Source organism: Leptonotus elevatus, chromosome 10 (genome assembly GCF_054856555.1).
Source record: "Leptonotus elevatus isolate MCC_2025b chromosome 10, RoL_Lele_1.0, whole genome shotgun sequence".
NCBI classification, from domain to species: domain Eukaryota; kingdom Metazoa; phylum Chordata; class Actinopteri; order Syngnathiformes; family Syngnathidae; genus Leptonotus; species Leptonotus elevatus.
Genome location: NC_141248.1, coordinates 19,058,096 through 19,160,450, shown reverse-complemented (window position 1 = coordinate 19,160,450; position 102,355 = coordinate 19,058,096). Strand labels below are relative to the sequence as shown.

Below are 102,355 nucleotides of genomic sequence, written 5' to 3'. Positions count from 1 at the left end.
TCGTGCACAAGTAAGACACAACATCCAAAGTCCTATAATAGCGTCGGAAGTAATGGTATCGGCATGTTACTTGTTAGTATTTGCCCGTGCCGATACCACTGTTTTAATTCAGTATCGGGGCTTCTCCCGATATTTGTATCGGCATCGGAACAACACTAATGCGAAGATCTTTTGAAGCCTTTTACGAACCCTGACGAAAACCCCAAATTAGCTACATTAGCAATCATTTGTCGCTCAGTGAGATACAAGGAACTTTTCATCTATGGATTTATTTAAATATCTGCACACAAAAAAATTATGCTGATACTGATAATGAAATTATGTTGAATGTTTGGAATACTTGCTTAGTTTTTAATTTAGCTTAACACATGCTGATGACCCTGGAAGCTCCCTATCATTTTTGTTAGAATTTTTAAACAAAGCTGACAATTCTTTATATGTTTAAAATGAAAAAAAAAAGTAATAAAAAAAATTCACGCTAATATTTTCTCTTTTACGGCAAATTAATATCGGCTTGAAATATCGACTAGTAATAATCTGTATTGAAAAAAACATATTGGTCGATCACTAATCGTCTGAACACTCTCACATAATTGCTAACAACGCCATCCAGATTAATGTCTCTCCATGGAGTCCGAACATGTTAAAGTGCACATTTGTATCACAGTAGCAATGAGGCTCGTTCCTGAAACATATTACCGGCGCTGCTTTGTCCCGACAACTGTTTACAGCGTGCACCTGCCAATAACTACATTGGTGGCTGCTCTATACAACTGCTAACACTCTCCATTAAGGCCAGAGGCCAAAGGCTTTGCGGCTACAGCTCTCCTTAAATTGATTTACTTACACATCTCCCTGCAGGAGAGCTATTTGAAATAGACGTTTATTGGACACATTAAAGAACTGCAATTTTGTTGTTGTTGTTTGTTTTGTGCTCGCAAGGTCCTGTATCCCATTACAACAGATTTCCCCCTGCACTGAGCAGCAGCCGAATCACATCTCCTCCTCCAGAACCAAAACAAGAGCAATCTGTCACAAGGTGACAATCTTTAGAGCAGTGTTTATTAGAGCTGTGCGATTAATCGAAACTCAATTACAATTTAAATTATTACACTCCACAATTACAAAATGAGCATAATCGTATTTTTTTTATACAAATTTTTGAGTTATTTAAATTTATACATTTGCACCTTTTTTTCCTCTAATTATTTAATACATTTTGTTTAATCCAAAAGGAACTTGCATAATTATAGTGTTTCAAAGAATTACATTTTTTTAAGTTGAAATATTTTCTTGTTTTGTACCAAAAAATAAATGATCGTCCTTATTACCAAAATAATCGTGATTAATATTTTCTTCATAATCGAGCAGCCCTAGTGTTTATTGTTAATGTGATATGCTCACAAACTGGAATGTGGAGCAACCATTTTTGTTTATGAAAATGAATTAAGGTATTGTTCAAAAGTGCTGTTGTTTCTATTTCAACTGTAAATAATTTCTAAAAACCATTTCTTCTTTTTTTTACAGATAATTTTCACTGGTGATCATGTATCACCGTAGGTGAGTAATTGATTAATTACTTTACGACCTATTATTTTAGATCCCATACAATGTATATCTGAACAGTTCATGTCTTGTAACAGTTTTTATGTGATCTGTTTTACAAATAATTTATGACACATTTATTTGGCCCTGCACTTGTGAACAATTTACCCCCCCCCCCCCCACACACACACACACACACTTTAAAGGCTGTCCTTGCAGCTTGTGCATGCAGTAGTCGACGCTTTCCTCCGTGGCAGGAGCGCAAGGTAATGACTCCTGCCACGGTGGGACTTAATTTGTTATTGTAGCGGAGCAGCTGTGCGGCATGCTGCAGAGAGCAGGTGGCGGCCTGGCAGGAGAAGGGGACGGGGGTAAGGGGGGGCAGGCTGGAGCTGGGGGGGGCGGGGTATCGGTTGTAGGACGAGAGCGTGTGGCATATGTGGGTGGCTGGAGGGAGGTGGGATGATGATGATGATGATGATGATGAAGATGATGATAGTGGTGTGTGTTCTTGAGAATAGGGATGGTGTAACTCACAGCTCTGTCAGCCAGCATCCAAATATTATGCTAGTGCGCTAATTCGAGAGATTCTGGGTGCAAGGTCTGACTGCAAACTGCTTAAATTACATTAAGTGAAAAATAATTAACTGCAAAAATAATTCAACAGAGGAACCTACACTGAGAGAGAACCTTTTTATTTTTATAAGTCATCCGAGGCCCATGCTGAATTTACAAAAAAATGTTAATTTGAGTTGAGTGTTTCAGGGCTTTTTATAACTTTTCCTTGAAAGTCTGTCTTGGTGTGATGATCAGCCAGTCTATAATTACATAGAGTGGGTTGTAATCGTAGGATTGCAATACAAACCCATGATTACATCGCCTATATGAGGGTTTAATTAGTGTGAAGCAGCAGCGACAGCCCAAAAGTTTTCCGTGTATATTTTCTATACTTGAGTATATTTTCCATGTATTGTACTTTATTTTGTTTTACTTTTACTCCCTACTTTTAAACATAGATATCTGTACTTTCCCATCCTTTCATTTGTCAAAAATAGGCTAGTTCACTCCCAGCCATTTTTACTGAAGCAACCCCGTTCGCTCAGGGAAAAAAAAGTATATTTCTATCTGTTTCCGTTTTGCAGCAATTAGCAATAGAATATAGCTATGTTTAATAATTTTTCACAAATCTGTTTAAAACACTGGGGAAAAGAGCTTTTTGCAACATGGCCCTAGTTGATCTCTTATACTCTGCTGCCACCTGCTGGTCGTTTTTGTAATAACTACAATTGCTTCAAGCTTTTTCTTCAGTTCGGTGGCTGCATCAAAGCCTTCTGTATGCTCTAGCATTGAAAAACGTATAAATACGTTTTTGGGTCCATGGTAGTATTTAAAATAGAACATATTTATACGTTTTTGGGAGCAAATGAGTTAAATATATACCGGCAAATGGAGAGAGAGAGGGTAAGGTCAAGTGTGATAGAGATCTTGATTGATTGAGAGCTGGGTGTCGTACAAGGTGTATAAAAATGGGAACAACAGGCACATGGAGGAACGAGGGAGCATGAATGACAATGGCAACAAATAAGGAGGAAAGACTATATTACTTATTTAGGAGAATTGTTTGACATTGCTGGCGAATGCGTTGTGTCTTGTGCCAGCATAAAAAGAGCTTCTGGCTTTCAAAAATATAATCTGAAAATTCACATACACACAAAAATAAGGTGTATTTTTTTCCCATTTGTTGTCATTCGCTAATTTAGCATTTTTTGTGATCAATTATTAACAAAGCTAAGGGCACACATTTTAAGAGCATTAAAGTCGAGCGCAAGGCGTATTGTATAAAAATCGCTTTTCTACCTACACACATTTAAAAGTTTCTACTTTCTTTCTCTACTTTTACTTAAGTACTGTAGTTGAATCAGTACTTTTACTAGTGTCTTAAATATTTATATACTTTGCACCCATTTTGGCAACATCTTCTTTTTTTTTTACTGTTATGACTGAAAACGGTCCTATATCTTTAGGTGTGAATTCTCCAAGCTGCACACTCTGACCTAAAACAAATGTCTCCCATGTCCTTGGTGCTATTTTGTTTCTTTCATGGATACCCTGCATCAAAAGGGTCATAAAAATGCACAAATGACTAATAACCAGAGCGTTCTTTTTTTTATAGTCTGTGCTTGAATGCGCCACAAAACAAAACACAGCCGTCCTTTTGTCGGCCGAGATCTTACACCCATTAGGCTCCATTAAAGAGTGAGAATAAACTATGCATAACACATACTCAATTGCATTATCCAATATGTAGCCCCCCCTCACTCTCATGACAGCTATTATGCTCCCATTTGTTTGAGTAGCAGCTTTTCGGTCTATGTGTCTTTTCAGACGAGGATTTGGAAAGCCTTAATCCACCAGGCAAAGTTTTTTTTTTTCTTTCCACCATCTGGAGTTTTAAAGCTTTTCAAGAGAAAAACACCAGGCGGTGAGAAACCAGGCTGGAGCTTCTGCTTGATGCAAGAAGGACTTTTCTTTCGCCTCACTTTCCCCCCCCCCTCCGTTTTGTTTATGCCAGCTTTCATATCAGGCTTTGGTAGTACAGTGCTGCAATGCCAGCTGGGTCTGTTAGGGTGCAAGGGCATGACTGCAAGGCCCTCCCTCTGTGTCGCTATGACCCCCGCTGAGGACTTCAGTCGCCGTTTGCACAGTAACAAGACGGCATGCATTCAGCGGCAATGATGTTGATGATGGGGGTACAGTGGCCACTAGGGTGCAGCAGAGAGTCTGACTGTAAATGGTCAATGGGTTGCATTTGTGTTCATTGTTTTCTGTGGCTTCAGGGTGAAAGTGGGGTCAACAAAGGGTGGAAAGTGCATGGTCAATTCCCAGAAAAATTCCATGGGAAAGTTCATGAGGAATTCTGACAGAATCCAAAGAGATTCGCATGGTGACTAACATAGTAGCGGTTTTATCGGAACTGGACTGGACGAGTATTAAAAGTTAAAAGAATTTGCTTTGTTATTCTTAAAGTAAATGTAAAAATGTAATAGTTTTAATGAGAATGTATGGGATTTTTTTTTTTTTAATTAATGTATTATGGATACAACTTTCACATCCCACATGTAGGGCTTTAGGGCAACATTTAATTTAAAATAGTTGTATTACTTTTTTTTATTTTTTATGAATTTAACCATTTTAAATATGACTTTTAATTGATGACATGCATACAAACTATTACACTTATAAATATTTCAATCAATAGACTTAATCTATTTTAATCAATCAAATAATCAATCAATCGATATGTATTTCATCCATAATTTTTTTCACATCCCTCCTACAAACCATTTAAAATGCATTTTAATGATTCAAAATGTATTTAATGAACTTTAATTGATTCATTAATTAAAAAATATTTAAAATATTTAATTTAAATATTTAACTACTCTTATTATTATAATCATTATTATTATTATCACCACTTTTTTTCCCAACCAATACCAACATAAGTACTCAACTCTTGAATAGTCACAGATACCAATACCAAACAGGTACGTTACCACTTGTACTTTTGATGCATACCCGCCCCCTAAAAAAACAAAACAAACAAACCAAAACCATGACCTATATAATCCCGATATAGCATTTTTGACTTGCAGTCATGAAACATCAAGAATGGGAAGTCTGTATTCAGTGCTCACAATTTTACAACGGGGGTCATATTGATCTAATCTTCAATTGTGCTCATTTTCAGCTTTATTCCCATACATCTATTCTCATTTGATCCTGTTACTTCCCATGGAAAGTGTCCAATTCCCATACATGTGCAGCCCTATAGGTGCAATGCAAAAAAGTGTCCCTGTATACTAGCCATACATGACGGCAATATCAATGTGTCAACTTGTCCCAAAGCCACAAACGTGACGCTATGCAGAAAGCTAAACGGGCCCGTGGGAAAAAAAGTGTATTTTGCGAGCGAGCATGAAGGCGGGCCATTTCGCACACTCGTCAATCATTTCCATGTAGATCCCCTTGATTCAATTAGCCCCTCTTGGAAACATGTGGATCGTTGTGGATGGAAGCCCCCCCGATCATTTTTCCCATTCGCCTTCTATTCTTTGGGCTGAGTCGGATTCCAATCGCCTGACGTGAAAAAGGGGAAATAAACGAAAAGAGGCCCTGCAGGTTTCCATTAGATTTCTAATTGGTTTTGGCTTTTGCTGGGCGGTCAGCGCCGGTGCCAGACGTCGGCCTTTTGTGTTTTGCCATGTGGGGAGAATGTTCTGGAGGTAGACGGCGGTACCTGCAGTCATCTCCTTCAAGCCATCCGAGCTCGTCGGTTGTTTTTGCAGGAGAGCGTGTTGTTTCTGTCAAGATTTGTGTGTTTTCTGCTGGCGGCCAATATTTGTTACAGCGTGCGTCATGTGTGCGGTTGCTTGCGTTTTGTTTTTCTGCTGTGTGTGTGTGAGAGGGTTTGTGAGCCCACAAGTATCACTCTCACTCCCCGTGGTCACCGCGTGGGTCCTTTCTACCGAAACCACCACCTGTTAATGTTTTACTCCGGGGCCCCCGAGGCTATGCCGACTCCAGAACCTTCCACATTTGCTCATCGTGGTCCATCAGACCACTCAAATCTGGCTCACATTTACCATCACAGGACCCAATCTGGGTTGGATTTTGCACTTCAGCTGAGTCAAGACGCTGATCCAAGTTTGATTAATGACTCACCGGCAACAATTTTGTTCGGCGAGCTTGCCCGGCTGGATTCCCTTTTTAAGATGTTTGCAAAGTGCGGCTCTCGTGAGAATGGAGCAAATTTATGAGGTCATTTTGTTGCCCAATTCTCCCCGTGCGATCACCACAACAAAGCAATCTGGCTACTTCTGTTCGAATGATAAAGTGGCTAACCGGCAAATTAGCCAGAACTTGCCATGGGTTTGTCACGCATGTATTCTTGAGTCTTAAACAAACATTCCCAGGCAGTGGCGTATAACGCGGGTTGCCAGAACCGGGTTCAGTCAGACTATAAGGTCAAAAATTTGATACCGGAGTCTGATTTTATGTTTTTGCTGTCTAAATCCAAGCACAAAAAAATGATTCAAACTTATTTTTTTGCAATTTACTGTCTGGTTCAAATTTGGAAGTTAAATCACTCAGATTAGTTGGTAACCGAGAAATCGCCGACATGATTACGTCAGACAAAATGGTTGCAGCAAACCAAAATGGCAGATTTCCTGCCTCTTTTTAGGCATAGTTTCTTGAGACGTCTTTCTGGGTCTACTCATGATCTGTATACCCCCATTTCAGGGGCAGAATTAGCTAATCAAAACAAAACAAAAAAATCCAACAAAGCCTTTTTTTATGTATTCGTAGTTTACTTCAATAAATACACTCATTGTTACTCACTGATAACTCTACTACCATGTCAGTGTGATATCTTTTACATCTTATTCATGTATTTTGTCCCTTCGGGACCACCATTCATTCCCTTTTATCTGGGGTCAACATGTACTAATATAAAATCCACGTCACATTTCTTGGTCTCATCTATTTATTTGGACAGAAAATGTAAACGTCACTTCGCGAGGGTTAAAAAAAAAAAAGAAGAAATTTTGGGACAAACCGTAGCGCACTGACATTTTTAAATGGGTAGAATGCTTTTAAGAAATCCATTGCAACTTTTACATTATGATTTTCTATTGTGACCATTAGACTTTTTTTAAACATATTGCACCGGTGACTTTTAGGCATGTTGATGCCACCAATAAGACAGTGGGCCATGAATCACTAAAATGATCGTCAGGCATTAGCGGCTCATTTGGGTGACATTCCTGGTAACAATCATCAAAGTACGAGTCCTGGAATTTGCCCAAATCCAAAATGTCTGTTTTCCTTTTCAATGTTGGGCATGTGTCCTTTATGTCCACCAATTCCATGTTCAAACTGGCATCCGTGGCAGAAAGAATTAGAACTTTCCAGAAGTTCAATTAGTTAGATTCAAATATGGAATATTAGGTCATATCCACCACCCACTCTAAGTCCAGCCCCTCTCACGGGGGAAAAAAAAATCTATACTACCATGAACTGGTTATTGCCGTAAAAAAAAGTTAAAGGGACAATGGTCGACGTCTAGCATACCTGCTTCTAATCGGAGCTCATTTAGACCAATTCCCAAATGGCAGACTCCCTGTTCAGTTTCAGGCATGGGTCCTTGAGACTTTTTTGTTTCGTGGGGAGGGGGGCATCATGCTATGACAGACATGTCCGGCTAATTTTATGTTGATCAGTAAAACTGATGTCAGGGACTGTTTTGGTTTGTTTGTTTGTTTTATTACTTTTCTCTAACTTTTAAGTCATGGCCCTAAAAAACAATCATCTCTCTGCACTGTTGCAGAGCTCCCTGGTGTTAAGCAAAAAAACAGCAACGGCCTTGTCAAGCCGATAGGAAATGTCGAGTTGCGTGTTTCGTGAGACCTTGTGCACTCTCGCCGCCGACGTCTGTTTCCAATTGAGCCTCGCTGTCTCCCCCACCTCGCCGATGACTGCAGACAGTGTGGCAACTCCAAGCGAGGAGCGAGCGAGCAGTTAAAAGTGCGGGGTAGGTGCTGGATCGAGGGGGGAGAGGGAGAAAAAAAAACGGTGAGAGAAACGAGTCGAAAGGGATTAGCTGTCAGGGAGAATGTGAGGCTAATTGAAGCCAGTTCTCGCGCAGCTGCTTCTTGTTGCCGCGCGGCGCTCTGACGGAGGATGGGATCCAGATGTGCCTCCGCGCCGAGGTATCGCCCGCCAACAACAATCCTCACAAATACCAGCCTTGCTTACAGGAGTCTATTTAGGGTGCCTTGACAAAACATAACTGCTTCCCTCGCCGAACATAACCCGACCGCCTGTCTTTTGGGCTTGATTGCGGAGTCCCCCGGTTCTGCTTGGCGTGCTGGTACAAAGTGGCGTAAACATCGACTTGATGCATGAGACTGTTCTTAAAGTGGAAGTCAACCCCCCCAAAACTTTTTGGACAATAATATGTACTATGCAGCCTCACTGGTCCAAATATGGTATTCTGGTTAATATTGCGTTAGTGGAATATGAGTTAAGCAGCAAAATCCAGCCGTTCTATCCATCCCAAGCGGCGGCCATTTTGCCACTTGCTGTCGACTGAAGCTGGCATCAATAGTCGGGTTTCCATCCACCCATTTTTTCTTTTTCGAATTTTCAAGTAATGCGAAAATTTAACTGAATGGAAAGGGCCCCAAATTCGCAAAAAGGTTTTTACGCTTAGTGGGGGTGGATTTGGAAGCGTATCAAAAAAAGGAAAATGCGAATTTTGACTATGAATTTTGCGAATAAACGACGCTGACAAGACACGTTTTGACCTGATATTACGTCACACGTACCTTTGTAGTAACAAAACAATGGCGGATGATAAAGTAAGTAATTGTAACTGTTTTTGTTTTCTTTACTTGAACACCTGTCCCCCAACATGTCCATGCACGTGTCCGTCGTCTCTCACTATGATCTAGTGCACTTTTGCAAACTACAACCACAATAATGCATATACGTATTGGCTGTTCTCAGAATGGAGTGCCTGTTCTCCATTCAAATCCTCAGTATTAAAGAACTCAAGCTGAGACTTTCACCGTCTGATTGAAAGGTCTACCATGATAACTTGACAGAATCATTCACTTCGAAAAGTCTCAAGCCCACCACGTCCCTTTCAAGCCGATGTTTTACGGCTTCGCTGCTTGTCAAAAGTTTATCATCTTCATCGTCTTCGCCCGATGGGAAGCACATGCAAGAATGAGCATCTCCAGTCGAAAAAAGGAAATGTGACAAGCTAATGACCGAGATGACACGTTTGCTCATCAAGCACATGAACCACAGAGGAGCTATATTACTTCCTGGCTTGTCCCCCCCACCACCATCCAGCCAGACTGTGAGGAGATTTATGACTTTTGTCAAGTTCACCTAATGTCGTAGTGATTCTCTCTTGCTCACTCCTGCTGGGATATATTGCTTTAAAAAAAAAGGGCTGGATTTACACTGCAGACCAAATGCCTATATTCTTCTCTCTTTTTTTTATTCCATGTCCCAAATTGCATTACATTAGACAAAAATGTCCACCCTGTCATTGACCACCCTGTTAGCAAGCTCACGTTATTTGCATTGGGAATTATTAAAGGCACTTTTAAATGCAGTTAATGATTGACACACATCTAATATAACAGATTTAGACCATATTTAATTCCAATACTTTCTCTGTGGTTTGCATGTACAATGCACAATCCTCGCAACCCTCCAGTATGCTATGATGATCTAACATGAAATGATAAAAAAAATATCTGGTTATATGTTTTTTTTTTCTATTTACGGTGACAATACAACAATTGGGTTTTTGTCACCAGCCAAAGTTTCTGTGTGACTCAGATTAGAGTTTAGCTCCGTATCTTCCTCCCACGGGTGGAATGTCTTCTGGCCGCCGTTGTTTATGAGTCTTGTCAGTTTGTGTCTCTGCTTCTTGTCCTTGCTGGGGGGGTCCTTGTTGAGTTGTGGAGCGAGATGACACCGTGGGGTCTGCAACAACAGCCTAGCGGCGGTGGTGGTGGGGGTGGTCGGGATTGCCACAGCACGCCACTGGAGGCATTTGTGCAGTGTTGCGGTGTAAAACTTGAGGGATATCAGCTCCTGTAATTTTAAAGTAATCGGTTATATTACAGTGTTATTGATTTTGAATGGTACTTAGTTACATTTGGAGGGTGCTGACAAACATCCCCACCTGTGTGATAACGTACATTTGGGGCATATTGGCAATACAATAAATAATCAAAATTGAAATTCCTAATTCATACTTTTATATTGAATTTGCGCTCTGAACTGTGCAACCCTAATATATATATATATATATATATATATATATATATATATATATATGTGTGTGTGTGTGTGTGTGTGATTTTTTAATGTCTTTTATTGTGGGGGTGTGGGGAGGGCACTGAACTAGAAGGTGTCAGGTAATATCAGCATTTTCACATCCTCTGATTGGCTCCTACTACTACTCAATTTTCGTATATTATGTGAATTATTACATCATGTTTGTGATTGCTTTATTGCAATTAATGATTGTGAACTGCTATACTGCACTGAAGAGATTTGGAGTTGAATGTTATCATGAAAAATTATTGTTTTTAAACTGTTTTGGGCACTGTGGCTTCTGGTTTCACAGAGCTACTATAGCCACTTAGCATTTTTGACCATCCACAATTTTAGATTGCAAGTTTTTCCCAAGCAAAATACATTTGTGAAGCTCACATCCGAATGGCACCGCCCGCCACTGATTTCGTCCAATTATAGTAATGACAGTGATGTCTGACTGTGTAGGAAGTGGGGGCTTATACATTACTTGCGCTTCCAAGACTGTTAGCAGGCATACCAGTGCCAATATTTTATTAGCAAAGCCTTACATTACAGCGTTCCAGCAAAAAAGCCATCCTTAGTCCCGCCACTGGAGATATTATGGGTTCTTGGGGCGGGAGGGAAAACAGTGCAAGTCAAACTGTAAATACTCCTCTTGCATACAAAGAGGATTGTATTGCTACTGTGACAAGTCCAAACATCCCCGAGGCTCAACCTTGGGAAATACCAACACCTTCCTGCGTGTATCTGTGTGCGAGGCTTATCTTCCCCCGGGTTTAATTGAGCCCTTCACAACCCCCCGTCAAATTTATACAAGCGCACACAAACAGAGTGACGGCGCCAAGCCCGAAGGCTCTATCTGCTGCCAGGCCAGGTGTTCCCCTGTTCGCTGCCAGATGAGCCACCTGCACATCACAGGTGCGACGGCCGCCGGGGAAGTGAACAACACAGCTGCTGCAGTGGCCTCGGAGACACCCCAAAAAGAAAAAAACGCATGCAAGATGGAAAGTTTATACGGAATGGGAGCGGGAAGTATAGGATAACGCGGTGTTGTCAACGCCTGACTTTCTTCTCTTGGCAAATGACAAAGTATGCGTTGTGGTTCAAACCAGACTGTTATGACTCTTGACGCTGCATGTAAGTACATTTATTACTGATACTTAGGAAGAGGTGATATTTTTGGCTTGGGTTTCCTCTTCTTTAAGATGAATTTTATTGCCATGGTGATTAACAAAACAGATGGAAGCTTGTTTTGTTTTTTGATTTTTTTTTCTATAAAATGAGCTGAAGACAACTGGCAGTTACTTCAGGATTGGTTTCCTTATCAGTTTTGTCCAATATGCTCAAAACATTCTGCGATTGGCTGGCGACCAGTTCAGGCTGTACCCGGCTTCTCTAGCCAAAAATCAGTAAGGATAGATTGAGACTGGCCCATGACTCTAATGAGGACAACTGCTATAGAAAATAGATGGATGGCATGAAACATTGACTTAAAAATGTTGGTGAGGGCCATGAAGTAAAAACATTTCAGCAGCACAGTTACCGAGTGGTGATCGAGGCTGCCTTGCAGTCGAAAGATCTGGGTTCAACTCTCTGTTGGACTATCTCTGTTTAGAGTTTGGATGTCCTGTTGTACTGTTGGCCAGTGTATAGCGAGGGATAATGGAGGTTAAAGTAAGTTATTTTAAACTAAAAAGGAAAACTTTTCCAAAGGTTGATGTGGCTGCACTCCATTTACCATTATATTCTAATTGGATATTTCCGTTTTTGGACAATGACGTGTTTTTTGAGGAACTGCTTAACTCATTCACTCCCAGCCATTTTCGCTGAAGCAACCCCTTTCGTTCCAAGCTGTTTTACTGGATTTTGCAAGGCCCACAGAATATTGTGTTGTATTGCTATAAAAACATTGACACCTACCAAAAGAAAAAATTGAGTCTCGTCATTCATCAGGAAAAAAAGTATATTTGTATCTGTTTCCGCAGCCATTAGCATTAGAGTATAGCTAAGTTTCATCATTATTCACAAATCTGTTTAAAACTGTGGGGAAAATAGCTTGTTTCAACATGGCCCTGGTTGATCTCTTATACTCTGCTGCCACCTGCTGGCCGATTTTTATAATAACTTCCATTGCTTTAAGCTATTTCTTCAGGTCAGAGGCTGCATTAAACCCTTCTGTATGCTCTAGCATAAAAATGTGTAAAAAGTGTATAATTACGTTTGTATACGTTTTGGGGAGCAAATGAGTTAAGCGGTAACTGAATAGTGAGTGTGGAACTGTGGATTTGGGATGTTTCTGTGTTTCATTTTACTTTTTATGTATTTTTTTTTATACATTGCTGAACTTTTCATTCATTGTAGAATGTACTGCTTGCAATTTCTTTCATTGTAAAACCCATTTGATCTGCTTGCGTGTACACAAAATATGTTTTTAAAATATACATATATCTTCCCAGTGTGAAGTGAACCGTGACCTTAAAATCGGGATATCTACCGAGCCATGATTTACGGCCGCCAATGCCGACATAAACAAACTTACATAAAAATTACAGTTCCAGTTTCCCAAACCAGGCACACCTCCAACACGAGGCGAGGCGAGGTGAGTGGATTTACTCACTGTATGTGTTATGGCTGCGTGTGGGCCCCGGCCAAGCGTTCTCCCTCCCCAAACATGGACTTGTTTAAAGAAGCATCCGTGTTTACGTGCCAACGCGGCCATGACGCCAGCGGCACGCAGCACGTTTCTGCTATCCTTTCCAGCCCAATTACCCAAAACCGCTGCGCTCACAGCTTTAAAACTGCCGAGAGCATCCACATGGATGTCCACAGCAGTGCTTGCGGTTAGGGCTAAGGAGATCATTTAAAACAGGGGTTCACATTCTTTTTACTGGGGAGATTTATTTATTTATTTATACCCTCTCATAAATCTAACTCTTTTATATTTGAATATTTTTGCCTAAATTTAAATGACTGGTTTATGGAAAGGAATTTAATTTCATTTAAATAAAAAAGAGTTTCCTATTGTATGTTAGCATTAAAGTAAAGAAAGAGACTCTCACGCACACAGTTTTCCAAATAAGAAGCAAAGTGTGCTTTCAATCTATATATTGGTGAATTAGAGTTGAGGTTTAGTGTACAACTAGCATATAAAACAGTTTAATATTGTATATTAAATGTTCAAAGAAACCAAATCATTTTAACAAGACTCTGCTAGCTCAATGCTAAAATAGACGGCCTAGCACAAATTAGCATATGTGCTATGAATTAGAGTTGAGGTTTAGTGTACAACTGGCATATAAAACAAAAAACAGAATAATATTGTATATTAAATGTTCAAAGAAACCAAATAATTTTAACGAGACTCTGCTAGCTCAATGCTAAAATAGACAGCCTAGCACAAATTAGCATATGGTAGCTGGTAGTTTAACACACAAACAGCATACAACACTACTCACAGAAATGCATTTATTCTCTTAGCGTTCTGCTCTGGGTTGGGGGCCTTCTTTACTTCCTCTTCTTTCTCCTAATTACATTACATATATTTCAGTAGAGCTCAGTGCTGCCCAGCTTGTTGTGGCACAAAGTGGTACTGCAGCAAAGCCAACTAAAAATTTGACCTAGCCAAAATAAATGATCTCTTAAAAATCGATGAGGTTTACTGTTTCTTTGTTTTATTACCGCGCCAGTCCAATATGTAGGTAGGTACATATTTAATTATTGCAAATTATTTTTGCAATTTTGAGAACCACTGGTTTAAAGGGAATTTGGGGGGTGGTCTTTGGCGTCTGGCTAGACATTTGGCTTCCCCGTTTGGAAACTTTCGGGGAAAGCGTGTGACCCCTCCGCTCATATAAAATTAGAAGACACATGCGGCCACTCTCTCGCTCACACTTTCACACTCACTTCCACCCGCCGCTCAAACACGCCCCCGCCCCCAGCTCACCCCACCCTGCACAAAAATACCTGCACCTCTCGTATTAACCCATCTCTGTCATTCACGCACGGGCACGTTGCGGCCACCCCCGCCTCTCTATGCGAGTGTAACAGGAGATCTGAGGGTTTTCCGTGGGTGAGTAGGTGGGTCAGGCCTTACTTAAACTAATGGCTCCCAGCAGTGTTGAATAGCCAGACACGCTGGAGCCGAGGCCTGAGGTTTTGGAATGCCACTGCCGGCTCAATGCCTGCCTTTCATCGGCACCGAGTCGGAGGAGGAAAAAGCGAGGGAGTGCATGCGAGAGAGAAAGAGAAATGGAGGGAGGAGTGACCCATTTGTTATGGGTGATATGAGGCTGGCTGAAAAGGAGGGGACAATGGACTCGGGGGGTGACGAGAGACAGAGCGGGAGAGGCGTGATAGGGCTAGTCGGATATCAGGAGGGGGTAAAACACCAGTCGGCTGGGAGCCCCCAGTGATCAGTCCCTCATTTGTATTTTTGAATGCCTTTGGGGTGGGCATCGAACGAGCCTTCAGGGAATTTAGCCAGAAACGGAGGCTGCCGTCAAACTATTTGTTTATCCATCAACCCATTTCATACAGCACGTGTCCTCATTAGGGTTATGAATGAGCTGGAGCTTATTTCAGATGAATTTTGGTGAGTTAAGTGGGCTCTACCCTGGACAGGTTACATTTTCCATTTCCTACAGCACATGCCCTTCTTAAGATAGCAGGTGTACTGGAGCCCATGCCAGATGACTTTTGACGGGAGAAGTGGGGTCCACCCTGGACATCCGTCCATCCATTTTCTATACGGCTTGACCTTATTACATCACATGTCCTTGATATTTAAGAATAAATGATGTTCCACAATTAATCAATGTCGATTGAAGTGAATTGAATCAAATCGGGGAAAAAAATCTAAGTCAAATCGAAGTGAACTCTTGTGAATCAAAATTTAATCGATTAAGGAAATTAGAATTAATACCCAGCCCTAATATAAAATTTTTAATCGTAATTAATCACATTACTTAAATAGTTAACTCGCGATTCATCACAAATTTATATCTGTTCGAAATTTGCAATAAAATGTGCAATAAAATGAGTTTTCATACTCTTGTTAACATAAAAGTGGAAAAAATGTTAAACTGAAATAAATATGTCTGCATCTATATGTCAATGATACAAAAATGTCATAATAATTCATAAAATTGAGTTCAAATTAAAAAGATGTAGTAGTATGATATTGATTTGTGTTGAGGTAATTTTTCTGCCACTAGAGGGCATAATTGCATTTGTAAGACTTTGGTGACAGCTCAGTGCATTTTTCTTTTCACATTAAGAGCTATCTAATCATTACATAATGCGCGATTACTGACCGCTCCTTACTTGGAAAGCCTATAATTCCAATCTCAACGCCGCAGACACGTCCACATCAAAATTTAGCAGTAATACATTATATATATATATATATATATATATATATATATATATATATATATATATATATATATATATATATATATATGCATGCACACTAGAGAACATGAAATGCTCGTGACTACCGAAGGCAGTCATTCCGACTACTAATGTGTTCCACGGAAACAACGCTGACGGCGAGTCCATTAGGATCTGTTTCCTAGGACAACGTCACACAATTGGCAGCGCTTATAATGATCGAATTAGCCTCAATTTTAACCAGACCAAGCAGCTTTGACACGTCATTAAACACCACGGCGGGAGTTTGACTTCAGAAAAGTCACCTTATCGGCCAGTTCTTTGTGGCAAACATGGCGAGCTAATTTTTTTTCCAAACAACATTGGGATTGCAGTTGTTGGATGAGGACCATTGAATCCACCACAGGAGCGTCCTAAATGACTTTTTATTGCCATTGTTTCGTTATTTGGTAGAAAATGTGTTCATGCCCCACCACTGCGTAATGGGACATTAAATGGGTTGCGGCCCGTTTGGGTTTTTCTTTTTCCAAAATATAAACTTTGACTCAAATATTCACACTTGGAAGGAGTTTAGGGGTGATGCATTATTTCTTATGTGGTTATTTTGCAAAACAATGTCAACTGCCATTTGATGTTACTCACTTCACAAGCTGTGTTTTTACATCAGAGATTCAAAATACAGGAGAGCCTTCAGATATTGAAACAAATAAATGTCATTAAACATTAAATTAAAGCCTTCCCCCCAAAATAACCCACAATTTTGTAATGTGTATTTTAAGAACGATAAATAGCATTCGATAATGTCGTACTTACATACATAAAAACATACAGTTATGACGCAGTTAAGTAGAATTTACCATTTTTTGGCTCCTTCTGGTGTGCCTGGCGGATGAGTTTGGTTTTGACCATTTTTTATATCTATTAATATATATATATATATATATATATATATATATATATATATATATATATATATATATATATATATATATATATATATACATTATGTAAGTATGTATGAAAACCGAGTGGATTTATGAAAATGGGATACAATTTCATCAGAATTTTTTTGGGGGTAGAACCAAGTCATTTTACTCATGTCACAAACATCTCGCATACGAACAGGGGTGTGTAGACTTTTTCTACCCACTGTACACTTTTGAGTGACTCGGACAGCCGTTTTCGCCTGCAGGACTAAGAAAAGTCGTTTGTGAATCCATCGGGCCAGACTGCTTACCAGAACCGCTTTGTGGTTTCTCAACTGCTCTTTAACTCAAAAGTGCAGGAGGAAGAATAGATTTTAAATGAGAGCCTTTATTTCGGGGAATCGCATTCCTTTCCCGCGTCATTTGGGAGACGAACAGTCAAATCTGTTTTGTATTTACGCCACCTATCATTTACTTTGTCCCTTAATGATGACCAAAAAAAATCCCCTTATTTAATCTCTTCTTATTTTGCCCTTACAGTAAATGGACCTCTGGACAATTATGGGCTTTGGAAGTGATGTGTCCCTATGAGATAAACACACTGCAGAGGAAGTAATGGATAAATATGTGCAAGATCAGACAGGGAAATCTGTGGCTGCATCAGATTAGCCAACATTGAGATAGTGGTGGGAGGGAAGCCTTGCCGGTAAGGTGGTTAAAGCGAATCAAAGGGAGCAGTAATGAAGAGGTTTGAGCTATAAAATCAAACAAATGTGTTGTTTTATCAGTGGAGCCAAAACGTCCGGGAAAAGAGGCAAGCGGGGAAGGTTTTATGATCCACGTGACACCATTGCGCCGTTCTTGGGTGGATTTTTCCTGCTTTAAATAGGAATGATCAATTTTGCACAAGCACTTGATTGAGAATCAGTGAATAGAGAATTTGTTTGATTTTTAAAGATTACTGTCAGTGATAATTTGAATTATTGGCTCAACTAGTAACACAAATGTATTGGAAGTGCTGGGAAAAAAAAAATTCATCATAAAAAAAGTACAGCAATAATTAAATATATATAATTTTATATTTAATTACATATTTTTCATTTCTTTATTCAAAATTAAAATGGACATTTATTTATGTTGATTTGTTCTTTTTACACTATATAATTACATTTTATTATTTATTTTTTAAAGAAATGGTGCTTGCAATAATAAAAAAGTATACATTTGAGTTTTATTCATATTATTCATATTATTATTGATTATTTTGATGTATGTTTAATTAGGGGCGGCACGGTGTCTGACTGGTTAGCACGTCCGCCTCCCAGTGCAGAGGACGTAAGCTCGAGTCAGGGCTTCGGCCTTCCTGGGTGGAGTTTGCATGTTTTCCCCGTGCTCGCGTGGGTTTTCTCCGGGTACTCCGGTGTCCTCCCACATTCCAAAGACATGCATGTCAGGTTAATTGAACACCCCAAATTGTCCATAGGTGTGATTGTGAGTGTGGATGGTTGTTCGTCTCTGTGTGCCCTGCGATTGGCCGGCAACCAGTTCAGGGTGTACCCCGCCTTTTTTATGAGGATGAGGATGATTTTAATCATGATTCTTGTTATTATATAGTTTTGTGGGAAATCTCTCTATTTAAGTTTTTTCACCCCCTTTTTTTGATTATTATCATTACCATTCAAATGGAGTTCTGTATAGTGAAGAAAAACGCTCTGTTGCAAGCGTTAAGTACAACTCCAGGAAACAGTGGCTGGAATAAGGATCACGAGTGGCAACGTAGCAGCTTTTCTTGAGCCCATAAAAATCTCTTGTCATCTTTTTAAAGCCATTTGGCTGCTATTCTCTCAGTTAAATCCCAATTTTCTAAGGGGGGGGGGGATACCCAAGAGAAATGCTGTCTGGAAGGAAAAGGCAAAAACTGCAGACCTTTATCAAGTATTCTAGTATGAGGCTAGCAGTAGATGGTCCAAATCAACATGGATTGAAAACTTGCCTAGTAGGGGGCTAACAAGGAACAAGGACCTTTGAGGTCAGTGTCCCCACAATACGACTGTGGGCCTCCGGGGAGCTTGGTACGGAGCCGATAATGAGAGAGAGAGAGATACGGTGATAAGTAATTTCCTGCCATTCTTTACATGAGAATTGGGTCCACTCGTAGCGATATCGGGTTGAGTTTGAGCATTTTTCAACCTTTACGATCTATACCAAGTTTGAGCACTTTCTCTTTCCATGAGATCAAAGTCAGAAAAGGCCTAATTGTGGGATGTCTCTTATTATCCTGTGGCGTGGGATGTGATTATTTTTTCTCTCTTGTGAACAAAGTCAGCAAAAGCCCGTTTGTTGGACGTCTTTGAAAGATGATCTGAAATAATTATCCTGTGGTTTGGGGTGTGTTAAGGAGTTTTCTTACTTGATGTCAAGACCGACAATCATAAATTACACATACTGATAATTTGGCTGAATTTGAGTTTGTTTTTTTATCTTTCTGATCAACACCAAGTTTGACTTTTTTCACCAGATGTCTCTAAAAGATGATCCTAAGCTATCGTATGGTGTGGGTTGTGCTCAGAGTGGTTGAAGACTCATGATTGTTAAAGGAGTTACAATTATGTGTGTGCTTGTGTCGCGCACTGTTTGTTGTTGGTCATCTCGAATACAGCATACACTTTCAGAACACACACGTTGATTTTCTCATCATGTGTGGGGTCTCCCAATTTGAGTTAAAATGTTAAAAATCAGCGTGTGTGTACTCTGTTTAAGCATAAAATCAAGTTGTTTTGGTTGCGTTTACAAGCAATCCACGTGGTGAGTCACAGAGTGTTCTGCAGGAACATCAGGATTACATTTAGCCAGAATCGCTTACAAATATGTTTACTGTCTCAAATTCAGCATTTTTCATCTTCAGCACTTTTCCTTTTTTCTCTCTCGCTGATTTTGATGCTTGAACAAAAAGTTCAGCCAAAAACCCAACGGACCCGACACGTGTTTTCTCTCTCGCCGTCCGGCCGGGCCGCTGATGAGGCCCGCGAGGGAGTTCTTTTATGAGTCGTTATATTGCATTCCTCGGCTGTTGATTAAATTACAAACCACTAATGTAGATGTCAATGCAGAACCACGGGAGCATGGGAATAAAAACGCAAATTGCGTTTTAAGAGAGCCTTTGAAAAGAGTCCAGTAGTGAGCAAAGATGTTATTTTCATCCAGTGTGACAACGGTGACTGCAGTGCATACAGAAGCTAAACGGGTTTATCTATCCAGCCTATCCTTGGATGACATTTGGTGAAAGTTGCCAGATTAGCAATGGTTCTGGTTGCCACTCAATCACAGGTCACATCCCTCCGTTTTCTGTATAACCTGTCCTCTTTAGGGCCCCAGCTCATGTTTGAGAAATGTTTGACAGCATCTGCCCTGGATTTATATTAGGGATGTTTGATGCCAGCATGAGTATTCATTCTTGAGTACTCACCGATTCCGATACCAAGTACTGGTACCAGTAGTACTTATAATACATACAATTTCAATTAACTTCTAATGCACATGATGAATCACGGATGTATCAAATGGCTGCAATGTAGCCCCAACTACGGTAAGGAAGACTTATTTGTTGTCAGATTTCCCCCTCCCCCCTAAAGTATATGTGGCTGGTATCAGCATATTTCACGAGTATCTGATACATTAAAATGCAGCAATATTTTTACACACATTTGAAAAATTTACCCCGACACGAGTTTCAGCGATTTCCACAAAATTTGAATTGACGTTGTGGTGCATGAAAAGTCTCAAAGGGTCATGCTCTCAATTAAATTTGGGCATTTTGGTTTAAAGCAGCCATTTTTGGGGCTCTTACATTAATGAACTCCTAGTAGGGGATTCGCCCAACTGAGCTTGAATCAGGACCCTAGACAGAAGGGTGATGTTAAATTGCCAAGTTTTTTTTTGGGCTTAACTAATGTGGAGACGTATTGCGACGGCATCTTTTTTGTGTCTGTCACTTATTTAACGTGGCCTCTTATTTCCCTCCATGCCGATTATATCAACAGGGCTGTGTTCACTTGCGCTGCATTTCCATAATGCTCATTTCCTCACATCCCCTATTGCCTTTTTCTTCTGTCCTTTCATAGAGCTGGAGGAAAAAATTACTGTTTACATTTTCTAAAAGGGGAAAATTGGAGAGGGAGCGTGTGAACAAAAACAGATGCCGCACACACTCTCTTGTTCTGTCTTCATCTGGCTGCACACATGTACATGTAGGCTACACAATGGCAAACAGCTGCGACGCCAGCAAGACGGACCAGCACGAGATTGCTTGAGTGCAACATGCGTGATTGCGCTTGCTTTGGAGCGGGGGGGCATGAATCAATAGGCTTCTTGGTTAAAGTGGAAAGTAAACTGAAATTATTCCCATTTTTGGACAGCTGGAGAGGTGACGTGTAATATTTACAAATTTGATGTTCTTTTGATTAAAGTTGAAAGTAAGCCATCAAATAAATAGACTTCCTATAGGAATGTTTAAAGGGGAAGTCAACCTTAATCATTTCTTGACAAATATGTCATATTTGACCTTACTAGTCTAACCACGACATTCTGATTAATGTTACATTTGTGAAATATGAGTTATGCGGGAAAAATCAACAGTTCTATGAATCCTCAGGGGGCGGCCATTTTGCCACTTGCTGGCGACTGAAGATGACATCACAGTTGCTCAGGGCTCGGGCAACGACCAATCACAGTTCATCTGTTTTCTGAAGCCAACCTGCGATTGGTTCTTACCTGAGACCCGAGCAACTGTGATGTCATTTTCACGCGACAGCAAAGTGGCAAAATGGCCGCCTTCTGATATTGATCAAAACGGCTGGATTTTGCTGCTTTTAACTCATATTCCACTAACACAATATTAACTTTGTCATGAGGGAACATGAGTGGATGAGGGATGGTGGACCTGCTTAGCATCCACTTTAAGCCGTTATGCATCAACAGTCCTCCACTACAGTAGCTTTAGAATCTCTATAGCATCAGATGGACGGCCTTCCTCATTGGCGCATCACTGACCCCCCTCGCGTCCCTCCCGCCTCCCTCATCCTCCCCCCTGCTCGCCGCCACCTGGCGCTGCCTCTGAGCCTGCTGGCTGACCAGATGCACCCTGAATAGAGGAGAGGAGGGAAGGCCAGGTTATTACGGATGATTATTCACACAAATTCTGTTCTTTTTTATTTATTTTATTTATTTTGCTGTGCGTGTGCTATACAGTACTTGCAAGGTTGACGGGGACACATGGTTGTTAAACCAAACAGGAAGTGGAGTGTGTCCGTGGGAATTTGGATCAAGCCACCAACAGTGTCTGTTCTTGTTTATCCTTTGATTGGGTTAAGGTCAGGAGTTCTTGCGAGCTGGTCTTTAACCCCCTTTTTGAAGTGACTTTTGTGAAGTGAGTAGTTCTTCTTCAAACCAATCCCTCAAAGTTGGGAGCGCACATGTGGCGAATTTTTTAGTAGAGCACCATTTTTCTTACTGCTCTCAGCTTCGTCTTTAACTCGTTCAAACCCAAAAACTTATAAATATGTTTTTAATACTTTGTCCTTCACTCCCAAAAACGTATGTATACGTTTTTTAACTTAAAAAAAAAAAAAACTAAACTATTATGCTAGAGCATACAGAAGGCTTAAATACAGCTTCTGAACTGCAGAGGTGGCTTAAAGCAATGGTAGTTATTACAAAAAATGGCCAGCAGGTGGCAGCAGAGTATAAGACCTCAGCCAAGTCCATGTTGCAACAAGCTCTTTTCCCCACTGTTTTGAACAGATTTGTATATTCTAATGCCAAACGGAAACAGAAAATTCCTGATGAAAGAAGAGACTCTAATCTTGCTTTTGGTCGTTTACATGTTTTTATAGCAATAAAACACAATATTCTGTAGGCCTTGCAAAATCAATCAAATCAGTCAATGCAGTAAAACAGCCGGGAGCGAAGGGGGTTGCTTCGGTGAAAATGGCTGTTAGTGAATGAGTTAATGTGGTTTTATACTCTGCAGTCTCTACTTTGCAGCATGACTCTTCTCAAATGTTGATATTGATCTACCAATTGATGCGTTCAATGTGGTGTGGTTTTCACATTTTCCCGCTTAACCTTTTTCTGTGCCTTAGCACTGTTTCTTGTGCACCGATTAATCAACAACTAATCGATGTCGATAATACTGTTCGATAATCAATAAATTGTTTAGATGCCATTTTTAGTTTAAAATTGGCCAAATGCTCAGAATTTCATCTTCTCAACTGTAAATATTGTCTGATTTCTGTAGTCCTTCATGAAAGCGGACTTAATATAGTTTTGTTGACCCAGCTCTCGGGAAAACAATAATCAACATTTTTGCGTATTTTCTGACATGTTCCGAACCAAACCGGTATTTCAATCATAATTTTGTTTGTGTATTTTCTGCATTGCCAATTTGAAATAAGTAAGTAAGAAAGAAATAATAATACCTTCTTTTTTTTTAATATATATGATTAATCGATTAATGGACACAATCGCTAGATTACTCAATTATTTAAATAATCATTAGTTACAGGACTGCGTTGTTATACTCTGAGGTCTCCACTTTATGGTTGTCTTGGATCAAATTTGTAGAGAAGTACAGTCAATAAAGTATCGGGCACCCTCATTGTCCCCCGTTTTTTGGTTAGCATGTCTCATTTGCTGTGATGCGTTCAATTGAACATGTTATTCACAGTTAAGCTGTAATTCCCTTGACTTTTTATCCACATAGGCTACCACATGTTGCCAGTGTCATCAAAACTGATCCATATTGTACTGTAAAAGTAATGAGTGGGGAGCTTGGGGGTGGAGGGGGGTGGGGAGGGGGGGCTCCTAAATAGCCGCCATTTATCTCCACCTGCATTGTCTCTTGTGTGCATAAATCAGCTGGCGATTTAAGTTTAACTTGCGCAGGACCAGCCCCTCCTGGTCCTCGAGTATTTCGCCCCCCCCCCCCCCCCCCCCCCCCTCTCAACAGACCAACACAATAGGTTGACTGCATTAAGGGCTGAGACAAAAGGGTATCAATGAGAGAAAAAGTGGGGAGGGAGGGGGGCTTCTCACATTGACAGGCATGCAGATGCGCACACTTTTGTCACCCTTGGCTCGGCCTCTTGTTTAGCCTTTAGGTGCCAAAGCAATTAGTTATGTTAATTGCAGGGCCCATCTCATGAATGAAGGCACTACTGGATGCTTGCTTGGCCAGGAGCTCTGCTGTGAGGAGGAGGAGGCGGAGGGGAGGAGAAGGGGAGAGGAATGGGCTTAGTGACGTCACTCCCTGTGGGAAAATGTGGGCGGGGGCTTAAGCCGCGAGAGGCAGGGTCTGCGCGGCTCCGGTGCGAGGGAACTCACAAGCTGCGAGCGCGCACGCCGAGGTGGACGCACGGTCGAGTGGACCTAAACCACTTCAAGACTAAAAGGCTCACAAACAAGCGAGAGAGAGAAAAAAAAATAGAGAGCGAGAGAGAGAGAGGGGACGTGAACGCAGCACAGCATTGAACGCGTGTGTGTGCGTGTCGCTCCATCTGGGTGCCATCTGCGTCCTCACATTCGTGGGAACGCAAACACACGCGTGACACATGCGGGAGAGGCGAAACGCAGCGGATAAGAGCGAAGAAGAAGAAGCCACGAGTGCAGCTTTTTGACTTTCTCTGCAGGAATTTGAACGCGCGGACTCTACCTAGAGAGGAGGTAGGAGCAAACGTGTAGCGTGCGTGTGTTTGTGTGTGCTACTTAATGTCCCATGCGCTGCCCTGCACTGTGCAGATGGCGTCGCCTCATCCTGTCCTCTTTATCCCCCCATCCTTGTCCTCCGAGCTAATGAGGAATTAATGTACAGTGCAACACAATCTGTTGCTGCTTTGTTCGTAAAGGAACACAACAATGTCAATGGAATCAATCATCAATAATTGACTGCATGGGCTAAGCAACATATTTTAACACGCGGTCATAGAAGTGTCAAATAAGTCAATTGTGTAGAATTTGCATGCGGTATTGTTCGACGTAAATACTTTGATGACATTATTGATAAACAGAAGGGAATAAAAAAAAAAAAAATAACGCACCCCAAAGAAGTTACCGGCACAATTGTGCAATTTAAAAATCAACAAGTGGCCACTCTTTAATGTTACAGGTTGATATTTTTGTGGAAAAAACACATCAATTATGTAGCCTACTTGTCCAATTTATTCACTCAAAAAAAAAAGACTATATAATAAAATTAATACTATTTGATAGCAGATATGTGCCTAATTCTCTTCACATAAAATACAAAAAATAAGTTGCCTATTGTGCAACATCATAACAATAAAATACTAAATGAAACACTTGCGCTTTACCGCAACACAACTCAATAATTACATACTTTTCCATCTTTGCCTTTTTAGGTCATATTAATATAAAGATGCCCTTTTCACGAAATGTTGCTCAAATACAAAAAAAATTATGATGTTAGGAGCAAGGGAATTCGGAGATTTCATTTGCTGACACTTTCCACTAGATCTTATGCACTCCCTGTCCACAAAACATCCCCCAAATCAAGCATCTGCACCCAGAAAGCATGCAAGAAAAGCCCTCAGTTGACACTTCCTCACAAATAGCCATCACTTTTATGTTCCACGTGGCAAGCAGAGCCGAAGAAAGCAGTCCAGGGGAAAAGACACGTGCGCATCTGTTGTATGGCGTCCAGGACATATGGACACGGAGCCGGCAGGGAATCCGCTTTGCGCGTCAAGCTGTTACACAACGGTGATGTTTTTCTACGATGCCAAAGGATTTGAGCTTGTTGTTGTTACTTGCATGGAATAGAGGAGGTCGTTGTGTGTATTGGGGGAGCGGGGAGGGGGTTGGTGCGAGTGGGGGTCAGATAGGGAAAACACAGAAGAGACCTGGCTAGCGTCACACCGGGCCTGTTCGGCAGGGAGATAGGAGCGCAGAACTGTCGGGCGAAGCAGAGACCCCCGTCTGGTCTGCTGGCCAAAGTCAGATTCCTGACAGCGCCGCTCGCTGTGCGGAAAAGCAGGACAGTAGATTTGAGATTTTACCGGTACAGAGAAAAAAAAGTCACTCGAATCACAGTCATGTGACCTTAGAAAAATAGCATTGAAACAAGATGGATTCCAGGGGTGTCAAAATCATGGGTGACATCGTACTCTATCCAATTTATCGACAAGTAATCGTAATCGTTTGAGCTGCCGTTTAACTTGCCCAAATCCTTTGATTTCAGCCTCTCGACAGGAATTGTTATTCTCTGATTTCTGCAGTCCTTCATGAAAGCAATCTGACTGTTTTTTTTTGTGTTTAATCAAAAAACACATTTGAGCACATCTGCGTTTACTTTGGAAAATTGCCAAACTAGGAACTGATTCACTTTCAAAAAAAGTAACCCAATTCTGGATAAAAATGGACCGATCCACTTTATAGGTCAATGTGACCCAACTTTCTGGGTTGTTTTATACAAAATGACCCAATTTTTTGACCCAAGTAAACGACCTGACTAATATTTATGAGTTGTTTTACACTAAAAGACCCGTTACTTGACTCAATGTTGAGTCAAAAGGACCCAACTGGAGACATTTTTTACCCATAGTTGTGTTATTTTTGACCCAACTCTTTTTAGAGTGTGTGATATTGCCTAATTGTCGCTTAATTGTTGTTGTTTTTTAAAGCACTGAACAATAGCAAATAAACCACAAGAATCGGTTAATAAACAGTAATCGGGGAAGTTCAAGAAATAAAACCAATTATCCGATTATTTGATTAATCATTGGAATAATCGATAGAATAATCGATTCTAAAAAATATTTAATAGTGAAAGCCCTACTGTGAACCTATATAAATGTAAAAACGCCTCATATTTCTCCATACTGTATACACAACAAATTAATGTAGAGTTCTGAAATAAGAGGCCAGTAAAAAAAAATATTTGTGCCACAATTACTCTATTTTAAAAGGGAGATTGAAAAAAAAATGTATCAAAGTGAAGACAATTAGCAATGTTGATACGTCTAAATTGTTCCTGTTTATTATTGTGTTTGTAGTTTTGTTTACCGTACCGCTATCATCTGTCTTGTAAGGTTCTCATTGTCTCATCTTGTTGAAGTTTTCCTGCCACGTTCCCCGCGGCAACGGCAGACCACCGCAAACCTCCCCTATTATCAAAAGAGCCGATCTCCACATCAGCCCCCCACTACGACCGCCGCCACCCAACGTCCCCTTTTTTTCCGGCAAACACAGGCGCATACACGCAGCGTGGAGCAGCTGCTTTAGAAGTGGGGATGCAGGAAGTGCTCTATTAGTTCCAGTGGCAAGGGCTGTGATATCTGACCCCCCCCGAGGATGGAGATTGGAGGGTGGGTGATGGGGGGGGGGGCGAAAACGCCCTTGTCGTGTCATACTCGGCGGTAGCTTCACAAAGATGAAGGCTTCAGACGGTGGGGTTGAAGCGACGGATGTGTGTCAGAGAACATCCGACAACCTCGTTGACATCGTGCACGGGGGTCCGGTGACCCCTAGCCGGCCACGACTGCCACTCGGTGACCCGGGAAGAGGTTGTAGTCGGAGCGTGGACGACTCTGTTGAGGTCCGCGAGGCAGCGTCTACTACTTCCCATTTTGACTTCTTTTTTCAAATCAGATCATGTCTGCTGATTGTGTTTTTTTTATACATGCATATTAGTGGTCATCAAGAGTCGTTCCAGTCTTTCCCACGAGGCTACTTCTAATTAGCTCTGCTCCAGTCCAGACATCTTAAAAATGATCAACTTTTCTTCATCAGCCTGGCGACCGATTAACCCGACACACCAGATGGTTTGCGTCACAAATCCAACAACCCCTTTGTGAAGTTTGTTTCTCAAGAACAGCAAAATCGTGCTCCTGGCTATGTTTAATAATAATCCTCAAATGTCAGGATCTCATTAGTCATTCCATTACAATCAATATTAAGTGTGTTACTTGTCATATATCATTGTTTAACTCGTTCACTCTCAGCCATTTTCATTGAAGCAACCCCCTTCGCTCCCGGTTGTTTTACTGAATTTTGACTGATTTTGCAAGGGTCACAGAATATTCTGTTCTATTGCTATAAAAACATGGAACCTACCAAAAAAAAGATTAGAGTCGGATACAAAATATATATATTTTTTTATCTGTCGCCGTTTTGCTGCAATTAGGATTAAAATATAGCTAAATTTCCTCATCATTCACAAACCTGTTGAAAACACTGATAAAAAGATTTTGTTGCAACATGGCCCTGGCTGATCTCTTATACTCTGCTTACACCTGCTGGCTGTTTTTTGTAATAACTACCAATGCTTTAAGCGACCTCTTCATGTCAGAAGCTGTATCAAAGCCTTCTGTATGCTCTAGCATAAAAAAAACATTTAAAACGTTTTGGGGAGTAAAGGACAAAGTAACTATTTATACGTTTTTGGGTTTGAGTGAGTTAATTAAGAAAATTCTAAATGTATGCATACATACAAATTTGGCTGACTAGACTAGGCTTGGCAGATATTTAGCATTTTATGCAAAATCGGCGATGGGTTGTAATGTCAATTTGCCAGTCGATCAATGACGTCATTGATTGGATCCCCCAAAAAAGACATTACAGTAAACAGAATCTCGTTCACTCAGACTTTCTCTGCTGCCGTCGTTAATAATTTAAGGTTTCTCAACATATACATTCGGATTTAAAATATATATATATCTTTTTCCCCCCCCATTTTTGTGAATTATTTGTCTTTTTTTTCAGTCTTTTTAATGTTTATCAGCATTTTAGGCAGAATTTTTAGGGTTTTAATTCACACTTTTGCCAATGCATTTCAGCACTTTTACGTAGAGCATGTTAGGTGATTGGATGCATCATCTCCGGGTTCTGATAAAGCTGCCGCCATGTTAGCATCCGTGCTAGTCCACCTCCCGAAGAATGCTGACTCGCCTGCAATCGCCTCGAGTGGATTTATGGGATTGACACACCTGGACTCTCACTAATCTAAGCCTTGCAAGGACGCACTGTGTGAGTGTGAGCGTGTGGGCAGCGCAGCAACAGTCTGTCGAAGTCGTTATATCTCAGTCGCCGTCTTTTCCTTCCCGAAAAAAAGAATACCTAAAAAAAAAAAACAGAAGAATGCATTGTATTCATGAACAGGGGAATGCACACAGTGTGTACGTATGTAGATAACACACGCGCACATCCCCAACGTTCATGCTCATCCTCCACAGATGTACACCCCCCCCCTAATTTTCCCGGAGCACAGCTGGCCTCTTTGTTTCACTTATCTGTCTTTCCCAGCGGCGTACAGCTGGGCTCCGCTCGCCCACCCGTCCGCGTTACCTAAAGCTCGGCCTCAACTTTTCAGTTCTGTCCTCCAAGCGGGACGCTTCTGTCCGGAACTCTTGCCCCGGATGAATGTCAAAGATGAAAAAAAAAACGGAAGGGTGATGATGCGAAGTGGGTCAGAAGAGTTTTGAGTAAACGTCTTCAGCGTGAGCCACGTGGTGATGGCGACATCTGGTCGGGCGCAGATTGTGGGACTGTGCAGTCCCCTGACACGTGGTCTGATCTAGGTCAGTCAGAAAACGCAGCATTTTCTGGAATTCTTCTTTATGAACTACTTTGGATTACCTGGATGGGTGTGGAATTATGATTTTGGTTTGAGTGGATTTTCTAGCTTTCGAAATGCACAGGAATGCGCTTCATGGGTATTTTTGGAGCGAGAAAAGAAAAGCTATGTTTCCGATTTTCGATGCTGGCTCACAGGAATGATAATTGATAGGCAGGATAACCAATTAGCTACGGAGAGGTGAGAAGGTTTGTAACCAGATAGGCAGTTAATCCATTAGCTTCTTTATGTGTGTGCGTGCGTGCATGCTTTGAATTGTCCTTGTTATGTCGCATTTGTTAAGTGCGTGGGTGTCTGCTGGCCATTTCGCAGGTGTCTGTTTGTACCAAAGTCAGCGCACATGGTATGTCTGGCCAACACACAAACACACACATAAAATGTACTGCCATCTTCCAAATCCCAAGCCACGAGTCTACTTTCGATGATTTGGTGCTTGCTGACAGACATAAACTGATTGGTCGTCTGATTTAGGATGCAGCTTTCCAGTCATCCATTTTCTGCAGCACTCACGCACACACCGATGGACAATTTATTGTCTTCAGTGAGTGAAAACCCACAGAAGCTTTGCTAGGGCATGTAAACGTGATATTCGAACCCAGAGCCGCTCCAATGTTTGTACTAATGATTACTCCACCCCCTGAGATTTATCAGAATACCTCGCTGCATATAATATTTAACTATTAATTATTTTTGACTCAACTTCCCCTTTAAAACAACCCAATATCTTGGCCTTTCAGTCTGTTAGCATAATGCTAACGTTAAATACACAAATGCAATAAATACGTTGAGACGTCTCGATAAACACAATTCCTGTCTTGTAGTATGCTCCCAGTTGGCCAATGCGAGCGCACACCTAGCATAATCGTCTCTCATTGTCATAACCGCTGTTTCATTTTGACTTCTAGTTTCGAAATACCGTTTTGCGCTTCATGTTGTACTGTTGGTAATACCCGACAATACAATAAACACGCTGAGCTCCGTCGCAATATTGGGGTTGACCTTTTCTAACCGTAGCATGGCTAACCAAAATCCGGTTCCTACTAGCTAAACGTAGCATGGCTAAACAAAATCCGGTTCCTACCAGCTCTTGTCCCGCACCGCCTGACCTCATGCGCAACACCGTGCAATCCTCCCCTGCTTCCAGAACGACATCACTGTGCTTCTTTTGCTCCCCCTTTTTTTTTTTTTTTGACTTTAATGGATAACGTCTGTGCGCCTCGCCAGTGGCCTCTCGCAGTTCCTCTCCCACTAAGTACAATTCCATCCCTGAGTTCCTTTTCTTTCCACAATACGCGGCAGGCGGCACACTGCATTACAGCTGTGTTTTTCTAATCATCCCACCGAGCGACAAGGTTACGCGAGGGCTTCTTCTCGCTCCAGGAACGCATCTGTGCTTTCTCAAATGGAAGTCGCACCAACGTTTTTATCCTGACTCATAGCCCTTCACTTTGTCTTTTTCCTCCCTTACTCCTCTGCGATTTCTTATCCTCTGGCGCAGCCCGATACTTTTCTCACCTTTAAATATCTCGGCCGCACCGCAACGCCGCGTCTTACCCCTCCCTGGGCCTGAGCGGAGAGAGCGGCGTGTTGACGTTGGGCTGGCGCCAAATATGTAGTCGATGGCGCAGGAAGGGGGTTGCCGGAGCCAAGAAAAACAGCCTGGCTTGGAGTCTGACAGCCATGCTTGTCTTTCTGATGAAACCAAATGAAAACAGTATTTTCTAGCCTTGTTCCTGAACCTACCCCCGCCTGCTCTCCATCTGCCTCTCCCTGCTCACACCTAAGCAACAAACCGTCTCTGTCTTAGGGTTAGTCAGCACGCCTGCCTGCACCTTCTAAAAAAAGGGGCTGCTGTCATGATATGATATGATGGTTAGTTTGTGACCAGTGGGGTCTTTAAGGACGAGTCATTTTTAAAATGTGTAGAACTTCTGGCGCCATTGGTAGATTAGCAGTTAGCACCTCTGCCACGCAGTTTTCAGGTTTTGAGATTTCAAAATGTGGTGTTGTATACCTACCCCACTCACTTGGGTCGCTGTGGATTTTGAGCAGATTGAATTATTTTTAAATAGTTCTGATCAGGGTTTTATGCTGCCAATTCTGATACTGCCCATCCATGAGTGAAATTGGCCGATACTGATTTCTATCACATGGATTAGCTGCACTTTTTTTCAATTGACTTTACCGTGGCACGCCCCTCCCCGTCCACTAAATGCTATATGCTGGTTCCAAGCTTAGATTAAAAAAAAAATCGTTGGGTTGCATTAGGAAGGTGTGAAATCTGTGCCAAACATATCATGTGAGTGACTTGTTGACGTCCCCAGACAGACTTTGAGTTGGTCACGTTCAATTTTTAAAGCAGATGGATAGAATGGGTAAAATTGTTCTTCTCTACATTTACAATAGGACTCTTGCTAAGGTGAGAACTTGTTGGCCCAGCCCTGACGTAAAGTTTTATCATGAGGAAATTTGGTAAAAACTGCCAAAGTGATCTAAGTGGAATCAACAGCCTCATCGTGGCCCAGATGAACTGATGGACTGCACGATATGGATCTACTGTACCGGGAATGGCCAGCAACCTCCAACAGTCACCTGTGAAGGGAGACATAAAGTGGTGGGGGTGCTCCTATAACCACCCCGCAAACCCACCCCCAACCCCCCTCGATTGTGAGCACGTAGAAGGGTGGGAGGGGGGTTGTAGTCGGAGGGTGTCGTGAGGCACGAGGACGACTGAATGCGAGCGAGTGGACTTAAATGCCAAGAAGACAAAGGCCGCACCTGGTCCCCGTCCGTCCATGCACAAGCACCACAATGCGGCGCACATCTGTTCCTCTGTCGTGTGCTCCCTCTTGACCTCCACACAAACATGCACGCACACACGTGTTGTCAACACAAGCGTCGCCGTAACCTTCGCCGCCACTCGACTTGTCGGATGAGCTCGCTGTTTTGAAAGGCTTATTTTGGATGTGTGTGGTGTCGCCTTTCGAAAATGGAGACACGTGTCGCCTTTGCGACTTTTGAGTAAATTACAGTGACTTGCGAGTGTAATTTGTTCTATGTTACCATGCTTGTAACTAAAAACTCTTTTCGCATTGGAATGAATGGAAATTACATTAATCCGTTTTAGCCCCCTTTAAAACAGCAACAAAAATGGTTGTATTGTGTTTTTAAAGAATAACAGTACAGTATTTCACTCTAAAAATATTATCACATTAAAAATAATTTAGAATTAAACAGTTAAAGGCATCATGATTTCATGCATCTATTGTGTGGCTCATTCTGGTGGGTGCGCCTTGGCCACCAGGGGGCAGTGTACTTCATACATGCGTATACACACGATGCTGAATATACTGGATAGGCGATAGCCATAAATACATGTATAAATTATATGCTCAATGATGTTTACAGGAGGAAACTTGTATATTTTTTTATTTAAGAATTATAACTGTAATTCAACAAAAGATGCCTCTGCCAAATCTAATAATGGGGTCTGAGGAACTGAGTGATAAAAGAAAAAGGGGGTCTTCAAAGCAGCACATACCGTGCACATTTTATTATATATTTTTTTTACTTGTTAAAAAATAGTGACCACCCCGCCACAAACCCCCCAACCTGCCCCCCGGCCCTTTACTAACTGCCTACAAACTTTATATGTCTAATCTGTATGTATACTATATAGTTTATACAGTAGTCTGCTTGCGAGATGGGAGGAGCAAAATGGCCGCCCTGTTGCTTCAACGGCTTGTACGGGCTTTTATGGTCTATCGGCTATCGGCGGCGTATACACACATAAACTGCAGTAACATTAGTCACTTTTCTCACAGTATAAAGAATATGCGACTCGATTATAATTTGTCTATGGACATCACAAAAACAGTGGACAAATAATATTAATTGCTTTAACTGTTTTTAACCATGACAGCTAATTCTCAAGACTTGTTCACAAGATGCTTATTAGAAGGTAGATCAAATACAAGATCTACTTCTCATTTTATTTTAAATCTAGCGGATGTTGGAATTATTTTGCCCAAAGTGAATAAAATATGTTTTAAAGACATATGTTCGATTAAACTCAGTGTATGTGAGTCCTCCCAAGTGTTCCCATGTTGTGTCACTGATAAATGACTGGGGGCCTGCCTTGCATCTCTTCTCACCTCCTTTCCAAAGGCAGTCAAGAGATAAAGTCAATTCTGGAGTGAAAACATAAGCGTGATAAACCCTGCACATTTGTTTACATGTCTCATTCTGTGACGTTTATCCCGACTCCTGGCGTTCTCCTCAATTAACATCGAAATGGGGCAGTCGCTCGTCGGCTCGGCAGCTACGGGTCTGTTTTTTCCGCCTTGTTCGCAATCATCAGCCGCCGAGGCAATTACATGTTTTAATGCGCACTTGCGTCACCTGAAGCTGAATAAACAAGCGGCACCTGGCTAGCAACCAGGGGACAGATGCTCGTTCCCTTTAGGTTGCCGTGGTTACGATCGTTAGGAAACTACGTAAGCCTACGTTACCTCTTACAAGCGCTATTAGAAGGCAGCTGCCGACTTTTGCTTGGCCTTTTGTGTTAGAAATGAATAGAAAGAAGACAAAATCTATCGAAAGAATCTGAACATGGCTGTTGCATCTGACTGGTCTCAAGTGCTCGCCGGCCAGATGAAGTCACGTAAGCGTGCAGGCTCACCTAACCGGCAAACACCTGAGGTCCCCTGTTGTCTTAACCAATCTTCAAAATGCAGGACGAGGAAAAAATTCGGCATGACAAGCACACAACACCAGATGTGAAATGATTTATGTTGTAGTACCAAGGTTAACCTGTGGGAGGCAGCACAATTAAGTATTAGTAGAAGAAGAAATAGAACAAGCTTGGCTTGCCTGGCAGACAATGACGTTAAAATCTGTGTTTCGCTTAATACAAAAAACATAGTTTGGACTTGTTTTTATTTTATTTTGTAAATATGTAAAAAAAAACAACAACAACTGTTAAACATATATATATATATATATATATATATATATATATATATATATATATATATATATATATATAATTTTATTGAGAAAATAATTCACATTTTTAGGTTGTATTATTTAATATTAATTTAATAACAGTTGATCAACCACGGGCCACATTTAGTTAAAACAGGCAGATTAAATTACAATATTTTTTTTAATTTATGGCGACTGCTATAAATGTAAATATTTAATACTAACATAATAGCTCAGTTTAAAATTATTTGATTCATAATTAAGGCAATTGCAATCAATCAATATTTAATAAAATAAATACTCAACTGTTATAGAGAATTGTTAATTTTATGAATTACTATTACCATTTACCACTAATTGTGTATGTAAGATGTGTAAAGTAGATTATTTTAACAATAAAATTATATGTTCTCGTTTATTGTAAAGTTCAGTGAAAAGGTTTGTGAGAAAGTAGCGAATGGTGATTTTTCATTAGGATTCATTCAAGGTAACAAACTTCCACTAACAGTTTTAATGGTCGAAAATAGTTTTTGTTGTCGTAAGGAAGTTTTGAACATCAATTTTAAAAACTGTTTTTCGACCATTATTGTTTGCGAATCCTGACAAGAAATCAACATTCGCTAACTTTGCAAACATTCACAAACCTTCATCGCTCAGTGGAATACAGATCTTAGTCAGTTAACAAATGACAGATAAATGAATTGGAAAAAACATAACCCCACACTACAGGCTAATCACTGTCAGGATCCTCAGCTGACTTTGATTGGAAAACACGAACAATTTGTCCTGATTTATCAGAATGTGTGTACCCCGCTTTAAGAAGTGCGTGTTCTCAGTGTTGACATGAAGGCCATATGCTCCATTGATTGTGTTATTGAGATGTCAGTCTAATTTCCTGACCATATGCAAGTGTGTCTCTGTGCGCATGCAGGCTGCATCCTGCTGTGCACTGGCACTGCATATACTGTGTATATATATATATGTGTGCGTGTGTGTGTGCATGCGTGTGTGTGTGTGTCCTCCTTCCTGCACCCCTTGTTGGTGAACAGGTGGAGCGATGGCAGCCAAGCCACAGTGTGTCGTCGTAGAAGAAGCAGGATGAACAGTCAAAGATGTTTGCATGCGCGCGACAGATGGGCAGCATGCGGGGGAGGGGGGAGTGGCAGAAATATGAATTTCACAAGCTTGTGTATCCATATTTGATTATAGCATCATATTCAATAGATGCTTTCAATGTCATGCATGTTTTGCAGGGTATTGTATTCATAGTGATATGTTGCCTCGTCCTGTTGGATGACAACATATGCCCTAACTTTTGTGACTCATAATGTATAAATAAATTGTCAACCCCCAATTATTTTTGAGGGACAATAATATGTTCTATGCAGCCCCACTAGTCAAAATATGGTATTCTGGTTGATATTGTGTTAGTGTTTTGATCCACCTGCTCTGTCGACTGAAGATGACATCAATGTTGCTCAGGTCTCAGGCAACGACCAATCACAGCTCACCTGTTTTCTGAAGCTGAGCTGCGATTGGCTGAGCCCTGAGCAACTGTGATGTCATCTTCAGTCGACAGACAGCAAGTGGCAAAATGGCCGCCCCCTGAGATGAATCAAAAAGGCTGGATTTTGCTTCATAACTCATATTCCACAAATGTAATATTAATCAGAATGTCATGTTTCGACGAGTGAGGTCACATATAACATATTATTGTCAAGATAGGTTTAAGGTTGACTTCCACTAACTGATACATTTATTACGCAAATACATATTTTAGGAACAGTATTAGCAAAACTAAGTATAATACAGAAATTACAAGAGGACTGTTGTGATTATTATATACAGAAAAAAATTGCAAATAATCCTAAAATCAGTTTATTGGTTATTTTTGTGAATAATATTTATTTCAAATATATTAACTATTCAACTCTGCCTCCAATGTTATGCGTGGCTCATTCGCATCTTAAACCTTTATAAACTTGGGAACCTGTTGCACAAGGCCGCGCAGAGTTCATCGGCCGTGAAAGAGACATAAAAGGCGCCATTGAAGGCGAGGCCACTCGGAAAGAGCATGAAAGCGTATTTAAAAGGCCTTCTCCCAGGCTGAACTTCGACCCCGCCGGGCCTTGCGTGTCTATTAATCGTCCTTTCTTGAAGCACTTAGAAAAGTCTGATCCACTCCAAATGGAGATGCTGGTGGTTGAGGAGGGGGTTAAAAGGGTTTTGCGCCGCCTCCATGGAGCTGCGGGAAACAAAGGCATCTCCTTATGCCGCATAAATGACACCCCCGGTACCCAAACAAGGCCCGTGCCCCCTTATCTGGTGGTCTCATTCAGCGGCGATGGCATATTGAAAAGTTGCGTTTAACATTCAAAAGCTTTCACGATCTTGTTAGTAAAGCGTGAAATAGTCCCGGCCTCCTTTCTCTCTTTTCTTTCTCGCAGCCCACCGCCACTGCCCCCCTTGCCCCCGTCTTGGCCGCAACACTCAATGAAGGGGCATTATTCGAGGGCACAATAGCATTCTTTAACATTTCTTCTGTTAGTGATCTGAATGGTCGAGAGTGAGGGGCTAAACTTTAGACATCTGGCTCTTTGATGGGGGGTGGGGGGTCTGTGGGGGGTGGTTAATGCCCGGGCATATGACGAGAACTGAAGCTTTTTGTTGTCTTTTAACCCCTCCTATTACATTTGTTTGGCAGGGACGGCAATCATGTTCCCAGGTTAACTTTTAATTGACTCAAATTTGATTTCATTATTTTATCAATTGAATACTAAGGGTTTTAGTTACTTCAATGTGTCAGAAACAAAACAAAACAAATCTTAGTAAATGTTGTTTTATCTCTAATTAACTCTCCTGTTACGTTACTCTCTCAGAGACAGTATATCCTGCTATTGGGTCATTTTGAGCCGGGCGTGGTTTATTACCTAAAAGTATAAAAATCCCAAATACACGTAACCCTGTTATGGTACAGGACAGCAATAATGTTTGTCGGTCAGCTTGACCCGGGACGTATGTTTATTTAACCAAAAGTCTCAGAAACCCCAAAATATCTGAATGGACATTGTCGAGAGCTACATTTTTAAACCCTCAGTTAAAAAAAATCCTGAGGGTCAGTAATAATGTTATTGGGCCAGTTAGACCCCAACATATATGTTAAATTACCCAAATGTGTCCCCCCCAAAACATCCAGCACATTTTTATGAGGAACACCAATCATTTACCTGGGTCAATATGACCCGGGGCAAGTGGCAAAAATAAAATATCAAATACTATATAAAATAACAGTATATAAAATTTTTGAATCTAGCAATAAGGTTAGTGGGTCAATTTGATCTGCGTGTATTTGACTACCCAGAAATGACAAACTTTACAAAATCCCAATAAACCCCCTTTTTTTTTTCCTTTTTTTTTTTTACATTACAAAATCAATAAACAAGTTTCTGACATTTCTGGGTAACACACCCGGGTCAAATTGACCCACTAACTTTATTGCTATTCCCAAAAAACAATGAGGCGTTATCTCAACTTTAAACCTTTCTCCTCAACAGCGATAATGTTAGTAAGTCAATTTGACCCGGATGTGTTTAATTACCCAGAAGTGTCAGAAACTTTACAAAATCACAGTCAATGTTTTGCAGGATTTTTTTTTTTACTTTACAAAACCCCAATAAACAAGTTTCTGACACTTCTGATTAATCAAACACACCCGGGTCAAATGGACTCATTCATTTTATTGCTGTTCCTAAAAAGCAATCAACTTCAAAACTCCTGTCCTGTTTGTTTCTCCTTGACCATGATAATGTTAGTGGGTCAATTTGACCCGGGGCACACCCAAACGTGTCAGAAATGGAAAAAAAATCCCCATCAACATTTTTTACATGGCATTATTAACTCAACTACTTACAATTAGTGCAACATAACAGGACTGCCATCTGTAGGCCTCCTGATATATTTTATTTATAATTTATTTTTAGCAAATCGGTGGAAGCTAAAAGATATTTCAAAGTATACCAACTTTGCATAGAAATTGGCGCCTCCACTAAAATGTGTCCTCCTCTCTTGCAGACAGTGGAGAGAAGAAGAGCCCTGCCATGCCCGGTTCTCCTGTGGATGCTAAGACTCATTCCAGATCAGCTCCCAGCAGCAGCAGCAGCAGCGCCGCCATCATCATGGCCCCCCTGCCCTCCATCAACCCCAGTGGCCCCCGCCTGGCCTCCTTCTCCACCACAGCATGTACGCGCGTTTTTGACGTTCACAGAGAGAGCCCGCAAAAGAGAAGCAACAGATTATCTTATCTTCATACCTCCCAGAATCTTTTGCTTCTCTTACACTCTTCTGTCGTCTTCTCCGCAGTGACCAACGGGAACCACCATTCGCCGCCGACACTCAACGCGGTGCCGTCGCCGCCGCAGCGCTACAGCAACGGGCCTTCGTCATCGTCCTCATCGTCGCTGGCCAACCAGCAGTTGCCGGCCACGTGCGGCGCGCGGCAGCTCAGCAAGCTCAAGCGCTTCCTCACCACCCTGCAGCAGTTCGGCAACGACATCTCGCCGGAGATCGGCGACAATGTTCGCAGCTTAGTGCTGGCTCTGGTGGTAGGCAAAAAATAATAATGTGATATCGACATCTCTTTTGAATGTATATTGACTGTGTTTTTTCCCCCGGCTCGTAGAATTCAACAGTGACCATCGAGGAGTTTCACTCACGGCTTCAGGAGGCCACCAACTTCCCCTTGAGGCCGTTTGTTATTCCATTTCTCAAGGTAAACATTCACGTTCGACCTTCTCGCCCGCAAAATATGGGTTTGCTTTTGCTTGGTCTACTTCTTATTTTTAACAAGACTATTTTATGCTTTGGTTTCATTTGAAACACAAGTTCAAAGTTCACCTCGACCTTCTCTGTGCCTTATAGTCCACAACATTAGGAACCTGCACCTGCACAGTCTGATGACATATTTTAGAGTTATTCTGTTTCGCCACGACCAGGACACTTTTGTAAAACTTTTTTTTTTTCAAGGAGTTTCTTCCTGGCTAAATAAAGTTTATATAATAATAGCAACACGATTAAAAACAAAAGTCAAGATAAATAAATACATATTCAGTAAAATAATACACTATTATTATAATGGAGAGAATGAGAATTATTTTTAGTAGTACAGAAGTAGTACTAGTAATAATATTATTGGTGTTATTTTTATTGTATGTAGTTAGCTATATTCAAATAACATTTTGGATACCCCATTTAGATTATATATTATCTTAGGATTTTCAAATTTTTTTTGAATGAGTAATGCTGCACAATAATACATATTTGTAGCAATAATTTAAAAAAATATTACTACAGGTATTATTATTTAAAAACATTGTTTTACTATGTTCTTATTCATATTTGCTACTTAATAGAAAAGAACATTATGAAAGATCAAATATTCAATAAAATTTAACATTATTATTATTATTATTATTATTAGGGCTCGAGCAGTAATCTCTATGAGGTCTAATCACAATTGAAGAAATCATTCTTCTTTTTGTATTTTTTAACATTTTTATGAAAAGGGTGGGTGCCCTATATTAGCTACATCATAGAATTAAATTAATTAAAGATCACATTTTTTAATTATATAAACATTAAATATTGACTACCCGAAGACTGTCGTTCAATTGTACACTGCTTTAAACCGTCTTTTCATGTTAGTCGTACCTAATGAAGTGTGTCCACTGTCCACCATTATTCTTATCTGCGGCCTTTTCAATTCATGGCAGCAAGTGAGGCGAATGCGCTCGACCCCGTGACGCGTTCAAGTGAGCAAACGTTTCCTCAAAATGGTTTAACCATCATGATTTGCGTGCTAGCCTGATGCGCAACAGATGACGTTTTGTGTTGAATGCCCCCACGAGAACCCCTTTTTGTAACCGGGAGACGTCTCTTGGAGTGTATGCTTTTCTTTTTAGTTGCACCCCTCTCGGTCCCAAAAGGAGCCCATAAATCTTGCCGCAGCGGCTCTTTCCTCCACGCGTTTACCTCTCACTCACCTCCATCCGTCTGTCCTGAGATGAGAAAGCTCTGTTGCTTTTGCTAATTTATGACACAAAGGGGGGCTCGTGACTTCATTCTCTTTGGGGAAAGAGAAAGGAGGCTTTTTGGTGAGACAGGGAGGGGGAAATAGAAAGTCGGAAGTGTGAAACATGCCTATAAAGTCTTGCCTTCTACCCAGCCTCTTTTTTTTTTTTATGGTCTCTGAGTGCCGCTGTCCCGTGAAGAGCGCTCAGCTGCCGAGGCGCCGCCGATCTTGCATCCGCCCCGGCAAAAAAAAAAAAGAGAGAGAGAGAGAGAGCGCCGCTTCTCAAATGTCCACTGGTTAGGGGCCCGGGTGTTAGGGCCAGGCCACCCCTTTTTTCTTTCAGTGCTTTCAACTTTGTGGGAACAGTTTGGGGAAGACCCCTTTTTCTGTTTCCAATCCACAAAAACAAGCAAGACCTTGAGACGCCAACTTTGAGATGGACTCAAATGGAGTTTTGCACTTTTATTCCATGTGAAATAACAAAAACAAAACAGACATCATATGTCCTTTCAACAAACGCCAGTAGGTGAATTTTTCAATGGTGAACCGCAATTATGCTAAGGTTAAGTCTACATTCTGCCATCTAGTGAAAGAATATGCATTGTTTTGCTCTTCACTATAAATCACAGCAATATATTTCTACTAAACAAAATTTTTGGGAACAATTAAGGATTGAATAATTATCTCTCACGGCACACTAATGTCCCAATACTTTTGAAAAACTGAAAGCATTGCTTGAGAAAAAACTCCATCTTGCTGGTTTGAAAATGCTTTGTAAAATGAGAAAAAAAAGCAACTCTTGGGTTTTATTTACTCACCAGAGAGAGGAAGTGGTGTAATTGCAAGCACACCAGCGTCTGCTCCTAATTAAGGTCGACCAAGAAAAAGGGGAAAAAAGAGAAATGTTGAGGACAGGATGGAGACAGAGAAGTTCTGAATAGAAAAAAATAGTTGTCGGGGGCTGTAAGGGTTTATTGTCAAATGTTTCCAAGATTGTGTGTCAATGTGCGTGTCTGTGCTGTGACTCAGCACTCAAATGGTGTGCTTACCCAATAATGGAAGTATCTTGCTCCAGTCGTAATGCACCACCAAATAAGCAGCAAGGATAGGCAAAAAAAAAAAAAAGATACACGTAGCAATACTACGGATCAGTGAAGAGAGAAAAAAAAGTTTGGCAGGATTCTCACTTTATTCTCAGAATTCTCACTTTAAAGTCAGAAGTCAGAATTCTCACTTTAAACTCAGAATTCTGGGAATAAAGTCAGAATTCTCACTTTAAACTCAGAATTCTGACTCACTTTATTAGTGCAACTATCATTCTCACTTGAATGTGTGAATCCTGAGAACAAAGTCAGAATTCTGACTTTAATGTCAGAATTCTGACAATTTTGACTTTAAAGTCGGAATTCTCACTTTTAGGTCAGAATTCTCATGTTAAAGTCAAAATTCTGAGAATAAAGTGAGAATCCTTCACTGGCCCTAATCGTCTTCCGTAGTGTATGTGAAGATGTGAGTTAGCAATAAGCATCGAAAATAGTTAGCCACATTGTATGTGCCAACTGTGCATTTCAAGCAGATTTCCTCCTCTCTTAATCTCCAGGCGAACCTTCCCCTGCTACAGCGGGAGCTCCTCCACTGTGCACGCGCGGCCAAGCAGACCCCGGCCCAGTACCTGTCCCAGCACGAGCACCTCCTCCTGAGCACCACCATGGCCTCCTCTCCAGACTCCTCCGAGCTCCTCATGGAGCCCTCCGACGTCGCCGTCAAGAGGCCCAGCCCAAGCAGGTGAGCTCGAATGACCGAATTTAATTTAAGACCCCCGCCATCAGGCGGAGGCTCATCTGACCAATCCCGCTAACGACTTTCAGGGTCAAGGAGAACGGCTTCCACGAACGGCCGCCCGTAGCCATGGAGCCGGCCGCCAAGCGCATTTGCACCATCAGCCCGGCTCCCCGCCACAGCCCCGCGCACCCGCTGCCGCTCAACGCCCAGCTGCACCCGACGCCGCCGCCCCTGCAGCACTACGCCTTGGACGACATCGCCGCGCCGCACATCCTGCACCGTGAGCACAGCCAGCGCATGTTGGAGATACGAGAGCTCAAAGACAGACCCAGGCTGCCAAGTAAATAATACACGCGCCACCAACATCTTAGTGGAAATGATTAATTCAGTACGATACGATACGATACGATACGATATACGATATACTTTTATCTGTGTATATATATATATATATATATATATATATATATATATATATATATATATATATATATATATATATATATATATATATATATATATATATATACAGTAATCAGGGGACATTACATAGCAAATATGATAATAATAATAATGCATTCCATGAACTGATTTCTGCCTTGATTCAGAGGGTTTAATGCAATTTATTGTCATATTTTCACCCTTAAAACTGTTGGGTCAAAAATAATCCAATATTGGTCAAAAATTGGACCGACCCACTACTTGGGTCAATTTGACCCAATTTTCCAGGTTGTAACTTGTTTTGATTCAAAACAAACAACCCGGAAAGTTGGGTCAAATTGACCCAAGTTAGCAGGCTGGTCGAATTTTTGACCCATATTGGGTTATTTTTGACTCACCAGTTTTAGAGGGTATAAATAAAAAACAACCCAGAAAGTTGGGTAAAAAATAACCAAATATGGGTCAAAAATTGGACCGACCCGCTAACTTGGGTCAATTTGACCGAACTTTTGGTTGTAACTTGTTTTGTTTCAAAACAACCCAACTTTTGTTGTTGTTGTTTTAAAATACAAATGAAAATTGTTTCGTACAAAACAACCCAGAAAGTTGGATCAAGTAGCGGGTTGGTCCAATTTTTGACCAATATTGGGTTATTTTTGACCCAGCAGTTTTAGAGTGTATGAATAAAATACAATGACATCCACCACACGTGCCTGGAGCGCAGACTCTCAATCAATCAAATTCACCAAAATCGGATTACACTACCTGTGCCAATAGTTAGACGTGGTTCCAGCAGGTGCGAAGTTTAGTTTACTTTTAAGAGCACCAAATTGTCAGATGTGCAAGGTGCATACCAAAGAAAACACCCTCAGGTACACGCCTTAACGCCCAGTATAGCAGGAAATTCGCAAACAAGCTCAATCAGAATGTCAACAAATATAAAGTCCATAATTTTGCATATCTTTCATAATTTAAACCTATTTCCAGGTGTCTTATCTGTTTTTTATTTCCTTAAAATACCCCAAGCATCAAGAATTGCTGGGATTTTTTTTTCTACCTACCCTTTTGAGGGGGAGGTCCTATTTCATGCAAATGAAGCTCTAACCAACCTGCCAGTACCATATATGGATTTTCCGCAGGCTTATAAAGCACTAAGGGAAACCCTGGAGTGGAGCTACTTGTTGACTCCCAAGTCAAAAAAACTGCAAGTGCAAACAGCGAAGAAACCGTGATCGTATTTTCACTTACAGATTCAGCACTTCATCTACTGTGTAGCTCGCTTTACACCCCCTCCACCCCAAATTCTCTTCTATCCGCACCTCAAAATAATGATAAAACTGAAATGAAAGAGGGTCCTTTCTCTTGCAAATGAGCCACTGCTCACCCCGGCCTCAGCTGAGTGTGGCTATTTGTTGTCATGGCAACTCGTGCCGGAGCTAGGGGTGACGAACTGTTGTCCAAAAAAGCGTCCGTGAACTACTGCGCCCTCAAAAAGCATAGATTGTATTTTCACTCCTGGATGCAGCACTTCATCACCAAGCAGGCCACACACTATCTTGTCAAATTAGTATGTAGCTCTGTTGCGATGTCAGGAAACATTTTGCCTGCAAAAAAAAAAACCGTGTACTGACTAGCCTGCTTGATTAAGGGTGGTCTCGCGTGTTTGCTTAGTGGCGCCCCCATGAATCGGGACTCAGTGTATCGCCCGCACGTCGCGTATAAACAGTGGTGCGCTGTCCGTGACCGACTGGATGGACTCTGGTGTATATCTTTCCTCCATTTCAGAGGTCTTGTCGTCTCTGGTTGGAAACAGCAGTAGCTCACACACACGCACACACCTTGATAAGTTCTTGGTGGAGGTGCTGTGTTTACGAGGTCTCCGTCCCTCGTCTCGCAGCCTCCCGCCCGCCTGCCGCCACTTAACTGGAGACACACACACACACGCATGGCTTTGAACTGATGAACGCTGATGAGAACCAGGAGGCCGCCGAGGCGAGCCTACATAGGAATCATTCTTCTTCTCAACAGGCCCAGTGTGCATGTGGCTTCTTGTCGGGCTGTTTGTTTCTGCGTTTGACGAAGATTGCCGCTTTCCTACGTCTTTGTTGTGTATGTGTGTGTGTGTGTGTGTATGTTGTGTGCACATGTGTGTTTTTTTTTTTTTTTATGATCGCAAACAGCATGCGGCTGGTTGTGTTTAAGTATCGGAGCCACTGCATTCAGCCTGAGTGTCTCCCTGCTGGAATGCTGGGAGCTCCGCAAGGGGAGGGTGCCAGCGCAGACATTTGGCGTGTGTGTGTGTGTGTGTGTGTGTTTGACAGCTGACTTCCAGATGTGCTCCGGCTCCGGGTGCCGAAAGTCTGTTTTGCATCACAGGGCTTCTCTTTTGCTCTTTATTTCACCATTTTCTCATCTTCATCTCGCTCTTGTTTTTTCTTCCCCGATGATGATGTCACTTAAGTGCAAAAAAATGCACACAAAATAAAACGGCGCCTTAATTACACACCGTGTGAGGACGCTGATTGGAATGATGATGAAACGCTTACTGGCCTGCGGCGTCTTCTGCGTTGAGAAGAGTTTTAATTATTGATCTCGCTTGTGTGTGTGTTTTTAATCAGGCACTACTAACGGGGGCTACCGCGAAGAGCCGGTCGACCACAGGCTGACTGACAGAGAATGGGCTGATGAATGGAGGCATTTGGACCACGTAAGTGTCTTTTGGGTCTTCTCTGATTGGCTAAGAGATGCATGGACATGGTTTTATATTTAATACAGATCATGAGTGTGTTTCATTAGCCTGACAGTGTTGTTTTCAAAGTTTTTAGTGCACGTCAGCTAGTGGGCTCGACGAGGCTGTATCCATATATTTTTTATTGGCCTATGGGGCGGATCTCACTCAGCCCCTGAACTCTGCCTAGCAACAAGGGGTGTCATTGAGGAAAATTATCCAAGCAGTTGTTTTGATTAATGTTGTTAGATAGTTGACCTTTTATTTTCGTTGTGTTGTATAAAAGGAATACTCACAATTGTATACATTATAAAAATATAAATGATTTGCAGCATACTACTAAAAATAAATAAATAGATGTTTCCTTGATCAACTGCCAGATTTTACTTCCATAGTTAAGTAAAAAAAACTAAACAAAAATACATTAAACATATATAATATAAATACTGGTAATATGGTATACAAATAAGTGGATAATATGTAGTTTCTGTGATCTACTGCTAGATAAATTCTATTTCCCCTGTTGAGTTATTTAAAAAATACTGTATAAATTACATAATGCATAATATAGTATAAAACATATGCAAATAAAAAAATATAATATAAACAAAATTATTCTCCTTAATTGACTGCTAGATCAATTTATTTTGTGAAGTTTGAAAGAAAAAAATTATACATTATAGAAATTTGAGTTAAAAAGGTTTCTATGTGACTGATTTTATTTTCAACTGTGAAGTATAAAAATACATTAAACAGTATTATAGAAATACTAAAAATATTATCTATTATATAAACTGAATACAAATACATACAACTTTTTTATTTTATTTTGTTTCCTTGATAGACTGCTAGATTGATTTTATTTAATAAATAATAATAATGCATCGAATTTATATAGCGCTTTTCCAGACACTCAAAGACGCTTTACAATGGAATGGATACATTATTCATGCACTCACACATTCACACTGTGATGGCGGTAAACTACTTAAGTAGCCACGGCTGCCCTTGGGGCAGGCTGACAGAAGCGTGGCTGCCAGTGTGCGCCTACGGCCCTTCCGACCACCACCAAACATTCGCAGGCAATGTGTGTGAAGTGCCTTGCCCAAGGACACAACAACACATGACTCGTGGAGAGCGGGGATCGAACAGCCAACCTTTTGGTCACTGAATGACCAAATCTACATCCTGAGCCAAGGCCATCACATTTCCATTGTGAAGCTCCAAAAAAATATTCTGAAAATATATCAAATCGAAAAAATACAATCTAAATATTATATACAAAAAAGGATGTTGCGAAAAATGATGATTATTTTCTGATATCATCTGATGGTTTTGAACTCGCGTTTCCACCCAAGTGGCTTATCAAACAAAATAATCTTGCCTGGCTGAAGAGCGAAGCGAAGCTGTTGCTCAACTCCTTACGATCGGCGCACCCACAACAATTCTAACAAAATGTAAAGAACTGCACAGTTAAGTCAAAATTGTCGTGTGCAGGTGCTGAACTCCATCGTGGACATGGTGGAAAAGACGCGGCGGTCTGTGAGCGTCCTTCGGCGGTGCCAGGAGTCGGACCGCGAGGAGCTCAACTACTGGAGGCGGCGCTCCAGTGAGCAGGAGGACGCTCGCAAAGGGGGCTCGGCGCCCTTCTCCAAAACGCACAGCCCCCACTCTGCAGAGTCAGGTGAGGAGTTTCGTTATTGTTATTGTCATACCAAATCAAGAAAAACATTAATTTGTTTGAGTTTGTCAAAGTACGAGCGGTGGAATTTGCTGCTTCAAACTAAAATGGCGGACCTGCATTTCAATTTTGAGCATGGGTCCTTGAGATGTTTTTCTTACGTCCTCGTGACATATCCACCCAATTTCATTTCAATCGTTTTTTTTTCTTTTTTCCAAATATCATCTAACTTACCATAAAACTTTGGCACCAGGTTCTGTCCAAATTAGTTGGCATAGGCAAAAAAGCTTGGAAGTTTACCTGTGCCCATCTGTTTAGGACACCTGCTTCCAATTGGGGCTCATTTGGGCAAATTGCCTAATAGGAGTGTGTCAAACGACAAGCCTTGGAATTTGTCCGAAATGGTTGCTTCAAACCAAAATGCTTGACCTCCCGTTCAATTTCGAGCATAGGTCCTTGAGACTTTTTTTTCGCATCCTTTTATGATAGACAAGCCCACCAAGTTTTTGTGTCGGGGGAAATGTGTTTTCTTTCTTTTTAACTTCCTGCTGTGTGTGTTTTGAGGTCATGTATAGATTGTCACCTAGATAGTGCTGGGTTTTCTGGCATGCTCAGACCCCCCAAAACAGCAATTCCAAAGAGGCCTAAAAAGGTCAAAACTATTGTATACCAATTCAATGCAAGACTGACACTGCCCTCTAGTGGAAGCAGGAAGAACGCCACCTCAGCCAGGCCTGCCTTGCGTTGTCCCCTGCTGGGCCACAGTCACATTCACAGGTGCCAGGACCGGCCTGGGCCATATCGGCCACAGAAGGGCCGTCCTGCAGGCTCAGAGAGACAAAGCTGGCCAACATGTGCGAGTACCATCTGGGCCCCCGCACAGCCGGGAAGTCAGCCCAGCCACCGGGAGGAAAGAAAAAAAAATGTCAACAAAGACTGCTTGGTCTAATAAGAGAAATTCTGTCATATTAAAAAATATTTCAGACATACCTGATGTTGTGGCCTGTAAATGTATATGATGCAGAGCGTATAGGATGACACACTGTAAAGTGACGGTGATTTGTAGGCGGGGAGAGATTTGCAGGCAGGGACAGAATGTTGACACAGCTTGTAGGCCCGCCTTCCCCCCGTCCAAGCCAAACACATTCCTCTCGGAGGCTGTCGGATCTCACATCAGACGACGATAAACAACGATTCTGTTGCGTCTCCAAACCAGATATGAGGGCCTTGTTTGCACTGCAGATAGCCATGCTCTCCAAGTCAGGAGTGGGGAACCTTTTTCCTGTCGGAGGCCATTTACATTTCTGAAAAACAAAATAACCAACGAATCTATATGTGACGCCCCAACTCTGCTCTCTCTCTCTCCAGAATCTCAGCGTGAATTCGCCCCGCGAGCCGGCTCGGCGTACGTCACGGACGAGATCTGGAGGAAAGCAGGTGAGAAGTCGCCGTAAGAATCGCCTCTGGTTTCCGTCCATGTGAACCAACCTAACGCCGCCGTCTCCCTTCCCACGCGCAGAGGAGGCGGTGAACGAGGTGAAGAGGCAGGCCATGGACGAGGTGCAGAAGGCGGTGGCCGAGGCCGAGCAAAAGGCCTTCGAGATGATCGCGGCCGAACGCGCCAAGATGGAGAAGACGCTGGCCGACGCCAAGAGGAAGGCTCAGGAGGACGCCGTCATGGTTATCAATGAGCAAGAGGATTCCAGCGAGGTGAGTTTATCGCCTAGGCTTTAGATTGTTCTGAACTCCTGTTTGCTCGTAACAGAGACCATTTTTATGATCCGGATTGCTATGTGATTTATTTTTCGCAGAGTCTGGCTGGTTTCTTAACCGTTTGCCTGCTTTTATCCATTTTAGGGCAGAATGATTTAAGAAAACAAAAAGGCAGAAAAATCCACCCACTTGTATCCATGTCGAGCGGCAGCCATTTTGCTATTTAGCTGTAAACTGAAAATTATAGAGGACCAAAACTGCCAAAATTAAATAAATGAATAAATACATAAAAGTGAAAATAAAAATGGATACAAAAAAACAAAATTCAAAAATGTTATGTAAATGAAAATGAAATCAACAATATATATATATAAAAAAAAAAGATTTAAAAAAAGAAAAATTTAGTTAAATGTGGAAATAAATACAAAAATAAAAATATAAAATATATTAATAGAATTAAATATCAATCAATAAATAAAAATAAAACGCTTTGCTCTCACATTTATTTATTTTATGCTCCAGATGATGTGCCAGGACGAAATGTTATTCAAATGAGGGGGCGGTCCTAAGCGTGTCTTGGGTTGGACTTTTAATGGTCGCGTGAGCGGGTCGGCGAACAAGCAAGTCTCGCCGGCTTGCATGGAGAGGTCCAGCAATGGACGACTATCTTGACCACTGTCACCACAACTTGCGAGAGCAGAGCGTTTTTATTTATTGATTGATATTAAATTATATATATATATATATATATATATATATATATATATATATATATATAATTTTTATTTATTTATCTACACATATATTTGTATTTTTTGAATCTCGTTTTTTTTTTTTTTTATATATATATATACTTTTACTTGTGTGTATATATATATATATATATATATATAAAAAATATTTCCATTTATATTTATTTCATTGTATTTAATTTTTGAATGATATTATTGATTATATCCGTTTTTATTTTCACTTTTATTTATTTATTTATTTTTAATTTTGGCAGTTTTGTTCCTCCATAAAAATGACTTCACAGTCCATCTAAACTTTGCGCACCCCTTACTAACGCACCATCCTGTGTTTCCTCAGTGTTGCTGGAACTGCGGCCGCAAAGCCAGCGAGACGTGCAGCGGCTGCAACGCGGCGCGCTACTGCGGCTCCTTCTGCCAGCACAAAGACTGGGAGCGGCACCACCTCATCTGCAGCCCCGGACTTCAGGCTCAGCCCAAACCCGTTTCCGCCATCTCCGCCGCCAGGGTGGCAGCAGCCGCCGCCGCCGGGGTGTCCCCGGCGGGGCTGACGACCTCCGACGTCACGGCCTCAGCATCGAGTCCCGGCGGGGAGAAGGTCCCAGTGGCGTCTCGCTCGTCCACCCCTTCCACCCCGGCCTCGGCACCCGAGACCAATGGACATTAGGAGGAGGAATGTGGCTGAACATTTTTTCAGGGTCACTCCAGGACGGCAGATGTTTCATCATCACCATTGACAGATTATCTGACCAACAGATCCCCCTGACAGATGGAAACTTGTTTATAGTCAACCCCCAACCCCCTCAAGCTTACCCATCTTTGGCGGCAGGGTGAAAATTATTATTAAACGAGAGATTAAAAATAATGTACACTTTACTCTGAAGCAGCTTTCCTTTCCACGTTTTTGTGTATACATTTAAAACAGTGAGGAGGAGGCGGGTTATGTGTAATAAAACCAGCCATGAAGCAGATTTAGTGGTCTGATTTACACAAAATAAGATGAGTCGCCAGATTGTGTGAATGTGTCAAACTTCTTCTTCTTTTTTTTTGCAAAGCAATATATAACACAAAGCATTCAGGTATCAAACTGTTTTCATGTCACCAAAGTTACTTTGAACAAGGACCTCAGGAAAACACAGACAGAAGTATGTTTCCACCGACTTCAGTTCACTTCCCCACGGTACGGTTCAGATCTACAAACACTAGCCTCTCCCTTTTAAACACAACTCTATCTGACTGCCGTGCAACACAGCCGCAGCAGCCACGCCAGCATCTGGGTTACTCGTTCAATTGCTTTTAATACAAAGGGGGCGTGGCCAGTGAGTTGTGGCGTCGTCAATCTTTGCACACTGCTGGTAGTCCCTTGCAGAATTGGAGGTGCCCAGGTTGCCTTTATTTCGTACAAAACTGCACCAGTTGGGTGGAAAATAGCCTAAGAAGATGATGATGACGTTTTCTGAGTCCATTTTGGCACTTGAGCAGTGTCATTGTTGTAGCAAATCGGTGAAAAAGCCTGGTGGCAACTCCTCCCACTCGGACAAATCTCAGGAGATAAACTCACACAGCTTCAAGTCCAACATTTTACGGCTACTACACACACACTTGCTCTCGTTTGTTGTAAAAGTTTGTAAAAATAATTATGCCGTTATTTTGTTTTGTTTATTTTCCCTGTTTGTCCTTTAAACATTTGGTACAAGTCACATGACAAAAGTTATATTGACGTAAAGTACGAAATAAAGAAATAGAGTTACTGAAAATGCTTTTTTTGTGTGTGTGTTTGTGTTTGTTTTTCAAATTTGATTTCAAATGTACCATCCTTCTCATTTTTACAGCTCTTCTTCTCTATCCAATCTTTTGACAAAAGAGACCGCAAATTGCATGAAATTACAATGTATAACCAAACAACAATTCACACTGAAATTCACAACCATGGACAATTAAAAGTCTTAAATGAACCGAGTTAATAAATCCCCAATTAGCGCGTGGATTATACAATTATTGACATATATGTACAGTATATTAAATATAATATTTAATACTTCATAATAGAAATCTTTAAATATGTGAGATTTAAAAAAACATGTATAAATCAACTAATAAGCCGTTTCTGTTACGGATCAAAAATTACATTCAAATCCGTCAGATTTAGTTTTCATTTGTAAAGTAACCAAGACAAAGCCTGCAAAATAGATAAGTGTACTACAAGGATTTACCAACAGATGGCAGTAAACTGCACAATTGCGCAGGGCTCCCACGGTAGCGCAAAAGAAAATAAATTAATTCATAAATAACGTTTATATTTGTACATTTTAATGACAGCCAAAGCATGAGAGTAATGTTCTTAAATTGAATTTTCAAGCAATATCATAGCTATTTGTCACAAAGTTTTATAATAATGGCTCTTGTTTTTAATTTTTGGTAGAAAATTGCTGCTGAAATAATAATAATAATAATAATAATAATAATAATAATAATAAAACGAAGATACTGGGCCCTATCATCTTGTATATGTAATACTTTTCTACAGTGCTACACATGTACCGGTCTTTTTGTCTTTCAAATTTTTTTTCTTTTTTTAATGAATCAAAACGTCATTTTGAATCACCTGGGACACATTTCTTCCTCTTTGGAGTATTAAAAGAAGTCTGTTTTTGATACGTTGGGTGATCCGAGGGGCGGAGATTATACACAATAGTGATGGAGAGACAGAATTCGCGCTACCTTTTTCACCAAAACAAGCGCATCCTCGCAATCAGTCGTCTTAATTGGCGGGCAACCTTACCTGCTGCACTTCCTGTTTCGTCAAAACTAAAATGGTGTTACAAACTGGATTTTAAACGTTTTGACGTTTTGGGTTGTGATTTTAATCACTTGGAAGAAACATTTTGGGATGTTGCACCTCACGAAGGAGCTGGCTGAAATTTTCGCAGAAGACTCAGACAGCGAAAAAACGTTTTATGGCTTTTGCGAGGACGAATTAAGTGACCACTTTGACCAGGTACGCCATTTTATTTTTCTCTTCAAGTTAATTTAATTAGCGCGTGTGTGTGGGTGCGTGCCAAGTAGAAGTTTGTTAGACATGGTTGACTAATGACACAATCTTTAAGACTAAGCGGAATTTTTTTAATATGGTCTGATGGTCCTTTGTGTTGAAGAGCGTGCAATGTTTGTTCTGTAAACTACAATCAAGTTCGTTTGTTTTTTAATGTTGAAGAGCACATGAGGTCGTCAATACCTGCATTTGAAATAAAACTAAAAACGAGAGTAACGCACGTAGTCAAGGCAGTTACATGAATAAGAATTTAATACAAATTTGCTTAACCCACCCATGCACCTTCTATTTAGAAAAGTGACGATGAAGATCAAGATCAAGATCAAGATGGAGGCCGGCCTTTTTCTGTTTCCTCCAACCAGCAGAACGCCAAATCTTCCAAAAGCTTCAACCTGAGGGTGGCGTTACACTCGTCTCTGACCGCCCATAACTCTAGTGATGAGGACTACAATGTTGAGAATGACACAGAGGAAGAAGAGAGTAGCCAAAAGAGTTGGGCAAAAGAAGTCAGATCTGTTTTTTCTGAAGAAGAACCCGAAGACGTGTCAGACTCTTTCTTGGTGAAGAGAGAGCGTAACATCAAGGCAAACAAAGCCATGGTAAACCACACAATTGCGCATCATGAAGTCGCTGCAGCGTTGGTAAAAAAAGCCGCAATGTTTTCTTTTCTCTGTGCTGCGATAGTTGGCTCAGCTGATGGCGGACCTGGAGAAGATGTCAGGAGCCAATCTTCTGAAAAAACATAAAGCTAAGCAGCCCAAAGACAAAACCTCTGTGAGTAGCTATCAATTGTCAATAAATGGACACGATGGGATATACGGTAAAGAGCTATGTCAAAAACACTATGCTTATAACTACAGGTTATAATGTGCAGTTTTGAGAGACATTACGTTGTCTTGTCATTGAGTGGCAAAGAGAAAAGGCATCTTTTACAGGAAGGCCTTTATTTGTGTGCTTATTTTTTTCTTTTTAGACCTCAATGGGTTGTGCAGGTGTACCTAATATTGTGGCCAGTGGATGTCTCTGTGTCTTATATTGAATTGTGTTGTACAAACCCGTTTTCAGCACCCACACAGCTCAATAAGAGAGCCCAGGAAGAACCCAGAGCGGGTGTCCCGTCGACAGACCCGCTCCATGGGTGGATGTGAAGACCTCCCTGGCCCACAGGAGGCCGAGCTCGAGCTCAGCTTAGAAGAGGAACTTCTCAAGGTAATTTCTTATTTCTTGACAGTGTCAGTAAATTTGAGTGCTTTCATATTATGTTTGACTTTGGGTTCGAGGTACGGCGAGCCCCGCAGAGGCGCCTCACCCCGCGGCCCAATCCCAACCCTCACGTGATCCGGCCCGTGGACGACATCACGGAGGATGAGCTCCAACTGGTGGCCGACCACATGACCGAGAAGGTCTACAACAGAGTCACTGTAAGTACACACAGCAGTCTTAATTCATTAGTATAACCTAATGCGGAATACAGTGAAAGGCAATCAGTTTCAAGATGCTGCGTCACCTTTTTGTGGCCAATATCCTCGAACCTTTGGGTCATAACAAGAACATTACATTAAACACTGACATTTCTTGCATTTGGCGAGAAACGAGGTGCATTCAAGTAAATTTGACAGTTGGGTAGCACTGGTGCAAAAGTTAGACTAGATCCCCGACTGTATATATTATAATTTACTTTATCGGGTTTTCCTTTGGGGGTGCAGTTTCTTAAAGGAGCTGTGTTTGTTTGTTTCCAGGGCTCCACGTGTCACCAATGTCGCCAAAAGACGGTGGACACAAAGACGTGCTGCCGTAACGAGGGCTGTCGGGGCATCCAGGGCCAGTTCTGCGGACCGTGTCTGAGGAACCGATACGGGGAGGACGTCAAGAAGGCGCTGCTGGATCCGGTTTGACCAATTTGTCTCAAATAGGGGGCACGGGCGATTACTTTTTTTTTCTGTATGAGAATAAAGTGTAATTGCACACCAACTACACATGGTGGCAGTGGCGCTCTCATTGTGAACAATGTAGAATAGCAGCAAGAATTTTGTCCAACACTATGTCTTTATTGTTACACTTTATAAACACTGTCACTAATTTACATGTTTGAAATTATCTAGATTACTATGATCATGTTGAAATTGTGTTAAGTCACTTTTTGTGTCTACTCAGGAGTGGCATTGCCCTCCCTGCCGAGGCATTTGCAACTGCAGCTTCTGCCGGCAGCGAGAAGGCCGCTGCCCCACCGGCATCCTGTTCCCTCTTGCGCAGTACCACGGCTTCTCGGACGTCCACTCCTACCTCAGCAGGTATCTTTCGGCAGCAGAGGACAATACGGGGGTACTTGGTGAACAATGGTACAGAGATGTTTTTTTAAGGTTACGAAAGGGCATGCAGCGATCTAGTTTGCTGGACGGCGTCAGAATGCGTAGTCGTATTTTGTTACCATTTGTCTTCTTTTTTTTTAATGGCCTGGAGCCCTTGTGAACTGAGGACCCCCGTATTGAGTTGAGTGAATATAAAATGTGTAACACGTGCATTTCATCTTTCAGTCTCCGCAACAAACTGAAGTGCGATGGTGACGATGTAGATATGTGAAGTTGCTTTTATTTATTTTTATAACCAATAAAGGTTTTTCTTTTATGGTTGTTTTTAGGTAGGACACACGTATAATAAAGCAAGAGAATATTTGAGGTTTTAATCCAGCTGTTTTCATTTGCAGTAATATACAATATAAAATCCCTTATTTAAAACAGGCAGGGGGATGATAAAGGCAAAGAGCACTTGTCTGTAGAGTTTGCGGGGGGGGGGGGGGGGAGCCTGACAGACACATGGTGAAATCTTTTCTTTTTTTTTTGGCATGCACACAAAATTTGACCCGTCACAGCAAACAAACAGTTTGTGCCACACACTGGAGCAGTTCAGGGTGTCAGTCTTGCTCAAGGACACTGCAGCCACATGTCCGGGGATGGTCTTGATGGACCCCCACAGTGGCAGGTGAATATCTTCACCGCTGAGCCACGACTGCCCCCTAAAGGAAGACATTCTCACAGTATTGACGAGCATCATTCTGAATTGACCTTTTTAATACACTGAACAACTTGGCTGCTGTGTCCGTAAGCAAAACACGCATACCTCCAAACTGCTCCCTGGGGCGCTTAAGTAACCCCCTGCTCCAATGGGTGCCACTACCTGTGTGTGTGTGTGTTCAAGGGTCAAATGCGGAGGTTACATTTTTTGTGTACATGACACAAAAAACAAACAAATCTTAAGCAAGAACCTGGAGTCTCCTGCAAATTACTTTGTCCGGTTACAACTCAACAAAAAGACATGACCACTGCTCTTTCGGCTTATGTGTGTGAACCTTTGGTTTCAGCATATGCGCCGTATGGCTTCAAACAAAAATATTTCACAAATAAAAGTAACCCCACAAGGCCAAGTGTCGGCTGGTACCACAGAGGGAGAGGAAAAGTTCTTGGAACATCAAGACTATATACAAATGCATCGTTCACTTGATCTACATACACCAACAATTAAGATTGTGCACGAGAGGCAAACAACTAAAAAGGCAACCTCTCACAATCAACAAAGACCATCCGGCCTAGGCTAAGATTGCTGGAATTTTTTTTCTTAGCAAATATATATTTATATATAGATATGTACACACACACACACGTTGGGTTTTGTTTGCAATGAAACGTAATGAATCATAACACTTTATCTTGGCTGTGTACTTAAACATGTTAAATAACTTCAAGATTTTAGTACTTTCAATCGAATGGCTGATATTCATCTCAAGTCACAATCCCCATATTCAGATGGTGTGGAAATCCAGTTCTCCTAAAGAAAAGAAAAAAAACATGCTCCGTTTGGCTTTAAAGATGGATTGAATGTAGCCTTGAAACCGATCAAATGTGTGATGCATTCAAGAAAGAGTTAAAAAAACAAAAACAAATGTAAATCACCGTAACTCGATGTGATATTTAACGTGAACCTGTTAATTAATCTGAGAGAAGGGCTCCTTAAAGAAAGGTAAAGTCAGCGACATGTTTAAACATGACTGCGTTGGGTATGACATTTTAATACCCAGGAAATTTCCCCTCTACAATTTTCTGAGCTACATGATGTATAAAATAAAAAAATTTAAGTTATGCTTTTCATTGTGCTGAACATGCTAAAGGTTTGTAGGACATTGTTATTACGGTGAGAAATGTTTTGTCATTTTATTGCAGTCTCATTACGGAGATGATTGATTGTAGTCGTGGGGGGCGCGTGATGATTCCTGTAAACAAAAAAACAAAACATTGCAACTTTTAAATCTAAATGCATAATCCTGTTTGATCAATGTCTGCGGTCCCTGAACGCGGCGTGCTCCTCTTAGTAGTTGCCGTTGATATGATTCAGGTCCACTTGCACCATGTTGATCCCGCTGCTGGCGAGCCGAGCTATGCTCTCCGGGGACAGCGTCTCCATGGTGACAATGGAGTGCTGGTCGCCGGACGACAAGGCCTCACCCTCCGGGGACTGGGCGGCGGGAGGCGTGTCGGACGCGGCGGCCGCGCTGTTGCTGGGGAGCGCCCCTTTCTTGTTGAAGTGGGTTTTGATGTGTTTGGAGAGGTGGTCGCTCCGCATGAAGCGCTTGGGACAGTCCGGGCAGGCAAACCTTTTCTCACCTTGAGAGAAAAATAAAAGACAAATATGCATCAGAATGTGGTTATCCAGCCTGATTTTAAAACCTACACAGTAAATTATGTAGAGTAAATTTGACTTTATTTAGAGTGGGACCAAATAGACTCAGTTTTAGAGTAAAATTTACACTTAGAAGAGAGTAAAATGAAGAATTGGGAAAAATAAAATAAAAGTCACTCAAGAGTTGAGGAATGAACTCACGACCTTCAGCTACACTACCCTATGCCCCTCCTACTGTTTGCTTATATCCAAGAGAGTGGGACCAAAAGGTTGTGAATTCGTTCCTCAACCACAAGAGGACGCATTTTTATTTTTTTCCAATTCTTTATTTTACTCTCTTACAAGTGTAAATATTACTCTAAAACTAAGTCTATTTAGTCCAACTCTGAATAGAGTCAAATAGGTGTGAATTGCCTAGTACCTGGCGATTCAATTCGTATCACGATTCATAGGTCACGATTCGATTCGATTAATCCTGATACAGATCTATAAATTGATTATTGCAGGGTTTTTTTAAACTCAAATTTAGAAAATACTAATCAGTAAACTTGTACACTGTAAGATTTGTATGAAAATGTATCTGAAAATTCAGGCTTAACAAACAATCTGTTTCATGTTTGAACAGCACTGAAATAAAATATTAAGGCTTAATGTTCCATTAATATAACATTCTTCCATGCTTAAATTAATTTGTTGAATATTCCCATAAAAAAATTGTTTAAAAATCGATTCGAGAATTGCGCGCTGTAATATCGCGATATATTGCGGAATCGAACACCCCTAGAGTCAAATTTATTCTACAGAATTCACTGTGTATCCTTTGCTATATGTGAGCTCTAATAATGGCCGATATGAGCTCAATGAAACATGCATCACCCATGAAAAAAAAATAATTTGAGATCCATTTTTTGACTTTTTCAGGCCGTCGCCATGTAAACGAAAGAGGTCGCGTTGCATCCTCCCCATCCTCTCACCTGTGTGCGTCCTCTTGTGGCGCTGGAGCTCGTCGGAGCGTGTGAAGCGCTTGCCGCAGAAGGCCCAGCCGCAGACGAAGGGCCGCTCGCCCGTGTGCCAGCGCAGGTGAGCTCGAAGGTGTGACGTCTTGCCGTAGATCTTGCCGCATCCCGACATGTGGCAAATGTGCTGCTTCTTTTTGGTTGGGTCACTGCTTTGAGACACGGAACACAGAAACGCAATACAATGAGCTTACGAACGTCCAAAAAAAAAAAATGGCAGTTTGCGTTGAGGTCGTGACGTACCGTGCTTCCCCATCCTTGCAGAAAGGGCAGGTGCAGGCCTCTCTGCGGTTGCGGCGTCCCTGCGACGGCGGGCTGATGTCCTCGTCGTCGAGGGCCGCGCTGTCATCGAAGCTCTCTGTGCCTGCCTGCAACGTTTGGTCTCCTGCAGAGCGTTTACACAAATGGGGAAAAAACCCACATTTATCGCTTTTATGTTTGCAACTACCTATATAGTTATTTACCTAAAGTGGGATACACGTTTTTCCCCACATCTCAACAGATTCAAAGATTATCCTATGGTGTGGGATGTTATGAGATTTATATAACAATGTCTCACACAACTTAATCCATTCCTCCAGTCTCTAATGATCAGCATACACCACAATACAAATGACAAGAGTTGCAAACTCACATAAAAAAAATCTATCGCGTCCCCGCTGAAGTCTGAACATGCCATTGTCTATTATTAATAGGGAAGTTATAAATAGACAAAAAATGTTTTTGCAATACCCCTTCTAGGCTATAAATACTGTACCAAACAGTCATAATGATAAAATAGTAAGTATGGTCGTAGCTGAGCGTGAAACGCTGTATGTCCCAAAGCGAGGACTCCCTCCAAGTCTACAACTTTCTGACGTGTCATTCTCAATCGAAAGGACAAGACGAGAGTCGCACGCGGGCAACTGTCGGCCTCCACCAAGGCCACACTCACTTGGATTGGCACCAAATTGGACACAAAGGTTGATCTCGATAAATGAGAATATCATGGAAAACGTCATTTATTTCAGTCGCTCAATTTAAAAGTTTTAACACTTATACTGTAGTTTTCTACAAGTCATGATTTTATTTTAAATGGTTTTGATGGTTTCCTTAAAAAAATATTACATAAAAAATTAAATAATTTTTGATAGATAAATTAGGGTTTCACCCTCTGAAAAGCATTGTTCCATGTTTAAAAAAATAATAATCTGTAACAAAAAAGGTTGCATTTTTTTGGACAACTGAAATAAATTAACTCATTCTCTGGAAAATAAGCACCACTATTCAAATTTTAAAAAATCTCTGAATGAGTACTTTGTCAGCTCTCGACAGAATTATGGAGAGCACTATTGGCTGCATTTTTGTGATTAATCTTTACAAAGCTAACGGGAGTAATGTTTGCGACACAGTGGCGGGGAGGGGTCAAGTTACACCCCCGTCCTTGTCCTCCACAGACGTTGCGATTGAGCCTAATGACGACACACACACATTCATACAGCCGTTGGAGCAGTCCGACTGGTTGCGCAGGTGAAGCCATTTGCGCACACACACACACAAACAAACAAACAAAAACCACGCAAGGAAGATCAAACAGAGATAGAGGGCTGTTTGCATTTGGAAGAGAAAAAGTGTTTTTGGATGTGCTGGATATGTTTACACACTCACTCAGCAGCACTACTTTTACTATTAGATTCTGACGGTATGATAACCGTGAGAAAAAAGTATTAAAATCTCAACTCAAATGGCATTTTCTGAAACATTGTGATAAAATAAAAAAAAACATTTTACATAATTTATTTTATTTTTAAACAAAATGTAGAATATTTGGTGCATTAAAGGGGAAGTCAACCTTAAACATTTCTTGACAATAATATGTTGTGACCTCACTAGTCTAAACATGACATTCTGATTAATATTACATTTGTGGAATATGAGTTAATCAACGAAATCCGGCAGTTTTTAACAATACCAGAAGGCGGCAATTTTGCCACTGGCTGTCGAGGGGAAAAGGACATCACAGTTGCTCAGGGCTCAAGCAATGACCAATCACAGCTCACCTGATTTCCGAAGGTGAGCTATGATTGGTTGTTACCCGAAACCTGAGCAACTGTGACGTTATCTTCAGTCGACAGCAAGTGGCAAAATGGCCGCCTTCTGATATTGATAAAAACGGCTGGATTTAGGTTGCTTAACTTATATTCCACTAACGCAATATTAACCAGGATATCGCATTTAGACTAGTGGGGCTGCATAGAACATATTGTCAAAAAAAAAAAATGTGTGTGTGTGGGGGGAAGGGGTTGACTTCCCTTTTATGAAATGTGTACCATGTTATATCTAAATAAATAAAGGTTAACATTCTTCTACTGTTTTAATTCTTAGTAAGTCACAGTGTCGCATCACTGGTGAGCCATGTCTCAACGATACCCTGCTGCTGGCTGCTAACAAGTTGTGAATTGCAAATATGTTGACTGCACATTGAAACGATGCGAGGAGGAGATCCCCCTGACTGACCTGCTGTGCTCGTGAGGGTGATGGGAACGCTCTGGAGCTGATGCATCTGAAGGCCCGCGCCTCCGAGCGTGTTGAGATTGATGGTCTGGAGTCCAGGGATCTGCACGGTGTTGACCGACACTCCGCCGGCGGCGGGGCCTCCCTGGGTTTGGCCCACTGGGGCCAGCGTGATCTGTGCCCCCGCCGGACTCTGAATCTGCAGGGTCTGCCAGCTGACCTGCCCGTTGGGCCCGACCGTGCGCAACAGGATGGGGCTCGTGTTTGGCATGATTTGGAGGTTCTGGAGGCCTTCCTGGCTAAGAGTCGGAGTGGCGAACACCTGACCGCCTGCCGTTGTGATGGTACCAAGCTGAATGGTTTGGAGGGGCGTTGCCCCCTGGAGGACCTGCTGGGGCTGGATGAGGATCTGCTGTTGCTGCTGTGGTTGCTGCTGCTGCTGCTGCTCCCTGTTGTCCGGCTGTATGGGGACACCAAGAGAAGTTGCGCTCTGTTGGTATGCAGCTCCATTACTGCTCTGCGTCATGCCGTATGAGGAGGAGGTCTGCGTAGTGACGGTGGACACGCTGGTCATGTAACCCGCGCCGCTGCTGGAAGATGTGGCCTGTTGGTGTACGAGCTGGCTTCCGCTGGCGTCGCCGTCCGCTGGCGTCACGCTCGCTCCAGTGCTGATGGGCAACAATGATGGCAACGTGATGTTCCCGTTGAGCGACACGGGCATATTTGCTAGGAACTGCGTCTGGTTTTGCAAGACGCCATTGCCCAGGGTGATATTCTGGAGGGGAATGGGGCCCTGAATGATGCCGGGCATGGTGATGATGTTTCCCGCCCCGGCTCCTCTGTTGGCAGCGGCTATGATCTGCTGGCCATTGGCGGAGGACACAATCTGGAACTGCTGTCCTGAAGCAGTGGCTGCCGCCACAGTGGCATCTTGCTGGCTATGTGCAAACTGCAGCGGCTGACCGTCCACTGTCTGGAACTGAGGAATGACCTGATACTGGATGTTGGGCATCACACCAGGGATGGCGGCAAGCACCTGTTGGCTCTGCATCGCCGGCGCCTGAGTGACGACATACTGTTGTTGCTGCTGAGTGCTCACGGCCACCGAGGACGATGGGGACAACAACACTCTGCCCTTGCCGGCCTCGATGATCGAGTCGGTGGTAACAGTGTTGCCGCATGATGACCCCTGCACGCTGATGGGGATAGCCTGCCAGCCATTGGCACTAGAGGTGAACACACCCATGTCCAGCTGCTGCTCTCCGGGAGAGTCATTCTCTCCCGGGGTGTCAATGCGACTGCAAGTGGCCGCCAGCATGGCCAGTGGAGATGGCTGCTGAGAGTCCTAAATGAGGGTGGTGGGAGGGGAATATACAAAATAAACACAAAAAGATAAAAGGAGTTAGAGCATAAAGCTGTGTAAATGAGTGGTTATCAATAATTGTACAGTGGGAGGTTTTATAATTTGTAGATTTTTTTAACAAAGGTGTTGCATAATGTGTAGCGAATGTTGTTGTTTTTTAAGCTAAAATATTTAATATTTGAATGAAAATAATATACGTAGGCTACATCCAACCCATGCCATACCTATTTATTTTATTTTATTTAGTATTTCAAAGATGAAATGTTAAATTAGATACATAATTAAAATTACGATTAATAATCAGATATACGAGGAGATGAGTGGGCGATTAGGGGAAGCTGGGAGGGCCATTTCTTTCCCCTCTCCCACTTCCCACAGCAACGGCGGGCTCGGCTTCCCCTCCCCCCCAATCCCACCCACTTGCAATGCGGCCCTATGAACTCACACGGCTCCAGTGGCCACCCCCACTCCTATGCCAGCCAAATGGGCCGAGCGAGACGAACCGCCAGCGCGGGGGTTTGCCGGCAACACCCCGTTTGTGGGCGAATTTTACCTGCCCACGTCCCACCCAGTGACATGTGCTCCGCGGAGAGACACAACACACAGCGAAACAATGAAAATACACACACAAGAATAACCACAGTTGAGATCTGATTGACCTACTTGTGAATTTCGCTTTTGACCGAAGCCTCCGCCGCTCTCCACCGCGGCCATTTCACCCTGCTGCAGATCTGCGGAAGAAGACTTTTTATGAAAGATCACTTAAGACTTTTCGCCCCGTCGTCTCGAGAGTGCCATTATATCGGCAACGACGTGGCACCGACCCGCGTTCGATTGCCCCAAAATACACGGTTAAAACTTTACGCGGCAAGCAACGAGACGATAAATGAAACCATACATGCCACAAGTACTCGGAGGGGGGGCTAACCAGCTAGCGTATTAGCAACGCTAACGTGAACTTAAGCTACACTGATCAAGTAGAGCATTTACCCACGGATCACTGCGCACAAACTAGTTCCCGACTAGGATAGAAAATCAACAATAACCTTTGAACAGACTAAAGTGAAAGAAAAATCGTAAACCCAATTCGCGACAGGGGCCAGTAAAGTAGTTGTGCTTAACAGTAGAAGTATGAGAGCCGCAAAAAAAAAAAAGGGGAAAAAAGCCAAACGGGTTTTTTTTTTCTCACTGCATAAAACTTTTTAAACGGTCGTACTTTCAATCCGCTATCTATCTGGTGGGTCGACGCTTCACCATGAGAATACTTACTGCTTTAAAAAAAAAGTTGACTTACTGCTCATAATGTTCAGGACGGGAGGAGTTTCTTCTTTTTCTAGTTGACAACTTTTTCCAACTTCACACAAACTTGTTGCCACCCACCCCACTATGAAGGAGACCTGAGAGGGTGCACTTGATTTAGGTCACAGGGACGCTGGGTTCGCCTCTATTTAAAGTGACACGCATAACAAATTCCCAGTGATCACATACAATTAATTGCTTTAAGTTTCATGTACCTGTACTTTGCTAAGTATTCATTTTTCTGAAGACTTTTTATTTTTGCTACCTATATTTAGGAAAAAAAAATTGAACTTTATACTCGTAACTTGTTACTTTGTCTCCATTGCCCCCTACCCCCAACTTCAATAACGAAGTAAACGTAAATAAAATAAAAAATACGTGTTTGTTATAATTGTTTCACATTTCACAGTATGTACCTTTTTATTTTTAATCAATTAGTTAGATCACTATTTATTTATTTTTACTTAATGAGTTAAACCAGCACGTTTGAAGCATTTACTTTAGCGTTTAAAAATAAAAGAAGCGCACCTCGAGTGCAAATGATTGCCTTTTACACCAATGGAGATTGTTCTTTCAAGTCGTTTCCGCAACAACTCTAAACCCGATAATCTTATTGGCTCCTGGTCGAGAGGAGGGCGGGTGCAATGGGCTAGGTTGCGCCTCTTGAGTAAGCCAGACGTGGGTTTTCTTGTTTTTCGTCTCGTAGAAGGCGCCATGTTAATTGGTCACACTCAGTACATCTAGCTCTCCCCCTGACGCCAATTTTTTTCACATTTTCACAGCTAGATAACGATAGGTAGATAAGTGCATGTAAACACGGAATTGGGCGGGTGTGGAACTGTAGAAGGCGGGCTGGTTATTTTCAGTCTTGCCTCCGTGGCTGCTAGCCACTCCCTTGGTGGCCCTGTGGGTTGGGAAAGAGCGCAGAGGCGGGCGGGGGTCGGCCATGGTGGAAGAGAGAGGACAGGCCCGAGCCGCGCCGGGGGCAGGGAATGTCTCTCTTGTGGGAGGGTTTTTGGATGATTTCGCCATGCAAGGGGGCTGTCAGTGTAGAAGCACATGTGCCCACATAAACAAAAGCCATTGATGTACACTGTCACTTGAGGTAGGCGAAGAGTTGCAGGGCAGGTCACGAAGAGATACCATCGCGATATTTTGCCGCTGCCAAGACAGGAGTATTGCGATATGATTATTGCGCAATAGTCAAATAATAATAATGAATAAAGCCATAGACAACACTGAAGAAACTAGACCTTTTTATTTTATTTTTTTTAGTCAGTGCACATCTTTTATTGTAGTGTAAATTTACAAAAGTGTCCAAATTGGGCTATAAACTTAAACCAGGGCCTGCAAGGCCTTCCTTGCTGGCCTAAACACTGTCAGAAGCACTGACCTATATTTGCAACCTAAATTCTAATATTTCATTTAATTTTAAGTAGTCACCCTCTTAAAAATAATTGCCTAAGTCTATTTTTTTTTGCACAAAAAAAAGCCTAGATAATCTCTTTATGATGCAAATGGTTCAATTTGTATGTTTCCTGAAAAATCGGAAAAATGACAGGCAATTATTTTAAGAAGGCGTCAAATTGATAGTGGAAGAATGTGGATGAATAAAGGTAGTGATTGATTGATATACTGATTATTCCATTTATACCCTGCTGTATATATTTTGCATTACAGTACAGACCACACAGAACTAAATCACGCACATGCAGGCTTAAAAGAGATGTCAAAGTAAAAGGGGTGGACAGTGTACCTCTTCTTGAACTCGGGGCTGAAGGGTGCCTCACAAATAGCTAGAATAAACATTAGAGTTTATCCAACAGCTACTGCAGTTGCTGGTTTACATATTGTCTGCAGCAGCTGTGACTCTGACTTTCAAATTCCAAAGCATATTTACAAATAACTACTGGGACCCCATTTGATCCACAAACTTGTATTAATATATTCCCAACAATATATTCGCTTTATTGGAAATTTATCATGGCTGCATTGCTTCCAGTGCTCTTATTTCCATTGCACTTTTTTTGGGGGGGGGGGTCCATCAGACTTTAGCCTCTATTGTGTTAGCATGTCAATCTAATCTGCCCAGGGCCTTCCGGATTAGGGGGGCTGGTTGTTGTCAAAATTTCAAATTTGCTCCATGGAGTCAGCCAGCTGGTCCGCAATAATGTCAACAGTTCTCTAATTGGTTGAGCAAGACACGCTTGATTTGCAAAAGACATTTGTAGTGATATACACGCAATAACATGGTTAATAATCAGCATCTCTGGTGTGTATGACATACAGTATGCAATTTAAATTAATTTATGAATTTGTCATGTTAGATAAATGTTGAATCTGAACTGCTCCTGATATATACGTGTCACTTTGTTATCTCTGTAGGAAGTGCGGTGGCGAGTGTCCCACGCCATGTCAGTTTGAGATGTTCACAGTCCTTCGTCTGTTCAAAGTGATTTGTGACTTGACTCACCCAGCATTAGAGATTGTGTTTATCTATTTGTTTTTAAACAAAATCAAGTCATGTTCCTTTTCATGTACTCATAAAGAAATTACAGTATTGGTGTTCTTTGGCCCCCTCTAGTGGCATCTTGTTGCCAAGGGGAAAAAATTGAATGAGTTAGTAAGTCTGTCCCAAGTACCAATACTAGTGTGCGGGCTTCCTCTAGTCACTAGAGTCAAGTAGTAGTCAAATAGCCCACCCACATCACATTAATATTTTTTCAACTGTAATTTTCTTTAACTTTTATGTATTGTATTTTTTTGAGGTGTTACTTGATGGGAAAAAAATAACAATAGAATTATAGCAAAGGGTAGTCTTTCGCTATCTTGTGGCATCTAAGGGCAATTTTACTACCAACATTTTCTAAGAAAAAGCAACTTCCCCTGTGAGCAGTTGCCACAGCGAGTCACTTGCATGATATCATTTGGTGCTGTTTTTACACCGGCTGCCCTTCCTGATGCAACCACTGATCTGTATGTGTAACAGGATAGGCGATAGGCCAAGACTTTTGAAGCCGCAAGGCTGCCATATTGCCACTCCCAAGAAACGTTTCTTGGATGACAATCCTATACATTTACAATATAGAGATTGGAGAACATTTGAGACAGTACAGCATGATTTCTGAGCGTTTTATATTTGTTAAACATAAACAAGAGGACTTCAGACATTTTACTTTAATACATTTATAAATTATATGCTTGCTGATGCGTACAGGAGGATTTTTTTTTAATAACTTCTATTAAAAAATTATACCTGTAATTCAACAAAAGATGCCTCTGCCAAATCTAACATTGGGGTCAAAGCAGCACATACCGTCCACTTGTTATACATTGTGACCAGGAGGCAGACCGATAGATTGTCACTATAATCAAAAAAACGGATAATTGTCATTTTAACCGAGAGGCTTTAAAATCTACTGCCATTAAATGTTAAAGTGACACTCGCACACTTATCTTGCAGACGCACATTGACATTCCTTCCTTGTTTGTGGTCCAAAATACATTTCCGATTCGACGTTCAACGGTGGAGAAGTGACATCCAAAGTCGGGTGAGTGTCAAATACAGTCTTGTTTTTAACTGTGATGCCAACATGCTTGGAAGAGTTTTTTTACTGAACTCAATCAGTCCTCGTCCTCACTTTAAGGTACCTAATTTGTCATTTTCTCCTCTTTATTCCATGCCAACTCTGGAGACTTGCAATGCACCCTGCCAACAAGGAAATCCACAATGGCCTCACCAGCAAGTAAGTACTAAATCTGTTTGACTAAGCATACTGAATTAAAATCGATATTTAGATTAATTCTACAAAGTATATACAGTATGTATTGTATCTGTATAATTAATTCTGAAAGCTACAGCCACAATAATGAGCGTATTGTTAAATTAATAAAAAAAAAATTAAAGATAGTCTAGTACCTAATGTTGTGGCCTGTCACTTTATATTCAAGCACGATTTGATCCCTTTATAAGTTATCCCTTCTTTGTCTCATATCAGTGTTCCAGAGGTGCTCCAGTGGCATTCGGAGGACGCCGAAGAGACCCTGTGGCAGTTGGGTTTCGGCTGCGATGACCCGCAGATCACTGTGCGCATCCCCCCGCGCTTCTTGTCCTCCCCCTCTCAAGCGCGGGGCATCGACTTACGCCTCTTCCTGGAGTCGCAGGTCCGACGGATACGTGAGGAGGACCACAGCCTGTGCATAGCAAGTAAGATGCAATAGTCAATTTCATGGGTTGGACTGTTGTGAGGGGTCCCCCATAGAGACAGTATTGCCCTCATAGTAAGTAAGCATCATAAGGAAAAATGCAGATTTTTTTTATTACACTTTTTCTTTTGATGTCACTTGAAATTTAATAACAGAACCAGTAATAGAACTTTTGTATGGCTGTATGACCGTGCTGCTGCAGTATGACAGCCCAAATTTTTATAATAAAGTAGTAGTAAACTCAAAGTTAATACTGTATAGGCATTTTTACATTTTACATTTATATTGCATTATTTGTTTTTAATGATCTTATTAAAATATTAAATATTTATTTAATTAAATCATGTCATTAATTCATTTAAAATTTATCTAATTGTAATATTTAATTATTATTATTTAAAATGTATTTATAGAAAGAGCTTTTTGACACATGTCCTTGCCGTCTTTCCCGCAGGTCGTTTTAGACAAGTCCAAGCACTGACCGCAATGGCCAACACGTTCTGCTCTCTGTACTCGCATGTGTCCCGCACCCCCCTGCGCAAACTCGGGGCCCCACAGTTCACCGTGTCACTACCACACACCAGGAGCGTGAAAAGCAACCCGAGGAGCAGTGCAAGGAGCGAGCCGCGCTCCCCCGTGGAGAGGCTGAAGGACACCGTCTCTAAGATGTGTCTCTACACGTCAGCCAGCAGAAGGTCCAGCCTGCCCGATGTGGCCGATCTCGTACCCAAGCAGGTCAAGACGGAGACTAATAAGATGATGGAAAAAGAAGAAAACAGTATAGGAACACAAGTGATGTTAGAAACTTATACCAAGCAAAATGATAGCATCTCAACAGCGGATCAATTGAAACGGTTGCCACGGTAACCTGTGAGTTTATCAGTCCAAAGATAGTTGAGCGTGTTCACCAAGCAAACGTCTTACATCGCGTCTTTCCGAAGATGAAAGGCAAAGGCAAGTCAAGCCATGGAGTTCAAAACAAGTCCACTGTCTCCGAGTCTGCATCCAGACCACTTCGGGTCCAGACCCCCGCAGTGTCTTCAGGCGTTTGTCAACATTCAATTTCAGACATTCTCCCTGCGAAGCCTCAACGACCTCAAAAACTGCGACAAGGAAATTTTACATTTGGAGGTTAGTAGACTTTTGAGTTTCTTCGAGTGATTCGAATTCCTCCCGCTTTTCATACGTGTTGGGCTCATTGAAGACTAAATTGTCCATAGGTGCGAATGAGATTGTTTCCGACAATTGACTGCTGGCCAGCCCGTGTGCACCCCACTAGATCCTTGACTGTATATTGATGCGTTTGCTGCCAACAGGTGCATAGTGCAGAGGAGGAAGAAATAGCGAGAGAAACGGCAACACAAAGGTACAATGTAATTCCAAATGCAGGTTTGTTGCATTATTCACAATTTCACACTTACAAAAGGTGACGTTCTCTCCCACGACTGCAGGTGAGGTTGGCCCGGGGTGGCGGCACGCCGTCAAACAGCAGCGGACTCGCGGATAAAGACACTTTAGCACCTCTTCAGATTAACACAACAGACGGCTAAACTCCAACGAGGCCATTTAAGAAGAAAAACAGCAAGAATGCTCCCGATAATTGACAGGTGACTCCACCCAAGTTAAATGACTGAAGTTTATGAAACAATTGAACTAGTACAAGTTTTTAAAATTATTTTAACATAACTTTTTCTCTCAGGATTTTCGAAACACTGTAACATAGTGCACAAACTGTTGTAACAGTTTTCAGGCAAATATATATATATTAAAAAAAAAAACAATCCTGGTTTATCAAATATTCTAAATAGTATACACATACTTTTTTACTTCTCATTACAATATTTTGTTACTTATGTGTTCAATAAACAAACATTAAGTTATTTGATAAGTCTGCATACAATACTGCTTAAAAAAAATCCACACATTCTACAGCACACACTAAGGTGTCTTACGGGTTTGCAGGAAAATATATTAAATAAATATAAAAATAAAAAAATTAATATTTAACCATTTAATTTCTAGTCTAATTAATTAGTTTGCAGGGGGGGGGGGGTCATGAAATGAACTTTCCAAACGATTTCGATTGTTTGCATAAAATTCTCCAATTTATTGTAACAGGTTGCAAAATAGTTAAAAGTGCAACCAAATTCTATCAGCTATTCAACAAACTCGATTTGGATTACTCTAAAGTTGTCCACAAGGTCGATATATAGGACAACACATTTTTTCCTTGGTCAGGGGGGAGAGCAGCTCTTTAATAAGATATTTCTACAAAGATCCACATGCCTGCATATGGCTTAATACAGCGGCACACAAAATACTGGAAAAGTAAAAAAGAAAAAAGAAAAAAAAGAGACTATAGATTATATAACTTGTTGAAAACTATAATAAAAAGGAGTTTCCTTCCAAACACAAGCTTCACACTGAGGTATTTTACCTTTTTTCATCACTGGCAACAAGGTGTGCATTATTATTGGCATATTAATTATTAGGAACATTCTACATTATTGTCATTCATAAAGTAAGGATCCTATTGTTTATAACATGGCCACTGACCTTTGTGCTGATTTTTTTAATTAGCTGAACGTCTTAAAAATCATTAACACGACAAAAAATAAATAAATATATATATAGTTTAAAAGGACTAAAATATTTATTCAGCAGTGTCTTTTGTGTGTGTGTGTGTGTGTGGTGATCTTGCTTTAATCAGAATGCCATCATCCTTGATAGCTCCTTGATTGAAATATGGACTTGTATCTGAATATGTTTGTAATGGAATAAATGAAGAGAAATTTGACATTTGGGATGATGTAAATCCTCACTGGTAGCACACACATGTCAAAAAAGGCGTTTTGTTTTTTCTCTCTTTTCAAAGAGTTTGTCTTTTTGTAAAAAATGGGGGTGTATATTGAGTTGTTGCCATCCTTCACTTTGCCCCGGCCATGATTTTGAGATACTGCAGGGCGTTGTGGGCGGCGTTTGCACGAGCATCCTCGACGTTCAGGGCAAAACCGTGGCACACGGTGATTGGTTGCGTGGACAGCTCCACCAGACACTGGCACCGGCCACTCAGGCTTCGCTCCTCTAAAACCAAAGACAAGGAAAATTGATCTTATAAAATGGATTTTGCATTATTAAACATAACATAAGCATGTGAGGGCAGGTATTATTTTTGTTCACTTGGGGGGGTCCCTACCCTCACATTCTACTGTAGTATCTGTGACTGAGTGCGTATTAGACTTTATACCAACCTGATCAGCTACAGTATGATTGAAGGGTATTTTGCATTTTGTGATCGGCTGTAATTCACCCATCTGATCAAGTGAAATAAGAGATTACAGCCGCAGTGTTTCCCCACATATATATGTACTTTTTTTTTTTGCAAAGCTTTGGGGGTAGAGATTTCGTTAAGACCCTTCTTTTTTTGTGATAAACCCTACACTGTTTGGTGTCTAATGTTAAGGATTTTTCTTCTATTTGAGGTGTTAATAGTTATTACATTTGTACAACATTTAGCATGTTAAAAAGTATCAAGGAGTGGAGTACCTAGGTCTAGGTAGCTGACGTCAAAGCACTGCTCAGCCGACAGATCGTCGAGCAGCGAGCAGAAGTTGGAGTCGTCGGGCATGCCCAGCGGGTTACTGCGCAGCTGCAGGATCTTCTCGCCGGCCGAATTCCTCAGCGTGTCCCATGTGCAGCTGTAGCTTTTACTCTTGCCCGACTCCGCCCTGCTCCCCGCATGCTGTGCGGCAGTATAGATAATAATAGAAGTGAAAAATACAAAACAAATGAAAAAACATAAGTATGGCGGTAACGGAGCATGACGACACATTGCTGGTTCGTTGTGCACTTTATATTTAAGTAGGTTACGTGCATGTTTTTTTTGTTTTTTTTTAATAAATAAGAGTGTCCCTCACCGTGTTGAACGTGTCGTCTTCTGCGTCGCATTCGTTGCTGGTCCTAAGGTCCACCGGGACATCGTGTATCCGTGCTAGCATTTTGGCAGCCGCATTTCTCTTGGCCAGCTTCTTGGATGTACCACTTCCTGATTCGGAAAAGGGCACGCAAGTCTTAATAACATACAGGATGGCCACTCACTGGCACATATTTACAAATTTAATGAGATCATAATGGCCGGATGAAATGTTGTGTTTGCTCTTTGTACCAATTTCCATAAATTTCTCCACTCTACAAGTCATGGTGAATTCCTTGCGATGCGCTGGACCAGATTCTTGTGTCACTGTGTACTCTGGTAGACGCCATCCCTTCTGCACCACCAGTTCCTGGTGGACAAACACAACATAATCACACAAGTGTTTGAATGTATTGATCATTATCATCAATCCAAAAATGGGACAAACCTGCAGAGCTCCAACGGGGTTACACTCTGATTGCTGCGACGTACCTAAAGTCTTCATCTCGCATGGGGAGCTGCACATAACACTGCAATGCCAGAACCAGACATTTAGGCTAATGGAATAACCAGTGTGTGGAATATTCATCCATTTATTTTCTATAACAATTTGGTAGCTACTTTTAGCAACTTTTCCAACTATTCAAGCGGGTTAAGGCCATACATTGTAACTGACCTGTCTTCATCCGCAGGCACATCAACCCCGATAAATGAGTCTCCTTCTAGATTGAAATCTATAGGACCTGCCAGGCCCCCTTTGAGCATCTTCAGCGCCGCCTCGGCCGCTTTGTGCTTGGCCGCCTTCTTGCTGGGACCTTGGCCCGTGCAGCTGATCTCTCCGACGGAGACGCGGAATGTGAAGTTGGGCTGATGGGCCTGTCCCTCGGCCTTCAGCAGGTCGTACACCGGGGTCTTGCCTATCCGCGTTCCATATTCCTGCAGCAGACTAATCGGCGTCTTTCCGGGATTCACAGCCAGCATTTGCTCAATACTGGATGTAAACAAAAGATGATAATATTAAACAGGGTGATCCAAAAGTAGCTAAAGTAACTTTTTAAATGAACTATTCTATTTATATAGCATATCATTTGAGCCAAGAACAAACAATGGGGATTCAAGCAACACTCACCAGGTACCAAAGGAAATAAGGCATAAAGTAGTTTTAAGCAAAGGAGGAAAGAATGCAAAATGAAAAGTAAGTTTCGGGAAAGGAAAGAATGAAGGAGGCATGGGCCGATATTAGTTTCGGATCATATGAAACAACATTTTAACAGTATACTATTTTCTAATCGCCTTGGCTACCAAAATGTTCTATCAGCCCAAGCTAAGCTAGCCTAGTCTGAATGGAGTTAGTTTTCACCTGGAATACCCGGAGATTCTGTTCCAGCTGTCCGAGGCTGTCTCGTCGTTCATTCCCTAATTCAGACGGACAGCCGGTAGGATTCGGATGGCAATCCCCCCCATCAAAACAAACGCTTCCTTTCATTAGACGGGTTTTCCCCACTAAACATGTAAAAACGCAGCCTTTCTCCTCTCTGGCGGCAGTTGCATGGCAGCACAAATATGACGTAGGCAGAGCACAGCCTTCCAGAGTACTGATTGGTCGGAGGGCTGTTTTTTTTGTTTTGCTCACGGGGGCTTCTCGCGAGAGGTGACGGAAGGTGAGCCCTAGCGTGACTTTTGTTTTTGTGCAAAACTTAGCACAATTATTATTATTTTTTTTATTGTTTTCCCCGTTCAATACATTCGAGTAATTATTATTCAGTAGATTGGGGACATAATTGGATGTGGCCATGGTTCCCATCGATCCAGAAGAGGGCGACATTTATTATATTTACAGAAGGTAGCGCGGACAGATGGATGCTGGCTGAATAGCAAGCAAGCATGTCTTCTGCCTTGGAGTTCTAAGGGGGGTTCGAATCTTGTCTTCAGTTGTTCTGTGTGAGGTTTGCATTTTCTCCCCGTGTCTTCTCGTCTTGCTCTAGCCTCCCAAGTACTACGTTCCAGAAATCAGTTTAATCAGTTCTTTGAAGACTCTTCAGTGGCTCTCAAGCTTTTCACACTAAGTACCACCTCAAACCATATTTGGCTCTCCAGGTAACACAATAATAACCAACATTATAATACGGAAGCGTAGTAGTAGGCCCAAGAATTTAACAGAAAACCAGGCAGATGTTTTATTTCCCCTTTAAATGAATATTCTTGCACGCGACTGTAAACTGATGCACAGCGTGGACATTAACATTGCACTTAAATATAGTGAAATTAAAAAATGCAGTTCAACAATGATTCAATTCAAATGTTTTATACGTATCAAAATGAATGTTTGAAAACAGACTGTTCTATGCAGATGTAGCCTATCTAAAATACTAAATATAAACGAACTCTACTTCATGCATGTACTATATTGTATTTAAAAAAACAAACAGTTTAAGCCACTGAAACAGTATGCACAGTGTGAACTTTTCAGCGATTTATTTTTCTAAGTCACGTACCACAAGAGGGAGCCCGGAACTACACTTTGAAAATCACTGTTCCATTGCTCTTCTTTTGAATGTTAATGTGTTTGTGTTATGTGCACCGTAATTGATTGTGCAAGAGGCTGTGTAATTTAAATTACTTCTCCAAGGTCATTATTTATTTAAATTTTTTTAGTTATTGCTCATGATACAAAAAAAATCACTAGCTAACTTTCTTCCAAGTGTTAACTTGCATTAACTTCCCTTTTGTCAAAAGAGCTACGTAAATATGATCCTGAATAAATTCACATTTTAAATGTTCAACAAGTTAATCACATATAAACCACGTTGAAGATTAACGTCGCACCCCTTCAGTTTTCTCACGGTCCTTTCTTTTTTTTCCTACAGAACTTCCTTTGTGTCATACAGAAAATAATGTGAAAATGATTCTGCTTATCGAAGTCACAATTTGGTAAGTTTCATATATTTTTTTCAAAAATCTATACTATTGGTCAGTCCACACGTGTGTGTATTATTATTATTATATATTTTTTACAAATAATTGACCAGACTAAAGTGTTGAAGTGCTCTCTTTGATGATGTCATTTTAATGATTGAACAAACATGTCGTTTTTGTGGTCTCCTAAAAAGTGACTTTTAAAGGTACAATGCAAGTTTTCCGCCCGACGCCAACGTTGTGTTGTCTGTTTTGTGATTATTATTTTTTTAAGTAGTAAAGTGGGCAATGTTGACTACTTTTGTAAGATAGCGCCTCTCCGTTCAAAGCCATGTTGTTAGCGTTAGCATAGCAATTCATGTCAGCAGGGATACACTTTAAACTGCAGAAGTAAAACACAAACAAACAAATTTACCTTAAAAACGATCTTATTATAATCAAGAAAATCATTTTGTAGTATTTCTTAACTTCTGTTTCCACAGGTCACTTTTAACACTGGATTACCAATGCCACTAAAAAGGCGGAGCTAGCCACGCTTCCCTCCGCCGATTGGCCGATTGTCTCTTTCTGTGTGTCAGCGGGAATGGCGTGTGCACTAAATTGTGGATTCAAAGCCATTTTGTGTTTCTTGTTCAAAATCTAGTATCTTGTAATTTGAGCAAGCAGGAGCTGATTTATTGATTATATACACAAATCTTCAAGTGCTGTATTATTTTCCCCTTTCAATTTTTGGTACTTTGGACGTGTTTGTCAGTGCCGAGGTCCCCCACAAAAATTCCCACAAGTTTGCCGGCTCGGGCCCAACTGTTGTAGCAGCATTTCCATGAAATATCTCAGCTGAAAATTTTCCGCTTTTCCGTCTTTACTCCTGCGGTTCAGGCAAATTAATCCCGCGACACCGTCGAAACGGCGCTGTGCTTTCTGACGGCTTTATCCGTCGGCGTCGGCGCGCCACACACGCTCTGCCAAGCGCAACACCAAAAGCGAAGCAGCCGTGAAAACCGGCAGCCCTTACGGGAGACAAACCGCTCGTTATTTATCCTTTGTGCTAATCGTTCGCCTTGTACGCTCATGTTTCACCGAGGCTTAATTTGCTGGCCCGCTCATGTTTTTATTGGGTCGGCGGTTAGATCATCGACGGAATGAGATCAGGAATAAATGCTTGTCTCGCTGTTACGTTATGCCTCATCCAGAATGCACGCGCGTGTCCGCAAACACACTTTTCCTCCAGCTCGCCTCGGGTTGCTGCACAAGTACGTCTGCTTCCTTTTGTTGCCAAAATCATCAGCAGATATGGCCCCCGCCCCTCCCCCCCCCTACCGCCCCCTTCCCTTCCTCAATATGATGCGTTTCCTTTTTTGTGTGTGTTTTGATCCCTCTCTTGCGGCCTAGCTGCGCTTGTGGCGAGGCTCGGGGTTCGAGTGGCGCTCCCGTATTATTTTTGGCAGCGGCGGTGGTTGGTGGCTGTTTGGGGGGCAGGGAGGGGGGGGGGGGGGGTCAAACCCCCCAAAACCAAGGCTGTTTAAGGGATTTGTGTCTGAAGGAATTGCTTTGTTAATGATCATAGTCGCAACGGGGATGTGCGCAGTAGCACACACGCGTGCTAGCATTCAGAGGAAGATAAACATGCACGTTTCTTCATTTTCACAATTTATATGCACATTTCCGTTTTGCAAATTCATAAAATGAATTTGTGCAATGGCATTAACATGGGCACTTAACATGGCTAGCTATACAACAGAACCTCGGATTAGTTCATATTTCCACCAAAAATATAAATGCGACACTTTTGTTTTTTTCTCCTATTTTTTGTGAGATGAACTCAAAGATCTAAAACTTCTTCCACTTACACAATAAAACCATTTCTTTAAATCTTTTTTTTGTCTAAATCTGTGATAGTGAGCACTTCTCCTTTGCCGAGATAATCCATCCCACCTCACAGGCCATATTAAGACGCCATGATTAGTGCACAGGTGTGCGAATAAAAGGCCACTCTGAAAAGTGCAATTTTGTTTTATTGGGGGGGGGGGGGGCAATTTGGGGACTCAAAAATTTCTGGGTCCCCAGAGAACCCCTAACCCGACTTGCGTTTATGTTTTTGTTGAGTGTAGTTTGCACAGCACAGAAGTTAAGGTTGCTGTGGCCTTCAGGGGGCGCCACAAAATCGGGGTGGAATAATCACCGGCAGTCTTAATTGTATTAAAACTAGTACTTGTTAAATCTTTAAATGGCTAAGCTAACATAGAATCAAATGTGAAGCAATGCATAGTTTTTAATATTTTGTTTTGCACTCTCAAAAACCTATTTTTACGTTTTTTTTTAATTTTAATTTTAAATGCTAGCACATACAGAAGGCTTTGATACAGTTTCTGACATGAAGAGGCGGCTTAAAGCAATTGTAGTTATTACAAAAACGACGAGCGGGTGGCAGCAGAGTATAAGAGATGAGCCAGGGCCATGTTGCAACAAGCTCTTTTTCCGGTGTTTTCAACAGGTTTGTGAATAACGATGTTACGTAGCTATATTCTAATGCTAATTGCCGCAAAACGGAAACAGATACAAATCTACTTTTTTTTTATGACGAAAGACGAGACTCTAATCTTTCTTTTGGTATGTTCCGTGTTTTTACAGCAATATAATTTTCTGTGGACCTTGAAAGCAAAGTACAGTAAAGCAGCCGGGAGCGAAGGGGGTTGCTTCAGTGAAAATGGCTGGGAGCGAATGAGGTCATATGCCCTTGCTTTTTAAACACATAGGTGGGATATTGTTGCAAACGTGCGCGCTTTCTAACAGCAACAAAACATCTCACGATCAGTTGATTAAATGTCTGCTGTGACTTTGGGGAGGCTTGGTCACCGTACCTCGAAAGTGGAATACTGGGGCGCTCCCCATTCCACGCCTGTGTCCTTTATACAGAACAGTGACACAAGGGGGGAAAAAGCCGGAAAACTTCGGTTTCAGCGTTGGTGCATGCCAGGGAATATTCTTTGGAACGAGACGTAGCGCTTGCTGAGGCAACATGCAGTGTCAGACATGTCCCTCCTCCTCCATTTGAAAAAGGATTTTCTCCAATTCTATTCTTGGCCACAGATCAAGAGAACGTTATTACCCGACCTTATTTATTTATATATGCAAGGGCGGCTGTGTGTGTCACTTGTGTGTGTGTGTGTGCGCGTACGTACTGGTGAGTGGCATGTAATTGTGTGCGTGTAAGCCGCAAAAGATATTTCAATTTCTTGCGAATATTAAATAAACATAGTGAAGCGCAGGCTGTCAGTGGCTTCGGGGGTTGGAGGGGTTTGGTGGCAGGGTCCGGTGGTGGAAGGGGGACGACCGGCGGGGGGGGGTTTGAGGAGGTTGCGGCCGTGGCTCAGGGGGGTTGAGGCTGCTCATGGTCCGGGCCCCCGCCGGACACACTGGCGCCTCCTCGCGCTGGAGGACTTCAGAACCACCACACTGCTCTCCACCAAAACCCTGCCAAGCCCGACTCCCCGCTCCCGCTTCCAACCGCGCTGCTCCCGTTCCAGAATTTAACTCTCTCGCTGTCACTTTTTTTTTTTCTCCTCTCTCTTTCTCTGCTTCTAATTGCTTCAAACCGCCATTCTGTTGTTGCTCTTTTTATTTAGTTAGTTTACTTTTATTTAGTTTATTTTGTCAGGGACCATGTATAGAAAACACCGAGCCTGAGAGTAGAGGATGCTCCGTGCCAGATTATATCATTGTAGCTCATTTCTAGCTGCAGTGCAAATAAGAGAACATCAAAAGTAGAAAAGTTCAAAGTAAATTAGATTATGCACATACAGTGGATATCAAAAGTCTACACACCCCTGTTCAAATGCCAGGTTTTTGTGATATAAAAGTGAGACCGTGATAAAAAATAAATAACTTTTCCCACCCTTAGTGTGACCTTAAACCTGTACAACTCAATTGGGGGGGGGGGGGGGGGGAATAAAACATATTCTTGAGAGTGTCAATCTCTTAGTATGTGGCTGAATTAACCAATCACATTGAAGCACGTTAAAGCTACTGAACGTAGAATATTCAATTTCAAATGGCTACTGCCACCTGCTGACAAAAAAATTAAACTCCGCATAGCCTTCTTCACATACACACACCGCGCACATTACGGTGCGTTACATTTGCAGGACAGGGCGCGGAAAATTCGAACCCGGACCCACTCTGAAAACTATTGGTCAGAGGCTTGCAGGAGTGCCCATTGTGAACAGCTAAGGTGTTAATCTACTAATTAGAATAAATGGTCAAATAAAAAGATAAAGATGTAAAGATATTTTGGGGAAAAAAGTTCCATATCGCAGCTTTAAACGGGAGTCAACAAACACTTGCCATTTAAAGTGCCTTTGATTAACACCAAATAAAGTTGAGCTGTTCTAGTAGGCTTTTCCAATGTTTTCAAGGTTTTGTGCTGACATTGAATGCTATTTTCCAACCGTTCATAATTTCCTCCATTGTGACTAATTGTCACTTGAATTGTAAAGGCAATTCACATTTATGATGTCAAATTTAAAATGATTTATCTTGGTCTCTTCATTTTTAAGCACAAAAAAAAACTGGCATTTGAACATACCTTTTAAACAGTCTGCACTTCACGCGTCAAAAGTTTCTGTCCTTTTTTTCTTTATATTTCTTCATCCATCAGCCCTCCTCCTCTTAAATCCTCTCTCTTGAAATGTTCCACGGAAGTATTTTGCGGCTTGAGCGTAAGAAAGAAAACAAGAGCCGTTTTAGGCTGCATGTCACTCAGAATCTAGTCAAGATAGTACTTTTTTTTTTTTGTTGCAAAGGAAAGAACATTTTATAGCCGTGCTGTAAGGATATTAAGTCAGAATGGTCCAAAAACGTTCTTAAGTGTTTTTCCAACCATGAGGGAGGGAAGAGAGGAGGGGAGAGAAGGGGGGGGGGTGTATATAGAATAAATAAACATTATGAATAGAGATAAAGAAATGATGAACTAATGTAAGACATTTAAATGCAATGTGAGGCTTAACTTAACTGACATTTCTATGCAGTTGATACATGACAAAAAAAGTGTTTTAAATTCAACATTTCTAGCCGCCTTTTCGACTCGGTGTCACTGTTTTCCTCATAGAACTTTGATCCAAGTTCATGCCTTTCCCCCAAAACGTAAATTATGATATTAATGAGTGGTTTCATTAACATCCTGTGATTCACAAGAAATACTGTTATGGCCAAAAAAGGAGCCCAAAGTACCAATTATAGACGATAAAATAGCATTCTAAACGAATATTTGTCATCACATTTATATTACTCATGGATGGATCACGGCTCATTGGCAAACATGCTCCTGCTGCCTCTAATTAAATTATGGATGTTCAACATGGGCTGCATGTCTCATGTCGTGTCACATGTTGCAATTTCCTTCGCTTAATTTTTACTCCCTGGAAGTAATTTGTCATCCGGAGGCCATTAAACGGGGAGCGCATTATCTTTTAAAGGGGAGCAGAGTCGCCCGCAAGCCTCCCACAGCCTCTTATAAGCGAAATGGCCTTGTTTAGTGTCGCGTTTGGTGCAATGGGCAGTGAGGGAGTAGCTCCCTTTTCAACTTTAAAGGCGGCTTTAGTGTAAAAAAAAAAGAAAAAAAAAGTGGTTACATGTGTATGATTAGTGTCGAAAATGTGAGCAGCACTTAATGATTGGTGGTGCACACCCATATTAAACTAAATGATTTATATGTAGATATAAAAAGCTTTATGATAAATGATTGTTTTTTTGTTGGTGTTTTCTGATGATGTACTACTGATTCAGCCCGGGACACGTGAGGATTTGTCAAACCTTAGGAGACTTTTATTTATTTATTTATTTATTTATTTATTTATTTATTTATCAAGAATTTTGTGCGTTTACTTATCATCTTCATTTCTAAAGCATCTTCTCTTCGCCACTGACTGTTACCTGCTCCTTCGTTCCGCCATTACTTTTCACTCATCTCGTGCGACCGAGAATTTTGTTATTCAAATTGACATGAAATTTAGTCGGTTGCATATTGAATCGATTCGAGAATTGCGTGCTGTAATATCGCCATATATTGCCGAATCGAACACCCCTAATATAAATATATATACGGCGCCCATCTAGAAAAGCTCATAATTCGGGTCACTCATAAGTCAAAGCACCATTGTCCAACAAAATGAGAGACAATGAAGACATTGTCCATTTTTCACATCACTGCCGTTTGTTTCCTTTCTCGTCGACCTCTGTGATGTCTACACTTGATAAATACATGACAAACAAAGGATACTTTTTCCCATGGCTTGACCTTTCTACTGCTCTTCTCGCTTCGAGGTTTTCCTCATAAAGCCCTGTCGCATATTGGGCCCGGGGTCACATTACATTTCCCCTTTGCTGGGCAGTCTTATCTTGTTGTAACTTACGGCCTCGCCGCCGAGCCCCGAGGGCATGCCGACATTCCAGCGTTTTGCCGCAGAGTTGCGCTCACACCTGCAGACACCTGTGCTTTTGTCCTGCTACTAACCTCTAAACCCCCGACTTTGCGTGGCCAGGGGGGAGCGGTGTGCACCCGTGCCTGTGGCTATGAGAGCACACGCAGCATTCTGTAACTCCGCTATTCAGACCAAATAACAGGAGGGAGAAGGACATCCATTATCAATTTGTTGTTCAAGACTTAAAAGCTGACATTTCCCCCCTTCGGAGTTAATCATTGGGTGAACATCCAAACAAATAAGCATGATAAGAAGATGTTTTTTTTTTAATCGTTCACTGAAATTGACAGCGAGACGTCAAAAATTCATTTGAACTATTTCTATTAGTTTAACATTTTTTTCCATTTTTGTTAACAAGAGTATGAAAACCTAGAATTTTTTATTAATTTACGATGACAAATTGTAATCACCTGATGGCCCTAATTTTTAATAATCTTTTTCTTTTTAAAAATCTTAATTTTTTTTTGTACATTTAGAACAGATATCAAATTTGTGATTAATCATGAGTTAACTAGTGAAGTCATGCGATCAATTACAAAGTTTAATCGCCTGATGCACCTAATTTTTAATAATCTTTTATTTTATTTTTTTATATATTTTTTTAAAATACTTTTTTTTAAAGAAAAGATTACTAAAAATGAGGGGCGTCAGGCAATTACAATTTTTAATCGTAATTAATCGCATGACTTCACTAGTTAACTCACGATTAATCACAAATTTTATATCTGTTCTAAATGTAAAAAAAAAAAAATCTCTAGGTTTTCATACTCTTGTTAACAAAAATGGGAAAAAAATGTTAAACTAATAGAAATAGTTCGAATGAATTTTTGACGTCTATAGCTGTCAATGGCAGTGAATGAGTTAATCACCGTGGCTCTACAACGGGGTTAGCACATATCAACAATCGGATCAAGTTCTTCTTCTACTACTGCACTCTCTTCTTCTTTGCATTTTCCAGTAGTCTGGATGTCCTGTGCCCCCATACTGCCTCTCACAGGTCAGTCTTGGAACTACAACCGGCAACTTGTTTGCAGAGGAGACTTGTGAATGTCGAGGAGATACTCCCACTATAAGATCAGTAAGCGGCTCACATTTTAGAAATGGGTTCAGATGTGGACACTGCTTTATTCAACCAAAGGGGAAAAATGCACATGAGGTTTTTTTTAAAATCAAAATTCTTTAATATTGGACTTTATCCTGACAAAAAGTATGTCATGGCATTGCTTAAAAACAATTATTAAACATTATTTGTACAGGGGCATACTTGTATGATAAAGTATAGAGATTCACAAAATAAATGTATGAGAAACTCCACACTCTAAAAAGTGTTGGGTCAAAAATAACCCAACAATGGGTCAAAAACGGACTGATCCTCTACTTGGGTCGATTTGACCCAACCTTGAGTCAAGAAATGGGTCTTTCAGCGTAAAATTCAGATTGTTTACTTGGGTCCAAAAAATTGGGTCATTTTGCGTAAAACAACCCACAAAGTGAATCGGTCCATTTTTGTTATCCATAATTGGGTTATTTTTGACCCAACTGTTTTTTGTGTTTTCATGCCAGCAAACTACTACAATCAACCAACTAATGATTTTTTTTTTTTTTTTTGGTGCTCATTCTTAGCAAAAATGTGATATTGCTGGCATGTAGGACACTTTATTGCTTATTCAATCCGTCTTGGACTACAGTGCCCATTTTGGCTGCACAATCGCAGTACAATTTCACAGAGTCATGCAAGCATGACCACAACCACCAAATTCTACAATGGAGAACTTAACCAATAAGTATTACATTTACCATGACAAAGTCAATATGACAAGTCAAATGTTAGAATTAGGCATAAAACACGCTCTGTGGTACTGCTGTAATAATGTTAGTTATTAAGTTATATATCACTGTTTATAATGAAGTAAAATAACCTCAGGAGGCATGTTTTTGTGTTAGCCGGCATTTCAGCTCTTCAAGTCATTTATTTTGACACATGCTGCTATTTCCAGCGTAACTCCATTTTGTTGATAGGTAGGTGCTCATGAAAGTCTTTAGGTGTCAAGACTAAACGGAGTGTTTTGAAAATAAATGAAACGTTAACCCGTTTAACAGGTGTTCCTGGGATCTAATGACATAATGTGTTGTTAGTTCCTTTACAACTCTGTTTTATTTTTAAATGAAATGGAGCGGAAGTGCACTTGTGGCTCAAACATATGGAAAGAGCGTCCATCTTGTGGTTTTGCCTTTGTGTGTCCCGGCGTGATTATTTTCCTCCTTATGGTTTACACTTAATGTTTCCTGGCCGTTTTAAATAAAACGAGTAAAAATAAAGCTCAGGCCGCCACCACCGCCACTGTCGAGGGGAAGCGCATGTTTTAAAAATGTCAAAAAATACCTGCGGTGCTGACCATCTTGTCAAAACCCCCACTCTTTGGCCTGACACACCCAAGACCGAGCCATCCTCAATCCCCCCCACCCCCTCCCGCTTGCCTTTTCTTCTGCGGATTCAACCATGCGCCCACTTCAGACCTCCATAAACACGGCGCTCCCTGATGACAGAGTCGGCCTCGGGACGTTTTATATAAATTGACCTCAACTACAGCTCATTAGAAGCCCCAAATTGGAACCATGCAGTCTGCTAAGTGTAAATGTTACAACGGGCGAGTCGGTGGCTTCTGGGTGGGGGTTCACTGTAAAAGGAAAATGACAATGTTTCCTATTGCAACAGAATAAAAAAGACATTAGTACAAGCAGGGGTGAATGATTTTATGTTTGGAATCTTACCTGTTAACGCAAGGCTGGGTCTACACTACATGGTTCAAATGACACGCTTCCAATAATTGTTTCTTTTATTTTCTTCTTTTTTTTTTGCTCCCATGGGTCACAGTTTGCAAATGTGTCATGGACATTTTTTTTCAGACTGATACTAGTATGAATTTTCACTGCCATTGACGACTATAGACGTCAAAAATTCATTTGTACTATTTCTATTAGTTTACATTTTTTCCACTTTAGCTAACAAGAGTATGAAAACCTAGAAAAAAAAATATTGTAAATTTAGAACAGATATAAAATTTGTAATTAATCGTTGTGAAGTCATGTGATTGATTACAATTAAAAAGGCCTAATTAAAAAAATAAAATAAAATTAAGGGCCGTTTAATCGTAATTATTCGCATTATAATTTTATATCTGTTTTAAATATACAATAAAAAAATCTAGGTTTTCATAAAAAAATTAAATGAAATGGAAAAAACATGTTAAACTAATAGAAATAGTTCACATGAATTTTTGACGTCTATAGTCGTCAATGGCAGTGAATGAGTTAATAGTCACTAAGTATCAATGCCACTAGTAATTTTGATACATACAATTTCCCCCCAAATAACAATGACAGCTCATTTTAAAGAAAGACCTACATACTAATATAGAATTTTCCTTTAAAATTGCATGAAATTCTTCAAATTTCCAGTTCCTGATCGTAAAACGCTCATAAGAGGATGACGCGAGTCGTGCGTACCAATACCTTGAAATAAGGCCTGGTATAGGCCCGATACCAATACCTGGTATTGGTACCCGTCCATTCCCTAAAAACAAAAAAGTCAAGGAACTGGATGTCCACAGCTTCAAATCGGGCCTCTCCCAAATGTGAACGAAAATCGGATATGCATCGAACATCTGGCAATTCAACTGCGGCATAAACGCACAACTGGATATACCCTGTCGATGTGAGCTGGCGTCATCACAATACGCCGATCGATCAGGTAACAGCGGAATTCCAATTTCATGGACATGAAGCGTAGCCAAACCCCACGAAACAGAGTAACGGATGTCTTCTGACGGAATTATGTTAATAGTAAATATTTGTATCTTTTATAAATCATTTGGATTCACAGAACCCAATAACAAATTTTTTTTTTTTCCTTCTTTTTATTTTTTTTTTATTTTTATTTTTTTTAACCCAGTAACAATTTCAACCAGTACTTCACTATGCTGCCCGAAGAAAACCAGACAATTGAAACGCTAACCTTTTGTATAAATCATAAATATGGTACAAAAATAGGTTATAAGTGCACAGACCATTAAAATATATATATTTTTAAAAGTCAGTTCAGGCCAACTAAACTGAATGTAATGCGATTTGTTGATTAGAGCTTATGTGAATATCAACTCAATTAATATTGAATCGGTGTCATATGAGAATTCATGCAAATAGACAGTTAAGTAAATGTACGTGTATAGTAACTAAACACTCGCAAATGCAGTGCAAATCCAGATACTATTTTTTGACCCACAGACCTCATTGAGTCACCAAGTGGGGTTATCGCTATTAAAACGCCCAGCGCCGCCCCCACCTCAAGCATTTATTGCCTTTGCGATATAAAACTGCCGCAGCTACGGCAGCTTCATGGGGTCAAATTGTAGATATTTTATAGCACGTTACCCTGACTTCACCCGTATCTGCACATCACATCTGTCATCCCGCATCCTGCTCTCGAGTAATTGCCCCTTTTTGTTAGAGCACACGAACAATGCAACCACTTGCCCTCAGTCCTAATCCTCCCACCTTCTGTTTTTTTTTTTGTTTTTTTTTACACAGACTAATAATTACGCCTCTTAATCTCAAGAGTGGTGCAATTGTTGTTAACTACAGTGCAGGTCTTTGTGCGGTGCTAAGAGCTTTGTCCTACAAGTGACAATGAAAGCAGGTGCGGTGGAAACAAGAAAGGAAGTCAAAACGACGCAGTCAGCAAAGAAAAATGCTTTGAAATATCTTTACTTTTTTTTTTTTTTTTGAAGCACCATAATTGTCACACATCGCCATACATGCCCTTCACTATGTACAATATTTCCTTATTTCACATCCCAAAAAGCAAACACCGAAAGTTCCAACGGCGCTCACTGTGCATTTTCTTTTGACCGAAGCCGCGAGGCTTCATTAGGAAGGTTACAGTTTCTTTCAATGAAAAACACAACATAGAAAATAAACACAGCTAAAAACATCTATACATTGTTGAAAATATATAGCGTGTAGCCCTTAATTCATCATTTGTGTGGAAGACTTCACAATACAAAGAATACATACATAGAAATAGTCAATGTCAAGATCTTTAAATACATCTTTAACTTCCTTGTTATAGCTAATAAATAGTCTTAAATTAAGGCATTTCATTTTATATTTGGCTGCCTTCAATTCATCTTGCAATCCTCGCCGGCGTTACGTTTCCCCGCAAAAGGTGCAACGCAACCGGCAATGTTCATAATTTAAGACATAAATTAGATTATTCATGTAAATAGGAATTTAAATTACACACGCCAGCAAGCGCCGGAAAAGCCTTTTTTTGGCACGACGGCAATCTTTTTTGGCAACGAGGAGTGTCAAGTCCCGCTGCGCGTTGATTGTTTCAAGAAGAGCGACGACTGAAGTATCAAAGTACAGCTGCGAATGAGATCTGTGCGGAAGGCTCCGTTCAAAAAGCTCGCCATCCTAACCAAAACGTCTCGCTCTCAAACGGCTCGTCTTGTGGCTTCCGAGCTGCTTTTCCCTCTGCCTGTGCAGATTCAATTTCCTCAGTGGTTGCGCTCATTTGAAAGGCAAAAAAAAAAAAAAAAAATGCATGCTGGCTTCAGAAACGTGGACGTACGTGTGAGCCTTCATTGTTCTTCTGCGCGCATGCTTTTGTTGTTTGTTCTTGCGTTTGCTTGTATTTACACGGAGATGCTCGGCAAGGGGAAATGAAATGATGATTGTCGTGGTAGGTGGTCAAGGCCGAAACACTTTCAGAAGCACTGACCTACATTTAACAACCGATAATCTGCACTGCTTCTAGTACACGTATGTAGATGCTAGATTTTTTTTTTTTTTTAAGACAATCATATTTTAGCATCTTGTCAGTCTAATTAGCTTAGGGAGTTCAGAATCAGTAGTGATGGCCGATGTAACTTAACAGGAAGTTAAACAAAACCTTTTTTTCTTTTTTTTTTACAATATGTTTTCTGTGCAGCTCACGAGCAAAATCGATGAATTTGTATCCATCTTGTTTGTGACTGACAATAGCATCACCTGCTCAGGGCTCAGGTAACGACCCATCACGGCTCAGGTTGTGAACATCACGTGACCAAACAAGATGAGCCACGATTGGGCGTTACCAACCTGAGCCCTGAGCAACTGCGATGTCAGTAAGTGGCAAAATGGCCGCCCCCTGAGATGAGAACAATCGGGTGGATTTTGCTGCTTAATCATATTCCACAAGAGCAATGTTTAATCAAATACCGTGTTTAGAACATACTATTGTACGTACAGCAAATGTTTGCCTTGCCTTTAACTCACTATATCAGAAATAAATCCGTTTCTTTAACCAATCAAATTTTAAAATCATTCTCACAAGCGCATCAACAAAACTTGTTACAGCCAACTTTGACGAGCTAAACCTGTCTGTGGCGATTTAATAATCAGCATCTCTGGTATGATGCAGTTGATTTAAAGTTGTGATGTTTTGTCACGTTATTAGATATTGATTCAAAACTGCTGGATTAAGCCAGGTAAGTCCTGAAGGCCCAGGTGCCAAATGCACGGCAGTCATTTATTGCGTTGATGTCTTTGGCGTGTTTCTAAAAAAAAATTGTAAAAAAAAAAAAATCTGGATGAAATCTAGATTTCAGATCTCCAAAAGTCCGCTGCTGTTCTCCACTCCGGTGGGCACCCCCGTCTTCTCGTCTCCATTGGCAATTGGCTCTCCGTTGGCAGCGTTGATATCCGCCGTCTCCTCGCTCCGGTGGTCCACGTCACCCTCGGCGGCGGCGGCGGTTTTCGCCTGCAGCGCAGACTCGGCGTGGGTCTTCTGGTGCTTGGAGAGGTGGTCGCTACGCGTGAAGCGCTTGTTACACAGCAGGCACGTGAATTTCTTCTCCCGCGTGTGGGTGCGCACGTGGCGCTCCAGTTCGTCTGAGCGGGTGAAGCGCTTGCCGCAGAAGAGCCAGTTGCACACGAAGGGCCTCTCGCCGGTGTGCCAGCGCAGGTGGGCCTTGAGGTGGGACGCCTTGCCGTACACCTTCCCGCAGCCCGGGATGTGGCAGCTGTGCACCGGCTTCTTCCTAAGGGATGCGGCCGAGGCCCCCAGTCGCTCCAACTCCTGGCAGTTGGGGCAGTCGCACGAGGACCTTGAGGGTGTCGAACCTGCGCTGTAGCCCCCTGATCCCCTGGCTGGCTTCAGGCCCATCGGACTCTCCATTAGCCCTCCGCTTTGCACTGGCTTGGGCTTGTACATGTCCTGGGGCAGCATGTGCTGGGACGGCTGGAGGAGATGCGAGGATGATCCCAGTCCCACGGAAGGGTAGGGAGCCGGGTTCAAGGTGGTAAAATCGGTGCTGTAACTCGGCAGCTGGGGGCTAAGGGAAGCCTGCGGCGCCACGGGCTGCAGAGATGCCTGGATGCCCCCGTCCGACTGAGGCTGGGTGGCCGACAGCCAGTTGGAGTTGGGATGGACGTCCCACCAAGACGACGCGGCGTTGGCCGGGGCGGCCGTAATGCCGGGATGGATACCCGCTTTGTACCACGAGCCGTAAGGGTGCGTCATGTCCAGCGAGGTGTAGACGCTGGTGAGGCAGTCTGCCGTAGCGTGTGTTTTGGACACTAACAGGGATGGGTCCTGGGAGACGGACGTTTGGAACGAGTGGGAGAAAGGGTTGTACTCTGTGGCGTAGCCTCCGGTCGTAGGAGGGGGGCTTCCGGTCGGGGTGAGCAGTCCGCCGCCTCCGGCTGTGGTGAAGGAGCCGCTGTAGGAGTCCGCCAGGCCGCTGCCGTCGGCGGTGCGCGCGTTCTTGGCCGTCTGGAGGTCGGAGGCCATGTTGTAGGGCTTCTTTAGTGGAATCGTGCCGCCGTTCTTGCCGGGTGTCGCTGAGTCCCTCGCTGGGCTGGTGCTGCCAAACTTGTTACAGGTAGCAGTTAACATAGCCAGAGGACTGGAGCCATAGCGCGCTTCTTCCTAGGGAGGAGGAACAACATGAGACTGCGTGTGTCTGACTCGTGCAGCTTCTGTCAGTGTCAACTCTAATACAAAACGTATGCCCCGACGCCACCGCTGGCTCAAGGCGATGGCAGGCGGCACGTGTTTATGCTTGTGGAGGTCACGCACTGCACCTTTAGGTTTTTTAAAATGTTTTTCTGTTGTTGTAATTTTGACTTAAAACCTCATGTTTGTTTGCAATAAAATACATTTTGTATTAATCATATTGGAAGATTTGAGCTAACCATTCACTTCATCTAAATATGGAGTTAAATCATTCTCAACTTCTTATAAAAAATATTCTTATAGTTTTCGTTACGCAAACTGCTTCTGACTATTCTTGTTGCTATTCATGTTCACATTTCAGTCGGAAATTAACATCAATTAAGAGTTAATTTCACTCCCATCTTCTTATTCAGAATTTTTTTTGAGGCATACAAAGTTTTTTTGCTGCATACACTCTAAAAGCAGTTGGGTCAAAAGTAACCCAATTATGGATCAAAAATGGACCGAACCACTTTATGGGTCAATTTGTTGTTTTTATACAAAATGACCCAATTTTTTGACCCAAGTAGAGGATGTGACCAATTGTTTTACACTGAAAAACCCATTTCTTGACTCAAAGTTGGGTCAAATTATTCGGTTATTTTTGACCCAACTGTTTTTAGAGTGTAGATTATTTTGTGGCGGCTGTACATATAACATAAAGTATGTAAATATATATCGATGTGAATGACACGCTTGCATATAATCAGAAGTTAATGTGAACAGCTGTAAGAATAGTCAGCAGCGTTGTATGTAGCAAAAAAAAACAACAACTAATTTTAATGAAGTATAATACGAATGCTGTCTTGTATCATGTGCTGTTGCTCCTCATTACAATAAATTGTACTCTACTATAACTGAGAGTCGTAAAAGGGACATACAAGCACTTGGCTTCCCAAAAGTATCAACAACATTGACATCAAATTGAAAAAGGACAAAAAAAGCGCTCCATACTTACAATGAAATTCCCTACCTCCAGAATAGATGCGGCCATCCCTGAGAAACAAAATCCGAGAGGAAACTGGAGAGGCAGCTCAGAGTCCCGGGACAGTTTGGAAGAAGTTAGGAAGCAACGCGTGGAAGTGTTTTGAGTCTCCGTGAGCCCGCCCCCCTCCCCCCCCCCCCCTTCTCTCCTAATTACAGGCTTGGGGCTCTCGTGGAAGAGGCTGAGCTTGAGGTAGGGGGGGATGAAGGGAAATGGATGCGGATTGGTGGACGCGAGCGCACGATCCCGCCTTCCCAAACACAGACGCATGAATGGGTTTCTCATCAATCACCATGTGGACATCCAGTTCTGTAGATAGTCAGGAGCGTCCTTTATCCGGTATTATCGAGCACAGTTTTCCCATTGAGATGAATGAGCGAGTCTCGCGTGTGGTTTTGAGTCTAGATTTTATTATTCTGGTTTCAAGAGTTCTCTCACTGGAAGTTTTGACTTGACGGCTCGCTTGGACCGAGCGGCTCAGACAGGCGAGGAAAAACAAGATCGAGTCGTTAAAATAAGGGGTGGATTATCACATCGCATAAAAGTAATTTATAACAGGGGGGAGGGGGGGGGGTGACTGATGATAAAAGGGAACAAATGACGAATGAACTGTTGTAAAGCTGAATCGGCAACTCATGGAAATATCTCTCTGGCTTTGTTGGTAAAGAATAGTTTGCTCGTGTCCTCGTTCAGCTTGTGTGCAACTTTTGAGGATATTGTTGCTTGAAGAAATCAAACAGCGATAAATGGGTTTTCGTGCCAACTTTTTCAAGGCCGGGACACAGATATGATGTCATCAACATGCGCCATATAATGACTTTTTCTTTCTTTCTTTCTTTCTTTCTTTCTTTCTTTCTTTCTTTCTTTCTTTCTTTCTTTCTTTCTTTCTTTCTTTCTTTCTTTCTTTCTTTCTTTCTTTCTTCCTTTCTTTTTGCAAACAGACAACACAACTTTCTCAAATATCAACATCAAAAGACAATCAATACAATATCAATATCGTTTGAAACAATCACTCAAGACAGCATAAACAAATACAGATCAAAGGAGAAAAAAAATTGCCGCCATATCAATGACGTCATCAACATGCGCTAACCCGGTAAGACGGTAGAGACAAAATCTCTACCTTCGGCAAAATGTATAGCTTATATTGAATATACCGTTTATATTGCCCAGCCCCTATGATCAATTTGTACTAGTAGCCTGGTTGGGCCAGCCGAGTGAGTTGAACGAGTCCCTGGTAAGTATGAGTTGTCAAACTCATTTTTATCGTGGGCCACATCGTAGTCACTGTTTCCCCTGAATGGTGCGTTATTACTGTGAAAATGATTTAGTGCACTGTACATGTATCATCGCATCATATTGTTGCATATATACACGTATCATTATTATATATTTTTAACTATAAATTGAGTTTGAATCCAGAAATTACAGGAAACCTGTTCAATTTGTGTTTAGAAGGGAAAAAAAGGTTTGTGGTACGTGTAAAAAGTGAAGTCTTTTGGTTCAGATTTTCTGCCAAATTGAAAAGAGCAAATCAATTTGTAAGAAAAATATAGTATATACTTTATTTGCTGCACCACAAAAAAAATGATGTGGCTTTAAGTTTGACACCTGTGGTACAGGTCTAAAATGTGTTTGGGCAGAGAACAATATGGACATTTCCTTGCCATCAACCGAGTTCACTGCTCAAATATCAGTTGAAACTTGCAGTCACATTCTTCACTGTGCTTGTTTCTATTTTCCATTAAAGCTCACGTTGTCCGTTTAATGTGTTTGAAAAAAAAGGACAGGCATACAAGCATATTGTTATTTTCCCAGCTGGGAATCTATGTTTGTTTGCCTTATTTCATGTGTTGGTCAAAAAACGGACAAAAAAAATCTCTCTCCACTTTGAGTCAGAAAGACAGATTCTCATCGCCTTCTTGTGGGCGTCTCATTTTTTCGTGAAGGCGAGCACAGAAGATTAAAATTGTTGTCAAAAATAAACATATAATTTCTGTCCTTATTTTCTCCTCAATTACAGGGCACGCTTGGAGCTGGGCTTGTCGTTGGGGAGAGTCTGGCCCTCACAAGAACACAGCGGCTATATTTGGGAGTCTGCTCTCCGGCTAACCTCCGTCGCTTTTATTTTCCCATTCCAAGAAAGGCTGCAAGTGGGAGAACAAAGGCAAGTGCTGTCTGTCAATCCATCCGTCCATCCGTCTGCACCAGGGATGTCCAAAATGTTTCCACTGTGGGTCAAATGGAAGGAAGGGACGGACGGCGGGCGCACAACCTTGTGCTTGTGAAATACGTTTAAACAAGTTCAGTATGCTGTTGGTCAACATATGTTAAGCAGTTAAACATATTTAAAGAAAAAAAAATCGATAAAAAAAACCTAAACTTCAAAATATAAATTGTGATACCTTGTGACTTTTAAGTTTTGTTGGACTTATTTTTAATTTAATAAAATACCTTTTAACATTTTAACTTTTTCCTGTAACCTTGTGATGTTGAGCATCTCAATTTATTTTATTTACTTCGACGTCAAAAATTCATTTGAACTATTTCTATTAGTTTAACATTCCCCCCCCCCCCATTTTTGTTAACAAGAGTATGAAAACCTAGAGATTATTTTTTTGTTTATTTAGAACAGATATAAAATTTGTGATTAATCATGAGTTAACTAGTGAAGTCATGCAATTAATTACGATTACAAATTGTAATCGCCTGATGCACCTAATTTTTAATAATCTTTTATTTTTATTTTTTTATATATATATTTTTTAAATAATTTTTTTAAAGATTTTTTAATCGTAGTTAATCGCATGACTTCACTAGTTAACTCACGATTAATTACAAATTTTATATCTGTTCTAATACAATAAAAACAATTCTAGGCTTTCATACTCTTGTTAAAACTAAAGTGGGAAAAAATGTTAAACTAATAGAAATAGTTCAAATGAATTTTTGACGTCTATAGCCGCCAATGGCAGTGAATGAGTTAATTGGACAGTTCGCAACTCTTAGAAGAGAATGCCTGTCCGAAGGAGGTTGTCCTATAGAGTGGGATTTTGCAATTTCGTTTTGCTGAGCTTCTAATACATATTGGTAGCTAACTGATAGATATTCTGGCCGCATATAGTACATATTCACCAGCCAATTAAAAACGTTGATCAAGTGGCCCCACATCAACTCATCTGATGCATTACAAAAGCTTATCAAATCTCCAAACGCACTCTTGAGGGATTTCCAACCCGTCTAATTTGGCATGATGCCCGCTACAGGTTGCAGTCATTAAAAAAAAAGAAGAAAAAAAAAAGTCTCCCCTTTCCTTAACGTTAATGTTTAATTTTTACATACAAGTAAAAATGACAGGGCAGGTGAGGCTAAAACGGCAAAGAGCCGCTTCGCCCTAGCTTTACAAGGATCGGCATGCCCTGAATCTTTGGCGTGTTCCCCGTTTATAGCTGCCATCAAAACGAGGGCAAGCGAGAGGTGTAATTAGGGAAATGCGTAAAGCTCTTAACAGGCCTTTTAGAAGGCTTTCCCCTGCTGCAGTTCCAAGTTGCAGCTCAGTTTTTTAAACATGAAATCTGATGCAGTGATGACATTTTGTTTTGACAACTACCTTTCCCTCCTTGAATGGCGTCCTGTGCAAAACCTCACCCATGAGAGGCTAATATCAGTGAAAGCACGACAGGGTTCTATGCTAATAAATGTCATGAGAGATTATCGACCATTTAAAATGAGAAACTCCCCCCATTACGAGTCATTGAAAATACATCCATACCTTCCAATCTTCCAATTCACCAAACTTGTAGCCTCTTAGTTCGTTTTAGACATCCATCACTCCATTTTTTATAGCGCTTGCCATCATTACACTGCAAAAAGTGAAATCTTACGTATGATATCATTTCTTAAATGTAACCTAAATTTGCTTATTTTGCTTTGGAAAAGTTATTTTTACTTAAAGTAAAATTGTCAGACAAGATCATTCTGCTTATTTTAAGATACTTATTACTTAGTTATCTTATTTGATGAAGCCGTTTTGGCATTGAGGTGTTAATAGCAGTTTTAAGTACTATGAGGCTTAAAACTAAAATTTTCCACATTTGAAGATGACTAACCAACATCAACGGCCTTGAACTGGGGTTTCAATCAAGAGTAATTTGCGTCATCTAGTAATAAGATAAATGGAAAAATAAAAAGTGTGAAAACAATCACACAAAAGTGCAATATAGCTTTTTATTGTAAGCATTTTTTTCCTTGTAAAAAATCATTGTGGCTCGTTTCGTTATATTCACAAAGATCGTTTTTCCTCTGTACAGTAAATGTGCTACCAGCTCAGTGGTCTAGTGGTAGAGTGTCTCCTCTCAGACTGGGAGGTTGCGGGTTCAATCCCTGGCTGTGTCATACCAAAGACAATGAAAACAGAGCCTGTTTCCTCCTTGCTTGACACTAAGGCTAAGTTGGCCAACTGTAAATGAAGATGTACGCGTTTTAAGAAAATAGTTGTATATATTACAGCTTGAATTTTTTTTTCAATATTACTTGTTTTTAGTCTAAAAATATTATTTTCTTATTTTTTTAAATCTTACAGGTATATATATTGAAGTCAAATTTTCTTGTTCTGTTAGCAGATAATTTTGCTTATTTGATGTAATAGTTCTCTTAATTTACTCTTTATTTTTTTCTTAAATTTTCTACTGTCCTTTTTGCAGTCACTGGTAAATTGGAAGCACCCTGGGCTGGTCGCAATTCGTACTTCTCATTAGACCAGAACACACAAATATGAAATAGAATGTTTCCCTTGCATTTGAATCGCTTGATGTATTTATCAGCCACTTTAAAAGTTGTTTTTGTTTTTTTTATCGGCTCGATTTTTTCGAGAGGACATTCCGAGGACCGCTCGCCAGTTCTGCATGCATCTCGACTTCCTCAGCAAGGCCATCCAGCCAGCAGACTTCTCCTCCGAAAATAGTCCCGGAGAGTTTTTGGCACATTGATTTACATCGCATGCTTGTTTATAGCGCACTTCTCGGAAGAGGTTAATTGGCGTCCGCTCTCTTCGTGCGTCTCATCCGCGTGTCCTTCGCTGTTCATCTATGGAGTCGTCGTGCCGCCAAAAGTGCGCAGTGACTGATCGATGGAATATCTTGCCGTGAATCCAATCCACTGTCAGGCCTCAGAAAATTAACAATGTTCATAATACTATGACGGTGGGGGGTGGCGGGGGGGGGGGGGTCATTATGATTAGATGTGTTTGACTTCTTTGCTTGATGGAAATGTGGTGAGAGGGAATCAGGGTCAGGGATAGACTTGCCTTGCAGCATGACTCTGTGCTATTTTTCCAGGCCGTGTGGTCAAAGATTGAGAGCGCTTGTCAACGGAAAATGAGAGCGAGTGAGAGAAATGTGCGTGCGTGCATGCGATGTGGGGTGTATAGACGGACAGACAGGGGGGGGTGGGGGGGTTTGGTTGTGAGACGGAGTGGTGGGTTCCATTTGTAGATGCATCCATGCTGTTGATTGTGGCTTCACATCTGAGTCACGTTTGCCTGTTTTTTTTTTGGGGGGGGGGGGGTGGGGGGGATTTAAACATGAGACGTGAGGACGTTGGTTTTTGATGAAATAAAACAAAAAAACACCTGGCCTTCCTGAGTGTTCCGCTTCTCCGCTTCGGGGCAAAGATGGCGGTTTTGAGTAATGCGACCGCCAATAGGCTGCATGGTAACCGGTGGACAGAACATTTTCAGTCAGCAGACATGGCGGTAGGCACGTAACGCTTCGGTGCCTGCAGATTTTTCCGAACGCCACAATGCAAATGGAGAGACGACTTCCATTAAGATGTAGACTAAAATCCCCTTTGTCGGTTTCCAACGGTATTAAGTCTCAGGCATTGGACTAATGCCATGTCCACATGAACATGGCTATTTTCTTTATGTAGTAGCTTTTTTTCCTTTTTTGCCCCGGAGGGTTTTTCAAAACTTCAACATTTGTGTGGACATGTCATGTTTTTAAGGAGACATTTCATCAGGTCTGGGCAAAGTACTGCCCGGGGGCCACATGCAGCCCACCCACAGTCTCTGACTGGCCCTCAGAGTGACTATTAAAAGGGGACGTCTAGTTAAAAAAAGACCATCTTTTTAATTTTACTCTAGAGCATACATGAGGCTTTGATGCAGCCTCTGAACTGAAGAGGTCGTTTAAAGCAATGGTTGTTATTACAAAAAAAAAAAAAAAACGTGGCCAACAGGTGGCAGCAGAGTGTAAGAGATCAATCAGGGCCATGTTGTAAAAAGCTCTTTTCCCCACTGTTTTAAACAGATTTGTGATGAAATTGAGCTATATTCTAATGCTAATTGCTGCAAAACAAACAGATAGAAACCTACTTTTTTTTTCCTGATGAAAGAAGGGACTCTGTTCTTTCTTTTGGTAGATTCCATGTTTTTATAGCAATAGAACACAATATTCAGTGGGCTTTTGCAAAATCAGTAAAAATCCAGTAAAACAGCTGGGAGCAAAGGGGGTTGCTTCAGTGTCACTCAGTGATAAAGAACATGGATGGACGGATGTGCTGTGTGGTTGATTGGGTGGTCAAAAGTTAACTGTGATAGGCTCCAGCTCACCAGCGACTGTCATGAGGATTTCCCGGACATACTCCTACAAAATTCTCGAGAGAAGGACCCGTTCAAGTGCTCCCAGACAAGTGGCAGTCCGCAGCTTTCTCTCTGTACACAAGTCGCCGCCCTGGCCTGTAATCTGGCTGCGTGTCACCGAGACCTGTGGCCACCTACAGTAAATGACCCCCAGCAGGCGTCAATGGTTCAGGGTGGTGCAATGACAAACTATATCTTTATTTGGACTGTGTGAAATGACTGTGCCAGGGGGGGGTGGGGGGGGTGGGATATGTGTTGGACTGGTTTCTGGGTACTTTTTCTAGATGAATGAATGAGTGACTTGTGTTTTATACCATCCACTTGGCTCCTTCTTGTGTAATATTTTTACATGGCAGAAATATTATACCCCAGCAATTGTCTAAACAATCGAACTGAAACGGGCCTTGTTTAAAGTAAAAGAAAACAAACCCAAAAATGGAAAGCCCGAACCTTACAGCAGCAGCCGAGGCTCGGTGCCATACATCTTCCCAATGAAGGTACGAGCCAACTATAACATAATAAAGTGAAAAAGCGTTTTTTTTCTTGAGAAATACTGTAGGAGTGTGTCAACTTATCAAAGCCACTTAAATGTACGGCAGACTTTGAGGCACGAACCTCACGCCGTTTGGACATATTGTAAATGCCCACCCTCAAAATTTTAATGATTTTCTAAATGAATTAGGTGTATCAAAATTAGTGCGTTAATTCTGAGTTAATTTGAAGTTCCTTAACGGCACAATTTTTTTTTAACGCGCGATTAAGGACCGCCCCTTACTTGGAAAACCTGTACTGGGGGGATTCCAGTCGCAACGCAGCAGACATGTTCACGTCAAAATTAAGCTGTAATACATTTTGTAATAATGCATATTCGTGGAGACTGGGGTCAAGTTGTGTTTTACAATTTTAAAAATGTGCATCATTTCACAAGTTACTTCATGTTAAAGAATAGATAGCTCTTAATATGAAGAAAAATGTCACCAACGTCTTACAAATAAAATTCTGCCATCTAGTGGCAGAAATATAACCTCAACACAAATCAATATCACACTCGTTTTTTAACTTTAACTCACTTTTATGAGTCATTATAAATTTACTGTATCAATGACTAAAAGATGCAGCCATATTTCTATTTAATATTTTTTTTCACTTTTATGTTAACAAGAGCATGAAAGTGTATTATATAATAACAATAATAATATTGTATTGTACATTTAGAAGATATGAAAATTGTGATTAATCGTGAGTTAACTATTGAAGTCATGCGATTAATTACGACAAACATTTTTTCACCCCTAAAATTTATATCATACAATCCTAAAAATACCAGAAATTATGACTCCAAAAATATTATCTCCATAACCTTTGATTTTCTTTCCTCCTTTGCAGTGTGCTACCGTCCCGAATACAAGACTTTGGACACCTGTGTTTTACACGATGACACAGGTAACACTGCACACACTTTTTTAAACGTCTCTTTTGGGGGCCTGAGAATAATAATATCAAAATGACAATAATTGTTCCCTTTGACAGTAAACTCGGTGGGCTGCACTCGCTAAGACAAGAAAACCACCACATGAGTAGTCAAGTCAGTGTAGCTCGTGAAGCTGAGTGCGGCGGGGGGGTCCTGTGGGCGACCATAACTCATCTGCGAGTTAAACGGGAGAGACACGTGTATGTTTCCTTGTCTTGATTTGTGTCATGTTAGAATTGCACTTCATCATATTACGAGGCATTTTCATTCGCTCGTTTTTTCATCGCATTGGTTTGAATGGAATAGAAAATAATACGTTGATATTTATCCATGGGGAATTCCACGTATGTGGCGCATGCATTAGACATCACCAAATGCAAATACCCTCTTACCATGTTGACAAATTCACAACACTGCAGCTCTGCTTACCTTTTGGCTTTGACATTATTCTTTCCGGGTAGGCCGCCTGTCGCATGAAAATGTTGGTTCTTAGCTTCCAAGTCAACTCGAAATCGATAAGGTGGGAGGTATTATGTAAATTGGCTACACTTTATGGATTGTTATGTAAATTAGCGACACTCTTAGTTCGCGCTAGTAAACAAATATTTACTTTAAGGGTGAACCGATCGATTGGCGGCCCCGATTTCCTTAATTTTGAAAGATCGGTGATCGTCCGATCCCTTAAAAATATAACGATCTTTTCCACCAATCTCATCTCCCTCCTCAGAGATCTGAAAACGTCAGCCAATGTCCTCTTCTGCTGAGATGACTAATAGCATTTTCATTTTTATTCGAGAGAACTTCATGTGCAGTTAAAAGAACCCATTTGTATTATTTCACCGATATTGTTCAATGTTTTCCAATAAAGCAAGACTGGAACACTGAAGGTATATGCTGCTTGTAACGGGGGGAAAAAAATCGGTATCGGCAAAAATCGGCATCGGCAGGTCAGACTTTTTAAAAGATCGGGGATAAGAAAATTGTGAATTTACTTGTTTGTTATGTAACTTAGCTACATTTTTATACTGTATCACAATAGGACAATGTTAAAAACAGAACAAATATTTACTTGGTTGTTTAATTTCCCACTTCACTGACTCAACTATTTGTATACATACAAGCGATTCAAAAGTACATTTTCCACAAAACACCCCCGTCCCAGCAACATAGTATGCCCTTAAACACCCTCCTCTGATGGGACCTCCAAAGGCGGAAAATTTGCCAGGCTGACTGCGTGCCCCTCGTTTCATGTCAGTGCCGTTTATACCAAATAGGAATAAAGGCGGAAAAATGCCATCTTTTACAGGTGGGTGAGCTGCACCTTCCCCTCTTGTCTAACTTAAATATATTTAGTCAGTGCCCCCAGACCCTGACAGCAGCTGCTGCTGAGGTTTGGGTGGGAGCTCATTACTCCGCGGTGGAGCCCAGCCAAAAGTCGGGGAGGCTTACTTTTTTTTGGGCTGCTTTATTTCATACGGGTAAATCTTAACGCTATACACGTCGTGATCTGTTCCATGTGTGGAGCGTGCGGCAGTCTTCTTTACGCCCCCGCCCCTCCACAACCCTCCGCCCCAACTTAACTCAAATTGACTTCCGTTTTTTTGAATCCTGGATGCACCACAATTAGTTGAAAGGCCTGACTTTTCTTTCTTGACACATTTATCCACTCTCTTGTCAAACAATTGCCTCATGTAGAGAGCCTGCTCCTTAACTCATTCACTGCCATAAGTTCATAAATTCATAAATTCATAAAAAATTAAGAAATTAAATTTGGGGTGACAGGCGATTACATTTTTTTTTTATTGTAACTAATCGCATGACTTCACTAGTTAACTCATGATTAATCACAAATGTAATATCTGTTGTAAATGTACAATAAAACATGTCTAGGTTTTCATGCTCTTGTCAACAAAAGTGGGGGAAAAAAAAGTTTAACTAATAGAAATAGTTTAAATGAATTTTTGACGTATATAGCCGTCAATGGACAACGAATGAATTACAAAAAAAAAGAGAGAAAACATTATTACAAATTTGGGGCGTCAGGCGATAATTTTTTAAAAATCATAATTAATCGCATGACTTCACTACTTAACTCACAATTAATCACACATTTTATATCTGTTCTAAAAAAATCTAGGTTTTCATACTCTTGTTAATAAAAGTGGGAAAAAATGTTAAACTAATAAAAATAGTTCAAATGAATTTTTGACGTCTATAGCCGTCAATGGCAGTGAATGGGTTAATATTCTCATAAGTAATTGGCACCAATCAAAATAGCTTTGTAATTACTTAGAGATGCCACACGATGGCAGCAAAGCACTTTTCCCCCCTTTTAGACAAGGCTATGTCTTAACTAAATCAGGCTCCTTCATTGGCCCAAAGATGCCACAAAATGGTTTAAAGGTGCTAGCTAGCTAAACAGCTAACCAGACAGACGGACAAATGAAGCTTCATGAAGCACCTGTGAATTTTTTTTTACTCCTCTAGATGGCACTCTTGGTTTAAAAGCTAACCTCAAGTAAAATGTTTTGTTGATCAAAAAAAAATAGATTTGCCGCATATTGAATCGATACGAGAATTGTGCACGGTAATATCGCGATATTTTGCCGAAACGATTTTTTTTCAACATACCTAGAAACTGGCATAAAGTGTCTCCCTTAACTCCTCCTGTCTGCACTGCATATATTTCAACCCTCTTCAACTCTGTGGTCCAAGGCTCTCAAGACAAAAAAATGTCCGTCCCTCAAGCGCCTTTTCTGTTAATCGGGGATCTTTCAGAGCTTCACACTCGATGCCTCCTCACACCCACAATCGTGCGGTTTGGGGAGATCTTCGGGGAGCTGTCGTTTATTTATCAGAGACATATTGAGCTGGCGGCACCAGGGGATCTTCAAGCGCGTCAAGTCTCCTCGTCTCAGGAGTCGGGTGACCGAGAGTATCGGATGTCCCTGTCTTTTATTGAGTGATTGGGTGCAACCCAAGTGAAGTGTGCTTGATTTGTATTTCCTTTTGAGGAGAGGGGACTGATGTGTGGCCACTTCCTGGTCAAGATGAGAAAAGGGGATCAAGATGAACAAAAATTGGAGAGGCTGTCAAGTTCAAGAAGCTCAGATTGGAAAAAAAAAAAAAAAGCCAAGGCGGGTGGAGTAGGAACGCAGTGGTGAAATAGAAATGGTCTTATAAGCAAGGTAAAATAAGCATATAGCTCATGGGGACTTTTATTACTTATAACCTGAAACCCCAAAAATCAAAACAAACACAAAAAAGGCCAAGCTGCGCCATATGTGTGTGCAAGAGGAAGCCTGACTTCTTTTCGTCAGACCACCCAGCGAACCCGCCCACACGCTGCCTCCTCAAATGAGACTGTGCAGGACCTAACATGGCGGCCTTCGCAAGATCCCCCAAACGAATCCTTTCAGAAGGGCGACAAACAAGCAAATGCCTAAACCGTTGCTTTTTTGAAGAACTCGACAATGTGGTATTGAACCGAGAGTAAATTTGGACCAGTATCGCTGATACCGATACTTTTTAATAATCCGACTGGGTGCGTCAAATTGAGAACATTTGAATGAATTTTCATGACATTCAAGTGAGTTTTCCACACATAGTATTTTTAATTTGTTAAAACTCACATCAGAATGTGTGAAATGTTTAAAATATCATAAAAACGCTTTTGATTAGAAACAGTCAAGCTGAGCTGTGATTGGTCATTGCTGGTGGTGCAACGGATCACAAAAGTCACGGACGGCACATTCCCTTCCTAAATTAAACATGATGAGTGAATTACAAAGTAGCCTTGGTCCAGACTATTGAAAAATAATTCAAGTCAGCTGTCAAACTTACTTACCAGCCGGCAGCCAGACAGTCATCGGTCATGCTAACAGGTAGCCGCTAGCCACTTTCGTCTGAGACTTCTGCTGTATCATACAATGACGGCGTAATTAATTAGCGTCCTAAATTAGCAATTGAACATGAGTTATTATAATGTCAATCAACTACGATAAAAAAAATGTCTAAAAGGGAAGGCAAGCTAGCTAGCCATCACGCCACGACGTGGGCCATCTTCAAAGTAAAAGTGTACTAAGGCTATTTGCTTTGCGGTCAATGTATTACATTATTTGGTCAACTTTATTGTGAAGTTAGGCTTAGCGTCAGAGGTGGCAAATCCAGGTCCAGAAAGTAAAAACCCTGCCACAGTTTGGCTTTAGCCATTGATGCTACCTATTTAGCTCCCTAGCAGTTAAACGAGCA

The 102,355-nt window shown here is 41.3% G+C and overlaps 6 protein-coding genes and 1 long non-coding RNA gene across 12 annotated transcripts; 4 read left to right on the top strand and 3 right to left on the bottom strand.

Annotated features, from left to right (window-relative positions):
* The first annotated feature begins 942 nt into the window (after positions 1-942).
* Positions 943-51,319, top strand: cbfa2t2 (CBFA2/RUNX1 partner transcriptional co-repressor 2). 2 transcript variants are annotated; one of them, XM_086087938.1, is made up of 12 exons: positions 943-1,039; positions 1,528-1,560; positions 38,473-38,640; positions 38,761-39,002; positions 39,080-39,169; positions 42,069-42,253; positions 42,337-42,590; positions 45,310-45,398; positions 46,917-47,103; positions 48,469-48,537; positions 48,620-48,810; positions 49,903-51,319. In XM_086087938.1, the coding sequence occupies exons 3-12, from the start codon at positions 38,499-38,501 to the stop codon at positions 50,227-50,229; spliced, it is 1,776 nt and encodes a 591-aa protein (XP_085944064.1). In that variant the 5' UTR covers positions 943-1,039; positions 1,528-1,560; positions 38,473-38,498; the 3' UTR covers positions 50,230-51,319. The 2 variants fall into 2 exon arrangements, with proteins under 2 accessions (XP_085944064.1, XP_085944063.1); XM_086087937.1 differs by lacking the exons at positions 943-1,039; positions 1,528-1,560 and adding an exon at positions 24,114-24,488.
* Positions 51,320-52,348: 1,029 nt separating this feature from the next.
* On the top strand, positions 52,349-55,291 carry LOC147167495 (cell division cycle-associated protein 7-like). Its single transcript, XM_086086873.1, has 7 exons — positions 52,349-52,560; positions 52,908-53,213; positions 53,299-53,388; positions 53,680-53,823; positions 53,895-54,035; positions 54,354-54,503; positions 54,769-55,291. Exons 1-7 carry the CDS (start codon positions 52,453-52,455, stop codon positions 55,081-55,083), a joined length of 1,254 nt encoding a protein of 417 aa, XP_085942999.1. The 5' UTR covers positions 52,349-52,452; the 3' UTR covers positions 55,084-55,291.
* On the bottom strand, positions 54,734-63,526 carry sp1 (sp1 transcription factor). Of its 5 annotated transcripts, none has more exons than XM_086086868.1 (6): positions 63,452-63,526; positions 62,821-62,888; positions 60,798-62,139; positions 58,545-58,686; positions 58,260-58,453; positions 54,734-57,269 (listed from the first exon to the last, which is right to left on the bottom strand). In XM_086086868.1, exons 1-6 carry the CDS (start codon positions 63,456-63,458, stop codon positions 56,974-56,976), a joined length of 2,049 nt encoding a protein of 682 aa, XP_085942994.1. In that variant the 5' UTR covers positions 63,459-63,526; the 3' UTR covers positions 54,734-56,973. The 5 variants fall into 5 exon arrangements, with proteins under 5 accessions (XP_085942994.1, XP_085942997.1, XP_085942996.1 ...); XM_086086871.1 differs by having other exon boundaries at positions 63,427-63,453; XM_086086870.1 differs by lacking the exon at positions 63,452-63,526 and adding an exon at positions 63,374-63,440.
* Positions 63,527-66,945: 3,419 nt separating this feature from the next.
* tespa1 (thymocyte expressed, positive selection associated 1) lies at positions 66,946-69,664 on the top strand (the record flags this gene model as incomplete). Its single annotated transcript, XM_086086875.1, is given in 7 exon segments — positions 66,946-67,007; positions 67,152-67,202; positions 67,455-67,663; positions 68,117-68,512; positions 68,515-68,793; positions 68,979-69,028; positions 69,114-69,664. Coding segments are annotated over 6 exon segments (1,005 nt in total), but the record flags the coding sequence as incomplete, so codon positions are not given.
* A 232-nt stretch (positions 69,665-69,896) lies between these two features.
* tarbp2 (TAR (HIV) RNA binding protein 2) lies at positions 69,897-73,129 on the bottom strand. Its single transcript, XM_086086874.1, has 7 exons — positions 72,936-73,129; positions 72,252-72,566; positions 72,024-72,105; positions 71,828-71,945; positions 71,580-71,707; positions 71,209-71,404; positions 69,897-70,746 (listed from the first exon to the last, which is right to left on the bottom strand). Exons 1-7 carry the CDS (start codon positions 72,986-72,988, stop codon positions 70,589-70,591), a joined length of 1,050 nt encoding a protein of 349 aa, XP_085943000.1. The 5' UTR covers positions 72,989-73,129; the 3' UTR covers positions 69,897-70,588.
* A 113-nt stretch (positions 73,130-73,242) lies between these two features.
* LOC147167490 (uncharacterized) lies at positions 73,243-98,967 on the top strand. The gene is made up of 5 exons (XR_015096301.1): positions 73,243-73,672; positions 74,443-74,506; positions 92,017-92,160; positions 98,020-98,076; positions 98,164-98,967. It is a non-coding gene; the product is annotated as an uncharacterized LOC147167490 (long non-coding RNA).
* sp7 (Sp7 transcription factor) lies at positions 87,572-90,046 on the bottom strand. Its single transcript, XM_086087301.1, has 2 exons — positions 89,967-90,046; positions 87,572-88,942 (listed from the first exon to the last, which is right to left on the bottom strand). The coding sequence occupies exons 1-2, from the start codon at positions 90,000-90,002 to the stop codon at positions 87,617-87,619; spliced, it is 1,362 nt and encodes a 453-aa protein (XP_085943427.1). The 5' UTR covers positions 90,003-90,046; the 3' UTR covers positions 87,572-87,616.
* Positions 98,968-102,355: the final 3,388 nt, after the last annotated feature.

Excerpts from the sequence above, each read along its gene's own strand:
- cbfa2t2 (XM_086087938.1), top strand. The coding sequence starts at position 38,499 with ATGCCCGGTTCTCCTGTGGATGCTAAGACTCATTCCAGATCAGCTCCC. Across the intron at positions 39,170-42,068 it reads TTGTTATTCCATTTCTCAAG|GCGAACCTTCCCCTGCTACA; the intron begins GTAAACATTCAC and ends CTTAATCTCCAG. Across the intron at positions 47,104-48,468 it reads CCCCCACTCTGCAGAGTCAG|AATCTCAGCGTGAATTCGCC; the intron begins GTGAGGAGTTTC and ends CTCTCTCTCCAG.
- LOC147167495 (XM_086086873.1), top strand. The coding sequence starts at position 52,453 with ATGTTGCACCTCACGAAGGAGCTGGCTGAAATTTTCGCAGAAGACTCA. Across the intron at positions 53,214-53,298 it reads TCAAGGCAAACAAAGCCATG|TTGGCTCAGCTGATGGCGGA; the intron begins GTAAACCACACA and ends GTGCTGCGATAG. Across the intron at positions 54,036-54,353 it reads AGGTCTACAACAGAGTCACT|GGCTCCACGTGTCACCAATG; the intron begins GTAAGTACACAC and ends GTTTGTTTCCAG.
- sp1 (XM_086086868.1), bottom strand. Across the intron at positions 58,687-60,797 it reads CACCCTCACGAGCACAGCAG|GAGACCAAACGTTGCAGGCA; the intron begins GTCAGTCAGGGG and ends AACGCTCTGCAG. Across the intron at positions 57,270-58,259 it reads CCACAAGAGGACGCACACAG|GTGAGAAAAGGTTTGCCTGC; the intron begins GTGAGAGGATGG and ends TTTTCTCTCAAG.
- tarbp2 (XM_086086874.1), bottom strand. The coding sequence starts at position 72,988 with ATGAACGACGAGACAGCCTCGGACAGCTGGAACAGAATCTCCGGGTAT. Across the intron at positions 72,567-72,935 it reads AGAATCTCCGGGTATTCCAG|TATTGAGCAAATGCTGGCTG; the intron begins GTGAAAACTAAC and ends GTTTACATCCAG. Across the intron at positions 72,106-72,251 it reads GTGCCTGCGGATGAAGACAG|TGTTATGTGCAGCTCCCCAT; the intron begins GTCAGTTACAAT and ends CTGGCATTGCAG.
- sp7 (XM_086087301.1), bottom strand. The coding sequence starts at position 90,002 with ATGGCCGCATCTATTCTGGAGGTAGGGAATTTCATT. Across the intron at positions 88,943-89,966 it reads TGGAGGTAGGGAATTTCATT|GAAGAAGCGCGCTATGGCTC; the intron begins GTAAGTATGGAG and ends CCTCCTCCCTAG.